Below are 135,217 nucleotides of genomic sequence, written 5' to 3' on the forward strand. Positions count from 1 at the left end.
ACGTTTTAATGTTTTTGGCCAGAATGTTATAATTTTTTAATGTCAGACTGTCTGACGAAGCTACTCTGACATAAGCGAAAGTCAGAGGCCACTCCTTTTCTTCTTTTGTATTCCTTTTTTCCACAGGGCTTGCAGTCTTCTAAAATAGTACATTCCGGATTTCTTTAGTCTATGCATCATGTTTCCATTCTGACACCATCTTTAGGATGTAAGTTCTATGACGGCCTGCTTTGTTATGTGATTCAGTTCCAATTATCTAGCAGTATCAGAGTGACATGACAGGCAGTCAATAAAATATATATTGAATTGGTGGACTTCCCAGGTAGTCCAGTGGATAAGACTCTGTACTCTCAATGTAGGGAGACCAGGTTTGATCCCTGGTCATGGAACTAGATCCCACATGCCACAGTTAAGACCTGGCACAGCCTAAATAAATTTAAAAAAATGTTGTTTAAAAAATGTATTGAATCAGAGAAATGAATGGAGGGGTCTCGGAGGGGGCTCTGGGGCTCTGAAAAGCAGTGAAATGTAACTTGTAGCCCTGACGTGTGATCCTTCGTCCTCTAGAAGGATGACTCCTACCTCCGAGACCGAGTGCCAGCCTGAGAGGATCCAGGGCCTCCACCAGCTGACCATCGCTGTGCTGTCTGTGTCCTTTGCGGTCGGTGTGGTGGCCAACGGGCTGGTGCTCTGGATGATGGTTTTCCGAATGCCTCGCGCTGTTACCACCATCTGGTTCTCCCACCTGGCCTTCGCAGACTTCATGGCCTTACTGCCCTTGCCGATCACCATATATAGCTTGGTCACTGGCCAGTGGCCCCTCACAGCTGCAGCCTGCAAGCTCTACATCACCTTCTTGGCCATCAGCTTCTTCACCAGCATCTGGTTCCTGGTCCTCATCTCCCTGGACCGTTGCATCTCCGTTGTTTACCCGTTCTGGTCCCGAAACCACCGCACCATGCAGCGAGCAGTCTGGCTGGCTGGGTGTGTGTGGCTCCTGGCTCTTGTCACTTGCTCTCCAAACTTGATTTTCCAAGACGTTGAAAAACAGAAGGGATGTGAATACTGCAGCTTCAAGTTTACCACAAGGGCTAGGAATGACTCCAAGGCTGAGGAGGAGAGAGTCGCGGTGACCCTCATCCACATCCTGCTGGGCTTCTTGGTGCCCTTGGCGATCATCGGTACCTGTGCCTACCTCATCCGCACCCGGCTTCGGCAGGAAGGCTGTGCCCATGCCCGCCGGCGAAAGAGGCTGCTGCTCATGCTGCTGAGCGCCTTTTTCGCCTTCTGGTTCCCGTTTAACACGGTGCTGGTGGCCCGACTGTGGCAAGCCAGAGATAAGTTGCAGCCCATCCTCTGGGCTACCTTCTCCCTGGGTTGTTTCAACAGCTGCCTCAACCCTTTCCTGTATGTCTTCATTGGCAGAGATTTCCAAGAGAAGTTTTTCCAGTCTTTACCTTCTGTCTTGGCCCGGGCATTTGGCGAGGAGGGGTTTTTCAATCAGCCTGTCCCCAAGGTGAAGCCCCCAGGGGATGATGGGAACCTTCAGATACAAGCTGGAAGCCCTCCTGCTTAGTTTGCAGCTCCTTCCCCAGGCTGACTTCTGAGACTCTGCCAAATCCTGCCTCTTCTTTCAGGAAGTCTTCCTGGCAATCTCTTATCTAAATCTCTCCATTAGAAACATCTAGTTCCCCTCCCCGCCCCCGCCCCTGCACCAAAATCTATTTCACCTTCCTTTATAGTGAGACTCCTACTTGTTTCAGGCTAATCACAAGGTTAGTCAAGGAAAAAAAGGCTTCATTCCCCAGTATCCCTTGCAACTAGAGATGGCCCTGTGACTACTTCCTGCCAATAGTATGTGAGTGAAAGTAATCAATGTAACTTCCTTGAAGTGCCCTTAATGGAAGGTGCCTGCCCTCCATTCCTCCATTTCACCCTTTCCATTGTCTAGAATGAAAGTGTATCATTAGCTTTGCAGTGTAAAAAACATCTCCAAATCTAGAGGCTTGAAATAATAACCTTTTGTGATTTCTTTGGGTCATCACCTTGGGCAGGGCTCAGCTGAGCAGTTTTCTGTTTTGGCTGGGCTTCCTCAGACATTTGTGGTCAGCTATGGATGTGAGAAGGCAATGGCACCCCACTCCAGTACTCTTGCCTGGAAAATCCCATGGATGGAGGAGCCTGGTGAAGCCCATGGGGTCACTAAGAGTCAGACACAACTGAGCGACTTCACTTTCACTTTTCACTTTAATGCATTGGAGAAGGAAATGGCAACCCACTCCAGTATTCTTGCCTGGAGAATCCCAGGGACGGGGGAGCCTGGTGGGCTGCTGTCTATGGGGTCTCACAGAGTCGGACATGACTGAAGTGACTTAGCAGCAGCAGCAGCAGCGTGGATGTGAGAGTTGGATCTTAAAAAAGGCTGAGTGTCACAGAATTAATGCTTTCAAACTGTGGTGCTAGAGAAGCCTCTTGAGAGTCCCTTGGACTGCAAGGCAATCAAACCAGTTAATCCTAAAGGAAATCAAACCTGAATATTCATTGGAAGGACTGATGCTGAAACTGAAGCTCCAATACCTTGGCCACCTGATGTGAAGAGTCGACTCATTAGAAGACCCTAATGCTGGGAAAGATTGAAGGCAAGAGGAGAAGGGGATGACAGAGGATGAGATGGTTGGATGGCATCACCGACTCAATGGAGATGAGTTTGAGCAAACTCTGGGAGATAGTGAAGGACAGGGAAATCTGGTGTGCTGCAGTCCATGGGGTTGCAAAGAGTTGGACCACGACTGAGTGAACAACAACAAATGGGTCAGCTAAGTGAGGGTTTCTGGGAGGAGTGGCTGGCCTTTAGCTAGGATGGTGGAGTTGTTCAAGCCATGGGTTAATATTTCTCATCGTCCTGCAGGCTGACTGGGTTTTTTTTTCACATGGTGGCTGGGAAGGGTTGCAAGAGTCAGAGGGGAAGCCTAAGATCTACACTTGACACTTTGCTCAACGTGACTGGCTTCAAGGGGTAGGAAAAAAGATTCCACCTCACAATGGGAAAATCTGCAAAGTGACATTGTAAAGGAGCATAGATACAGAAGAACATGCAGAACCAGGGCCATTTTTGCAATCTGCCATGGAATCCGTGCTGGTGAACTGTATGGAAAATGACATGTCCCCATACTGGCCCTGGAATACTTAACATCCATGCCGTGAAGAGAGAGATTTCCATTTCTAGCTCATTGAAGTGGTGGTTGTTTTGTGTGTCTGTTACAGCTGCTGAATCTATTCCTTAACTATTATGCTGCCAACCTCTGAACTTGTGTGAGCGACATAATAAATCTCCTTACTGTCAAAGCCCTTTGGAGTCAGGTTTTCTGTTACTGGAATCCAATAGCAGCCTATTGATACATATAATAAATACTCCTTTCTGGGAACAGAAATCCTAGTGGTCGGTCACAGGGGACCATTCCCTTGCTTCTAGGTAGAGGCAAACCTTTTTTTTTTTTTTTTCACCCAAATCAAAAGCGATAATCCTACTTGTTTGTAATCAGAAGCACGAGCTCTGGTCCTGCTTTGACTAGCCCTGTGAACTCCGCACCCGGAGCCTCAGTTCTCTCAACTCGGTGAAATGAGACCAAATGCTTTCCTATTTCACAGATGGGGAGAGGATGAAACCATACCATGTCTAGCATCAGGAAGGATAGAAGCACCTTAAAAATAAGTTGGGAAATCAGTTTATCAAAAAAATAAAACTTTAAGATAATGTGGGCACATAGTAAAAAAAAAAAAAAAAAAGAAAAGAAAATGAGTGGCTTCCGTGGTGGTCCAGTGGTTAAGGATTCGCCTGCCAACGTAGGTGACGCGGGTTCGATCCTTGGTCCTGGAAGATCCCACGTGCCGCAGAGCAACTAATCTCGTGCGCCACAACTACTGAGCCTGCGCTCTAGAGCCTGGGAGCTGCAAATACTGAGTCCACCTGCCGCAACTACTGAAATTCTCGCACCTAGAGCCCACGCTCTGCAACGAGAAGCCACCTCAATGAGAAGCCCGCTCACGGCCGCAAAGAGCAAGCCCCGCTCACTGCAACTAGAGAAAGCCCGAAGACAGCGATGGAGATCCAGCACAGTCAAAAATAAATACATGAACCTTTAAAAAAAAAGATGAAGAAAATGATTCTCCCCCTCCTTCCAGATCCTCCATTCCCTCTTCTTTTCGCTAGAGACTTGTCAGTTCTTGTGTATCCTTCCAGATATCCTAGGTAAGGCTGCATAAGCATTTTTAAACAGAGCATGTGTGTATGTTATCTTACATTGTGGGTGTGCATGCGTTTCATTAAAAGTGTATCTTGGAAATGCTTGGATGTAAATACAGCAGGTCTGACGTTATTTTTCAGTGCTGGTGGGCAAGTGTTTCCTGTATATACTGTGACCACAGGTATTTCACCAACCCACTACTGATGAGCATTTAGGTTGCTTTGAGTATGCTTCAGTGATATCTTGGAAACTTTAAATTATTCCATGTTATCCACATTTTGAACAACACAGAAACCGGAGTGGAAGAACTGATATATCGTGAACTGAACATCTGTGCATGAGTTTGGGCCGTCTCCAGGAGCTGGTGATGGATAGGGAGGCCTGGCGTGCTGCGATTCATGGGGCCGCAAAGAGTCGGACACGACTGAGTGACTGAATTGAACTGAACGCCCATGCAATGTTGCATTACGGAGTGGAGCACCATCAGCAACCCCAGCATCCCTCTCCCTCTCCCTCCCATCCACCCCTCCATCTGCTTCAGAGATAACCTCTATCCCAACTTTTAAAATAAATCTTAAAAAAAAATTTTTTTTTTTTTGGCCGCACTATGCAACATGTGGGATCTTAGTTCCCTGACTAGGGACTGGAACTATGCTCCCTGCCTTGGAAGCTTGGAGTCTTAACCACTGGACCACCAGTGCATGCATGCTAAATTGCTTCAGTCATGTCCAACTATGTGAGACCCCATGGACTGCAGTCTGCCAGGCTCCTCTGTCCATGGGATTCTCCAGGGAAGAATACTGGAGTAGGTTGCTATGCCCTCCTCCAGGGGACCTTCCCGACCCAGGGATCAAACCCACATCTCTTATGTCTCCTGCATTGGCAGGTGGATTCTTTACCACTAGTGCCACCTGGGAAGTCCCTAAATCTTTTCTCTCTTTCTCTCTCTCTTCTTTTTTTTTTTTTTGACTTGCTTTTTTCCTCTGAATTTTTTCATTTGAAACAGCTCAAATCTACCACTACAAGAATAATACAGTATAACTTGCAACTAAATTTGTCAAAGGTTAGTATTTGCCCATGTCCATATATTTTCTCTTCCATTCTCTTTCCCTCTCCCCACTACTTTCTCATCTGTGTATCTCTCTATTGCTTCTATTTCTGTCTTTCTCTGTCAGTGTCTCCTCTCTCTCTACTTCTCTGTGTATCTTTCTCTTTAAACATACACCCATCTGTCTATCTAATCTCTCCACACACACACTTACGCACTGAGACGTATCCGCCCTGATGAACAGACCTGCAGGGAGATTGTGAAGTCTGGGAGGCCAAGGGAAGAAGCCCACAGCACAGCTGCTCTCTCTTGATGGATTCAGTGGTCAGAGGCACCTCTAGCATATTCTGAAACTTTTGAAAGTAGGGACAGACATCATGCTATTTTATCTGCACATTCTGTAATCTGAGTCTCCTAAGGATATCCATAATATCATCACCACCCTCAAGAACTTTAACACTGATATTATCTAATTAACAATCCACATTCAGACTTCCCCGGCCGTATAGTGGATAGGAATCTGCCTGCCAATGCAGGAGACACAGGTTCGATTCCCAGTCTGGGAAAATTCCACATACGCTGAGGAGCACCTAAGCCCATGAGCTAGAACTACTGAGCCGATGTGCAGAAACTACTGAAGCCCATGCGTCTAGAGCCTGTGCTCCACAACTGAGGAAGGCACTGCAAGAAGCCTGCACGTTGCAAGGAAGAGTAGCTCCATTCGCTGCAACTACAGAAAGTCCACATGCTGCAAAAAAAAAAAAAAGAAAGAAATGAAACCAATTCACATTTGAAATTTCCTAGCTGTCTCAATAACGAACTTTATGTCCTTAAAACAAATCAGAGTCCTGCAAAGATATTCTCCACTTTCCTCAAGAATAGACTGAGTCAGAAACTTAGCACAGGTTGATTGTCAAAAGCAGAAACTATACGGGCCACATCCACATTTAGAAATTAATAACAAGGAATAACCACAAGCATTCAAATGTCTCGTACATTTCAAAACACCCTCTAAGTAACTCCTGGGCTAATAGGAAGAATAAAACTGGAGGGTCATTTATTTAGAAATGAGCATGTGTGTGTGCTGAATTGTATCTGACTCTTTGCGACCCTTTAGACTGTCACCTACTTTGCGGGTGGATTCTTTACCTGCTGAGCCATCCGGGAAGCCCTTAGAAGTGAGCACATAACACTGCAAAACTTGTGAAGCGGGGCCAAAGTTGAACTCTGAGGAAAAGCTATAGCTGCAAATGAGAATTAGGAAAAATGCTCACAGAAATGAAATGAACAAAACAACAGTCTAGAAAAAGAGCAATAAAGCAAATGCACTATAATTTTTTAAAAAACAAATTTTATTTTTCATAGGAGGAATCATTATTATTAATTTGCCATGTGGCCCGAGGGATCTTAGTTGCTTGACCAGGGATTGAACCTGTGCCCCCTGCATTGGGAGGGAGAAGTCTTAGCATCTGAACCACCATTCCTGAGTTTCCAGTCCCTGAATGCACTAACATTTGAAAGAAAGCATGGATAGATATTAATGCAGAAATTAACAAAAAAAGAAAAGAAGTGGTTAATATAAAGGTGGCACTAGTGGTAAAGAACCCGCCTGCCAATGGAAGAGATGTTAAGAGAAGCCAGTTCGATTCCTGGGTGGGGAAGATCCCCTGGAGGAGGGCATGGCAACCCGCTCCAGTATTCTTGCCTGGAGAATCCCTTGGACAGAGGAGCCTGGCGGGCTGCAGTCCATGGGGTTGCTAAAAGTCAGACACGACTGACGTGACTTACCACACATGCATAAAGAAATTTTGCATGCAAAGAGCTGACTCATTGGAAAAGACCCTGATGCTGGGAAAGATTGAAGGCAGGAGACGGGGATGACAGAGGATGAGATGGTTGGATGGCATCACCGACTCGATGGAAATGAGTTTGAGCAAGCTCTGGGAGTTGGTGATGGACAGGGAAGCCTGGCGTGCTGCAGTCCATGGGGTCGCAAAGAGTTGGACACAACTGAGCGACTGAAGTGAACTGAACTGATAAAGAAATTGGTTCTTTCTCTCTCTCCTACAATAGCATCCTGTTACATGCCTACCTGTGTAGGTTGGTGAACGCTCCATGAAGGCAGGGTGGCATGAGTGAAGTCATTCAGTTGTGTAGGACTCTTTGCGACCCCATGGACTGTAGCCCACCAGGCATGGAATTTTCTAGGCAAGAGTACTGGAGTGGGTTGCCATTTCCTTCTCCAAGGGATCTTCCCAACCCAGGGATCGAACCCGGGTCTCCAACGTCGCGGTCAGACGCTTTACCGTCTGAGCCACCAGGGACTGGCCGCGTGTAGCTGGGTGACACCGTCAAGACGCTTTCATTCCCTACACCTCAGTTTCCGTCTACGTGAAATGGGAACAGAACGCACCGCCCTCAAAGAGTCACTGCGTTGATTAGGCGCGTTACTGTGGGTAAGGCGCTCAGTTCCACCCCTGGCACCGCGGGGGTGGGGTGGGGGGGTGACGTATTTGGTATCATCAATCTTGTCATCTGTTGTTAGAATAGATCTTTCCTCAGGGACGGGCAGGGTCAGCGGGCGTGTTAGATGCTGCTAGCAAGACTCCACCGGGAGCTCGGAAAGGCGGTTTGCTGGAGCTTGCCAACGCAACCGCGAAGTCAGCCTCTTTGATCTCCGCCTTCTCAGAGGAGAATAGTGGGATCCGGGCGAGGTTTTTAATTTGCATTGATTTCCTAATGAAATCGGTTAAGCAGTTTTCCGAGGAGACTCTGTGGTTTTCACAGCAGCTGCAGGACTCTCCTGGGGAGATTGTTGTCTTTGATCAGGAGAGCCGGTCCTGGTGGGCGAGGTGGGTTTTGGGGGCGAGGCCTGGCTTGGGAATCGGCATTTCCTTGTTCAGCCTCCGTGAAGAGGGGCAGAGGGAAGTGGAGGATGCTCCAAGCCTCGGATTCTCACTCTGTCAAACAGGGACTGAAATCCTGCTAAAAAGATTTCTATGAGGATCCAAGAGGGCGATTCACCCCTTGATTCATCCCTTAAGTATGAGCTCACAGGTGTTGAGCGTGTCCTGGACACCAGGTCCTAGTGCAGAGCTTTACAAACAAGAGAATTCCAGCAACTTGATCCTATGAGGGCGATCGGATGATTATGCCCCCTTGATGAGGAAACGAAGCCCAGAGAAGTAAAGTAACCTATCAGAGGTCACACAGCAAGTAAATGATACTCAAGACTTGAGCGGTCTGACTCCACTAGTCCGCCCGCTTATGTTTATTGAATGCCTGTCAGATGAAGGGCGTGGTTCTAGGCACTAAAAATAAAAGGTGAAGAAGAGGGACTTCCCTGGTCATCCAGGGGCTAAGACTCTGTGCCTCCAGTGCAGGGGGCATGGGTTTGATCTCTGGTTGGGGAACTAGATCCCACATGCCACAACTAAGACCCTGTGCCTGTGAGTGTGCTAAGTTGCTTCAGTCGTGTCTGACTCTCTTCGACCCTATAGACTGTAGCCGGCCAGGTTCCTCTGTCCATGGGATTCTCCAGGCAAGAATACTGGAGTGGGTTGGCACACCTTCCTCCAGGGGATCTTCCTCACCCAGGGATCAAACCCGCAAATCTTACGTGTCCTGCATTGGCAGGCCGGTTCTTAACCACTAGCGCCACCTGGGAAGCCCAAGACCCTGTACAGCCAAATCAATAAATGTCTTTTTCTTCCTGAATTGTGAAGGCACAGACATCCCTGTGGGGGCAGGGGTGGCGGGGCTGACATTCAAGGGGGAGGGGCCAACATTCCAGGGGAGGGGCTATGGTTCCACCCTTGAGAACCCACAGCCTCCACCTCCACCCCATGCTGCCACGCTCTGTTCCCACAAAGTACCGACCGAGCACACAGTAGGTATAAATCTCTGCCATTCCCGGGGATTCGGGTATGCCTGCCAAGGCCGTAGCCTCTGCCCTCACACAGCTCCCAGCCTAGGAAAGACAAGCCTGAATAGTAGGATTGCACAGAAAGAGACTTACCCCCCAGTCAGGAGGGAGGCAGTTACGGCATGCTTTTAATCAGTACCTCTGTGTCTCTCAGCACCCAGAGATGGGAGGCGGTGCCCCCGATCTGGCCTGGTTTGAGACGTTCCCAGCCGTGGGAGACAGACAGACTGTCATCACATGTCGGAAAATAGGTGTCAGAAGACTGCTCACCCCCTTGACACCTGAAACCTTCTTCCCTCCGCGGCTGCCGAGTCATAGGTTCTGTTCCTGCTGACTGAGCACCCGAATCCTTTCCAGTCCTCGTGCAGCCTGACTGGGGTAGAGACTTCCTCGCCCGAGGTCTCAGCTGGGGTCAGGATGTCAAGGATCAGGTTCAAACTCAGCACCGTGGGCGACACGGTGAGCCGTGCTGTGGGTCTCCGGCTGCCCATTCTTGTTCGTGTGGAATAAAGTGAAGGCACGACAACGTGACAGTCTTACACCCTTGTCTGTTTCATTGTGTCTGTGTCCTCCATGGGCTTCCCAGGTGGCGCTAGTGGTAAAGAACCTGACTTCCAATGTGAGAGACATAAGAGATGCAAGTTCGGTCCCTGGGTCGGGAAGATCCCCTGGGGGAGGGCATGGCAACCCACTCCAGTATTCTTGCCTGGAGACTCCCCATGGACAGAGGAGCCTGGGGGGGGGGGGGGCTACAGTCCATGGGGTCGCATGGAGTCGGACACGACTGAGCTACTGAGCAGCAGCAGCATCAGGGTCTCCCAGGCCTGGACGTGGTTTGTGGGTGTGCTGTCCCTCCCCGTCACCTCAGACTCACGCTGACCCAGACCTGGGCTTTGTGTTGTTGTTGTTGTTGTTGTTGTTGTTGTGTTAGTCGCTCAGTCGTGTCGGACTCTTTGCAACCCCAGGGACTGTAGCCCACTAGGCTCCTCTGTCCATTGGATTCCTCCAGCAAGAATACTGGAGTGGGTTGCCATTTCCTTCTCCAGGGGATCTTCCCCACCCAGGGATTGAACCTGCATCTCCTGCCCTGGCAGGTGGATTCTTTACCACTGAGCCACCAGGGATGGGCTGCTTATAGCTGGGTTAATAGAATGTTAAAGGATTTACGCACTTGAAAATGGGGACCCACTCCTCTCATATGCTTCCCCTGTGGTGGGTGATGCTGGGGACCCTGGAGGAGTCAGGCCAGGGCCCTTGGTCTCAGAGAGACTGACTTGCCACAGAAATGGACACAGGCAGTGAGGACTGCAGTGGTCATGGCTGTGACAGAGCAGGTACCAGGGGTGCAGCGCCCAGAGCTTAGGGTGATGCCATGGACAGGGAAACCGAGGGATCTGATGGGCGACGGTGGGAGAAGAGCAGGCTGAAGGGCTGGGATTTTGTCCAGGGACACTGGGTAGCCACAGAGGGTGAGCAGGGGAGGGGTGAGGCCAGCCCTGGGTGTAGAAAGACCCATCTTGGGTCCTGTGAGCATGGACACTAGCTGGCAAAAGGTCTGGGGATAGAGGAGGAGGCCTGAGCAGGGACCAGCTGGTGGGGATGGGGGTGGGGTGGACAGGACAGACAGGGCTGGAGGGGGGAAGGGAGGGAGAAGCTGGCAGTGGGCTCTAATCCAAGACCCCCTCCTCCTCCCTCCTCTCACCCCTGCCTACCAGTCTTGGGCACTTTGAAGCCCACAGGAGCCACAAGATGAAGCCTGGCAGAGTAGGTACCCCACCTCCCTACCCACCCTCCCTGGCTCCTGCTTCTTCTTTCCCCACAGCCAGCCCCACCCCTCCCACCACAGCCTGGCCACCCTCTCCAGGCCTCCCCTTTGGCCATTTGGGGGTCCAGATGCCCCTCTCCCTGAGGCCTGTCCCCAACTTCCTACCCCCTCTTACTCAGCGATTGTGTGGCCCTCAGCAAGGCTCCAGTGGCTGGTCTACAAAAGGAGGGTATTATTTTCCTATGGTCAGTGTAACAGATTCCTACAAACTTAGTGGCTTAAAACAGCATCCATCTATCTCATGATTCCGGAGGCCAGGGGTCCGAGATGGGTGTCACCAGGCCCTGGAGGACAATCTACTTTCTCTCTTTCCCAGCTCCTGGAGCTGCCCTCATTTCATGGCTCATGGCTCTTTCCTCTGTCTTCAAAGCCTGCAGGTAGCATCTTCATTTATTATTAATTTTTTGAAAATTATTTTTGACTGTGCTGGGTCTTGGTTGCTGCACGGGCTTATCTCCAGTTGCCGTGCACAGGCTTCTCACTGCGGTGTGTTCCCTTGTTGTGGAGTACAGGCTCTAGAGCACCCGGGCTTCAGTAGTTGCGGTGCGTGGGCTCCGTAATTGCAGCTCCTGGGCTTTCGAGCACAGGCGCAGTAGTTGTGGTGCATGGGCTTAGTTTGCTCTGGGGCATGTGGGATCTTCCCAGACCAGAGATCAAACCCATGTCCCCTGCATTAGCAGGCAGATTCTTTAGCACTGAGCCACCAGGGAAGCCCATTATTAATTTTGTTGTTGTTGTTTTTAGCTGCACCATGCAGCTTATGGGATCTTAGTTCCCTGACTAGGGATCAAACCTGCGTCTCCTGCATCAGAAGGCAGATTCTTAACCACGGGACCTCCAGGCAAGTCCCTGTGATGTGCTTATTATTCACTACCCAGTTGTCTATGGACCTTTCTCCTTCAACGAGAAAACTGGAGCTCAGGGATGAGGTATATGGTCATATGAGGAGGCGGGTATCTCTGGACTCCTGGTATAGTGCTCACTCAGCCTGCTCTGGGCCCTGAAGCTTCAGCCACCTCCTTACTGGAGGACCAGCCTGAGGTGTTGTATGTCTTCCCCATCATTGGGTTATAGCCTCTTTTTCCTTCTGGTTGGTCTCCAGACCCTGAGCTGCACCTGCAAATACATCCTAAGGCCTCGTGTGAGGGTGGTCCTGAGCTGGGGGCGACTGGGGACATAGATATGAACTGGCCTTTTGGGAGCCTATTTTTCTAGGGCACAGACAGTTCCAGTCTGAAGGGATTAAGGGGATTAGAGGGAAGAAGAGGGACTGTAGGAGGACTGTGTCTGGAAAAGTCATGGAGAACATCCTGGAGGAGGAAGCATTTGCACTGGGAATTGATGTGTGAAGAGGAGTTTGCCAAGTAAAGAGGGGAATACATTCATTCACTCACTCATTCATTTTACAAACATGTCCTGGGGCATTGTGTGGGTTGGTTGTTCAAGGATGATTCATGCATTTATTCACTCAGTCTAACTTTGTTTAGGGAAAATAACACAATGGTTAAGATTTCAGATCCTGGAGTCAGTCAACCTGGATTCCTTTCTCAGTTGTTTCACTGACTGAATGGCTCAGTTATTTAAGTTTGCCTCAGCTTCCCCACCTTGATAAAATGACGACAACAATAGTACGGTCCTCACAGCGTTCTTGGAAGAGTAAATTAAATGGGACTTCCCTGGTGGTCCAGTGGTTAAGAATCTGCCTGGCAATGCAGGGGACATGGGTTCAATCCCTGGTCAGGGAACTAGGATCCCACGTACCCAGGGGGAACTAAGCCCAAGAGCCACGATTAGAGAGTCCAAAATGAAAGATCCTGAATGCCTCAACTAAGACTCAATGCAGCCAAATAAACTAATTTTAAAAAGCTTTTTTAAAAATAAAGCATACTCTAAAAAATAAAGTATACTATTTAAAAAAAGATAGACTAAATTAAAATGAGGCCTGTGAAGGCACACTGCCCCCTACGTAATTGACACTTTGTTCCTGACTTGGCTTAGCTTGAACCTCTCAGAGACTTCACAGTGAAGTCTGATACCTGGTGTAGTCTGGTGTGGTGTGCGGTAGTAGGGAAGGGTTTCTAAGGGAGGGTGGCACTCAGTTGGGTTCTGAAGCTTGAGCAGGAGTTTGTGCATGGGACCAATAGAGTAAAGTGGTCCAGAATGAGGAAATGGCAAGGAGAAAGCCTGGACGGGTGCATGAAATCATGCGGCTTGTTCTAGGAACTCCGAGCAGAAGGAAGGGACCTGGTGAGCCTGGCGACTGGTGATGGGGGTGGAGCCTCTGCAGGTTAGGGCTGCAAAGGCCAGGCTGAGGAGCTCAGATCTCATCCTGGGGACGATGGGAAGGCAGTGCCCAGGCACACAAGCTGATCTTCGGTTCACAGATGGGGAAACTGAGACGCGTGTTCAGACCTGCATGGTGGCCCCTCCGATTTCCAGCCCTCTGATTTCTATCCATTTGTGAGCTGTCCCATCCTGGCTCCTCTGGGAGAGACCAGGCCTGGGGCTGTTGCTCAGATACCCTGGGAGACCCCTGCCTCCCAACTGCCGGTGAGCTCAGGACAATGATGATACAGAGTGGGGAGACGGAGGCCTGCGAACAGAGCAGGACCCCCGAGAGTTAACATCCAGACTCGGAGGTTGCACAGATGTGAGTGCACATCCAGGCTCTGCTTTGTCTGCTTTGATTTTGAGCAAGTGAATTCCCCTTCCCCAAGCCTCAGTTTCCCCATCTGGAAAATGGGGCTGTTAAGAGTACAGCCACCCTGTGGGGCTTGGCACAGCCAAGATCCTGCAGTCCTGGAAGGATACGGGTCTCCTGAGAGGATGGACCAGGACAGCTAGTTCTGGGAGTGGTTGGATGCGACCATGCATTGAGGACAGGAAAAGGGCTGCAGAGGAGGGTGGGCCAGGGGACCACCCTGGGGTCTCCACTCTAGGATGAGGGGCGGGGACTTTGGCCAGGGGTCCGGGGGAGCCAGGGGAGGTCTCTCAGCAGGGGAGGAGGGACAGGCTCGCTCTGGACTGGATGGGATGGTTGGAGGCAGGGAGGCCCGGGAGGAGGCTGGGCTGAGCATCCAGCCAGGTGAGTTGGAAGCCTGCACTGGTCAGGGACGGTGGGGTCGGATCAGAGGGGACAGGGCAGAGTCAGGGTAAGACTGTGAGGGGAGAGGGGAAGGGAGGGAGAGAGGACCGTGCCTGGGGCGTGGGTGGATGGTGGGGCCCTCCCTGAGATGGGGAAGTCGGTGGCGGGGGCTGGGTGTGGAGCTTGCTGATGTGGAGGCCTGGCGGTTCCCACAGCATTATCCCGCCCCTGGGGGACCCTTTGGAGACTCGGCCGTCGTCATCCCCTGGAGCCCCTAGCCCACCGGAGGCCACCCTCTTCCTCCTCTACTCCCTGGCCGCCGCCCTCATCTCGTGCTTCCTGGAGGCGGCCAGCCCCAGCCCGGTGGTCCAAGCCGCAGGGCCCTCCTGCCTCCGCCCCCATCAGCTGCCTGGTTCGGCCGCCTTCACCGTCCTCCCGCCCTTGACCCTCACCCGGACGTGCTCTGGCTGGCCCCTGGGTGGCATCTTCCGCCACCTGGACCCCGGCCTGGCCTTCCTGACCCTCTACAGTGGTGGCCAGGGACTGCTACTCCTCGATGCCCCAGCAGGCCTGGGCGCAGAGCCATCGCGCAGCCCGAAGGGCGGTTTTCTGGGCCAGGGCGTTCTGCTTCCTTCTTCTGGTCCTGGGCAAGCCGGCTCTAGGAACTCTGCGGGGGCCCGGTGAACCGGGCTGACCCTTCTAACAGGACGCCTGCTGGGGAACCTTGTCAGCCAGGCTCATCCTCTGGCCTGACACTGAAGCAGTTTGTGTTTGGACTGGAAGGGAAATCCCTGGAGGGGTTGGGGACTTTTATGGGGACAGAGGAGGGGGGTCTCCCATCTTATCAAATTCTGGAGAATGTGAGATGCTGAGAGAGATAGAGGTTTAGAGAGGGGCATAGAGACCTAGAGAGAGGGGGACAGGGATGCAGAGAGAAATCAGGCCAAGGTGGGGAGAGATGCCGGGAGGGAGAAGGGGGCGCTGACACAGATGTGACAGCGTCACACGCACGGGCGACAGACGGGGCCACGGCAGGGAGACAATGTGAGAGACGGGTCAGGCTGTTGGGAGGGACCAAGCGGGAGACAGGACAGCAGAAGACCTGGGAGGAGGTAGAAATAGAACTCATCTAGAAGGGAAGGAGAGGCGAATGAGTGGAGAGAGACAGGTGGACAGGGGAAGACAGACAGACAGACAGACATGGCCCTGGATCTAAAGACAAAACCAACCATTCCCTGGTGGTTGAGATGGTAAATAATCTGCCTGCAATGCAGGAGACCCGGGTTCGATCCCTGGGTCGGGAAGATTCCCCTGAAGAAGGGAAATGGCAACCCACTCCAGTATTCTTGCCTGGAGAATCCCATGGACAGAGGACCCTGGCAGGCTGTGGTCCATGCTAGGGCTTCCCAGGTGGCTCCCGGTTATTGCCAGGACTCAGCAATGCAGTACTGGGCTATAGGACTTTCGGAGCTAAAACCGTGTAAGGCTCATGCCCACTGGGATGTCCTGGTCCCCATAGGTAGGACTGAGCAACACAGGACAGCTCTGCACCACCAGATTTTCTGGGCCCCTGGGACACACGTTATTATTCACCTTCTCTCACTGCTTTTTGAAACACGCGTGCACCTCCTAAGCATCTCTCCAGTGGCCCAGCCTCTGGGGAAGGATGTCGTTGGTCATCTTTGGTTTTCAAACTCCCTAATGTTTCCAAACTAAAGGTTAATTTTTGCTCCACATTCTAAAGAAACCTGCTAAGCTCCAATGGGGAAAACCTCTCTCTTCTGTCTTTGGAAAACACATTGCTGGGATGCCTCTCTTGACCCTGGTCTGCCCATTAGCATCTCTGGGGGGAGCTTTTAAAATTCGAATCAATGCCCGGCCCCACCGCCAGGTGTTGTGGTTTAAGTGGTCCAGAATAGAGCTGGGCTCTGGGAGTTTCAAAAGCTCCCCAGTGAGTCCCAGGGCTGAGTGCGGGCTGAACCCCATCCATCCCCAAGTGCCTGTGGTTGTGAAAATGCAACCTCGATAGCTCCCAGGGGACTGAGAAAGCCCAGCCCTCAATGGCTGAAAACCCTGGATGTGGGAGTGGAGGGGGGAGGACACAAAGATCAATTTCTTTGTCAATATTTGCTTCACAAACACTGATAGCCAAGACCCATGCTGGGGGTGGAAGAGGAGTCAGATCTTATTCTGCAGCCCCACCCTCAGGCTCCCAGTCACTGCAGAGAAGGGTGAGGAGCGGGGAAGGTGTGAGGGGTAGGGAGCCTGATTCTGATCGGGAGGGGTTTTAGGAAGGCTTTCAGGTGGAACTGACACAAAATAGAGGTGGATGCTCCAGGCTGGGAGCACAGCATGTGCAATGGCCCTGGGGTGTGTTTTTCTTTTTTTTTTTTTTTAAACCATCTCAGTTACTTATGGAATTTGCCTCCCAATAGAGGAGACACACTCGAGGAGACCTGGATTCGATCCTTGGTGCGGGAAGATCCCCTTGAGAAGGAAATGGCAACCCACTTCAGTAATCTTGCCTGAAAAATCCCATGTATGGAGAAGCCTGGAAGGCTGCAGTCCATGGAGTCACAAAAGAGTCAGACACAACTTAGCAGCTGGGCAAGGGTGTGCTACAGAGGGAACGTGGGAACTGGGTGAGACTTTAAAAAGAAAGCCTGGAGGGCTGTCAGGTTAGATACACCTTGCTGCGATGCCAGTCTCCTGGGCTGGGACAGCTATCCCCAGGGGAGGGACTGTGCGCAGGGAGGGACAGGTCAGCTCTGCTTGTAGAAGGACCGCTGGGAGGACTGGAGGAGCGAGATGGGGGGCAGGGCTAAAGTCCAGGGAGAGAGGAAGCCTCAAGGAAGGCTTCCCCTCCCAGGTCACAGAATTCCAGTTTTGCAGAAATCAACTAACTTCCCTACTAGAACCAGGGGACCAAGTTCTGGCTGGGAACATGGTCCAACACCGCCCTCGTGTGGTCATTTTGCAAACAAGGTCTCCTGTAAGTGCGGTGTGCTGAGTCGCTTCTGTTGTGTTGGACTCTTTGGGACCCTATAGACTGTAGCCTGCCAGGCTCCTCTGGCTATGGGATTCTCCAGGCAAGATTACTGAAGTGGGTTGCCATGCCCTCCTCCAGGGGATCTTCCCGACCCAGGGATCGAACCCATGTCCTCTTAAGTCTCCTGCACTGGCAGGCAGGTTCTTTACCACTAGTGCCACCTGGGAAGCCAGCCCCTCTGTAAGTAAGACTACCTTTTAAATCAGGACTCTTTCAAGAATTAAAGAAAGGGGTTTCCCTGATGGCTCAGTGGTAAAGAATCCGCCTGCCAGTGCAGGAGATGTGGGTTCAACTCCCAGTCCTGGAAGATCCCACATGCTGCGGAGCAACTAAACCTGTGCACCCAACTATTAGTTGCCCACTTGCTGCAACTACAGAAGCCCATGAGCCCTAGAGCCTGTGCCCTGCAACGAGAAGCGGCAGCAACGAGAAGCCTGCACACCACAACTAGAGAGGAGCCCCTGCTCGCTGCAACTAAAGAAAAGTCCTCAAAGCAATGAAGACCCAGCACAGCTAAAAATAAATAAATAAAAAAGAAGAAATAAAGAGGATACGATTCCCAATTATACTGGAATAACTGGCCCAAAGTGTTTGCATTCCGCAAGCCAAAATTATAGTAAGACTATAAATCAATTCCTAATTAGAATTTGCTAGGCCTTCCCTGGGAAACCCAGGATGTTCAGTCACTCTGCTCAGAAGTCTCCTTTTCAAATCTTGAATTGAAATGAAATGTTTATCTGATGAAAAAAATAAATAAAGGTCAACTAAAGGCTAGCGTGTCACCCAGGGCATTCCACCTACTGGGGATGGAGACAGGGAGTGGGGAGGAGGCAGTTAGTGACGGAAGGGGTAACTGACTATGTGTTTGGAGGTCTGGATACTTTTATAGTAAGGGGCATTTACAGTGGGCATTGAAGGCTGAATAGGAGTTTGCTAAGAGAAAGATGTGCTGATACAATGTGACAGTGAAGATGACCACTACAGACCCTCCGTAGCTTGCAAATTCCATTCATATCTTTCATGTCAGGTTGTCCTTGCTACTGCCTTTTGGAGTCCAAGGAGAAAACCAAGGCTCAGAGAGAAGAAATAAATCTGAAGTACACAGCAGTCTGTGTTGGTACCAGGTGGGGAATCAGCCCTGTTATTTCTCCTCTCTGTGCTCTTGCACACAAGTTGGAATGTCTTTTCCCCTTCTAAACTCTGACAGACTCCTACTCATCCTTCAAAACTCAGCTCCATGACTGGACCCTAGCCTCAAATCTGAGAGTCTATCTTGCTAGTCCCCAACTTCCCCAGACCCAGGAATCCAGGCTTCCTCTCTCTGACCCAGAAGCCTGGACCTCAGACAGAGCTGGCTGGAGGCGGTGTGCCTGCTGGCCTGATGAGGTGGAGCAGGGTGTGCTGACTCAGTCACATTTATTTGGTCTCAGAGGCAGAGTCATGGTCGGGACAGAGGCAGGACTCTTGGGTTAGGTAGTGCTCTATCTTCTCATTGCTGAGCCTACAAGAGGAAAAGAGACAGAGAGATCCACAGAAACAGAGGAAGGGAAGAGAGACCAAGATGATAACACAGAGGCCGAAGCGACCGAGATCTAGCCTGCCACCTTCACTCCCTTCCCACTCACCTTGTTGAAGAAGTAGATGGAAGCAAGGATGGTGAATACGGCCATGGCCAGGGTCACATTCTGGGTGGAGGGGTCAGAGGTCAGGACCCATCCCTTCCCTTCACCCCCACCCCTGCCCTGGGGCACCGCTCTCCCGCCCACTGGGCCCCTCCTCACTTCCTGAAAGTTCATGGCCATGATTTCCAGACTCTGGGTTGCTTGGCCTCCCTCTCCCTTTCCTGGGCCTCTGAGCCAGACAGAGAAGACCAGCAGGCGGAACCCTGAGGGGAGACCAGAATGGTGGCCACGGTGACCGGAGAAGGGCATTCTGGGTAGAAGGGACCTCGCCCCAGAAGCTTTGGGGTAGATGGGCACTTGGATACAGGGAGCATCTGAACTCTGAGACGGGAGTATCTGAGATGAGAGAAGCCAGACCTACGACCCCAGAGGGCGCTGGGGAGCCACGGGAGGGCCAGGAGCAGGGGAGGAACAGGATCAGCTCTAAGTGGCAGAAACATCCCGGAGCAGGAGCAGGAGCAGGAGCAGGAGGAGGCTGCAGGCCAGAGCAGGTGAGGTGGCCCAGGCAAAATTTCCTCCGATGGTGTCCACCAGACGAAAGCTTGAGAGACACAGCAGTGGGGGAGCTGAGCCTTCCAGAGCCCCATCACCAGTTTTGAGGGCGGGAGCAGCAGTTGTTCAGTCTCTCGGTTGTATCCGACTCTTTGTGACCCCATGGACTGCAACACACCAGGCCTCCCTGTCCTTCACCATCTCCTGGAGCTTGCTCAAACTCATGTTCATTGAGTCTGTGATGCCATCCAACCATCTCATCCTCTGTCGCCCCCTTCCTCTCCTGCCCTCAATCTTTCCCAGCCTCAGGGTCTTTTCCAATGAGTCAGTTCTTTGTATCAGGTAGCCAGCATACTGGAGCTTCAGCTTCAGCATCAGTCCTTCCAATTCAGGGTTGATTTCCTTTAGGATGGACTGGTTTGATCTTCTTGCTGTCCAAGGGACTCTCAAGAGTCTTCTCCAACACCACAGTTTAAAAGCATCACTTTTTCAGTGCTCAGCCTACTTTATGGTCCAACTCTCCCATCCATACATGACTACTGGAAAAACCACAGCTTTGACTATACAGAACATTGTTGTCTAGGTGATGTCTCTTCTTTTTAATATGCTGTATAGGCTGGTCATAGCTTTCCTTCCAAGGAGCAACCATCTTTTCATCTCATGGAGCACCAGTTACGAAGGTAGAAATCGGCGCAGGTAACAACTTCCCCATCTCTGGGCCAAGGGCTCTGTGATGCGCCTGGGACTCCCACGGCCCTCCGGTGGTCCCTGTTGTTCACTCCACCAGCCCTCCTTCTCAGCAGGTGATGTCTGTAGACATCTGAATCTCTTTGGGTCCACCCTTCAGGACTAATTTTGAGGTTAGGAGAGATACGGAGGACAGAGATACCAGTGCAGTCAGCCCTCGTTATCCACGGTTCCATCTCTACACAGAGTGGCTACAGTTTGAGACTGAGGACATGCACATTCCCAGCTGTGGCTGATAGAGGTGATAGTTCTCTGTTTTCCTGTTTCAGCTGTGAGCAGAGAGCAGCCCGGAGGCTGGAGACAGGAGGAAGGGGGAGGGCGGGGCTAGGGAGGAACTCCTGCTCTGGGGGCCAATGGGATGGGTTTGAATTCCAGCTCTGGCACTTGGGAGTGGGGTGGCCTTAGGCAAATTTTCTAGTTTGTAAAAAAAAAAAAAGTAAAACAAAAAAAAAAAAAAAAAAAAAAGGCATCTACCTGGCTGAATAGTTTTTTATATTTGCTTTTTTTTTTTTTCTAGTTTTTGGCCACAATGCTCTGCATACAGGATCTTTCTTTTCCCAACCAGGGATCGAACTCATGACCCCTGCAGTGAAAGTGTGGCTTCTTAACCAGTGGACTGCCAGGGAAGGCCCAGATGAGTACCTTTCTGGATTTAAAATTATAAGCTATGTGATATACACATACACTCCTAGAAGCAATGATTCAGTACTTGCTAATCTAGAGTTTCCAGTGGATTTATACAACCTAAAACCTGGAAATGACAAGAATCGGCTGTGAAATGATACCTTACCAAGAAGGTAAGACATTCAACGGGGAAACTGGCAGGGTCTCTCCAAGAAGTCTGTGTCCCCAAACAAAACAAAAGAAAAAACCCAAGGCACATGGGCTTCCTCTACTTGAGCAAATCCATAAGAGACACATGACCAGGTTCGATGGGTGATTTTGAACTGGGTTCTGGCTTGGATATATCAGCTGTACATGATATTTGGGAAGACATGTGGGTCCTCTGAGTGGCTATTAGATGAGGTGAAAGTACCGTTGACGTGGAAAGTAGGAGGTCGTTACAAAATTGCAGGATCTCATTTCAGTAAAAAGCACACAGATATTTTTAAAATGTGTGTTGGAATTTCCCTGGTGGTCCAGTGGTTAAGATCGTGCTCCCAAAGCAGGTGAGACTCTGCGCTCCCAATGCAGGAGACACAGGTTCGATCCCTGGTCGGGGAACTAAGATCTTGCATACAGCTCGGCACAGCAAATAAATAACATTTTAAAAAAATATATGTGTTGAAAAATCTGGAAGGATGTTCTCTCAGTATTGCAGCAGAAAGTGGCAGGTGCAGTTCAAAAAGGTTTAATGCAGGGCTCATGTTCACAGCTGGCGGGATGGTACAGTGCTGGGCTTAGAAAAATCAGGGAGCTGTTGCCACCTGGTAGGAATTGAACTGAATCCCCCCGCCCCAAAGGTCAGGTCAAGTCCTCTCCCCTGGTACCTGTGAAAGTGACTTCATTTCAAAATAGGGTCTTTGCAGATGTAAATCCAGTTAAGATCAGGTCATAGCCAGTGTCCTTATAAGAAGAGAAGAGACCCAGAGACAGACACACATGGAGAGGCCCAGGTTTTGACAGAGACTGGAGTGATGCTCCTGAAAGCCAGGGACCGTCAGTGACCCCGGAAGCTAGGGAGAGCCTGGGAACCTATCCTTCCTCCCAGGAGGGACCAACTTCCTGCTGACACCTTGATTTCGGACTCCTGGCCTCCAGAACTGTGAGACAATAAATTTCTGTGGTCCAGTGGTTAAGAATCTGCCTTCCAATGCAGGGGACTCTGCACTGATCCCTGGTCAGGGAACTAAGATCCCACAAGCTCGAGACAACTAAACCTGCACTCCACAACTACGGAGAAGCCCACACTGCAGCTAAGATGCAACACAGCCATATAAACGGACAAATATTTTTTAAAAATTAATTAATTTCTGGTGCCTAAACCAGCCCTTTTGCGGTCGTTTGTTACGGCAGCCCTAGTGAATCAATACACACGCCTAGGCATCAAGGGGGCTTCCCCGGTGGCTCAGCTGTAAAGGATCCACCTGCAGTGTAGGAGCCATAGGAGACATGGGTTCAATCCCTGGGTCAGGAAGATCCCCTGGAGGAGGGCATGGCAACCCACTCCAGTATTCTTGCCTGGAGAATCCCCATGGACAGAGGAGCCTGGTGGGCTACAGTTCATAGGGTTGCAAAGAGTTGGACACAACTGAAGCGACTTAGCACACGCACCATAGGCTTCAACGGGTGAGATCCATGTCACCAGACCCTCAAAGGACAGGGTCCTCCCCTAAGAAAGCTGTGTTACAGCCAGCACCACCCTCAGAGCTCCTGCTCCCCTCACTGGCTGACCCCAAAGGGGACCCAGAGAGTAGAGGGGCCAGGATGGTGCTGAAGACAGATGGCTTTCTTAAAGGCATGGAACAGGGAGGAGAAGGGCAGAAAGTGGGTCAGAGGGGTGGAGCGGGCCACCCCTTATTTACTTGTGTGGTGGGCTGAGTCATAACCCCAAACTGCCCACACCCCAACCCCCAGAACCCCCACATGGCTTAAGGGACTTTGCAGCAATGATTACCTTAAGGATCTTGAGTTGGGGCTTGTCTTAATCCATCTGAGCCACTCTAACAGAATACCATTCTGTTAGAGAAGGCAATGGTACCCCACTCCAGTACTCTTGCCTGGAAAATCCCATGGACGGCGGAGCCTGGTAGGCTGCAGTCCATGGGGTCGCTGAGGGTCGGACACGACTAAGTGACTTCACTTTCACATTTCACTTTCATGCATTGGAGAAGGAAATGGCAACCCACTCCAGTATTCTTGCCTGGAGAATCCCAGGGATGGGGGAGCCTGGTGGGCTGCCGTCTATGGGGTCGCACAGAGTCGGACACGACTGAAGCGACTTAGCAGTAGCAGCAACAGAATACCATAGATGAGGTGGCTTCTAAACAACACAAATCTCTTTCTCATAGTTCTGGAAGCTGGAGATCCAGAGATCAAGGTCCTGGCATATTCAGTGTCTGGTGAGAGCTGGCTTCTTGGTTCACAGATGGCCAGTTACTTAATGTCTCCTCTTGTGATGGGAGAGACCAGGGAGCTCTCTGTGGTCTCCTTCATTTATTTGGCTGCGCCAGGTCTTAGTTGCCGTACGCAGGATCTTTAGCTGTGGCGTGCGGGGATCTAGTTCCTTGGCGCACAGGCTTAGTTGCTCCAGGGCATGTGGAATCTTCCCAGACCAGGGATCGAAGCTGGAAGCTGTGTCCCTGCATTGGAGGGCAGATTCTTATCCACTGCACCACAAGGGAAGTCCTCATTATGTTTTACAGTGATCTGTTACACAGCAATAAATCACTGACACTATTGAGTAGTTACTCTGCAAACCCTTGGATTAAGTGCCCAATATATTGCATTGCATTGCGTGCATGCTTGACCCCCATGGACTGTAGCCTGCCAAGCTCCTCTGTCCATGGGATTTTTCAGGCAAGCATACTAGAGTGGGTTGCCATTTCTTCCTCGGGGGGATCTTCCCGACCTAGGGATCAAATCTGTGTCTCCTACATTTCCTGCATTGGTAGGCAGATTACCACTGAGCTAGTAGGACTCCCAATCTATTAGAACTTGTCAATTCTCAAAGAACCTCTCTGAGGTACAGACCATGTTTGTCCCCATTTTATGAATGAGAAAACAAAGGCAGAGACAGGGGCAGTAACTTGCCCCAAATCACACAGCTTTATATGTGGCAAAGCTGGGGTTTGAACCCAACCTGTCTCAGCTCCAGGGTATGGGTGTTCAGCCTCTGGGCCATGCTGGCTTTGGCCAGCTGTGAGTGGCACTGAAAGAAGATGAAATCACCAAGAAGTTCAAGAGAACCTCAAAGAACAGACGTGGCAGGCAGAGCAGGGAGCAAGGAGAAGGCAGGGTCTAGAATGTGGGGCAGGGGTGGGGGTCTCCCTCCCTCTGCACCCACTCTCAGGGCACTAGGTTCAGATCCCAGCTCTGCCACTCACTAGCTGTGTTCCCTCAGGCAGACTGCCTACCTTGATGGTGCCTCAGTTTCCCCATCCACACCATGGAGACAGAGGCAGTCAGATCAACATCTCCTGAGGTTGCGGGAAAGATTAAACGGACACATCCCCGGTGAATCCATGGCTGACAGAGGCCCTGGGGGATCGGGGGTTCTGGATCCAGGGGGAGGCGTGCTGGGACCTGCTCTTCTGGTGGGGGGGTGCTGGGGCGGGGGTAATGAGCAGGTGGGGCTGCGGTGCAGACAGTGCGCTGAGCTCAGCGTCTGGCTGTGTGGAGATGGCCGGGCCAGGGTTTCGGGGCCACCCCGCCGGACCTCTCCTGCTGCTGCTGCTGCTACTGCTGCCCCCAGCCCTGATGGAAGGACCCCTGGTCTTCGTGGCGGTGGTGAGGTGCCCCCTGCCCCGTCCCAGCCCCTCACGTCCCCCAGCCTGGCCCTGACCTGGTCCCCTCCCCAGGTGTTCCGCCATGGCGACCGGGCCCCACTGGCCTCCTACCCCACTGACCCGCACAAGGAGGTTGCATCCACCCTGTGGCCACGTGGCCTGGGCCAGCTGACCGAGGTGAGACACTCAGATGGAGTCTGGGGTGGGGTGGGGTGGGGAGGGGTCCGCTGAACCGGCTCTGTCCCCAGGAGGGGGTCCGCCAGCAGCTGGAGCTGGGCCGCTTCCTGAGGAGCCGCTACGAGGACTTTCTGAGCCCCGAGTACCGGCGGGAAGAGGTACAGCCATGCTGACCTTCAGCCTACCTCATGACCTCTCACCTCTGACCTCCACTGACTCCAGTGCCTCCCTGGGCCTCCATCTCTGGCCCTTGACCCCCATCCACCTGACCTGAACCTTAGGTCTGATCTCTGACCCCCGGAACCATCAACTAACCCATACTGACCCCTGACTCTATCTCAACCTGTCACATCTTGACCTCTGACCTCCATCAACTCTGACTTTTATTTTCAGATCTCCACCTCTGTGTTCTGACTCTCACTGACTCCAGCCAGGCCCTCTGACTTCGAAACTTGATTGATTCTGTCTTTGGCCTTCATTGATTCTACCTGCTCTCTGACTCCAACCTTTGACCTCTACCCTTCATCAAATCTGACTTTTCTATATCTTCCTCTGTCTCCTGACAGATGACCATAGGATCATTCCTGCTGACATGATCTCATGACCTCCAACCTGCCCTCCTCTCTTGACCTCTAACTTTCCACCTTCAGTGACTCTGATCTTCCTTTCTGACTTTCATTGGCTCAACTGATCCCCTTAATCCTCAGCGTCCATCCAACTTCCCACCTCAACTGCTCTTGACATTAACCTCTGACCCTTGATACCAACTTCTAATGTTGAAGGCCAGGTCCTTGAACCTGCCCTGAATTTTGACCCCTAACACCTGACCTTCGACCCTGAGCTGAATCTGAAGCTTTTGGTTTGCTACTGTAGTTGACCTCTGACCCCGACAGTGGTCTTCTGGCCTGTCCTCTCACCCCCTATCCAGGTGTACATTCGCAGCACAGACTTTGACCGGACACTGGAGAGTGCTCAGGCCAACCTGGCCGGGCTGTTCCCTGAGGCCGCCCCAGGGCGCTCCGAGGCCACCTGGAGACCCATCCCTGTGCACACGGTGCCGGTCACTGAGGACAAGGTCAGGGGGCTGGACTGGCCTGGGGGCGGGAGGGATGGAGAGAGACAGGGACTCAGATGGAGAGGGCCAGCGGCTCAGAGACCAGGCTCGGACCCGATGGGGGTGATGGGGGGCTCCCTGGAACCAGAGCAAGGAAGCCTTCCCTGGGGCTGAGTTGTCCTGATGGGGCTAGCGGCCCACCCCTCGCTGCTCAGCCATATCTGGGAGAAACCGTGGACCGGAGACAGGACGCCCCCCAAGTCCCACTTCCCTGTCTTCAGTCGGGCCCCGGTCACACTTTTGTCCCCTCTGAGCCTCAGTCTCCTCCAGCTGCTGAGGTTCCCTACGCGGAGCTGTCCCCGATACCGTGAGCTGCTGAGGGAGGCCACGGAGGCCGCCGAGTACAAGACCGCCTTGAAGGGCTGGACGGTGAGCCAAGCCGGCCCAATGCGGCAGGATGGGGAGGGACCCACAGCACAGGGCGGGGCCGGAGAGGGCGGGGCCGGCAGGCTGAAGCTGCGGGGCCGACCGGGATGGGGCGGGGCCAGTGGGATGTGGCAGGACCCACAGGACAGGGCGGGGCCGGCAGGCTGAGGGGGCGGGGCCGACCGGGTTGTGGCGGGGCCAGTGGGAGGTGGCAGGACCCACAGGACAGGGCGGGGCCGGCAGGCTGAAGGGGGCGGGGCGTGTGGGCAGGGCCAGCGGGGCCGGCCGGACACCGCTGGACCCTAGGGGTGCTGACGTCTGCCAGGCTCACCCATCCCGGTTCGGTGCTTGCAGGACTTCTTGACTCGCCTGGAGAACTTCACGGGGCTGCCGCTGGTCGGGGAGCCGCTGCGCAAGGCGTGGAAGGTCCTGGACACTCTGATTTGCCAGGTGGGCCCCTGCCCCATTCACCCAGCCGGCTAAGTCGTTAAGGGCTCTGGGTTCCAATCCCAGCGTTGCCGCTCACTACTTGTGTTCCCTCAGGCAAGTCACTTAACCTTTAGTGCCTCAATTTCTCCATCTATGCAACGACAATGGCGACATTCGTATCAACTTGGGTTGCTGATTGGATCGAAAGGGGTTAATTCACGCGATGCGCTTAAAATAGCGCCTGGCACACAGTGAGGCGTTTTCGGTCTACGTGTTTGCTGTTCCAATCCTCCAGTTCCCTAATCGGAAAAGCGCAGGAAGGCAAAGCTTGGGCCCCAGGCGCTGACCTGAAGAGGCATGAGGCTGGCAGTCCTTGCTTACCCACTTAATGGGAATGCTCCTAATTGCATGGTGGGAAGAGCAAAGTGTGTGTCTAAGGCGGCTGCCCCAGCCCCCACAGAATGTGTTACGAGGTATATATTAATACTACCCTCACCACCAGACCTTTCTGAAATTGCAAACGTCTGAATTATTTTTTTTAATTAAACAATTATTTGGCTGCACTAGGTCTTAGTTGTAGCATATGAAATCTAGTCCTCTGATCAGGGATGGAACTTGGACCCCCTGCAGTGCAAGTGCAGAGTCTTAGCCACTGGGCCACCAGGGAAGTCCCCCCAAACATCTGAATTCTGAAACAGCCCTAGCCCCAGGGGTTTCTGATAAGGGCTTCTGGAATAATGGTCATTACTATGGTTAATTAATAATCGCTATTACCCACACCAAGGACATCCCAGGTGGTGCTAGTGGTAAAGAACCGCCTGCCAATGCAAGTAGAGGTAAGAGATGCAGGTTTGATCCCTGGGTTGGGAAGATCCCCTGGAAGAGGGCATGGCAACCCCCTTCAGTATTCTTGCCTGGAGAATCCCATTGACAGAGGAGCCTGGTGGGCTACAGTCCATAGGGTCGCAAAGAGATGGACACAACTGAAGCAACTTAGCACATTACCCACACCGTAAGTTCCTGACCAGACCTCACCTATGAGGGCATCAGAGGAGGGTTCCCTTCCCTGCTGTCACTTCAGTCGTGTCCAACTCTGTGTGACCCCATAGACGGCAGCCCACCAGGCTCCCCCGTCCCTGGGATTCTCCAGGCAAGAATACTGGAGTGGGTTGCCATTTCCTTCTCCAATGCATGAAAGTGAAAAGTGAAAGGGAAGTCATTCAGTCGTGTCCGATTCTTCGCGACCCCATGGATTGCAGCCTACCAGGCTCCTCCGGTACTGGGATTTTCCAGGCAAGAGTACTGGAGTGGGGTGCCATCGCCTTCTCCAGAGGAGGAGGAAGAGTGAACTGCAGCTGATGGGGGCATCGTGGTGGGTCTAAGGGGAGCATGAAGAACTCAGGACATCGCGGCCACTCTGTCCCCTCTCTCTCTCCCCAGCAAGCCCATGGTCTTTCCCTACCATCCTGGGCCTCCCCAGATGTCCTGCAGACACTAGCTCAGATCTCGGCTTTGGATATCGGAGCTCACGTGGGCCCACCCCAGGCAGCGGAGAAGGCCCAGCTGAGTGGGGGTGAGATGTGGAGCCGGGCGGCTGGGAGGCCCAGGCGCCTTCCTTTGGAGGGTTCTTAACTCTCTGATCTGCCCTGTCAGGAATCCTGCTAGATGCCATCCTGGCCAACTTCTCCCGGGTGCAGCGCTTGGGGCTGCCACTCAAGATGGTTATGTATTCCGCTGTAAGTCTTTGGGAAGGGAGGCAGTGCCATGTGGGCACAGGGATGGGGAGGGGGTGGGATTTGGGTGAGCGGGGACTGGTGGAACCTCAGCCTCATGCCTTGAGTAACATATATCTCCAAACCATACTCCCAGATCACATCACCAGATATGGAATCTGGAAGGAGGGAGGTGACAATATGATGATGGGAAAGAAATCAGTTCTTCTGGAAGGACAGCCTTTTTGGCTGAGCTGTCCACTCATTTATTAAATGACCACCTGTAACTGGTGGGGCTGCCTCCAGGGTTGAGGAGGTTTGAGGGGGGCGGGATTTGTTCTAAGGGGTCCGAGGGCCATCTGGAGGAGCCCCGACTCAGCCCTGGATCCGCCCGCAGCACGACAGCACTCTCCTGGCCCTCCAGGGGGCCCTGGGTCTCTACGATGGGCACACACCGCCTTACGCCGCCTGCCTTGGCTTTGAGTTCCGGCGGCGCTTGGGCGACGCAGACCGCGACAACGCAGACGGCGACCACTCAGGGTAAGGAAGGGGCGGTACCCGGAAATGGGCGGGGCCAGAACGCTCTAGAGGAGGAGGGATGGAGACCCCGGTACAGGGCGTGACCCAGGCACAGGCGGGGGAGTTTAAAGGGACGGTATTGGCAGGGATAGAAGTCAGAAACGCCGTGCTCCATCCAATTGCTCTTCTCCAGATTCAAAGTCAGCGGCAGGGAAGGCGAGGACGGACCAAGGTACCTCCTCTCTTCCTCCAGGAATGTCACCGTCTCCCTCTTCTACCGCAACGACTCTGCTGGTCTGCCTTTGACTCTCCGCCTCCCCGGGTGCCCAGCCCCCTGCCCACTAAGCCGATTCCGCCAGCTGACGGCCCCCGCCCGGCCTCCGGCTCACGGGATCCCCTGCCACGGCTCCCACGAGCCCGCCACCCCCGCAGGTGACGGCCCTCGGCGCTGGGGTGGGAGTGGGGGGCGCCGGTCTCGAGACTCACACCCCCGTATTCTCCCCGCAGCCACCGTGGTGCCCCTGTTGGCTGGGGCTGTGGCCGTGCTGGCCGCCCTCAGCATGGGGCTGGGCCTACTGGCCTGGAGACCTGGCTGCTTGCGGGCCTGGGGGGGCCCCGTGTGAGCCAGGAAACCGGGCACCCCTTCCCCCACAACTGAACCTGGATCCCAACACTTCTGCTCACCCGCTCCTCTGGCTTCTGTGACTTACTGTGCGCGCCGGGGGAACGCGGGGGCGGACTCCCAGGCATGGAAGCCACACGTGGCCCTATGGATGACTGTGGGCTGAAGGGTGCATGGGTCTGTGTGCAGGTGCACGCGGACGGCTATCCACGCGTGCACTCCGGCACGAATGCGTGTAGTGCTTGTGTATATACATACTTTACACTCATGTGCATACTTACGTGGTCCTGTGCTTCTGTGGACAATACCTGTATGGGTGTTTCCGTGCACGTTTCTATACATGCTTGGGAGCACAGCGTGTACGTGTGGAAACCCGTTTCTAGGTGCCATCACCTGTGCTCTGGGTCAGTCCCCCACTGTGGGTTACACACTTCTGGGAGAGCTGAGATTCAAAGCCTGGTCCCACTGCCAGCCTGCTGGGACTTGTCCGGAGGCCGTGAATTTGGGTTAACTGGTCTCTGTGCCCCCACCTATGATGGTTGGGTGGCATCACCAACTCCATGGACATGAGTTTGAGCAGGATCCGGGAGTTGGTGATGGACAGGGAAGCCTGGCGAGCTGAAGGTCGCAAGCGACTGAACTGAGCCCCACCATCTTTGACGCAAAAACTCCCCCACCCCTGAAACTAACCTCCTGGGAACCAGCAGAGCAGGTGGGGACAGTAATATTAACGGAGGGCTGCCTAGCATAGCAGGGGCTACAATGATCTGAAGGGGGAGGGACCCCACCTGAACACTGCCGGGTATGGTAGCCAGTGGCTGCCTTGAGGTCCCATTTGTACCAGTGGAAGGTACATATCAGGAGCTTCATTTGTGGGCGGGCACTGAACCAAGGGAAGCTACCGCACACCTAATGAACAGCAGGCTCATGGGTGCTTGTCCTAGACCGGGTGATGCCAGGCCTGCTCTTGTGGGGCTTCGGTCACCCCTCAAACCAGGAGGCTCTGCCTTCCCCACACACCAAGTAGCAGTCTGGGGCACCAGCATCGTGTCGACACCCCATCTGACTGTACAAGTAGCCTGGTGTGCAGTGGGCACTCTGTAACGCCACTTGGTGCCTATTAGATGGGGCAGAGTTGGAGGACCAGGGGTGGGGGCTTGGTGTTCAGACAGACCCAGACACCCCAGGCATGGGAGAAGGGCTGAGGTTAACAGCTGGGTCCTCACAGCTAGATAAGACAGGAAAATTCTCCACCTGCCCCAAGTGGGGCCAGTACACCCTCCCTGGCACTACCCACCGCCCAGCATCGTGGGGCAGGGGAGCTGGGCCCTCCAGGTGGCCCGGGTCATGAGCACGCAGGCCACCATCACCCCTGCAGTTCCAGGACAGTCACAGGGCCTCAGGGAAGGGTTAGGAATGCTGTCTGCACTCCATGGTCTTGGGCGGTGAAGGGGGTACAGGAACATAGTCTCTTGCTTATGGATCCATATGTGAGAGTGCTCAGTCATGTCCAATCCCATGGACTGTAGTCGGCTAGGCTCCACTGTCCATGGGATTTCCTGGATCAGGTTGCCATTTCTTCCTCCAGGGGGATGTTCCTGACCCAGGGATGGAGCCCGTGTCTTCTTTATTGGCAGGGAGATTCTTTACCACTGAGCCACCAGGGAAGCCCCATAGAGCCATAGAAGACCCAAGGAAAGCTCTAGATGATTCACCTAACCCTGCTGCTGGAGCAGCTCCCATGGCCTACCAAGAGCCCAGTGCTCTCCTCTGCAGACAGCTGGGGGTGGGGTGGGGGAGGGGTGTCAAGGGAGACCACGTAACCAACCCCTGGCCTCACTAGGGGAAGGTTCTGGCTCCAGCTTCACCCCTGCACCCAAACACCACAGCTCACAGGGAATGACACGCGCGTTTTTTTTTTTTTTTTTTTAATGGATGCGTGGTACCACCTGCTAGGGCTGTCCATCCTCACAAAGCTGGGATTCTTGGCCGCAGTGCCCCTCGCCCGGAGGTGACAGACCCTCCAGCCACACACGCAGCTGGAGAAACAGGAAGGGACAGGCCGTCCCCTTCGCAGGCGAGCAAAGGACAAAACTCCATTTTAAGATAAAGTCATTGCAGAAGAAAAAAAAAAAAAAAGTCTTTTAAGAGACAATCCTTCACAAAGGGGGAAACGAGCACCGCTAAAAAACAAGTGTTGTCTGCTAAAGATCATCGAGTAAAAAAAATATTGCATTAAAAAAAACCAAAATAAACAACCACTTTAAGAAAAAGGGAACAAACTTCAAAGTGCTTTCATGGTGTGGGCGGCAGGGTCTCCCACTTGGCCTGTAGTGCCTGGGGGGTGGGGCTGGGGGCCATGAGGCAGAGTGGTGGGGGCAGAAGGCACACCCACCCCACCATGCCCTCTGGGCTAAAGTGTAACAGACTGGAAATGTAACAGATTCTCTCCCTGCATCCAGCAGCAGCTGCCAAGAGCCAGCCACCTGTTTTCCTCCAGCAGTGGCCGGTTATGCCCACGGGTGGCCGGGGGCACAGACACCACCCCTCTTTGGGGCTCCTTGGACACTCTGGCCAAGGCTCTGCATCTCCCCTACAAGGTCCCGGTCCCAGTCCCGAGGACAGGGGGCACCTAGTCGTGGCGCACCGGTGGCTCCTCCCCACATGCCTGGTCGGAGTACGGGGGAGGCGGGGGCTGCTCCTCCCCTAGCCCGTAGGGGGCGTGGCCGCGGCTGCGCTTCGCCTCCTTGATGTACAGCTCCAGGAGGACCTTGGTGGGCTGCTTGTCCACGCGTTCCTTGGGCACGCCGTGGCTCAGCAGCCAGCCCATGAGGTCCTTGCGCGTGGGGTTTGGCCCCAGCATGAGCTTGGCGCGGCCCGGCTGGCTCTGGCGCCAGAGCAGGCCCACGTCGGCGATGGTCTGGATCTCCATCACTGCCTCCAGCACCGTCATGCCCTTGACCAGCAGGCTGACCAGCGAGAGCCGCAGCTCGGAGGGCGCGGCTGTCAGCAGGCGCCGCTGCAGGCCCTGCGTGAAGGGCAGGTCCTCCGGCGCCAGCCGGGCGGGCTCGGGGAGCGGCGGCTCACGGTAGATCCAGTCGAGCATGCCCAGCTCGCGTACCAGCTGGATGCCCTCCTCCATGGTGGTCCAGGGACGGAAGGGCAGCTCGGTGGCCTCGAAGTGCAGGAAGGACTCCCAGCGCTGGCGCCAGGCCAGCAGCAGCCAGGCCAGCAGCGTCTTGCAGTCGCCCCGCAGGGCCTTGCAGCGGTAGTTGAAGACGGCGTCGCCGGTCAGGTCGCCCAGCAGGGCCAGCTCCCCGGAATTCAGGGACAGGGCCTGGCCACCCTGGTCATACACCCGCAGGATCCAGCTGATCATGAGCTCGTTGGGGTTCTGCCGGAAGCGCCGCGCGATGGCCAGGAGCTCGGTGTATGTGTAGTAGCGGTCGCCCCTCCCCGCCATGGCTGCTCCAGGCGCGGGGTCCAGCGAGAATGCCGAGGGGCGCGGCCGCTGGAGCTGCGGGAAGGGCACGGAGGGGCGTTGGGCAGGGAAACAGTCACCCTCCCCCAACCCCTCCCCAGAGGGGGAGCCCCTCAGATCCCCAGGTGTCAAAGGTCCTGGGGGGGCACCGTGTCCTCACGGGAGATCAGAGCCCAGCGCTGGAAATCACAGGGGCCCCAAGCACGGCCCCTTCAGGAGCCCGGATACCGGATATCTCCGCAGACCCCAAGCTGTTCCCCTTATACCTTACACCACCCACCGTGCCCCCATCATGGGGTTACTGTGAAGATTAAATGCCTTCAGTGCCTAGCACTGTGCCTGGTTCATAGTTTAGTGCTCAGCATCTGCCTGTACGGATACCACCACCACCACCACCACCATCTCTACATTTGATAAGTTCGATACGATTACGGCATTGGCCAACCCACTAAGAACTTGTTCTTACCGGGAGGGCTGAAGGAACTGATGGACTCCTGGAGCAACTGCCTGCAGACGGGAAGGCATGGGGGTGGGGAAGAGGAGGTTGGTGGGGTGCAGCAATCACAATCCCTATCCACCTCTGCCCAGAGCCCGGGACCCTCAGACCCCTGGGTGTCAAAGGTCCCAGGGGAGCACCACGTCTGCAGAGAAGATCAGAGCCCAGTGCTAGACATCATGGGAGGTCCCCCACACGGCCCCTTCGGCACCAAGTGAGCACATCACTCTGCAAACCAACCCCCGACCCCCCACCCCAGGCTGGCCTGTTCCTCACCCCAGCCCTTCTTGCATCCACTTCCTCTTACTACCACCCCTCCATCTTTGCAGCGGATGCCACAGGAATTCAGGGAGCATGCATTACTTTTCAGGGTGACTTGCAAAGGTTGACTGTTCAAGGACCCCCTAGCTCTGCCACCTCCTGGGCAATCCCTAGGACTGGCTGAGGCATTAGCTACGAGCCCAGGCAGGGTGGGGCCTGGGACCTCAGGGGAGGCCGGCCCACAGCACGCACAAGCACGTACACGCACGCACGCACACACACACACACACCCCGCCCCAGCCCTATCCTTGCAGACACATCATGAAGGTGCCCTAATGTCAAAAGTGGCAAAACCACGAATCAAAATCCACCTCCTTGGTCCTGTATGCTCAACTGTAGGGAAGAGGGGTGACAGAGAAAGCCCCCACCACCCGGTCCCCCTGAATGTGGATGGGGGCTGCAGAAATAAGCCCCCTCCTGGCCAGAAGGAGCCGAGGATGGGTAAATCGCAATCTTTATGTGCCTCCGCCTCAGCTGTGAAGTAGTGACAAAAGTGCACCTATTTCAAATCATGAGGTTATTGGCGGGATGACTCTGGGGCTTAGAAATGCGGCCTGGCTCAGACTAAATGCTCAGCATCCATCTTTATTAATATTACCATACTCTATACATTTTATTAACAAATTGATGCCGTTGTAAATTGGATTATGATTATTACAGTATTAATAACAAGGGGAGTCTCTTCTTTACTTACCGAAGGGTGGCCAGGCTGCTCAACTCCTGGAGGAACCACCTGCAGACAGTAAGGGGTTGGGGAGCTGGAGGTTGGTGGGGTGTGGAGCAACCACGCCCCCTCCTCCATCTCTCCCCAGAGGTGGGACCCCGCCTCAGACCCCCGGGTGTCAAAGGTCCCGGGGTGCACCGTGTCCTCAGTGGAGATCAGAGCCCAGTGCTGGCCATCACGGGGGTCCCAGTGCCCTCAAACCCCACACCCCAATCCCGCCGTCCTCAGACTGGCCGATGCAGAATAAAACGCTTCCATCTCACCAGTTCTGCTGCCTCATAAATCTACAGGTGTTACACATCCCTTAGGGCTTCCTCTTCTCAGCCCCTTCACATATCCCTGTCCAAGTGGCATCCTCCCAACTCCACACTTCCCCAGAAATTCCCTCTCGGCCCACACCACTTTGGATGAAGAGAAGAGCCCTTCCAAAAAGGTGCTCCAATGTTCCCCATTCTGAGCTAACCTTTCAGAGGACACAGCTTCTCACCCCCTCAAGTACTTGTCAGCAAGAATCTAAACCTCCCCAGAGACTACACTTCCAGTTCTCCATAGTATGTATTTAGAAAGTAATCTATTTCCATCAATTTCAAGTCAACCTTATTAGTGGGAATACAGATTTAGGCCCAGACTTCATTGAATAGAGGGGGGGGGGAACCCTCCTAGAACTGGGAACAGTTGTTTGTTTTCCAGTAACACACATACCCATGCCTATTTGATGATTTAGCTGTTGAAACAATTGTGAAACACTCTGCAAGACTTGAAACATTTTGAGACAGTCTCCAGATAAACCATGTTCTTTGACAGTGGCTATTGTGTAAACTGAGGGTAAACTTGATAACTGTATCAGTTTACATATGCATGATTCATGGGAAGCTGCCTAAACTCTGCTGAAAGGTACACTGTCTACAAATCCCACAACCACCACCCTACAATGTGACAATGATAGTGCTTCCAGCCTTTCTGCTTCTTTTCTGCTGAGTCTGAAAATCAGACTTTGGATTAGTCTTTCCCCCTGAAACCCAAAAACTTACACTGGGCCCTCCATATCTGTGGGGCTCTGGAACCAATCCCCATGGATACCATGGACAGACTATGTATTTCCCCTTCTGCAGTCCATATTCCTTGTTATATTCAAACCCTACCTTTGAAGGCAGGGGGCATCACTATCCCCACCCAACTGGGCAGAGGACTAGGGCCCATCTGCTCCTGATGGATTGTACCCACTCTACAGACACAGAAACTGAGGCTCAGGAGAGCAATCACTTGACTAACATCTCTAAGCCCAAGAACAGGACAGTTGGGCTTTGCATGATTGCTGGCAGATAAACTAGGTCACAGAGATGTTTGATGCAAAGTCACCCCAAATGAGGGTGAGACAGTTTAGATCTGGGTGGGTCAGGGACTGGGAGCAAGGGTTCTTACCAAGGTGGGGTGGGTGGCCCCTCAGCTTGAAGACACACCTGTAACACAGGAAGGATTTGGTGAGGGCGGGGGAAGAGAGTCTGGGGGGGAGGGCGGAGGGGGGGAGGTTGGGGGCGGATCCAGAGAACATCAAAACCAAGGCCCCTCAGATCCCCAGGTGTCAAAGGTCCTGGGGGCACTGCGTCCTCAGGGGGTAATCAGAGCCCAGTGCTGGACATCATGGGAGCCCGGGTCCCTCTGCAACCAGGTCCCAAGGCCACTCACCGTCACCCAGTGCCTAGAGACTGGAAAACACAAAGTCCTCCACAGGGTACAAAAGCCCACAGCCTTCCCTGTGGTGACACCAAGATGCCTTCACCTCCCCAGTGTCACAGGTCCACAAAGGACTGTCCTAAACCCACGTGGAGAGAACCTGCTGACTACTCCCCTTGCCCAGTTTTGCAGATTTCCAGCATTGACTCTACTGGCTACCGACCCTGCACAGTGACTACTAAGATGCAAATCCCTTGGAAGAAACTGTCCAGGGGGTGGAGGGCGGTGTATAAGGAGGCAAAGAGAAACCTTGAAGTACAAGCAGCAGAAGCAGTCACCAGAGATCCTTAAAACACAACCAGTTTTGAACAAAACAGTGAAAGACATTTTGGAAATGACAGGAACTATGACCACAAAGCAGACAGGAGATGGCCTCCTGAACGATTTAATCTCATTGAGGACGATGACACCATTGTCATTAAATAGAAAAAATGCTATTTGAGAGACACTGTGTTCACGATTTTGGATGAAATAAGAAATTTATTTCCAAAACATGAAGTACACAAAAAGCAAACATGGCGAAACGTACTGTTAAGCGTCTATTTCCCTGTATGTTTGGGGATTTTAACAACGAAAAGGCCTGAAAAGGGAATATATGGGACAGTGGCAAAGGAGTGATGAATGGATGAGAAACTGCCTTCCACTTGTGACAAGGCAACAGTTAGGACAAAATTAACTGTTTTCTAAAAGGAGAAACAAAGCTGGAGGAGATTCTTGCTGGCTTGTGGTAGGGAAACAGAAAATCGGCTAGCTATCCCTGGGCTGAATCTCCTTGGAGGAGGTGTGGTATTGCTCGGGAGTTGGGAAAACGCTATCCAGAAAGCCCCATTAGCCCAGAACTAACGCTTAACAAAACTCTGATGTTCTGAGCGAGCACAAAACTGGTATTTAAATGACTGTGTCAGAATGACTCCTGAAAGTGAACGAAGGCCCCCTTTGCTTTGTCCGACAATTACTCCCCTCTGGTTCTGACACAACCCAGTAATTCACTTAAGAGAACCCAGTAATTCACTTAAGAGATCCCACTCCTTCCTTGGCAACCCTCGAGGTCCTGTCTCTACCTCCCACGCAGCCTCTGTTGTACATCGCACAAAACGCCAGCCACATGAAATCAGAATACAGATTTCCTAAGGAAAGCACGTGTAAGCTAACACTGGAGTGGAAAACCTCCAGGCAGAAAGACTGTCATAAACCTACCTTCCCCACCTCCCCCACATCTCCCCACCCCGCAAAATAACTCCAGAAATGGACAAGATGGCGGAGCCCTGAAACGTGGGCAGCAGACACGGCGCAGCCAGACTGCGGCGCAAAGGAGGGCCAGCCCCGGGGGATCCGCGTTCGCTTCGGCAGCAGGACTCCTCCTCCACCCGCTGGGCGCCCCCAGGGAGCCACCACCCTCTCCGAGCGAGCCACTGCCCGCCCCGAAGGGAACACTCAGGGATCGCCTCGAGGTGCGGGTGCCGAGTGCTTACGAAAGCCCTGACACCGTCCCTGCCACGGCGTGCCCGCCCCGCTGCAGCCCCTGGCACACACGACACGCGTGACCCAGTCCCCAACGCGCGCCCTCCCGCAAACAGGAACCACAGGGGAAAGCTCACCCAAACCTCACTCTCTGCAACGCATGTGCGAGTCGCAGCGCGCTCTGCTTTATTGCGCGCGCCGCTCGCACGGCCCGCCCCGCGGCGCCAGGTGGGCCATGCCCCGAGGTGTCCAGCACAGACGCCGGTGTCAGAAACTGTACTTTGGTGCTTGAGGAAGGAAATAAGAATAATAATCTTCCTACAGGAGATGAGACATTGGCCCAGGAGGCGGAGAAAATGGGAGCAAGCAAATACTGGGGGCAGTTATCCTGCATTAGAGTCAGGCAATTCTGTGAACAGCACGAGAGGCGGGCCATGGGGGAGAGGCGCCTTCCGGCCCCCTCCCTGAATGTGGGCGGAGCCGGAAGGCGACGCCGCTGGGATTGCCAGCGCGGCAGGGGAGAGCGCCGTGGCTGCGGGGGCGGGGCCTACTCAGACAGTCCCAGCCGCAGGGTGGGAGGCGGGGCCAGCGCGGAGATTGACAAGGGGGCGTTCCGGGAAAGCGTCTGCGTGGCGCCGAGTTAGAGGCCGAGCCTGCGCAGTGAGAGGTGGGGAGGGGGCTAGGCCGAGGCTGGAAGGCTGGCCCCCGCCCTGGGTCGAGGTAGGAGCGGGCTGGAGGCCCGGGCTCGCCTGGAAACTTAGATTCTTGGTATGGTTGGAGATCTGAGGAGTGTCTTGCAACTGACATGATTGTAAAAGTTTTTTTTTTTTTTAAACGTATGAAATGAAATCTCTACTTCAATCCTCCTACTGCGTACAGTCGCCAATGTCAACAGGTTGGTGTGGACTTTTATTTTATGGACACGTGCGCGCGCGGGCGCGCACACACACACACACACACACACACACACACACACACACACGTTTTATGGGTAAAGATGCTTTTTAAAAAAAAAAAAAAAAAAAAACTCCAGTTTGTCCCATACGTAGTCTCTTCCCATCAGTACACAGTGACCTCATTCCTTAAGCAGTAGCTAAGTATTCCCTTGTGTGAATAGAACACGCTTTAGCTGGTTCCCCTGATCACTGGGGTTTTCTCCCGTCTAGTGAGGAGACTGTGATCTGAAGTAAAAGGAAGAGACCTAAACTCTGCACGTTAAAGAAGTGACAACGTTTCCTTCACTGGTTCTGCCTCACTCAGGAATGCAAAGTCCCCACTGTGGCCCACACGGCCCAGAGTGACCTGGGCTCTGTTCCCTTTCTGCCCTTATCTTTCCTTCCTCTCTCTTCCTTGCTCAGGCTCCACCAGCACATTGGCCTCCCTGGTCTTTCTCGATCCTGTCAAGGACATTTCTACCCCAGGAACTTTGGTTTTGTGGTCTCCTCTGCCTGGAACTCTTTCCCCCCAATCAGTCCCCATGGCTCTGTCTCTTCAGTCCTGTTTCTGCTCAGAGGTCAACTTAGCATGGAGCCCCTGCTTGTCCACTCTATATAACAGACCCTCTCCTTTCCAGACTGGTCTCCCTGACCCTCTGTTCTTTCCCTTCATAGCTCTTCTCTCCTAACATATCTACTTGTGGGCACTTTTTGGGTTTTGCAGGGTAGGGGAGGTTTTCCTCCCTGCAAAGTTGTCAATTCCTTAAAGACTAGGATCTGTGTCCAGTTGGCTATAGACCCTGTGTCTTGCACATAGTTGCAGCTCACTTTTTGTTAAAAATGAATACATCGGAAAGCCTTTTGTGGGCGACAAGAGGAACAATTATTGTAACAACACTTAATGAGCACATACTATAGACTAAACTCTAACTAGATTAAGGTACAGTTGGTTTTCTGTGTCCACAGATTTCACATTTAAACCAATCTCAGGTGGAAAAATTGGGGGAAAAAAATAGTTCCAGAAAGTTCCAAAAAACAAAACTTGAATTTGGTGTGTGCCTCAGCAACTGTTTACATAGCGTTTCTGTTACATTACATATTATAGGTAAACCTACAGATGATTTAAAGTGTACAAGAGGATGTGCATAGTTTATATGCAAATACCCTACAATTTTAAAATCAATTTATTGCTGTGCTGGGTCTTCATTGCTGCACATGGACTTTCTCTAGATGCAGTGAGCAGGGGCTACTCTCTAGCTGTGGTACGGGGGCTTCTCATTGTGGTGGCTTTTCTTGTTGTGGAGCATGGGCTCTGGAGTGTGGGCTCAGTAATTGTGGTACATGGGCTTGGTTGCCCTATGGCACGTGGAAACTTCCTGGACCTGGGACTGAACCCATGTTCCCTGCATTGGCAGGCAGATTCTTGACCATGGGCCCACCAGGGAAATCCACTCTGCAATTTTATATAAGGGACTTGAGAATCCCCAGAGTTTGGTATCCAAGGGAGTCTTGGAACCAATTCCCTGCCGATACCGAGGGACAACTGTACTGTCTTTATCCCCCAAACCATCTGCAAAAACTGGCTACATGTAACAGCCTTTAAAATAAATAAATAGGGAAGGAGTGGGATACTGTAAAAAATTTTTTTTAAGTTAAAGGAATAGACTTGTGTGGAGAGAAGTAAGGGGTGATGGCAGGAGCTGTAAGGGGTAAGGGCAAGAGGTGAAAGGTGGGTGCCAGGAAGAGCACATTGTTAGGGGGTCACAAGTGTGAAGAATGAAGCCCAGAGAGCTTGGGGAGAGTCAGCTGTTCAACAGACATTGCTTGAGCACCATCTGTATGCCAGGAACCTCTCCCGTCTCTTTCCCCCAAGTCCCTCCCCAACCCATCCCTCTCCCCAAGAGGGCCCCGAGGAGGCGTGGCATTTCCAGGGACCGCTTACAAGGTACTGAACTAAACAAACGTTCTGGGTGAGAAGTACAGATTATTTGAAAATACACATCATTAATCTGAGTTGGAGGGATTTCAGAGGGGACTGTAAAAAGGACAAGACTCTTGGTGGGGGGTCGGGGGCTAGAGAGAAGGGCTGGCAGGTTGCTCGACAGGGAGCCGCCGGAGCAGACTCGAGGGTGGGGACATTCCCACTTCTTAAGTCCAGATGGCCTGGTTCGCCAGGAGGGACCAGAAATTTATGTAGTTCAAATAGGAAAAGAAACCTAGGGGAAGGAAGAGAGCAGAGAGGGTGAGACGCAGAGTTCACCAGCCCAAGCCTGATGCCAGTCGCTTCTCCAAGCCCAGCTATGCTCCCTGTCACGTCCCCAGACTCACGTCTAAACCCAAACTTGGCCCCATACCCCTATGCGGTCCCCAACCCATTCCCAAATCCAAACCCCAACCCTGCCCCTACATCCAGCCCTATGCCCATCCCCAACCCCATCTCCCTCCTCAGTCCAGTCCTCCTTGTCCACAAGCCCCCCCCCATCCCAAATCTATCCCACCCCGGTCCCCATCTGCATCCTGGAATCCATGCCCAAGCCCCAAACCCCAACCCTGCCCTGGCCCCGACCAATCATCACAAAGAAGAAGACTCCGGTCCATGCCAGGTAGAAGCTGCACCCCAGTTTGTAGGTCATGCCTTCCTGCAGGTATTCCCGGGCCTGCATCAGGTAGAACAGGATACCCAGGATCATGCTGGTCCCTGCATGAGTACAGGTGTTAGGAGGCCAGGCGTCCCGTGTGTCAGGACCCCTCCCCAGAGCTGCGTGGCTGCCAGGGTCTTGCTCCTTATTTTCCCACTCGCTTTCACCTTCATGAACCTCTGCTCACAGGCAGGAAAGCAGGCTCCTGACAGTATCGTGGTGGAGGACGTGGGTAAGGGCAAGGCTTGGCTCTTTAGCCGGGCGATGGTGACGTCTAAAACCACAGGCTTTGGAGCTAGCAGACTGGAGCTCTTGCTTCTGTATCCCCCACCTCAGGGCAGCCACTCCCATCTCTCTGAGCCTCATTTCCCTCATCTGTAAAATGGGAGTAGTCGTAGGACCCATCTCCTTGGGTCGTCATGAGGAGTTATTGAGATTGGCACACAGTGGGTCCTCAAAAACTGAGGTTATCATTGCTCTATTGGGTGTTGAATTTTGGGCTTCTGAAGCAGTGGACAAGAAACTTAATCATTCTGAATATTTTAATTTTATTTTGAAATGACATGAATTTAAAGATAATTGGTGAACTTCCCCTGGTGGCCCAGTGGTTAAGAATCCGCCTGCCAATCCAGAGGAAATGGGTTCGATGCTGCTCCAGGAAGATCCCACATGCTGTGGGGCAGCTAAGCCCACGTGCCTCGACTACTGAAGACTGCTCGCCCTGGAGCCCGTGCTAAGAAGCCACCGCAAGGAGAAGCCTTGCAATCAGTGAAGAGTAGTGCCTACTCACTGCAGCCAGAGAAAGCCCATGTGCAGCAGCCAGGACCCACCAAGGTCAAAAATAAATAAATCTTAAAAAACAAAAAAAAGACAATTTGTGAAAAGGAAAAGACTCTTTTTCCTCCCCTCCTGTAGTGGAGCACAGGGTAATTTTTATGGTTTTGAAAAATAATATAGGAGATAAGTGCTTTCCATCAAATTAAAAGGGGGAGTGGGTAAAAAAAATGTTTTTTTCTGGCTGCGTTCAGTGGCACACGGGATCTCAGTTCTCCAATGAGGGATCAGAACCCATTCTTCCTGTGCTGAAAGCATGGAGTCTTAACCACCGGACAGCTGGGGAAGTCCCAGATGTGATTTTCTTACAGAGAAATGTCCTACTTTAGATGACACAAAGCAGAGATGTTTTCTACACTTTGTTCCTTAAACAATCAGGAAGAGTTACTGGACAAACTGGATAAAATACCTTTTACTAGCAAGAAAACAGGAAGCTGGGTGTTCTCTCTTGTTGCCCCTACTATCACTCTACAAAAATGTTCTTTTGATGCAACAGACTGTTGTGATCAATTATTACAGGAGACAGGAACACAATATCCTTCATTTCCAAATTAAAGTGCCCCTCCCCTCCCAGTCCCCTCTCCACCCCCGCCACTGCTTTTCGAAAAAAGCGGAACTTGGCACGCAAATGGAAAACTAAACTGTTCTAATCAGAATATCGATTTTGAGTTATTTGGAAAAGAGAGAGGACTATCATGGCAAGGCTGTGTGCAAAGCTAAATAGCTGCCATCATGTACTGACATTTTCTAATTCAGTCCTCCCTGTGTCTCCACGTGGTAGGGAATTTCACCCCCCTCCTACAGATGAGAAAACTGTGGCTCAGAAACATGACCTAGCTTGAACAAAATCACAGAGCTGGTGGTGGCGGTGGTGATGGTGAAATAGGATCTGGGATGGAGTTGAAACTGACCATGGGGTTGAGTATTGGACAGTGGATATTTGTGGGATGGACTCTGAGGTTTGGGGGGATGAGGTTGAGCTGGGGTTGGGAATGGAGATGGATTGGAGATAGGTGAGAAGATGGGGGCAGGAATGCATTGAGTCTGAGAGTGAGAGTCATAGGTGATCAGGGTCTGGTGGTAGTTGAGGTTGGGGATGAAGAAGACGGGATCAGAGATGGATGGGGCTTGAGTTGGAGGTTGAGACTCATAGGCGACAGGGATGGGTTGAATTTGGCATGAGTCTTGAGGATGGGTTAGGCATGGAGCTTTGGTGTCAAGGTTTGTAAAGGGGTCGGAGATGGTAACAGGGATTGTTTGGGGGCTGGAAAGAAGGTAATGTCGAAGTGGGCGTGGGGACGAGAACGGACATCATGCACGGGAATATGAATGAATTGGAAGTGTGTTGGTGGTGGAGGCGGAAGGTGACGTGGAGGCTGGTGTCGGGGCTGGAGAAGTTGGGTTGGAAACCGATCTGTCCTAAGATGGGGTGGAGATGTGGAGGGAGACAGGCTTGGGGTGGGGGGGGTGAAGGGCGAGGACGGGGGTGGGACTGGAGCTGGGGTATCAGGTGGTGGGGAGGGGCTGGGGTATCAGGACGGGCTTTGGGCGCTCCTGACTTGGCTCCTCAGGGGAGGGTCTCAGCGCCGTGCCTGTGAGGGCTGTGATGATGACATTGGAGAAGTCCAGCAAGGGCACGTTGGAGCTGGTGGAGAAGATGATGTTTATTAGAATGATGCAGAGGATGAAGTTGGTAATGCTTGCGACCAGGAGGAAGGCCCAGGCAAAGTCCAGCAAGTCTAGGGGAGGAAGAGAAGCAGGAACACTGGGATAGGCCCTCAGGCCCCGAGCCTGGCGGGGAGAAGGTCTCCCGGGAGCCTAGGGGCATTGTTAAGCCGTCTCCCTTGAGAATTCTTTGTGCCCCCCGCCCCCCGCCCCCCGCCGGCATTGTAAGAAAATTGAAACTGGGCTCCAGAGAAGGGAGACTGAGGCAGATAGATGCCTTCGGCATTAAGGTATGCACCTCCAGGTCAGTCAGGACAGGTTCTTGGGCAGTGATGAGCGGGGTGGGCATTGAGGAACCAACTTGATGCGATGTGGACAGATTCCTTAGGGGTAGGGTGTAAGATGTTAAGGTTGTGAGAACTGTGAGGATGAGTATCACGTAGGTGAGAATGAGCAAGCGACAGTGAGGATGATTCTGAGGCAGTGAGGACCCTCCTGGGAAAAGGGAGGACCCGCCATGGGGAGGAGGAGGACCAACCCAGGGCAGAGAGGACCAACCCTGGGGAGGCAGGAAGGCGGGGAGTGTCCCTGAAACAAAGAGGAAAGAGGAGCCCCAGGAGTAGTGAGTATAGGGCAGGCCTTACAAGCATTCTGGTCATACTCGTGCAGGCAGGCCATATCCGAGCAGCGGACGACGAAGACGGTGTCGATGGGGATGGTCCGGAAGCCAGGGTCCCCCAGGGGTGCCAGGGGCACCTGGAAGTGGATCCAGGGCTGGCCCAGAGAGATGAGACCGATGATGACTATGCTGGCCAGGCTCAGCAGTAGGTTCAGCTGGCGGCTGATCCTCTTGGCCTCGTGCAGCAGCCACCAGCCCATGGGCAGCTGACAGTGGCTGAGCCTACACTTGCCCAGATACCTGCAGTGGGCGGCGCACCACCAGGGTCAGCATCGGGTCCAGCCAGCCAGCCCAGCCGACCACCCCCACTTCTAGGTCTACGTGTCAGAATCCTGGGCAATCTGACATTCAGACTCTCTCTTCTCTGTGTCCATTCTCCATGCCCTGTATCCCCCAGGTCCCCCCTCTAGGACCTGCTCACCCTGGAACAGCCTTGAGGCTCCCTGGCCTCCAGATCCTAGTTTCCAGGAGCTGCCACCGCCCCTTCCAGTCGCTGGGTGGAATCACAGGTCCAGGCTCTATGCCGTGCCCCATCCAGGGCCAGCCTTCATCCCTGCCACCCCTAAGTCCGACCTCTACCTTGTATACTGACCGTGCCTCCCTGGTCCCTGACTTTTGCCTGATACCCCACCTCCTAGAACTCTGGACCCCAAAGCCGCCCTACTCCCTGCACCCCTGCCTCTCACCTGCCAGCATTGTTCTCGAAGGAGGCCGATGGTAAGTTCTGAGCGTTGTTTTCCAGGATGGACTGGCTGATTTGGGAGCTGCTCAAAGAGTCTCTGATGGTCTCCTGGGAGGTCCAGACAGTTGACTCGACGCTTTTGATACTGGCCTCGGGACTGTGAGTAATTGAGAGGGGGACGTCGACTCTGGCCCGGACTGGTGACGTGGAGCTTTGAAGACTTAACTTGGGACCCTGGACACTTAGTTGGCTGTGGTAGGTCACTGATTTTATGTTGGTCAGAGGGGTGCGAGTAGTTAGCAGGGGGTTTTGGCTGCTGAAGAGGCGACTTTGGAAAACTGGGGGAGCGTCTCGGGGGTGGAACTGGCGGCTGTAGGTGATGGATAGTGGGTCTTGGATGCTGGCCCGGTGAGAGCTGATGACAGGCGTCGTGTCCTCGATACTGAGTCGGTGACTGTTGATAGACAGAGGGTCTTGGATACTGACCCGACGGTTGTGGATGATGGGCAGCGGCTCTTGGATACTGACCCGGCGAGTCGGGGTGCTGGGCTGAGGGTCTTGGATACTCACCCAGCGAGTCAGGGTGCTGGGCTGAGGGTCTTGGATACTGACCCGGCGAGTTGGGGTACTGGGCTGAGGGTCTTGGATACTGACCCGGCGAGTCGGGGTGCTGGGCTGAGGGTCTTGGATACTGACCCGGCGGTTGTGGATGATGGGCAGCGGCTCTTGGATACTGACCCGACGAGTCAGGGTGCTGGGCTGAGGGTCTTGGATACTGACCCGGCGACTGTGGATGATAGGCAGGGGCTCTTGGATACTGACCCGGCGAGTCTCGGGGGAGGACTGAGAGTCTTGGTTACTGACCCAGGACCTGAAGGTGCTGGATGAAAGGTTTTGGGTCTCACCTTGGGAGTTGCTGGGAGCGGCCGGGAGGGAATCCGGCTGAGTGCTCTGTTGACCAGAATGGGACCTCTGGGCCATGTGGAGATATGGGACAAGGCTGGTGCCTGGATGCACTCAACACCCTGCCAACCGCCTCATCCTCCTTTGCCAACCATCACTGTGTCCTCCTGGAAGCCCATTGGTCTCTCCTGGGCCTCCTGCTCCGTCCCTCAGGGTCTGAATCTCTGTCCCCTCTCCTGTCGGTCGTGGTCTCTGTCACTGTCCACAGGCAGGCCTCGGAGCTTTAGTCTGGCCTGGCACTGAGGCTGGGGGGAGGTTCCATGACAGTTGGAGGGGTTCCAGGAGGTTGGGACGTTGGCCATGGACTCATGTTCTACTCTAGCTGCTTGTGAGAGACATGGGGGCTTGGACTGGGTCAGGGTGGGCTCAGGATTGGGTCAGGAATGGGGTCACAGCTGGGTCAGAGAGCTGTCAGGACAGGGCAGGGTTAGGGGAAGAGGATCAGGAATGGTCAGGGTGAAGGCAGAGCAGGATCGGAGAGGGGCCCAGGGTGGGGTCAGGGCTAGACACAGCGGTGGCAGTGCTGGGTCACAGGCCACATCTGAGGTCAATTCTTGCAGTTTCTGGAGGGCCTGAGATCTGAATCTCTAATTCCTTCCCCCTGCCTGTTCCCACCCTTCCCCCTACCCCAGGGCCTTCTACAAATCAATTTCATCCCTTTATTCTCAATTTCTACGTGTCTTCTTGCTCTCTTTACTTCTCCTCTGCCTCTCTGTCTCCTAACCTTTCCCTGAATCTTGCCAAAGACTGGGTCTCTTCCCATAGCCCTTGGTGACTGTTGGGTGCACCACCCGGGTCCACTCTTTTATTTTTGCCTCTGCCGGGTCTTCATTGCTGCACGAGGACTTTCTCTAGTTACAGAAAGTGGGAGCTACTCTCTAGTTGCAGCGTGCAGGCTTCTCATTGCAGTGGCATCTCTTGTGGAGCTCGGGCTTCAGTAATTGCAGCACATGGACTCCACAGTTGCGGCTCCTGGCTCTAGAGCACAGGCGCAGTGGTTGTGGCGCACGGGCTTAGCTGCTCTGAGGCATGTGGGATCTTCCTGGATCATGGATCGAATGGGTGTCCCCTGCATTGCAAGGCAGATTCTTCACCACTGGACCAGCAGGGAAGCCCTGGTGGGGACTCTTTTGACATCATGGGTCTTGGCCTCGTGAGCACCCTTGGGAGCCCGTGTCACAGTTGTCCGTGTCCTGGGTTGGGATCTGAGACAGGGATGAAGATAAGGGGATGATGTTGGGAGCAGAGATTGAGCTGAGATTTGGGGAATGAGGGAATAGAAGATGAGGCTGGAGACAAAACAAGTAGATTTGGGTTTAGGATGGGTTGTAGGTGGGAGGTGACCTGCGCCGTCAGGGTCAGAGATGGGAATGGAGTTGTGTTCGGGGTTTAGGACAGGGAGCATCCTGGAGATGGCATGGGGTTGTGGATGGTGCTGGGGTGGGACAGGAAACAGAGATGGGGATGCAGCTGGGATTGGGGTTTGGGTGGGGTTGGGAAGATGGCTGTGGGTGGAAGGGAACTGCGTACAGGGTAACAGGCAAGGTGAGGGTGGGCGGGCGGGGGGATGTGGTTGTGTTCGAAGGTGGAAACCAGGATTTAACAGTGGTGCAGGCTGAGCCAGGCCCCAGGAACTCTGTTCTTCCCCAGTGGAACCGATCTCTTCATGGGAGGAGGACCGCAAGTTTGTCCTGCGAGCCTGGTGTCTTGTCTTCATCATCCTGGCAACTGCGATGCTGCTCAGCGTGCTGGACGGGCGTATGGCCTACCTGCACGGCGCCTACACCGGCTACGTGGGCTTCTGGACCAACTGCAAGAAGCACACATGTGCCGACCTGCGCCAAGTCACGGGTCAGTGGGGGATGGGGCGGGCTTTGGGGCTCTCTATGGGGTGGTGGTCTTTAGAGATGATCAACAGAGAAAACCTCTGGAGGAACCTCTTTGGGTGTTCTTGATTGCCAGGGAAATCTTTAGGATTCTTGAGGGGCTCTCTGGAAATTCTCTGAAGGCCTTGGGAGGGAGTTTCCTGGAGTTGTATGCGGCTTATGAGGCAACGGGAGTGGCACTGTGCTTGGGAAGAAGAGTACTACACTTGGCCAAACCCCAATCTGCTTCATGATTAGATGGCTAAAGACACCATCATTCTCTCTCCCACTCTTTTTATTTTTATTTTTTAAAAAGAAAACAAGATGGCTTTTAGCTCCTTCAGGAATTTTTTTTTAATAACAATTTGTTTTTGGCTGTGCTGGGTCTTCATTGCTGTGTGGGCTTTTCTCTAGTTGCAGTACACGGGCTTCTCACTGCGGTGGCCTCTCATTGTGGAGCACAGGCTCTAGGGCATGTGGGTTGCAGCTCCTGGGCTCTAGAGCACAGGCTCAGTAGTTGTGGTGCATGGGCTTAGTTGCCCCGAGGCATGTGGAAGTCTTCCCAGACCAGGGATCGAACCTGTGTCTCTTGCATTTGGCAGGCAGATTGTTTACTGCTGAGCCACCAGGGAAGCCCAGAAATATTTTGCTTCCTTATAGGTCTCTGCTTTTCCAGTGCTTTTGAGCATTACCATAGAGTCAGCCCAGACCCTGGAGCCAGAACACCTGAGTTTGAACCCTGGCTCAGCTACTTGGTGTAGCTGAGTGACCTTGGGCATATTTCTTTACCCTTGTGTGGTTTGGCTTCTTCATGTCTATAATGCCAGTGATATTGGTACCTATTTGTGGGCTGTTTGAGGAATACATGAGTTAAAACACACAAAAGAATTAGAATAGCACCTGGCACGTATTACAGTAAGTGTTTCATCCTGGTTTCTTATTATCATAAGGATTTCCACCCCTGCCCCAAGTCAATGCACCTACCTTCATTTCAGATCGCAAATAAGTTCTCATAAAACTTTCAGAACATTATGTAGTATTAATCTTACTTACTTGGGATGTTTCTTTCTCTTATACCTCTCAAACTCAAGCTCGTTTCAAGTTACAGAAAAGTCCATAGGCATAAATTGTTCGGGTTCAGGTACTGCTGGATCCAGGTGCTCAAAAGGTGTCTGTCTCTTGCCATCTCTCCTTGAAGGCTTCCTGTGTGTTGGGCCCTCAGGCAAGCTGTGCTGTACAGCGGCAGTGGGGCTGTCAGCAGTTTCTGGGGTCCCATTTTGTTTTTCCTGTACACAACCATGGAGAAAAGAGAGTAACTTGTCTTCTGAGGGTCTCAGGATTGGCTCCCATAGGACCAGATTTATTACCCTGAGATTTCTCATTTCTCCCTGAACCATTTTATTGTGGTTAGGACGATGTCATTCTGTGGTTGGCTGGATTCCATGAGGCTGGATGTAAGTCTGAGGCAGTTCCCAGCTGATAATCTTCTTGATTAGAGAGGAAAGAGCTGGTACCTGACAGTTTCAGTTAGAAAAAGTCCCAGGGAAGAGTTTGGTTGGCCTTGGTCCATGTACCCATGTTTGAGCCAATCACCACTGCCTAAGTCACTGGGGCACTGTGATTGACTCAGCCTGAGTTACATGACTACTTCTGTGATCCCAGAAGGCAGAGTATGTTGTGAAAAACACTCAAGGATTATGTTATTGATCCCGAGAGCACGATTTCTATTTTGTATATACATGCGGTTTTCCAGTAACAAAGCAGATGGAGTTTTAGCTCATTTGGATGAAACAGTCTTGCACTGTTCAAAAGTAGGTAAAGTAGGAAAGGGCTAAAAGGAAGATACGTAATTCTCAGAAGGGGCTAAAATTCTTGTCATGCTGAAATGAAAACTGGATGTCAGTTTCAAACTGAGTGTGATTATGTCTTTTAGGTACTTTGATTTTAGAGTATTTGGAGGTTTTCTTGTGTGTATATCTGTGTGTGCGCTCTGGGGGACATTTCGGGGGTTATTTGGAGAATGTCTGTGAGGGGCTCTAGGGGTGACCTTGGTATATCTGGGGAGGCCTAGGGGTGTGTATGGGGTCATTAGGGAACCCTGGGGTATGAGTGGGAGAGAAGTAGGGTGACTTTACAGATTAACGTGACTGAGTTGTCCTGGGTAACTTCGAGGGTGTTATTGGGAGTGGAGGGTTGGTATTGAGGGTATAAACGTGATCTGCTGTGGGAAATCTTTTGGGAGTAAGAGCAGAGTAACTTTGGGGGTGTCTGTGGGGATAATTCTAGAAATGCTAGAGATGATTCTGTGGGCTGAACTTGAGGATGTGGGTGGGGGTGACTCAGGGATCATCTGTGGGGTGATCTTAGAGGTATGTGTGGAGTTGATTATGAGAATGATTGGGGTTGACTTTGGGGGAAGGGGGTGATTTGGGACAACTTTGAGGGTGCAAGTGGGAATGACTTGTTTTAAAACTGAGGTATAGTTTACTTACAACATTATATAAGTTTCAGGTGTACAACATAGCGATTCACACTTTTTAAAGAAAGTGGGGATGATTTGGGGTTGACTTTATGGGTACATGGGGTTGACTTTGTGAGGGTGGGAATCATGGAGTTTCTAGGAGGTGACTTTGGCAATGGCATTGGGGGCGATACTGAGGATGTCTGTGGCTAAACTTCAGGGGTGTCTGTTGGGGATGACTTTGGAGGGTGACCTTGGAGAGTAGGGGTGAGTCTGGGGCATTACCTCCTTTCCCCCCAGTTCTCATCCACATGAGCATGGGCTTCATGATCCTGGCCGTGATCCTGGCTCTAGTTCTCCTCCTGGCCATGGGCTTCTCCTTCCGGCCAGCACTCCGCCGTCTTAACAAGACTGACCTCGTCTTCAGTACCCTCAGCTCCTTCACTGGTAAGTGTCGCCCTGGGGAAAGGCTTCGGGGAGGCGTGTCCCAGAATTGCTGTCCTGCTGGGTCTCTTTGAATGTCTCTTGAGCTCTTCGTCCCCCCGCCCCCGCCCCTTGCTTTAGGCTTCTCAGTTCTAACTACTATATCCCTCACTCTCTTCCTGTTTCCCCACTCCTGGTATCTTTCTGTCGTGAATGTGTGTGTCCCCGCGCGCGGGCACACTAGTCATGCAGGGTGGGAGAGGATGTCTCTGGCTCGCTTCTCTTTCTGGAGGTCTCTGGGTCCCTGTCCAGCCTCGTGTCCATCTCTGGCCCCATCTCAGTGCAGGGCTCCTGATTCTCCTCAGCCTGACGCTCTTTATAGCCAACTGCGAGATGCTCAAACCGAGGCCACAGGTATCCTACCTGGTGACCACCTACCTGAGCTGGGGTGCCAGCGCCTTGATGCTGTGGGCCGGTGAGGGCGGGGTCTCGGCAGGGCAGGGGGTGGGGCCCCGGGCGAGCGTACCAGGCAGGGCCTCGGACCGGATTGGGGTGGACCCCACGGGAGGTCAGCCTACAGGGAAGGGCCGGGGCCTAGGGGGCCATCTAGCAGCTCCACTCCCGCCCCCAGGAATCCTGAGCTACTTAAACTACATGGGCATGTGGGGCAAAGGGACGTCCTCCACGGAACGGCGGATGAGCTACCGCCGGTGGGCCTCGCTGCAGAACACCCGGAAGTCCATATCCGAACAGCTGTCGTCGGACGCAGGCTCCAAGCACGCCGAGGACCTGTCCGTTTAAGAGCCTGCCCCCCGCCCCCACCCCCCACCTCCAGCCTCGTCCAAGCCTCTTGAAGCCGGCTGCACCCGAGATTCTCAGGGCACTGATAGTAACCGCCGCCAGGTGCCGGGCCACCCCTTTCACCTTGGCCTTCCCGCCCAGCAAGTCTCTCCCTGCCCCCACCCCGGAAGTCCGACGCTGCCCACTCGCGTTCGGCGCGCCGCCCGAGCGGTGTGGCCCCGCCCCCGAGCCTGGCGAGGCCCCGCCCCCGGGTGTCCGGCTCTCACTGGCGGTGGCCCGAAGCCTCACTCCATTATAGGCATTTCTACCCCTCCGAGGGCTAGCACCGCCCCAGAACGTCCAGTCTGGCCCCCCGGACCGACATGACACTGCCCAGCCTTGGATGTCGCCCCGCTCATCGGCGAAACAGGCCCTACCCCGGGGGGGGCGTGGCTTGCAATTACATTTCCACCGTCCTTCACGTTCCTGGCTTTCCCAGCCATTAATAAAACGTGGGTTCCTTCTCTCAGAGTCCGAGCCTCCGTTTCCTGCTCTCCCTCCAAGGAAGAGTGGGGCTCAGAGTCCTTGCCTTGCCCTTTGGGGCCTGAGCCTTTTTGTCTACACCTGCCTCTCTGACCCTTCCTTTCCCCGCTGCTCATAACTGCAAATCTCCCGCCAAGAGTCCGGGAGGGCTGGGGAGGGAGGCTCTAGTCCGGGCCGGGTGGGTCCCGAGTTCCCAGGTGTCCAGCGTCTGGAAGCCCAAACGACACCAAGACTTGATGCAAATTTGATGCATATTCGATTTTACTAGGGGTAAGGGACAGGGCGGGGGCATTCAGGGGTTGTCAGTCATGGTCTTATTGATCCAATCCAGATACAAAATCACTTTGGTGTAGACGGAGGGCTTATTGGGAGTGCCACACGGGATGTGGCCCCATGACGTGATTCCTTGCAACATACCCTCGCAGATCAGCGGGCCCCCTGAGTCACCCTACAGCACAAAGGGGAGAGTGTGAGAGAGGTTAGCAAAGACTTGAGTGTTTTGCCTGGTGAGCTCTAGCACTTAGACGCGAGTGCACAGATCCAGACAGTAACTCCCCATGTCTGGAGAAAGAGATAGTTGTCTCCAGAGCCCACTCCCTTAAGAACATCAGCGCGGATTCCAACAGAGGGGACAGTGGCTGGAGTCCAGTGCCTGCCCGGGATGGGCAGGATTCAGGAGCAAGATGGTCCCGGCAGGCAGGTCAGTGCGGAGGAGGAGAAGGACCCTACAGGACCCTCCCACCCTCAAGCTCATCTCTCCCCGAGGCTTTCTCTGACTGGACCGGAAATATGTATCAGAGGGAGGAACGCGTGAACTCTGATGTGTGTGGAGGTTGGGGATACAGGAAGGAAAGGGGGCAGCGAGCTACAGCTGCGAAGCGATGCAGGATGCAGACAGATGCCTGCTTAGCTCTGAACCCCAGCGCAGAATCTGAGCCCCCTCCCCCAGCACTTGAAGGCCCCGGAGTGGGGGGGGGGGGGCGGTGCAGGTTGGCTCACCACGCAGGTATCCTTGCCGCCCTCCAGGTGTCCAGCACACAGCATCCACTCTGTCACCTCCTGGGGGTGGGCTGTGGCACACTTCTCATTGGGCAGGAGGGTGAGGTCCACACACTGGAGATCGTCTGGATAAGAGACTGCGGGCCAGGGAGAGAGGCGGCTTCGGCCAGACCCCACACCTCCCTCAGACTCTGGAGTTCAGGTCCCCAGCGCCCTCCTCCCGCCCACCCCGGTGTCCGGTGCCCGGGCTCCGCGGTGCCAGCATACACTCATCTGGCTTGACGCTGCCCCAGCCGGAGGCGTAGCAGGTGGTCCCCAGTTGGGGTTCCTTGGTGGGCAGACCCAGGACCTGCACGTTCTGTGTTAGCTGGACGGGCTCCTGCAGACGGAGCAGCATGAGGTCGTGGCTGTAGTCCTCTCCTGGATGGCGGGTGTGGTTTTCCAGGAGGCTCAGGTTGAATCCTGGGTTTGGGAAGTCCTCACTGACACCGGCGAACTGGGCCGTGTCTTCGTCCTCAAACAGGTTGTGGCGACCCAGCCAGACCTGGTAATTGCTGGGGGAAGGAGAGGATAGAGACCTTGAGAGTGGGGGTGGGGGGGGGGGGGCGGGGCGGAGGAAGGGCTTCCCTGGTGGCTCAGACGGTAAAAGAACCTGCCTGCAATGCGGGAGACCCGGGTTCAATCCCTAGATCGGGAAGATCCCCTGGAGAAGGGAATGGCCACCCATTCTAGTATTCTTGCCTGGATAATTCAACGGACGGAGCAGCCTGGCGGCTACAGTCCATGGGGTCCCAAAGAGTCAGACAGGACTGACAAGCAAGCAGTGGGGGAGGAAAGGGAGACGGAGCAGGAGACCATGAGGAGGGGTCCAAAGAGAAACAGGAAAGGAGGGGCGAAGGAGAGAGAGACAGGAAAGATAGAGTCACAGAGAACAGTGAGCGCAAAAATAAGAGAATGTGACAATGTCACAGTCAGAGACAAAGAAACGGAGTGAAAAAGAGCTTGGAACAGTAGAGGGGATGGGAAAGAGGTGGGAGAGACAGAGAGACAGAGCACATCGGAGATAAGGAAGAGACGGAGACGGTGAGAAACAGCCCAAAAAAAAAGAGGAAGGGAGGGCAAAGACGGAAGGAGCAAGGAGAGCGAAAACGGGGCCACAGGAGGAGGGAGGAAGAGAGAATGAGGAACAGAGGCAGAGGAGGCGAGCGGGTCAGTTTGACAGAGAAAAGGGGGGAGGGGGCGAGGCGGGGCGGGGCGGAAGGGGCGGGGACTGGGACCAGCTCAGCTGCCGCGGAGGGGCTGGTTCCCTAGCGGGCAGGTGGCCTGGCCCCCGGCCCAAGGTCGGCGTCCCCTTCCTGCCCCAGCTCCCTCCCTCCCTCTTCTTCCTCCTTCCCTCCACTGCCCCCGCCTCCCCAGCTCCAGCTGACACCAGCCCTTCTCTGTGTCCCCTTAGAGCCAACCCTCTGTACACGGATGGGGATAGTCTCTTCCGTTTTTCTGGGGAGGAGGCGTGCTCAGTAGTGGTGGAAGAGGGACCGAGAGAGGCAGACAGACAGACAGACAGACACAGAGACAGACAGAGACAGACAGAGAGAGAGAGAGACAGAGACAGGGAGAGACAGAGAGATGGGGGGCAAGGCAGAGAGATGGAGGGTGACACATGGGTGATAAAGATGGTAGCAAAGACCTTGAGATGGACAGAGACAGGGAGAGAGACAGAGATCTGGAGACAGAAGAGAGAGAGAGAGAGACATAAATCGTCGTTACAGACACACAGAACCAGTTAGTGAGACTGACAGGACAGAGGGAGACGTAGAAAGACAGAGGGACACTTAGGAGGACTGACTCAAGAGACCCAGACGACCGTGGAGCAGGCTTCCCTGGGGTCATCCAGTCCCAGCCCTGCCTCTCTCGCCTTGTGACCCTGGACCACAACCCCCTCCAACCCCCATCTCTGCCTGAGGCCCCCAGCCTCCCCTGAGGTTATCCGAGGGGACAGTGCCTGCGTGTGTGTGTGTGTGTGTGTGTGTGTTCCCCTGAGGTTATCCGAGGGGACAGTGCCTGCGTGTGTGTGTGTGTGTGTGTGTGTGTGTGTGTGTGTGTGTTAGTTGCTCAGTCGTGTCCGACCCTCCCTTCTCCAGGGGATCTTCCCGACCCAGGGATGGAACCCAGGCCTCCGGCATTGTGGGCAGACTCTTTCCCATCTGAGCCACCAGGGAAGCCCACCCGAGGGTCAGTGCTGGCTGCTTAATCCTGTGTGCACGGGGGCCCCCTTCAGACCCCCTGCCCCTACTCACTCGCTCTTGCAGTGAGCGGCTGTGAGCACCCACTGGGGGGCCACCAGGACGCCCCCGCACTGGAAGGTGCTGAAGTGGTATATAGCCACCTGCCAGGGCTGGGAATGCTTCTCACACTCCTGGCCTCCAACGATCCGGGACTGAATGGGGAACACAGCGCCTGCGGAGGGGGTGCGCCGGGTCAGGTGGGGAGGGTGGGCAACGCAGTGGGGCGAAGGGCCCCAGTTGTGGGATTGTAGGGCCGTGGGAGTGCCTGACCAGAGCTGGGGGTGGGCCTAAGGACATGGGCCAGGGGCCGTGCAAAGGGCCTGGAATTCTGGGGGCCATCCCTGGGGTGGTGGGGTGGTGTTGGAGGCCGATCCTGGGTGTGGAGACTCTGCAGAGCACAGAGCTGACCCCGGGGATTAGGGAGGGAATGACAAGACAGCGTGTACAGCAGGCATCTGGTGTGGGGGTTGGATGGCCTGGTTTCTTGGTTTGGAGGAAGGGAGGCTCTGGGTTCTGGGAGGGGAAACCGAGGATTAAAGTCCCCAGGAGGCTGAGTCTGAGGCTGTGGGAGGAAGGGTTCGGAGGATGAAAGGGCTCGAAGGCTGATGAAATGGTTAGGGCAGGGGCTGACTGGGGCTCTGGAAAGAAGGCAGATTTGCAGATTCAGGTTAGAGGGGCCAAGAAGAGCATCGGAGGGATCTGGGGACTCCTGGATTGGGGCTGGGAGATTTGGGAGAATCTGGGGTTCTGGATCAAAGAGTGAATGAAAGGATTAGACTGGGAAAGAAGTCCTGTGAGGGTCAGAGTCCTGCAAACCAGGAATGACAATCTAAGAAGAGTTAGAGCTCTGGAACCGGGTTGGGGTCAGATTGGGAAGGAGCTCGGGAGGAGGGAAGGTGGAATGGTGGTCATTCTGGATTCAGGTGATTCTCATGGGGATGGGGCTCTTGGGATGGGGCTCACGGTCTGGGGACCTGGGGTTCTCCTGGTGGCAGGGCCAGAATAGAAACGAAGGGGAAGACATGCCAGGGGCCAAGCAGCTGTGGGGACACAGAATTCATTTGATGGGGGAGGTTTTAGAATCGGATGTTGAGGTATCTTGGGACAGGACAGCTGGGCTGAGAAGGTGTGTGTTGGGATCTTGAAGAGGTGGCAGGGGGTCCCAGAAAACCAGAGCTGGGTGGGAGGAGTTCAGCTGGAGAAGAGCTGGTTTGTGGGGGAGGACGGAAATCCCACATGGAAAGGGGCATGTGGTTGTGCGTTCCGGATATTTTTCCTGGTGGGGAGAAGGCTGGGGGTGTGGGATGGAGATTCTGGAACAAAGAGGGGAGGAAGAGACACTTCCAAAACCTCCCACACCAGATGGGAGGCCCACCTGGTCACAGACCAGAAAGTCTGTTTTCGAAGAAGCATCGGTATCTAGTTGGAATTCGGGGATCTTGAGGAGCTTAGGGGGCATCAGATGGCAAGACTGGAGGAGCCAGTTGAGAGCTGACAGCTCGATGGGGAGAATCGCCAGGGTGTGGTAGGACTTGGGGATTCAAAAGCCAGACCATCTGGCCATAGAGAACTAGGGAGAGCAGCGGGGGCCTGGGGTCCCAGCGTCCAATGGGGTTGGGGGTGCTCCTTGGAAGACAGACAGACATGGACGGGGATCCACCCTATAAAGTGGATGGGGGCGGGGATCTGAGTGGGGAAGAGGAGGAAACCCTGCTTGTTTCCCAGGAGGGAGGAAGGACCTGGTGGGAGCAAGGTGACAGTGAGGAGTGACAGGCTGGATTTTAGGGTGTGGCTGGGAGAGATAAGAAAGAGCCTGGTATCCTGGTCTGGGCTGGACAGGGTTGGAGGGGTGAAGGCTGAGGTGCCAGGTGGGAGGGGAAGGAGTTACGGAGCAGGGATGGGGGGATAGCTGGAGAATCAGGGCCCAACCCCACCCTCCCCCATCTTCCCCACTGTCTCACCGGTCCCTGCCAGGGACAGGGCAAGGCACAGAACCGGGAACCACATGGTGTCCAGGGACAGGCAGGCGGTGAGCTTGGAGCTGGGGAGCCTCCCCGAAGGAGGCTTTTAAAGCCCTCCTCCCCTTCCCCAGGGCTCCACCCCTGCCCTGCTGGCAACCAGATGCTGGCTCAAGCCCTGCCCCTGCTTCCTGGGGGCTGGACAACCTTCTCCCACCCCGAGAGCTGTGGAACAGATGGGACACTGAGCACCTGTTCTTCTGCAGGCCCTCAATCGCGCTGGAAGCATTCCTGCGGCCAGAAGCCAGCCGGGGCAGGGCCTGGAGCTTGCTCGTGGGGCCAGAGCCGGTGAGCAGAGGGGGAGAGGGGTGAGTGGGGGCAGGAACAGGATGGTGGAGGAACCACTGAGTTCCACTACCAAGCCCCAGATACCTTAACCCCACATAAGGCTATGTACCCCCAAGACCCAATGCACCCTCAAATACCAGCAGTGGGGTTCTGATTCCTTTCTCCCTGAACCTCTTGGAGCCAAAGATGCCAATATCTCAGGTTCCAGCAACCTTCTAGAATATAAGTCTGGGCTTTCAGAAGGCCCTGACTCTTGAATTCCCAGGTTTGGAATCCAGGTCCCTAAATCTACTGTTCCTTTCATAATAAAGTCTTAGGTACCCCTCACCAAATCCTGGCATCTCCAGATGCAGAACTATGACATTTCAATGGTTTCCAGAGTGAATTTCCCAGCATCTCAAAATCTAATGTCCCCCCGACCCCCAGACAATGGGAGTGTTCCATTATCCACCTCCTCCTGGTTTCCCAAGTCTGGATGCTCAAAGTCATGTCCTCTAAAATCCCAGAGATCCTGGAATACCTGCCTTCCAGGGTGAAGAGATTTTCTCCACAAATTCCAACCCACCCTCCCCTCCATAAAATATTTAGGTATCAGAAGGCAGGTTCATGTGCTCCAACATTCGGTGACCTTGGGAAAAAAATCACATTTTGGGGGTCAGGAACTAGATTCAAAGCAGCTCACGGGGGCCCAACCTCTGCTGCATGTCAGGAACCTGCCTACAGAAAGGAGAGTCTTTGCCTTTTTGCCATGGCTACCAGGAAGCCCAGAACTCAATCTTGAAGACAAGGAAGTCATTCTCGACTATCCCATGTATACTGCGTCCTTGCACTGGGGTCCGGAAATACAGTCTTTTCTCAGTGCCAGGGACTATTCAAATAAGTCCCTATGAATCACATCACTTAATCCTAAGGACAGCAACATGAGATGGGGAAAGCCAGGCTGACTGAGGTGGGATCTTTGGCTCAAGATCAAAAGGTGCTGAATGAACAGAGAGGGCCCTGCTTCATGTCGTTTCTTCTCACCTAAAGATCAGGGCAGCAGGTGAAAAGGACCAGGATCTGTTGGCTCTGGTTTCCCCTCCCAGTCTCTGACCCCTTTTTCCCTTCACCCCCAGAAGTAAGTTGCAGAAACTTCCACAGAGAAGCTTGCATCAGTGTTTTCTGTTATTTTGGTATCAAACAGGTGACCATGAGCACCAGCTCTGGTCTCAGACAGGCAAGTCCATGGCTAACCTCTGGGCTTTGGATCGGGTCTTGGGGGGATGGCCCAGTTCCGTTCCAGGCCAGGATGGGGCTGCTGGGACATAGGTGGTAGGCCCAAACGGTCAGCTTCTCTTCATGGTTTCCTTAATCCACTCCAAGTAGCTGCAGACTTTGGTATAGACACCGGGCTTGGTGGTCGTGTCGCAGGGGACATCACCCCAGGACACAATGCCCTGCAGGACACCCCCACAGACCAAAGGTCCCCCAGAGTCACCCTGTGGGAAGAAGGGGAAGCTTGCATGGGAACCCATTCCCATCTTCACCACCATTCAGAATCTCAAACAAAACCCAATCCACCTCCACCCCCATGCAAACCCATCCCAGCTCAACATACGAGGACTCAATTTAATCCAAACCATTCGAACCCAACCTCAACCCAACACAGCTCGATACAACCCATGTCCAACTGCAACCCCACCCAGCAACCCAACCTGACCCCCCACCTTTGCCATTCAAAATCTAATCTAACCCACGTCCATCCTCACTTTCAACACAACCCAGCCCCAATCTTTCCGTCTTTTGGATCCCAAACAAAATTCATCTCCATCCTCCACTTAACCTCGATATATTTACCATCTGAAAACAAGCCAAACTCATACCCATCCTCAACGGCCAGCCCAAACCACATCATCCACCCCAAACACAACCCAAACCCATCACCTCTCTAAGCCCATCTCCCACCTCACCTCCATCCTAAGGGCCCTTCATTCTCCCTTCCTCAAACCTATCCTCAGCATTTTCCCTGGCCCACAGCAAGCAAAACCCGCCCCCCTGTTCTAACTCCCAAACCCCTTTCCCCGCCCTTTCCCTTCCTTCCATGGCTCCCTGTCAGCTCTGACCTCACAGGAGTTGGTGCCTCCGCCCTCCACGCCCGCACACACCATGGTGTCCATCAGTCGCCCTGCATAGTCCTTGTTACAAGACGCGGTGGAGATAATGCTGATGTTGGCACAGTGCAACGTATCCGGGAGTCTCACTGCAGAGGACGGTAGAGTGGGAGCGAATCTGTAAAATTTCAGGCCCTTGTCCCCTCCGCCTGAGAGCCCTGGAGAATAAGGTCCTCGAGGGAGGCCAGACAACCAGTTCCATCCTTTTACGCACCTTGTGACTCGGGGCTCCCTGTGGCCCCAGGCTCCTTGTTAGCCACCAGGCCCCAGCCGGACACCACGCAGGCCTCTCCGGCCTGGGGGCAGCGCGCGGGCAGCGGGATCGGGCGCACTTCGGCGGTGACACGCACGGGTCGGGTTAGACGCAGTAACATCAAGTCGTGGCGGTGGTTCAGCGCTTTGTATCGCGGATGTGGGATGATGCGAGAAACAGTCCGCAGTTGCTCCGGGCCATCGCGCTTGCGCAGATTGTGCTCGCCCAAGCGCACTCTCAGGAAGCTGTGCGGGCGGGCGAGTGGTTACCAGCAAGCCCAGTGAGGAGAGGACAGAAATATCAAGGGGCGGTTAACTCGGAGTTCCCAGACCCTCTGGGAATCTGGAGATCCTGTTACGCTTTCCCTAAGGCCCTGGAGCCAATAGTTCCAGCCCCTGCCTCTCAGAGACCAAGGTGCCAAAGTCATGCACACACCCGGAACTCAATCTCCCGGTTTCAGCTCTTTTTTTTTTCTCCCTCAGAATCCACGATTCTCAGATTCCTAGACTCTCCCACCACGCCGCCTCAGGACCCTAAGCATTCATACCGAGTTTGGCAGTGGGCTGCAGACAGCACCCATTGCGGCGAGATGAGGGAAGCCCCGCAGTTGAAGCGTCCATGCTCGAAGAGGGCCACCTGCCATGGCTGGGAGTGGGGCACACACTCCTCATCCCTCCGTACCTTGTCACTGTCGTCCTGGGCCACTGAGAAAGGAGAGAGAGGCGATCCCTGAGGGAAGAGTCCTTTCCCTTGCACCCTGCACTTCCTTGCACCCTGCCCTCACCACACATTCCCCCAACTTCTTCAGATGTCCCTGTTGTTGTCTGTGTTGTTGTTTCGACCAGTGGCATGCAGAACCTCCCCAGCCAGGGACCGATCCGTGGCCCCTGTAGCGGAAGCCCCGGTCTTAACCATTGGACTGCTAAGGAAGTTCACCTCTGTTGATTTTTTTTTTTTTTGCCCCTGCTATTGATTTTTTAGCACAACTTTCTCTCTAGCTTTTACAACAGCTACTTTAAACAAAAAAAGGGCTTTTTTTTTTGGCCGTGTCACGTGGCATGTGGGATCTTAGTTTCCCCACCAGGGCTTGAACCAGGGTCCCCCGCGGTGGAAGCACAGAGTCTTAACCACTGGACAGCCAGGGAAGTCTCCAGCTGCTGCTTGTTCCCTCCAGAACCGTGTCCCTGCCCTTAGCCCCCACCCATTTGATACAGGACTCTGGGAGCGAGGACAGGGAAAGGACAAGAGGGCAGGAAGCCGTCTGTGAGAGGAAGTGGAGACAAGGATGATAGATTCAGGTCCAGACAGATGGTCACTTGGAACCAGCCATTCAAGGTCACCCATTGAGCTGTCACAGCCATCAAAAAGATGTGGCCTCTCAATATGTATGACACAAGTCTTGGCTCCAGAGTCTGGACATCTCAGCCAAACGCAGTGTCTTACAAGGACACAGATGTGGCCACACAAGGTCATGGACAAACATAGGGGCAGTCTTCTAAACGTAGGAACTGATATTGCCAACACTTTAAGCTGAAATTCATTTGCACGTACGTGGGTTGCAGCTTTAAGAATCACAGCACAGAACTCCATGTGTGTATGTGAATAGGGATAGTTAGTGTATGTACGTGTGTGCATACACACACATTTACAGACACAGATTTGGACATAGAAGCTCAGATCAAGTCTCCTGTGTGGGTCTGCATATACAGGGTCACAGGTTTGCATACTTGCACATGGGGTCTGAACAACAAAGTGAAATCTTTAATAAGGGTACACAGGAAGAGACACCAATACACACTCAGGTCCCCAAAGACTGGTCACCAACATGAATCTATAGTGTAGTGGTTCAATCTGAAGTGATAGAGTAAAAACTCCTGTATTCAAATGTATTATCTGCAAGACTTTGAGCAAATTGACCTCTCTGTGCCTCTATTTCCTCATCTGTATAATGGGATCGTTCTAAGAATTAAGTGGGAGAGAGAGCAAGAGAGAGAAAGAGAGAGGGTGTGTATAATGCCTGGCACATTGTAACTGCTTAATAAATATTAGTTATCTTAAATAAAGGACATACAGATTTACTTATGTAGGCACACATGTGGATCTTCAAGTCATCGACACAAATTTAGCCAAAGGAAGCCAGATGTACGTGCAGATTCACATAAATATAGTCAAGGTCAAAACTGTGATTCCTTCCCAAGCCACTTTGTGGAGATTCAGAGTTATAGAACCGACCCAGAGGGCCAGAATTCAGATGTGAACCCACTAGATCAGACCCAGGGAGACATGGAACACAGAGGTGGCATTCAAGGTCAATGACACATTGCTGGAGACACAGGCAGCCAGGACAGGACACATTTATCCATCTCTAGATCAGCCTTCAAGTCACTGCCTTGGTGTTCAAGGTCACTAACTGCATTTCACAGCTGGGGACCGGGTTCACATGTGTGGTCAGGATGTAGACACATAAGGTAACCTTTGCACACACACACACTCCCCCCACCCACACTGCACTGTGCACAAGTACATGAACAGGGAAGGGTCAAGATCATGACCCCCTGCACCGGGCAATGTGGATATGTCTCCTCAAGGTGACAGCTCCCTAGGCACACAGAGACGCACACCGGGGCGGGCTTCACACAGCCATACCAAATGGCCACACGCTACCCGGCTCCGGGGTCAGGAACTGGGCCAAGGGCCCTGGCCAGGCCGGGGGAGGGGGGAGAACGCGGATGTGGTGGACAAGGGGCTTAACACGGGAAGGGTGGGGTTGTCCTACGGAGAAGGTCGGAGAGTGCGGGCTGAACAGCTGGGCACTGAGGCTGCACCTGGCCAGTTGAAGCTGGAGGAGGGTGGAGGCCCCAGTCGGGTGCAGCAGGCAGGTGGGGGGACGGGGTGGGGGCAGAGAGGAGGAATCATGGAGAGCGCCAGAGGGGAGGCTGGCAGCGGGGTTGGGGGGAGGTCTGAGGGGCCCCCAGGAGTGAGGATCATGTGGGGAGAGGTTAATTACAGTCCACCTTCTGCTTGTCCAGAGTAGAGGCATCAGGTTACACTTAATTTCTCCATGGGGGGTGGCTGAACCTGGTCTGGAGTTCTCCTGTCACCTGGGGTCACCTTGACCTAGAGGCTACCCCTCTCCGAGTCACAGCCCCCTCCCCTGTCAAATGAGGGCAGTAGAACCCACCCATGGGGCTTCCCCAGGGGCTCAGCAGTAAAGAATCCATCTGCAATGCAGGAGATGCAGGAAGACGCGGGTTCAATCCCTGGGTCGGGAAGATCCCCTAGAGGAGGGCATGGCAACCCCCTCCAGTATTCTTGCCTGGAGAATCCCATGGACAGAGGAGCCTGGTGGGCTGTGGTCCATGGAGTTGCAGAGTTGGACCCAACTCAGCATGCATGCATGCCTAAGCTTTACCTATATCGTACTATGGAAACGTTGCCATTATTGTTACAGGGAAGTCATCTTCTAGAGAAGGTGCGCGAGGACCGGAAAGGGAAGCAATTTCCTCAAGGTCACACAGCGAGAAAGGGACAGCCTCAGAACCCGAACTCAGGTCTGGGTCCTCCAAGGGCTGCGTTCATCATCACGGGGACTCCGGAGCAGCCCTGGGCCCCCGACAGAGCTTGGGGTAGGGTGGGGACCCCAGGGGGGGACGTTGGTGGGTGGCTGAGGTGGGGGTGGGGACAGGGAGCCTCAGATGGTCCCCTTGGACCCGACCTGGGCCCACCTCACCTGCAGACGCCAGCAGGAAGGAGAAGGTGAGGAGAAGACACATCGTGACGGAGGGACCAGGGCTCTGCTGAAGTCTGGGGAGGGGAGAGGGTAAGCTGGTGTGAGGCTGGCCCCTCACACCTCCACCTGGACCCCTCCAGGCACAAACTCATCCCACTTTTTCTTAAGACAAGACACCTCTTCTCAGCATCCTTGTACTCCACCCCAACTTGCTCTTCCTCCCGGGTTCCCCCTCTTGCAGGAGTCTGCTGTTCCTCCAGGCACCGAGTCAGACTCCACGCGGTCCCCATGGCCTGGCAGACGCCAACACCATCCACTTGCCCGAGGGCTCTGGTTCAAGATTCATTCTTTCTGCAAACCCTATACCAGTCCCATACCCCCCACCAGCCTGTCCTCCCACATGGCCCCCACAGAATGCCCCTATGCTTGGAGTTGACCAGTTCCTTTTCCACTCACAGCCCTTGCAGACCCCCAGTTCCCCCGGGATAAAGTCCCAGTCCCCCCAGCCTCACTTGTGAGGACCTGAGTGTTTTCTCCCCTTCCAGCCTCACTGGCTGGGTCTCTCATGACCTGGCCCTAGAGGCAGTTGATTCTTCCATTTTTTCCCTTCTTGCAATGTCATGCCTCTACACTTCTGTTCAGGCTGTTCCTCCTCCTAGGTATGCCATTCCCTCCAAGGTCCACTTCTGACCTCTGCCAAGTCAGTGGTGTCTGCCTCCCCTTCCAGACCCAGAACTCCCTAAGGGCAGTTCCAGCCTGACTGGACTCTGGAATCCCAGCACTGCATGGTGCTGGGCAAGCTTGGGGCTTAAAGTCCGTCTTCCCTTCAGCTTCTGAATTCATATTTGCCCGCTGAGGCTCAGCCCTCAGCTGAGCTGGGAGACCATGATATTGAGCAGGTATCTCTTATGAGTCCTAGAGTGCCTGCTCTGATTTCATCCCCAGGAACGCTCAGGTCAGCACCTCTCTGCGTCCCCAGCACTGCCCAGCCAGGCGCCTGGCACACGGGAGGCCTCAGGGAGATTGTGCTGAGCTGACCTGCTCCGGTGATAACTCGTGACCTTGGTTCCTGGCTCTGGTACAAATGCTTTCGAAGATGTCCTTCTGATTTGGTCCCTCCCCTCCCCCACCTCCCCACTGCAGCTCCCTCTTACATCTACAGGACATTTTCTTGGTTCAGGTCCAGCTTGGTGTCTCGGTAAAGAACACATGGACCTCCCCAGGTGCCCTTGACACGAAAATCCCTCCAGGCAGTCCATATCTGCTCTCGGGAACCCGGGCATCTCCTGTTTCCCCTAGACCAGCGCAGACCTGTGTCCCTCCTCACTCCAAGCCCTCTCCCCCATCTCAAGGATCTCACCCCCTCCAGATCCTCCAGCAGCATCTGGGGCAGCTTGGATGCCAGAAGAAAGGGAGCTGGCACCCCAACGCCTGAATTTATAAGCTCCCAGCTCCACCCGGGTCCTGGGGGAGCGGGGAGGGTGGGGTGGGAAATGGCTGGGAGTCAGTTTACAGGCGGGGACGCCTAGGTGGCTGGTGGGGTGCGGGACAAGGCCTAATGAGCATTTATGAGGCTGAAGTTTTTGTCTGAGTCTATGAGGAGGAATTTCCCTCCCCGGGGCGGTTTGTCTGGGGGGTGGGGGTAGAGGAGGCAGTAGGGCAAGAGCAGAAAATTGGAGGAGACCAAAATACAGAGCCAGGAGTCCGGAGCATGTAAACCGGGAATTTGGGGTCTGGAGTGTAGAAACTGGATTCTAGAGCCCAGCTTCCTGTGCCTGGATAAGGGTTCTGGATCTTGGACTCTGGAGCTGGACAGGGATCCCCCAAGTTCTGGACCCCTGATTCTGGATTCTGAACTCTCTGCTCTGGATCGTGGATCTCTGATTCTGGATTTTGAACAGTGGATTCTGGATCTGGATATTCAGTTCTGGATCTTGGATTCTGGACCTAGACACCCAGTTCTGGATCTTGCAGTCTGAACATCCCAATTCTGGATTCTGGATCTTTGATTCTGGATCTCCAATTCTGAATTCTGAGTTTGGGGCCTAGAACCAAGCACTCATGACCTGGAGTCAGGGGTGGATTTGGGAGTCTGACTTCTGGAATCTGTATCCTGGACTCTGGCCTTTGAGTGCCAGGTCTCAGGCTTAGATTCTAGATCTGGTGTCTCTGAATACTAGAGTCCAGATTAAGAGATTGAAGTCTGATGTTTGGAATATAGGACTCGAGGCCCTGGGGCCTGGAATATAAATGATAAATTTTGGATTTTCAGTTTTGGGGGTCTGGATTTCTAGAGTGTGGGTCTAGACTCTGAGGTTACATGGATAGACTCTGAAATGTGAAGTCTCGTGTTTCAAATCTGTATTGTGTATTTAAAAGACTGGACTGGGAGACAGGGGCCTGGCTTCCCATGAATCTGAGATTCCTAGAATCCTGACTCTAGAGCATGACTTCAGAGACTGGGACGCTGGAGTCTATTCTGGATCCTATCGTCTTTATTGTGCTTGAAATCTGGATTCTGGTTTTCTGGAGAATGGAGATCATCACTAAGATAACCCAAAGCTTTGGAAATTTAGATTTGTTTTCTAGTCTCAGGACCATAGAGGATCCTGGGAAATTGTCTCAAGACTATCATGGCTAGTTTAATGAGGAGACACAAGGAGAAGGAGGTACTGATCTCAGATCACCCAGCAAAAGATGGGAACTGTTATAGGCATAGTTCTTCCATGTTTCTGGAAATCCATCACGTGTACAGGAAGGGGCTGCCTGATTGGGGCTGACTGTTAAGGATGTTAGTGCCAATGCCTAGCCCTTGACTTCTGCACAGATAATATGGGAGAATGATGGTATCTAAGCCCTCCAGATGTCTTTCAGACATTCCAGAACCACACGCTCTTAGTTATTCCAGAATCCTAAGGTCTCAGTCATTCTAGATCCATAGACCTTCAAAATCTCTAGAATGTCAGACCTTCTGATTCTAGACTAGAAAGGCTTGTTGTCATTGTTTAGTTGCTAAGTCGTGTCTGACTCTTTGTGACCCTATGGACTGCAGCATGCCAGGCTTCCCTGTCCTTCACCATCTCTTGGAGTTTGCTCAAACTCATGTCCATTGAGTCAGTGATGCCATCCAACCATCATCCTCTGTTGACCCTTTCTCCTCCTGCCCTCAAACCCAAGATAGTAAAATAATCCAGAACTGTACATCTCTAGGCATTCTAGAACCCTGTCATATTCAGATGTCCTGGGACCCCGTCTATAGTTTGACTTCCCAGGCTGGAATCTACTCTAGAACTATTTTGTCTCCTTTTCTTGCCACAAATTTGTGCTCAAAGCCATTGGACTCACAGTGGGTCACTGCTTTGGCAGTTGAGCGACTGCTGTTTATGGAGTGTTGGCCTCGCATGATCTCATTTATCGTTCTGACAGCCCCCTGAGGTGGATATTATTACGGCTTCCTCCTTAATATTGGGGCTTCTCTGGTGGCTCAGACAGTAAAGAATTTGCCTGCAATGCAGGAGACCCAGGTTCGATCCCTGGGTTGGAAAGCTCCCCTGGAGGAGGAAATGGCCGCTGCAGTATTTTTGCCTGGAGAATTCCATGGACAGAGTAGCCTGGCGGGCTACAGTCCATGGGGTCGCAAAGAGTTGGACACGACCGAGTGACTCACACACATATACCATACGGTGGAGACTGAGACCCAGAGAGGGGCATCACAGCAAAGGTCACCACGGAGGGTGAGATGAACCCTGCCTTCTGCCACCTAGTTTGTCTGTTCAACTCCACCCCTGGAGCCACCTCCCTCTGCTTTAGCCGGGTGGTGGCGAGGGGTAATCATAGCAAGGGCATCCCAGGTGCCAGGCTAAGCGCTTTCCATCACCACCACACGTGTACCTGTCCCTCCCACTAGCTCTCACAGGCACGTATTCTGAGCGTCTCCCTGACACAGATGGAACTCTGAGCTCACACCAGCGTGCGGCCCAGGTTCCTACCTGAACTGAGCTCAAGCTCCTGGGGAGGGCGCCCCTTCTCACCCCGCCCCCGACGCGGTGATGTCCACGCCCCAACCCTAGCCCCGCCCACTCGGCAGAGTCAGACGTGGGGAATCAATGTCCCCCTGGGCATCTCCCCAGACATTCTTCACCTCCACTGAGGCCCTCGTCCCGCCCTAGTCTTTTAACTGCGAACACTCCCTGGAGTCTTTCTTTCATCAGCTCCATGGTTCACTCCAAGGAGTTCTCCATCTGACCCTAATACTCCAGCTTCGGGCAGCCACACTCCTGGGAGGCACCCCCAACCCACCCGGGGGAAGCCCCAGGTCTGTCTCACTCAGCGTGTCATAACTCATTTATCTCTTTTCCCAAACTCTCCTCCTCCCTCCTCCCACGTTTCCCGTCTCAGGGAGAGCCCCCAGTGTCCACCCAGTCATGTGGCCAGACGACTCCATCCCTCCCCTCACTCCCTACGGCCCAGTGGCATCCACCCCTGTCCTTCCCCTCCGTCCTCTTGGTCTGGCTCAGGTGCCCCGCTTTACTCCTGGACCTCGCCCCCACTTCCACCCTGGCCTGCCATCCTCTACTCTGTCCCCTCCTGTCCCTCAGCAGTTGGCCTCAGAGGGTCTCTCTAGACACTCAGAGCCGACCCCGCCCCCTCCTTGCTCATGGCACTTCCAGGGGCGACTCCCCAGCACCCCTGAACAAACGTCTCAGCCTGGTGTTTGAGCCCCTTTGGGATTTCCCCTCCCCACCCCGACCCTGAGGGAACAGGGGGCTTCCCAGGTGGCACTAGTGGTAAAGAATCTGCTGCCCATGCAGGAGATGCAAGAGATGTGGGATCGATTCCTGGGTCAGGAAGATCCCCTGGAGTAAGAAATGGCAACTCACTCCAATATTCTTGCCTGGAAAATTCCATAGACAGAGGAATTTAGACTGGCGGGGTACAATCAAGGGGGTCGCAAAGAGTCAGACACGACTGAGCACACATGCTGAGGCAACAAGCTTCATCTTGAACCCCCTCTACCAGGGAGACAGGCACTGCATCCTGTCCCCCTCCCCAAGGGGCACTGGACTCTTGACGCTCCAGGGAACTCCCCATGTGGTGTTGGGTCTCCTCTAATTTCATCTCTCCACAACCCCCTCCCCTTCATTATGGAACCAGTCAAAAGTAGTGTTTCAGGGTCCTGGCCCTGGAGTCAGACAGCCTGGGCTCAGGCCCCTGCCCCACGGCTTACTATTTTGGAAATTCTGGTAAGTGCTTTCAGTCTCTCATCTTTAAAAAACCAGGTAATTTTACTTAATAATAATCAGATAAAATCACAGAGTTTTACAAGGAGTATCTAAGACAGATAAGTATAAGGAGCTAAGAGTAAACAATCCCACACAGGAGCAGATATATGGGGGGGAGGGTAGCACCCCAGAAGTTCAAGGTCACCCAGGCTGCAGAAGTTGGAGAGTGGGACAAGAGAATGGTCCAGAAGTCCTTGGCTCTTTGAGTGTGAAGCATCACCTCTCTCTAGTTATCATTACTCATCTGTGATGGGGCCTTAGGGTAGGGGAGGGAGTGGAGAATGGATGAGATTGGACGAGTTGATATGCATAGAGCAGGTGTGTAAATCAGAATTAGGCTGGTGTGTGAAAGACAGGTTAACAGAGGACGTGATTCAGACGTTGACTCTGACTCCAGGCAGCCTAGAGTCAAATCCTACCTCCAACACATAATGCTGTGTGTCTTTAGGCAAGTCACTTGGCTTCTCTGTGCTTCAGTCGTCCATCTAATAGATGAGACTAATAATTGCTTCTGCATGTTCGGAGTGTTTTGAGGTGTTAGTGTGTGAAATCTGTGCCTGGCACTTAATGAGTAATCCAGGCCATCATCAGTCCTGTTTTCCGAGAATCTTGGGGAGGGGTGGTTTTGGGGTCTTTCTCAGAGCAGATTAAGACCTGAAGAAGCAAGGGCTCTCCCGTCTCTCAATTTTGGCTTCTTTTTCTGAACCCCCCCTTTTCCCAGTTTACAAATGGGGAAACTGAGGCCAGGGAGTTAAAACATGTGTGCGGCCCCAGCTTGCAAGTGTGACTCTGAGGAGGGGGAACGCCCCATGTACGGCTAGGTTTTTCCCTGAGACTTTTTATGTTTCTTGTGCTGCGCGGGGTGGAACTGGAAGGAATCTCTTTTTCTCCTGTCCTGGGAGGGTTCCACAGCTAGGTGGCGCCCAACACACGGCTCTGAGGGACGGGGCGGGGTGGGGGCGGGGACTCCTGGGTCAGACGGAGCGGGGTGTGGGGGACCAACTCCGAATTCTGGAGATCGGGTTATGGAATTTTGTCAATTCCTAGCTTAATGACATTGTGGCCAGACAATAACCTCGGTATTTTAACATTTTGAAATGTGGTGAGACTTGCTTCATAGCTCAGTATCAGTACAATTTTTGTAAATGCTGTGCAAATGTGTGCATATATATATATTTCCCCCCCATTCATGGATAGGCTTTTAAACCCACTTTTATTCATTAATTGTAAGTAATATAAATATTCCAAAAATAGAAACAGACACTTAATGGCGTCCTACATTTCAAGTTTTCCAATACAACAAATTAATCAAGTCATGAACCTGTAAGCAGCAAGGTAGTCAGAACCCCACAGGCCAGTCACAGTGGAAGGCAGGTCTCCCCTGCCCTCCAGAGGCATCTTGAAGGGGGTTGAGCGGCACGACATGGACAGGTCGAATCTGAGACAACTACAAGCAAAGAAGCTCCCGGAACCCAAAGAGGAGGGTCTGCTCCAGGGGTAGGCCCCACAGCATCAAAGGAGCAGAGCAGGGGGCCAGACCTCTGCCTCCCCTTCCCGGTTTGAATGTAAGTATTTACCGGTGTTAAAAAAAAAAGACAAAACTGAAACCCCATTCTACAAAAAGCTGACTGAGAGACAACAGTGACAAATAACCAACTGAAGCGCTGAAGGGGAAAACAAGGCTTACGTTCTGTAGACACTTGACCTGGGTGGGACGTGGGGTGCAAGACGATCTTGGAGGGGGCGAGGGGGTTGCCTTACTGGATGAGGCCTTGAGGTATATTTTTAAAATCATGGTGTACACAGTGCAAGGTATAGATTTCATGTTCAATGAGTTTTGATAAATGCATCCACCCAGGTAACTCTCAATCCCATCAACTTATAAAACATTGCAGTCTACTGTATAGCACAGGAAACTCTACTCAGTACTCTGTAATGATGTATATGGGAAAAGAATCTAAAAATAGTGGATATGTGTATCCATACAGAGGGTGACGGGATGAGATGGCAGGATGGCATCAGCGATTCAATGGACATGAACTTGGGCAAACTCCAGGAGATAGTGAAGGACAGGGAAGCCTCGGGTGCTGTCGTCCATGGGGTCACAGAGAGTCAGACATGACTTAGCAACTCAACAACAACAACAAGCCTTTCTATTCTAGAATCTGAAGGTCTGATAATCCAGAGATTTTGAAGGTCTATGGTTCTAGACTGACTGAGACCCTAGGATTCTGGACTAACTAAGAGTCTGTGGTTCTGGAATTTCTTAACCACTGGACCACCACGCAAGTCCCTACTCAGCATCCTGATTTTGAGGTGCACTTATAGTGTTGTATGTATCAAGACTTCAGCTTTTTATTACTGAGTAGCATTTTGCATTGAGTGAATAGTTCACAGTTTGTTTGCTCATTCACTCCTTCATGGACATTTGGGTTGCTTCCAGGTTGGCTGCTATGAATAAAGCTCCTATGAACATTCGTGGGAGGTGTTTTTTTTTTTTTCCATTGCTCTTACATGAATACCTAAGAGTAGACTTGCTGGTTATGGGGTAGACAACGTATGTTTATGTTCTAAGAAACTGCCAAACTGTCTTCCGAGGCAGTTGTACCATTTTATACTCCCCCGCCCCCAGAAATACGTGAGAATTACCGCTGCTCTACATACAACCAATACACCATGCTGTCCTTCTTTTTAGTCTTAGCCATTCTGGTAGATATGTGCAATTTGAAAAGGTTGTATATTCTTCAGATACTGGGTGCAATGTTCTATATATGATGACTAAATAAAGTTTGTTAATCACGTTGTCCAAATCATATATGTCCTTATCCACTTTTATCTTGTTTGTTCTATTATTTTTTAAGAGGCTCCTTAAAGTCCTCTTTATGTTTTTTAAAATCTTTTTTTTTTTTTTTACTTTTGGTCGCACTGAGTGGCTGGTGGGATCTTAGTTCCTCGACCAAGGATTGAATTTGTACCTGAGCCATCAGCAGTGAAAACAGAGTCCTAGCCACTGGACTACCAGGGATTTCCCCAAGTCCTCTATCATGAGTAGGGATTTGTCTCTCTTAGTTATCTCATCACTTACTTTATATATTTGAGGATACTGAAGAGATACAGAGAAAGTTTAATATCTCCTTAAGAATAGGTTCACAATATGTTTATGAAGATATTCCTGGATATAAATTCTTATCAGTATATTCTATTTAGTTGTTGGTTAGTCAATAAGTCGTGTCCGACTTTTTGCCACCCTGTGGTCTGTAACTGGACTGCCACCGGACTCCTCTGTCCATGGGATTCTCCAGGCAAGAATACTAAGTGAGTTGCCATTTCCTTCCCCAGGAGATCTTCCTGACCCAGGAACTGAACCTGCATCTCCTACATTGTCAGACAGATTCTTTACCATTGAGCCACCAGGGAAGCCCCATTGTATTTAGTATAATAACAGTTCTTTATGTTCTTGGGGCTTCAGTCTTCTCTCTCTCTCTGTCCTAACTCACCCCTCTCTCCATCCTCAGACTCCCCGACCCCTGCCCCCCAGATTCTTGCCACCAGTCTCCAGCTACAGCAGGTGGGTCCTGAGGCAACCACAAGAGAAAAATTCTTAAAATGCACCGAAGAAGTCAAAACCAAAATAAGTCAAGCAGTTTGGGAATCCACTGTTTTACTTTCTCAAGGGAAAATGGAATTTGGCCGTGGAACTTTTAGCTACTGACAGATCTGGTGGATCATGACGTTTATAGGCCAGTTTAGAAGTCATAAAACGGGTTGTTACCTTTGTTCTCCAATCGACCAAACAAGCAAAAATCACAGCAAATCTTCTCAAAGTTTCCTTTTTAGTTACTCTGAAACATAAACGGCTGTGTTCCGAAAGAGATTAAAAGCTCTGGCAGTATCATCGTATTTCACAGCAATGAAAAACATCACCATGCTCTTTGTCATTTCTCATTAATAATGTCAGAATGTCATGAAGATATTTTGGCATTTCAACTTTGCTTTTTTTCTATTTTTTTTCAAGTAATTATGCAGAACCAGAGTTAGCATTTTTACAAAAGTCTATTACTGATTTCAGGAGAAAGCAATGGCACCCCACTCCGGTACTCTTGCCTGGAAAATCCCATGGATGGAGGAGCCTGGAAGGCTGCAGTCCACGGGGTCGCTAAGAGTCGGACGCGACTGAGCGACTTCACTTTCACTTTTTCACTTTCGTGCTTTGGAGAAGGAAATGGCAACCCACTCCAGTGTTCTTGCCTGGAGAATCCCAGGGACAGCGGAGCCTGGTGGGCTGCTGTCTATGGGATCACACAGAGTCGGACACGACTGAAGTGACTTAGCAGCAGCAGCGGCAAAGTTGATTAAACAAAATAAGGAAATCCCATTAATTTGCCATTTGCTGATTCGACTTTTCAGAAACTAGACAACATCCACAGAATCAGTTTCTCTTAACCTTCTCTCAGGTATGTCTTCTTCCAAGGGGATCCTGTGACTCTCCTGGTCACGGTCCCAATTCCCAGATGAAAAAACTGAGGCACAAAGAAGGCAAACTATCTGCTGGAATCCCTTGGATGGGAAAGGAAGCAAGGAGGACAGTATGAACAGAGCTGGTGCTCTCTTAGACTTTATTTCAGGGCTTAGGCGAAGGGACAAAAGCGGTGAAAAATCAGCTCTCTACCAATGGTAAGGTGGTGTCAACATCATGCCGCTAGGGGGCATCATGTATAGGAAAAGATTCTTGATGGGACAGGACTCCTGGGGTTGAGGGAGGGAGCTGGGGGTGAGGGTCTAGACTCCTGGGTCTGAGGGTGGAAGGCACTGGGAACCTAGATTCCTGAATTCCTTCAGCAGCTTATATTTTGGGGTTCAATTTCATGAATCCCAGTCGCAGGAGTTAACTGGCCTGGATGGTTTTCTGTATCCAGTCCGTGAACTTGCAGAGATTGGTGTAGACACTTGGCACGTAGGGTTGGCCACACTGGGCTTGTCCAAAGGATACCAGGCCCTGCAGGGACCCGTTGCAGACCAGGGGGCCCCCAGAGTCACCCTGTTGTGGAGAGACAGAGAATAAAGAATCCAAAACCCAGAGAGGTGGGGACGCGGCTGGCAGCCCAGTGGTTCAGAATCCCCTTCCCAAGGCAGGCAACACAAATTCGACCCCTAGTCGGGGAACTAAGCTCCCACATGCGGTGGGGCAACTAACTAGAGTGGGGCAACGGGCTACTGTGCCACAGCTAGAGAGACGCCTGAGCGCCACAAGTAGAGAAGCCAGCGTGTTGCAACGAAGATCCTGCGTGATGCAACTAAGACCCGGGTCAGGCCAATAGACAGACAAATGAATATTAAAAACAAACAAAACACAGAGAAGTGGACATAGATGTGAGATCAGAAAGGAGCCAAATGAAGAGAGGCAAAGACAGGAGAGAGAGAGGACAAAAGATAGCAACATATTCCTTAAAGGTTCCACTACAGAGCCCCGATCACACCCAATTTGGCTCCCTACGTCCTAACAGCTGGCCGATTCTCTTGCGTTTGCTGCTGTTCCATCTCTGTGTCTCTCCTTCTTTTTCTCCCAGTATAGCTTACTTCTCTATCTCAATGACTCTCTGAGTCTCTATGCAACTCTTCACCTCCTTGTATGTTGATTTTTTATCCTATTTCACTTTACATTTCATTTCTGTGTGTCAATGTATCTGTTTCTCTCTGGGTGTGCATGTGTGTATGTCTGTTTCTGCCTTACTGCATCTGTCTTTATTTCTATTTCTCACTTTCCTTGCTTCTCTTTATTTCTGTGTCTATTTCTCTTTCAGTCTCTCTCCCATATCTCTGTTTCTTCTCACTATGGGGTCCCTGTCCCCTCCCTTTTCCATCTCTCCCTGGATCTTCTCCCCTCTTCCCTTCCCCCATCTCTCACATGGCAGGAGTCCTTCTGGTCCTGGCCTCCGCCAGCGCAGAACATGCTGGGGTGGTACACGTGGGCATAGAGTTCACTGCAGATCTTCTCCGACACAACTGAGATATTCACACATTGGAGCACTTTGGGCAGTTTGCCTGGGACGCAGAGCATCAGATCAGCCTCTACTGGCTGGGCGGAGAACCCCTCAGAGAGACCAGACACATCCATCTCCCGAGCTCACCATTCACCAGCCGACCCCAGCCAGAAACCAGGCAGGAATCCCCCCCGGCGGCCGGGCACTGGGAGGCGATGCTGATGTCCTGGATGGTATCAGATGCGGGTACCGATTCTTCCAACTTGATGAGCATGAGGTCGTTGGCGAGTGATGGTTTGTTGTACTCTGGGTGCTGGATGGAGAGGTGGGCTTCTATCATCTGACTGCCTGGTTCTTGGTCGGCCTCAAGACTGTGCAGGCCCAGCCCAATGGTATAAGACCTGAGGGCCACGGGGTCGAGGGTGCGGGGGTAGCGCGGGGACAGGTTAGTTCTGTGGCAGCCACGCCATTATCTCCATTCCTGTTTTCAACCACAACCCCATCTCCGGTCCCTTGCCCCACCCCCATCTTCCTTGCTAAGTTCTGCACTACCCAGTCATGATTTCAAATCCTAATGCACAAGCAATAATCCAGAGGCAAGAACTTGCCTTAATTTACTGGATACTCAGCAGTGGAACTGAGATTTCAACCCAGGATTCTGAGTCTTTCCAAAGCAAGAGCTCCCGCTTCCCTCACACAGCCTTCCTTGAGAGCGGCTTTCACTTTTAGTACCCGGAGACTGAACCTATGAAGCCCCTCTCCTCAGCTAACAGTGCATCCAGACCCTCCCTAGAACCTAAGCCCCGCCCCTGTCCCTCCTCCCCGCGCCGCCCCCCTCCCCCCCGCGCCCTGCACTCACTTCTGGAAGCAATGCGCAGCTGACAGCACCCACTGCGGATGCACCAGGACTCCCCCGCAGAAAAATTCATTTTCCAAGAACAGGGCCGCCTGCCAGGGCTGCGAGTGCGGGCGGCAGTCCTCGCCGTTGATGATGCGGCTGCTGCCGCCCCAGGCGAGGGATCCTGAGGGCGGAGGCAGGGCTGGGGGACCCTGCTCTGAGCCGAAGCGGGACTTCTGGGGGCGGGGCTCGGTGTGGGGGCGTGGTCAGGACTGAGCCAGAGGCCCAGAAAGTAGGACACTAACTCCTGTGGCCTTGGCTCTAGGGGGCGTGACCACTGATGATGGGCGTGGTCGGGGCTTCTGCCGCGGTGAGGGGGCGTAGCTCAGGGTGGAAGCCGGACCAGCGGGAGAGGGGTTGGGGGCGGGGCTCTCGGTGCACGGGGGCGTGGTCAAAGCTGGGAGACAAACAGGAGGCGGGACTAGGCCTCTTGGGGCGGGGTCACAGTGCACTTCGGTGCATGGCGGTCAGATGGGACTAGACCTCTCGGTGGGCGGGTGTGGTCAGAACCACAGGGATGGAGTCAGGGATCCTGCGGGCAGTAAGAGTCCTAGGGGCGGGGTCAAGGATTAGTGAGGAGACTGGGGAGGGGTCACAGTGCGGGGCTTTAATTCCACGCATCAGGATCCTTGGGGCGGGGGGCGGGGCGGGGGGCGGGGCGGGGGTTCGGGTTCACAGAGGTAGGGTCACTTGTCAGGGAAGAGTTTCAGCTTCGAGTTCGTCACAGCCATCTCCCAGACCCACACTCCATCGCTCTCTCTCTCACACACATACAAGCACCACGGCAGGCCTGTGCACTGCTGGGGCCTCAATCTCCCAACACGAGCAGACGCCTCCACACAAAGAAGCAGAGGCAAGGGCGACAGAGGAAGACGCTCAGGGAGGCAGTGCCAGTATCTGTAGCCCTGGTGTCTTGCCCAACTCGGCTCAGTCCTGTCCCCCCCAGGGCAGCAGACAGCCAGCAGACACAGAAACCCCATCACACTGTCCTAATGTGGATCCCTGGGGCCTCTCAGGATTGGAGACCCAAGAAGCAGGCGCAGATTGCCAGCAGTGGGTGACTCTCCTAGAAGCGTAATCTCCCTTTCAGGGGTACCCCAGGCAAGGTCTGGTGGCTCAGACGGTAAAGAATCTGCCTGCAGTGCAGGAGATCCAGGGTTCCATCCCTGGTTCGGGAAGATCCCCTGGAGAAGCGCATGGCTACCCACTCCAGTATTCTTGCCTGGAGAATCCCATGGACAGAGAAGCCTGGGGGGCTACAGTCCATGGGGTTGCAAAGAACGAGACACGACTGAAGCGACTGACACTTTCACACTTTCCGGCTCCACGGGTCCTTGCAGCCTCATCACTCAGGTCCTCTCAGCATTGTCACTGCACAGGGTATCCAGAGGCATAGACTGTCAGAGCCGTTCCCCCAATCATGCACCGACTCTCATGGGTATGACTACACGGAGGCGTGCAAAGCCACACACATGCCAGTACACAGGTGGCACCCATGCAAACACCCTGTGATACAGGGAATCACATGTGTGCATCCAGAGAGCAACCATCACACCGTACTGTCACCCACGCAGCTTCAGTCGGGTGCTGGAGGACCCTGAGTCGTGCCCACCCAGTAACAAGCCTCAGACACAATCTCACACACACACACCTCACTCAGATACCTGTGACACTGAGGAGGAGATGCCCCAGGAACCAGCCCCAGGAATTTCCTGCTGTGGTCATCCTTCAGCACCTGTATAAGGGTCAGTCTCTAGGGAACCAAGTCTTTCCATCAGTCTCTCTCTCCACTCCTGCCCCCCCCCACCCCCAGGATATTATTGGATATACCACCCCCTCTCCAACACACACACACATCGCAGTGTCTGAGCTCATGGCCCAGAGACCCACAGCCTGGAGAGACTGAGAGGCTGAGAGAGAAGTGGAAAGAGAGAGAGAGTGGTGGGTGGAGAGGAAGAGATGGAGAATGTGTCTCTCCATCTGTAGACTGGGAGATGTAGGAGGATGGAGACAGGGCCTTCAAGGATGCAGAGAAGAGGGAACATCAGAGGCTGGCTGAGAGTCAGAGTCCGGGAGAGAGAGATTCAGGGAAATAGACCAGGGGAGACACAGGGAGGACTGGAGAGACCCTCCTAACTAGAGACCTATTTGGAGGAAGCAGACCTGAAGACCCAAGGTCCGGAGGCTGAGAACCACAGGGACACGGAGCTGTAGGGAGAGTAGATCATGAAGACTGCTCTTAGGGGAGTAGTGGGTGGAACGCTCACCTGGTTGCCTCTGGGCTCTGGGATCCTACACTGGGCTGGGCTCCTGCCTGCTGCCTCCAGCAGGGGCCCCCTGGGGAGCTTATAAGCATCCCCAGCTGGGCTGGCCTGCCCCCTAGGGACACACTCCTGGGGCGAGGTGCTGCCAGCTTCCAGCTCAGAGCTCTCAGGCTGCCTGGTGCCAGGCTGAGCTCAGTGAGCCAGAGGGGCCGGGAGACCCCGGTCTCACTGCCCCCTTCTTGCTTGGTGGCCTGTCCGCTTTCTCCTCTCTCTCTCTGGTTCTCCCTCCCTCTCTCTCTCACACACGTACACACACTCTCTGTTTTTTTTTCTTTTATTCTCCCTCTCATTAAATCTCTCTCATCCTCCCTTCCTTCCTCTCCCAGCTGTGTTTCCCCAGCAGAACCTCCCCGATTCAAATTCCCAGTAGCACATTCTGCCTTTGGAACCTTGCACACGTGACTGCACCCCTGTGAGCCTCCGTTTTCCCATCCGTAAAGTCAGGGTGATCATTGTTCCTCTGTCTCAAAATTCTTCCAAAAGACTCTGCGGGGGGGAAAATGCCTGGACACCAAGCCAGGCGTGCTATGGGAACCCAGAGAGTGGGGGGTAGGTTGAAGCCTTTGCTAGTCAAAGAGCAATTGCGCCCCTCCGAGGCTCCAAGCTGCGGGAAGGGACAAGCACATTCTGATGCTTCAGGGGCACATGTCCCAGCGGGGGAGACCGACCAACAGAAAAAAATGCAGGGACAAGCGAATATCTGGTAGTCATGTGTGTGCAGAGAACACGGCTGATATTAGAGACGGACTGGGACCAGGTGGGCTAACTGCAAATGAGGAGGTGTTGGGGCGTCTCAGAGGAGGGGACTTTTAGGCTGAGAGGCTGTGAACTTGGCAGGAAAAAGAGAGAGAAGTTGGGGGAATTCCCTTGTTGTCCAGTGGTTAGGACTTGGCATTCAGGCTGCAATGGCCTGGGTTCAATCCCTGAGAGATTTGCATGCAAGGGGAAAGAGTTTGGGTTTATTTTCAATGCAATGGATTTAAAATTATTATTATTATTTTTTTGCTGTGGACCATTTTAAAAGTCTTAACTGAATGTATTACAATACTGCTTCAGTTTTATGTTTCAGTTTTTATTTTTATTTATTTTTTTGGCTGCAAAGCATGTGGAGTCTTAGCTCCCCGACCAGGGATCGAACTTGCACCCTCGGTATTAAAAAGGTGACATCTTAACCCCTGGACCACCAGGGAAGTCCCTCAATGTAATGGATTTTTAAGCATGAGATAGGAGTGGTGTGATCTGATTTCTTTTTAAAAAGCATTCCGGGTGGAGAACGATGGGAGTAGGGGTGAGATGGAAGTGGAGAAACCAGCGAGGAGGTGGGAGGTGGCAACAGCCCCCCAGAAGAGAGAGGCTGTGGCTCCTGGGCGAAGAGAAAGGGGAGGGGCGAGGAGTCAAGTACCCGATGGGTGGACGGTGTGGGGGGAGGAGAAAGGAGGCGTGGAGGGTGTCTCCGCCTTGGTCTGCTGGCGGTCACACCTGTGGCGCCATCTGTGTGGAGGTGCAAGGGGGTGTGGGGGAGAAGGGCTGAGCTGAGGGCGCCCATCGGGAGCCAAGCGGTTGGACGTGTGAGCCCAGGAGGCAGACAGAGGTCGGGGTGGGTGAGGAACCGTGAGGAGTCACCTGAGGAGACGTGTGTTTAGAGCCATGGGGTTGAATGAAATCACCCAAGAAGCAGGTGTGGACCGCCCTGATGAGGGGTTGCAGGGACAGTTGAGGTGATGCTGAGGGATGACTGGGCCTCCCTCCGTCTCTCTCGGGCCCCGGTTCCCTCTGCTTTTTCTGTCTCTGGCCCCTCCCTAGCGTCTGGTTCTCCGACCCTGTCTCCATCTACCTGCCTGCGGTGTTTGGTCACCTGGGGGCACAGAAACCCCGGACCCCTCTGATCCGGGGACCTGCAGCTTTGACCATGAACATGGAGGAGGTCAGCAGGAGGGGTGTGTGTGTGGGGCGGGTGGGTGGTGCAGGGTGGGCTCAGACCTCACAGCTGCCCAGACGTGACTTAGGTCTGGGCGGTGGGAGGAGTGGGGTTGGAGCCAGAGGGAGGGACAGGGCTGGGGCGGCTGGAATGAGGGAGAAGGGGGTGGATGCGGCATCCCTCTGCCCTGCTCTGCAGCCTCACTTCTGTCCTGTCCTGCTTGAGGTTAGGCAGAGGTGACCCAGTTTTTTGGGGATGAATCCAAGAGTGAGTGTGTCTGTGTTTGAGGGGGTTAGGTCATGTCATGGAGATGCCTCCAGCCTGGCAAGTGGGAAGGGTTTGGAACGGGGGCTCCATGGGTGAAAACCCAGGCTGGGATGGGGGGTGGAGAGAGGCAGAGACCACGAGATGCAGAGATAGGCAAGGAGACTGGGACCAGAGGCAGAGAAATAAAGGTATAGGGAGAGACAGAGAGCGAGATGGGCTTCGCTGGTGGCTCAGCAGGTAAAGAATCCTCCTGTAATGCAGGAGACCTGGGTTCGATCCCTGGGTGGGGAAGATGCCCTGGGGAAGGGAACAGCCACCCAGTCTGGTATTCTTGCCTGGAGAATCCCATGGACAGAGGAGCCTGGTGGGCTACAGTCCATAAGGTCACAAACAGTCGGATATGACTGAAGTGACTTAGCTGCAGCAGCAAGGTCACAGAGTCTGGGAAAGGTGGAGATGGACAAATGGGCTGAGATGGACAGACACAGAGCAGAAGAGAGTTGGAAACACAGCGAAAGGTAGATGCTGGAAGACACACATCTCAGGATAATGATGATTAAAAACAAAAAGATCTAACAGTTATATATCACTTTTTACTATGTGCCTTCATAACAGTTTTACGCATACCAACTAGTTTTAATCATCATGATAATCCCACGAGGTACCCATTATTATGCTTAATTTTATGAAGGTGGAAAGGGAGGCACAGAGAGGTCAATCGGCTAACCCAAAGTCACACAGCAAAGTGGCAGTGAATCCAGGCATCTGAATCCAGAGCCCGCATCTTGAGCTCTCTGCCATGCAGCCTTCTTCATGCACATTAAGAAACAGAAAAGAAGCTGAGGAATGCGTGTGCTGTCTCGGGACACAGGTTATGGGGGTTTAGAATACACCTGGGTCCACAGCCCCTCACCTGAGCCATCTGCCCTCATCCCCACCTGCAGGTGAGGGGCAGCCTCGGCCAGAGAAGACGTAGAGCATCACTGGGGAGGGGATGAGATGCGGCCATGCCAGCCCCAAGTACCCTTCTTACTGCATAATTGGAAGAGCGAGCCCTTTCCCCTCCCATAGATGGAGCTAAGAAGAGAATCTTAAATCTCCTGGACACAGTGGAGGCTGGCCACCTGCTTACAGATGTCATCTGCTCTAAGGCCCAAAGCAGCCCTCACCACGTTTTCAGGGGCGTCTGTCCCAGCCCTTAGGGTAATACTCCCCCATTCTTTTGGGGACCAGGGGCCAGTTTAACAGACGACAGTTTTTCCACAGACCGGGCATGGGGTGCAGGGAGGGTGGTTTCAGGATGACTCAAGTGCGTTACATTTATTGTGCATTTTATTTCTATTATCACATCAGCTCCACCTGAGATCATCAAGCTTTAGATCCTGGAGGTTGGGGACCCTTGCCTTAGGGAACTCACCCCCAAGTTCTACCCGGTAAACTCAGGAAATGCCTTCAGGCTGGCTCTGAACCAACTTGAGGGTGGCGGGCAGAGGGGTTGCCCCTGTTTCAGTCAATAACTAAAACCAGGTTGGCATAGATTGTATTCCCTGAAGAAAAGTGGTTTTCTCCGCTTATCACAGGCAATGGGGGATTCTGTCGGAAAACTGCCTGCTGAAAGCATCTCCCCTTCCTGCTTCTCTCCCGGGGGAGAGAGAGGCCAACACCTCGGGTGGGGGTCCACCCCGAAGCAGGGACAACGGAGACAGGGATTTGGGGAGGGGTGAGAGAGTTGGAGCCTGGAGAACTACAGAGGCCACAGCCTGCCCACTTGTGAGCTGGGGAGATGGCTGGGGATTGTGGGGACCGCTACTGGGGTGTCTCCTGAACACTTCACAGAGACAGGGGCTGGGGCTGGGGGGCTCTCAGTGAATGTCAAAGGAGCAGAAGTTAAGACAGTAGCCCTCATGGGGCTTCCCTAGTGGTCCAGCAGCTAGGACTCCATGCTCCCAATGCTGGGGACCTGGGTCCAGCCTCTGGGCAGGGAACTAGATACCCCATGCTGGAACTAAGACCTCAAATGCCACAACCATAGATCCTGAGTGTGGCGACTAGGACCCAGCACAGCCGAAAAAAAGGCAGTAAGTAGCCCTCATGGACCAGCAGCTTGGACATTTCTCTTTTTCCCGCTATTTTCAAGCCAAGTCATGTCATCCCCCTGTAGAAGAAAATGGGACCCGGCAAGTGACAGACATTTCTGGCCAGACTGGTGGGATATGGGGTTGGGGGAGGACCAGTGGGCTTGAAGCAGATTAAAATCCGTTTCGATCTTCACTGCCCAAACAGTAGCAACCATCGGCGTCTATTGGGCACTTAAAACGTGGCCAGTGTGTGGTTAAAGAACTGGCTTTCACTGTTTAGATAATTTCAGCGAGTTTCAGCGTAAATGCCAACACTTGGTTCAATTATTGGGAAAGTTTTAAGTTCCTTTGGAACCAGCCGGGTACCTGAATCCACCTTTTCAACTCTTTTTAAGTTTTACAGGCTCTAAAATAAAGACCTAGAATTTCAAATGAAAATTTAGCATTCTAGTGGAGATGCTGCTGTAGGTGTGAAATAGTCACCGGATTTTTAGTTTCCTAAAATGTACTTTATTTATTTTTGTCTGTGCTGGGTCTTCGTTGCTGCTTGAGAGATTGTTCTAGCAGCAGCGAGCGAGGACTACCCTCTAGTAGCTGTGCCCGGCCTCTCACTGGGGGTGGCTTCTTTTGTTGCATAGCAACAGTAGCTACTAGAAAATTTTAAAGGACTTAGGGAGTTGCTGCTATATTTTGATTGGACAGCGCCAGTGTGGAGGGAATAGGAATCAAAAATTAGCAACACAAAAAAGCTTAAGTGTTATGTAAACTGGTGTGATTGGAGACAAGAGATGGATGTGAGAGATGGATCATAAAGAAGGTTGAGTGCTTTCAATTTGTGGTGCTGGAGAAGACTCTTGAGGGTCCCTTGGACTGCGAGGAGATCAAACCAGTCAATCTGAAAGGAAATCAACCCTTGAATGTTCACTGGAAGGACTGATGCTGAAGCTGAAGCTTCAATACTTTGGCCATCTGATTCAAAGAGCCGACACACTGGAAAAGACCCTGATGCTGGGAAAGATTGAAGGCAGGAGGAGAAGCAGGTGACAGAGGGTAAGATGGTTGGATGGCATCACCGACTCAATAGACATGAGTTTGAGCAAACTCTTGGAGATAGTGAAGGACAGGGAATCCTGGCAAGCTACAGTCCATGGGTTTGCGGAGGCGGACATGACTGAGTGACTGAACGACAACATGACGGGGGACCAGTGAGTTTCTTTTTTCTGGGCTGTTCTTGGCACCTATGAGTTTCACTGATCTATAAAAAAAAAAGCTCTGGAAATGGCAGATCTTTTGTCTGGGCTGATCCACAAATAGCCTTCAACTGTAGGAGAGACCTCTCTAAGGCATACACCTGATCCAAAGACTTCTCCTCACGCTCAGAATAGAAATTAGAAAACTTACCAGGACCCAAAGGCCCAACCACACTCTATGCACCTTTGTTCTAGGTTTTCCACAAACGTTAATTCAATGTCCTCACTGTCCTATGAAATAGTGCTACCACCCCCACTTTACAGATGAAAAAAAATTATGCACAGAGAAGCAAAGAGTCATATGCAGTTGATCAAGCTGAGAAGATGCCCAACGACTGTGCAACACTGCCCCCTCGTGGATCCAGAGACACACACACGGAGAGAGTTCCGAGGTTGGGAGGGGGTCAGGGACAAAGGCGGGACCCCAGGGTCTCTTGCGTCGATCGCCCTGGGCCCCGGCACCCAGCTCTGGACCCAGACGTCGGAGCAGAGGAGGCAGGTTCAACCCCGACTGGTGACGGGAGCAGGGACCGCCACCTGAGCTTTACCCCTGGTGAGCTCTGAGCCTTGGGCTCTGTGAGCTTGGGTCTTGATCCTGACCTTGGGTGTGTCAGGAACTAAAAAGAAGGGCTCAGAAATCTGACCTCTGGAGTCAGATTTGCTCCAGCAAGAGCTTGGGTGAGCAGCTGAGTGTTTCTGGTCTTAGAGGCCAGCCACCGTTTTCTCCAATTATTGCTACTAATACAATGAGTCAAAGAGGACTTTGTTTATTTATTTACTTTATCTCTGTTCATTTATTTTTTTTTGGCCACACCGTGTAGCTTGTGGGAGCTTAGTCCCCGGACCAGGGATCGAACCCAGGCCCTTAGCAGTCAAAGTGCTGAGTCCTAACCACTGGACCTCCAGGGAATTCCCATCTCTGTTTATTCTTGAATCATGGTGACCCTGGGTGTCTTCCAGAACCATGTCCTCTGTGCACCCAGATACCCAGAAAGGATCATGCTAAAATAATGAGGATAATGAAATTAATGAGGATAATAAATCCCTCACATGCATTGAGTGGGCTTCCCTCATAGCTCAGTCAGTAAAGAATCTGGTTGCAATGCAGGAGACCTGGGTTTGATTCTTGGGTTGGGAAGATCCCCTGGAGAAGGAAATGGCAACCCACTCCCGTATTCTTGCCTGCAAAATCCCATGGACAGAGGAGCCTGGCGGGCTATAGTCCATGGGGTCACAAGAGTCGGACTTGACTTAGCGATTAAACCAGCATGCATTGAGTGGTTCTAGTCATGGTTTCACTTGTGTTATTGTTCTTAATCTCAGGGGATAAAATTATGAGCGTGTCTTTTTACAAAAGGAGAAATAGGTTCAGAAATGTGACTTCCCCCATTACAAAAGGAAATCAGTTTTTCTCAGAAAACTCCTCGCTGGCTATATTTGTTAGGGTGGCGGGGGAGGTGGAAACAAAGTCCTTCTTTGTTTTTACATACTTGGGGGAACATGTTAACACTAATGGTTACCATATGCTGAGTGCATGCTCTGTGAAATTGTTTCAGCAGCTTCACTCAGATTAACTTGCTAATGTGCCCATTAACCTTAAGAAGTCGCTACTATTGTCTGTCTCCACTGTAAGCGGGGAAAAACCCAGGCAAAGAGAGACTAGAGTCACCTTCCGAGGCTATCACAGAAACAAATAGCTGGATTGGAACCCAGGGAGAGTTGCATGAGAATCTGTGTGCGTGTGTGTGTGTGTGTGTGTGTGTGTGTGTGTGTGTGTAATGTCATTCCCACTTCACTTTTCAAAAGTAGAAACAAGTAGATTTATTTAAATAAAAATAGATATATTTATCTATGTGGCTGGGTCAAGTCTTAGCTGCTGCATGTGGGATCTTCACTGTGTCCTGCGGGATCTTTCCTTGGGGAGCAGGGACTCTCTAGCTGCAGCTCCAGGGCTTTACAGCACCCAGGCTCCCAGGCTTAGCTGCCCCGCAGCACGTGGGATCTTAGTTCCCTGACCACGGATCAAACCAGAGTCCCCTGCATTGCAAGGCGGATTCTTCTTTTTTTTAATGTTGGGTTTTTTCATTTTTAAAATCGTTTAATTTATTTATTTATATTTATTTTTGGCTGCTCTGGGTCTTCATTGCTTTCTACAGGCTTTCTCTAGTTGCGGCCAGCGGAGGTGACTCTGGAGTTGAGAAGCGCGGGTTTCTCTTTGCGGTGTCTTCTCTTGTTGCGGAGCACGGGGGTTCGGGTGTGCGGGCTTCAGCAGTCGTGGTGCCCGGGCTTAGCTGCTCCGTGGCACGTGGGATCTTCGCGGGCCAGGGATCGAGCCCGTGTCCCCTGCGCTGGTAGGTGGATTCCTATCCACTTGTCACCAGGGAAATCTTCCAGGCAGGTTCTTAACCAGTGGATCACCAGGGACGTCTCTCCGACTTCATTTTTGAATAGATATTGCTTCCACATGGCACAGAAACAAAGTATGTTTATTAAAAACGTACAGAGCGATGAACCTCCATCGTGACCTTGCCCGCCTTTGATCCTGTCCTCGCCCCTTCTTCCAAGCATAACGACTAGAATGTCTTTCCTGGGTCATCTTCAAGGGTTTCACTGCACATGAACCATTAAACGCAGAGATGTCTTCTCATTTTTGCCTTGGTTTTAGCCACCAGGCTGGGCTTCTCGAAAAGTAAGTTGTCTCCTGGTTTTCAAAACACGTGGTGAAATGAACCATTTAGACGCTGAGAAAACAAATTGAATTTGAGAAAGTCTAACTCTTGGGCCTACATAAACGAACTGGGTCTTTGCTACATCTCCAGGGGAGATGATGAGTGTAAATAAAGAATAGCTCCTTATCTCATGTGACTGCTGTCAAAATGCATTATAAACAGAAAAGTTTTTGGAAATGGCAGTACACAGTTTATGAGAATTACAATAGATCTGCATTTGTTTCTACTGTATCTGTCAGTTCAGTTGCTCAGTCATGTCTGACTCTTTGCGACCCCATGAATCGCAGCACGCCAGGCCTCCCTGTCCATCACCAACTCCCGGACTTCACTCAAACTCCCGTCCATCGAGTCGGTGATGCCATCCAGCCATCTCATCCTCTGTTGTCCCCTTCTCCTTCTGCCCCCAATCCCTCCCAGCATCAGAGTCTTTTCCAATGAATCAACTCTTCACATCAGGTGGCCAAAGTATTGGAGTTTCAGCTTTAGCATCATTCCTTCCAAAGAACACCCAGAGCTGACCTCCTTTAGAATGGACTGGTTGGATCTCCTTGCAGTCCAAGGGACTCTCAAGAGTCTTCTCCAACACCACAGTTCAAAAGCATCAATTCTTCGGCTCTCAGCTTTCTTCACAGTCCAACTCTCACATCCATACACGACCACTGGAAAAACCATAGTCTTGACTACAAGGACCTTTGTTGGCAAAGTAATGTCTCTGCTTTTCAATATGCTATCTAGGTTGGTCATAACTTTTCTTCCAAGGAGTAAGCGTCTTTTAATTTCATGGCTGCAATCACCATCTGCAGTGATTTTGGAGCCCCCAAAAATAAAGTCTGACACTGTTTCCCCATCTATTTCCCATGAAGTGATGGGACCAGATGCCATGATCTTAGTTTTCTGAATGTTCAACTTTAAGCCAACTTTTTCACTCTCCTCTTTCACTTTCATCAAGAGGCTCTTTAGTTCCTCTTCACTTTCTGCCATAAGGGTGGTGTCATCTGCATATCTGAGGTTATTGATATTTCTTCCAGCAATCTTGATTCCAGCTTGTGCTTCTTCCAGCCCAGTGTTTCTCATAATGTACTCTGTATATAAGTTAAATAAGCAGGGTGACAATATACAGCCTTGATGTACTCCTTTTCCTATTTGGAACCAGTCTGTTGTTCCATGTCCAGTTCTAACTGTTGCTTCCTGACCTGCATATAGGTTTCTCAAGAGGCAGGTCAGATGATTTTGTATTCCCATCTCTTTCAGAATTTTCCACAGTTTATTGTGATCCACACAGTCAAAGGCTTTGGCATAGTCAATAAAGCAGAAATAGATGTTTTTCTGGAACTCTCTTGCTTCTTCCATGATCCAGCGGATGTTGGCAATTTGGTCTCTGGTTCCTCTGCCTTTTCTAAAACCAGCTTGAACATCTGGAAGTTCACGGTTCACGTATTGCTGAAGCCTGGCTTGGAGAATTTTGAGTGTTACTTTACTAGCGTGTGAGATGAGGAGCCAAGAGTAGCTACCCCTGAGGTCAGGGGCAGTGGCTGAGAGTGCCAGGCTGCGACGGTGCAGGAACGGCCGAGAGGAGCTACCCTGCATCCAAGGTCAGGGGCAGCAGCCTAGAGTGCCAGGCTGTGATGGCACAGGAACCGCCAAGAGGAGCTACACCGCGTCCTAGGTCAGGGGCGGCCGGGAGGAGCTACCCCAAGTTGGAGGTCAGGGGCGGCTGAGAGGAGCTACCCAGCATCTGAGGTCAGGGGCGGCGGCCGGGAGGAGCTATCCCACGTCCAAGGAGCCGTGGCTGCACGGGCGCAGGAGGGCCTAGAGGAGCTACTCCACATTGAGGGTCAGGAGGGGGTGAGGAGATACCCCTCGTCCAAGGTAAGGAGCAGCAGCTGCGCTTTGCTGGAGCAGCCGTGAAGAGATACCCCACGTCCAAGGTAAGAGAAATCCAAGTGAGACGGTAGGTGTTGCAAGAGGACATCAGAGGGCAGACACACTGAAACCATACTCACAGAAAACTAGTCAATCTAATTACACGGACCACAGCCTTGTCTAACTCAATGAAACTAAGCCATGCCCGTGGGGCAACCCAAGATGGGCAGGTCATGGTGGAGAGATCTGACAGAATGTGGCCCACTGGAGAAGGGAATGGCAAACCACTTCAGTATTCTTGCCTTGAGAACCCCATGAACAGTATGAAAAGGCAAAATGATAGGATACTGAAAGAGGAACTCCCCAGGTCAGTAGGTGCCCAATATGCTACTGGAGGTCAGTGGAGAAATAACTCCAGGAAAAATGAAGGGATGGAGCCAAAGCAAAAACAATACCCAGTTGTGGATGTGACTGGTGATAGAAGCAAGGTCCGATGCTGTAAAGAGCAATATTGCATAGGAACCTGGAATGTTAGGTCCATGAATCAAGGCAAATTGGAAGTGGTCAAACAAGAGATGGCAAGAGTGAACGTCGACATTCTAGGAATCAGCGAACTAAAATGGACTGGAATGGGTGAATTTAACTCAGATGACCATTATATCTACTACTGTGGGCAGGAATCCCTCAGAAGAAAAGGAGTAGCCATCATGGTCAACAAAAGAGTCCGAAATGCAGTACTTGGATGCAATCTCAAAAACGACAGAATGATCTCTGTTCGTTTCCAAGTCAAACCATTCAATATCACAGTAATCCAAGTCTATGCCCTGACCAGTAATGCTGAAGAAGCTGAAGTTGAATGGGTCTATGAAGACCTACAAGACCTTTTAGAACTAACACCCAAAAAAGATATCCTTTTCATTATAGGGGACTGGAATGCAAAAGTAGGAAGTCAAGAAACACCTGGAGTAACAGGCAAATTTGACCCTGGAGTACGGAATGAAGCAGGGCAAAGGCTAATAGAGTTTTGCCAAGAGAATGCACTGGTCATAGCAAACACCCTCTTCCAACAACACAAGAGAAGACTCTACACATGGACATCACCAGATGGTCAACACCGACATCAGATTGATTATATTCTTTGCAGCCAAAGATGGAGAAGCTCTATACAGTCAGCAAAAACAAGACCAGGAGCTGACTGTGGCTCAGATCATGAACTCCTTATTGCCAAATTCAGACTTAAATTGAAGAAAGTAGGGAAAACCACTAGACCATTCAGGTATAACCTAAATCAAATCCCTTATGATTATACAGTGGAAGTGAGAAATAGATTTAAGAGACTAGATCTGATCGATAAGAGTGCCTGATGAACTGTATCTTTAAGGCTGGTCTAAGGAGATCAGCCCTGGGATTTCTTTGGAAGGAATGGTGCTAAAGCTGAAACTCCAGTACTTTGGCCACCTCATGCGAAGAGTTGACTCATTGGAAAAGACTCTGATGCTGGGAGGGATTGGGGGCAGGAGGAGAAGGGGACGACAGAGGATGAGATGGCTGGATGGCATCACTGACTTGATGGACGTGAGTCTGAGTGAACTCCGGGAGTTGGTGATGGACAGGGAGGCCTGGCGTGCTGTGATTCATGGGGTCGCAAAGAGTCGGACATGACTGAGCGACTGAACTGAACTGAAATGTCTTATTAGATGAAAGGAAAAGTGAAAACCATATCTGATTTGTAGGAGCTTTGACATTATGTTTATATTTTGATTATTTAGTACTCATGATTTGGGGAGGACAGTCTGAACACTGTCAGTTCTTTCCTCAGCAATGCAGGCAACAAATCACCTTCACTTAATACATGTAAAAAGAGCTCTACCCCAGGACTGGGCGGCCACTCTTCCAGGTGTTTTTTGCTCTCTGCAGCTTTTGCTCTACCTCATCCAACACAATACTTCTCTTAGGAGTGAGCCATGTCATTGCAGACTAGTCCAAGCCAGTTTTTTTATTTCTCCCCCTCAATGTACTTTCTGCTCATTCCAGGACTGTTTCACATGTATATGGTGTGTTATTATAGGTGTGGTTTATGCTGACAGACAACATATACTGGTAAAGATCATCAAAGGATCCATGTCCCCAGCCTTGCATTTGCTCAGAAGATTGGTTGATGAACGTCAATGCATATGTTTTAAGTTAAAATGCTTAATTTTTCAAAACTTGACCTCTTGCTTCAAATGACTTTTTTTTTTATTGATTTCTTTGGCCATTCTGTACAACATGTCGAATCTTAGTTCCCCACCTAGGGATTGAATCTGAATCCAGTCTTAACCACTGGACCACTAGGGAAGTCCCCAGATGATTTTTTTGTTAACGACAGAGGATGAGATGGCTGGATGGCATCACCGACTCGATGGACGTGAGTTTGAGTCAACTCCGGGAGTTGGTGATGGACAGGGAGGCCTGGCGTGCTGCGATTCATGGGGTCGCAAAGAGTCGGACACGACTGAGAGACTGAACTGAACTGAAGAGTCACAGGCAGCTAACAATGAGGGTACATGAGAAAAAAAATAAACATTTGGTGAATTCTTTTTTGTGATATAAACATCAAAAAAACTTATAATGCTGAGTTAGTTTCAAGGTTTGTGCAACACTGTTTAGATAATTACGTAAGTTATAAAACAATGGCTGGTGTGAACATTACAGATGATTCATAATTATATCTATGAACATAAAGCTCTCTACTGGGAAGGCTTCCAGTCTGGGAGAACTCAGTGGGAGGCATTCCTCCACCCATGCCCAAGGGAGCTTGCTACTCATTCTGTGGTGACTGTTGTTGTTCAGTCGCTCAGTCCTGTCCGACTGTTTGTGACCCCATGAACTGCAGCATTCCAGGCTCCTCTGTCCTCCACTGTCTCCCAGAGCTTGCTCAATTTCATGTCCATCGAGTTGGTGAGGCTATCTAACCATCTCATCCTCTGTCGTCCCCTTCTCCTCCTGCCTTCAATCTTTCCCAGCATCAGGGTCTTTTCCAATCAGTTGGCTCTTCGGATCAGGTGGCCAAAATATCAAAGCTTCAGCATCAGCATCAGTCCTTCCAATGAATATTCAGGACTGATTTCCTTTAGGATGGAGTGGTTGGATCTCCTGGCAGTCCAAGGGACTCTCAAGAGTCTTCTCTAGTACCACAGTTCAAAAGCATCAATTCTTCAGTGCTCAGCCTTCTTTATGGTCCAACTCTCCCATCGGTACATGACTAGTGGAAGAAACCATAGCTTTGACTATACAGACTTTTGCTGGCAAAATGATGTCTCTGCTTTTTAATATGCTTTCTAGTTTCATCATAGCTCTCCTTCCAAGGAGCAAGCATCTTTTCATTTCATGGCTGCAGTCACCGTCCTGTGGGTGGAAAGAGAACACTGAAAATAGAGCAAAGAAGACAGTGAAAGGTGCACATAGAGAGATCTAGAACAGTGATCACAATACACGTTCAATGCAGAAATATCTACATTGTTGGTTGCAGTATGTAGGAGCGTTAGTTGGGTCTAAAGCTCTAAAGTCATGTGAACTCATGAGTTGCAGCAAGTGGGATCTGGTTTCCTGATCAGGGATCAAACTTGCACCCCCTGCATTGGGAGCATGGAGTCTTAGCCACTGGAGCACCTGGGAAGTCCCCAAGTTTCAGTTTTGCAAGATGAAAACGTTCTGGAGATCGGTCATACGACAATGCGAATGTACTTAGCACTACCGAACTGCACGCTTACAAGTGCCCAAGATGGTACGTAATTTCATATTATGTGTTTTTACCACAAAATATTAAAAAAGACCTCCTGATGCTGGAGTTGATTACAAAGTTTGTGACACATCATTTAGTTAGTTAACATGAGGTATAAAACAATGACTAAGAGTGAAAATTAGAGATGACTCTCTTGTTATCACTGCAGGTAAATGATACAGCCCCAAAGCTTCCCTGGCATATTTCTTAAGGTACATTGTTTTTAAAATCTATAAAGCTCTGGACAAACTCCTCACTGTGAAGAATGAACAGTTTCACTCTTCTTTGTCTAATGCCCTGCAGGGGTGTTTTGGTAGAGTCAGTTCTTGACAGTTTTTCTTGAGTGTGTATGTGTGTGTTAGTCACTCAGTCGTGTCTGACTTTTCACGACCCCATGGACTGTAGCCGTCCAGGCTCCTCTGTCCATGGGATTCTCCAGGCAAGAATACTGGAGTGGGTGGCCATTCTCTCCTCCAGGGGATCTTCCTGAAGATGGAAGATGGAACTCCAGGGATGGAACCTGCGTCTCTCAAGTCTCCTGCATTGGCAGGAGCGCCAATTACTATTGGCATTACCACTACTACCACTCAATGCCTCGACAGCACATATAGGAAAATGTCCACATCGGCTTTCTCTGGATGGTTGAATCACTATGTGGTTTTATTTTCTTCATTCACATACCTCCGTGTACTGTGTTCCTCCGTGTTCCACGTGTTCCTTACACGTGTTCCTCTGTGTAACTAAATAGTTGATGAGATAATTTGTAAATAGAAGAGTTCCAGATCATAAATATAGGAAAGTGATAAAGTTATAAAATCACCATTTTGCAACGCATAACGAAACAGTGCCTCTGGGCTATGGTCACGGTTGACTGCTAAAGCCAGTAGGTGGAAAGCAGATGGGAACTTATAATATATAGGTCAGGCTGACGACACTGGAATCTTAACATCACAAACAGAGAAAACTTGACAGCAAGTATCTCTTGATTTATTGTGACAGTAAAGACACGGCCGCAGCTTTGAAATATTTTGCTCCCAGCTTGGACCTGAAGGAAATTGTGCTTTTTGCTCCAACTACCAGAGGATGGAGAAACATGTTAAATAGGCCTACAGGGAGCCAATCAAGAGAATCTGTGATGTGCAAACTTCCAGGATGAACAACCTGTTTTCATCAACAATAAAATTGTTCAAGATTGGGAAAGGAGTATGTCAAGGCTGTATATTGTCACCCTGTTTATTTAACTTCTATGCAGAGTACATCATGTGAAATGCCTGACTGGATGAATCACACGCTAGAATCAAGATTGCCGGGAGAAATATCAACAACTTCAGATATGCAGGTGATACTACTCTAATGGCAGAAAGTGAAGAACTAAAAAGCCTCTTGATGGAGACGAAAGAGGACAGTGAAAAAGCTGGCTTAAAACTCAACATTCCAAAAACTAAGAGAAAAGTGGAAACAGTGACAGATTTTATTTTCTTGAGCTCCAGAATCACTGCAGATGGAGAATACGGCCATGAAACTAAAAGAAGCTTACTCCTTGGAAGAAAAACTATGAAAAACCTAGACAGCATATTAAAAAGCAGACACATCACTTTGCTGACAAAGGTGCATATAGTCAAAGCTATGTTTTTTCCAGTAGTCATGTATGCATGTGAGAGCTGGACCCTAAAGAAGACTGAGAGACAAAGAATTGATGTTTTTAAATTGTGGTGCTGGAGAAGACTCTTGAGAGTCCCTTCAACTGCAAGGAAATCAAACCAGTTAATCTGAAAGAAAATCAACCTTGAATATTCATTGGAAGGACTGATGCTGAAGCTTCAATACTTTGGCCACCTGATGTGAAAAGCCGATTCATTGAGAAAGACCCTGATGCTGGGAAAGATTGAAGGCAGGAGGAGAAGGGGATGACAGAGGTTGAGATGGTTGGATGGCATCACTGACTTGATGGACATGAGTCTGAGCAAACTCCGGGAGACAGTGAAGGACGGGAAAGCCTGGCGTGCTGTAGTCCATGGGGTTGCAAAGAGTGGGACACTACTTAGTGACTGAACAACGACAATAAAACCTTTATCAGTACGTAGAACATTTATTGTCACTTCATGCCAGTGCCCCATCAATACCCACTCCCACCCAACAGGCAAGCAGTATTCTGATTTCTTTCCACTATAGGTTAGTTTTGCTTGCTGTTCATATAAATGGAGATATAAACACATCCCTTTAGTGTAAGGCGCTTTCATCTTGAGATTCACTCAGTGGTAATTTGTTCCTTTCAATGGCATATCCCATTGCTGGACTCCACCGCAGTTTCATTTATACGTTCTCCCAACTGTGGATGCCTGATCTGCTTCCAGTCCTCTCCAAATAAAGCCGCTATGAACAACTCTCTGATGGTTTTCAGTTGCATTTCTCTCATGATTAAAGATGTTGCAATCTTTTTACTTGCTTTTTGCCCATTTGCCTATCTTCTGTTGTAAGTTCAATTCAGTCGCTCAGTTGTGAGCCCGTGGACTGCAGCACACCAGGCTTTCCTGCTGCTGCTGCTGCTGCTAAGTCACTTCAGTCGTGTCTGACTCTGTGTGACGCCATGGACGGCAGCCCACCAGGCTCCCCTGTCCCTGGGATTCTCCAGGCAAGAACACTGGAGTGGGTTGCCATTTCCTTCTACAATACCCTGTCCAGCACCAACTCCCCCAGCTTGCTCAAACTTTCTGTTGTAAAGTAGACCTATCTTTGATTTTTTTCTCTCAAAGAGAGGAATCTTGGACCTCCCTCATGGTCCAATGGTTAAGAATCCGCCTGCCAACACAGGGGGCACTGTTTAGATCGCTGGTCCTGGAAGAGCCCACCTGCTGCAGGGCACCTAAGCCTGCGTGACTGAGCCCGAGTGATGCAAATACTGAAGCCTGTGTGCCTAGAGCCCGTGCCCTGCAAACAAGAGAAGTCACAGCAGCGAGAAGCCCACGCGCCTGGCAAGAGAAAGCCTTGCGCAGCCTAAATAAATAAATAAAATTTTAAAAGAAAGGGGTCTTGATACATTTTCTAATGCCCTTATTTAACTTCCCTGGTGGCTCAGACGGTAAAGAATCCGCCTGCAATGCAGGAGACCTGGGTTCGATCCTGGGGCCAGGAACATCCCCTGGAGAAGAAAATGGCAACCCGCTCCAGTATTCTTGCCTGGAGAATCCCAGGGACAGAGGAGCCTGGTGGGCTACAGCCCATGGGGTCATAAGGAATCAGACACGACTGAGCGACTAACACTTAATCTAACTTACACAGATGATCAACCTTCCCGTGAATATTCTTTTTCCAGGACTGCTGTAATAAGGTGTCACAAGCTGGGTGTCTGAAAACAACAGAAATTTATTCTCTTACAGTTCTGAAGGCCAGAAGTCAAGGTGTCTGCAGGGCTGAGCTCCCTCGAAAACTCGGTGTGGAATCTTTCCTTGCCTCTTCCAGCTTCTGCTGGTGGCCGGCAGTGTTTGGCTTGCAGGTGCACCCCTCCATCTCTGCCTCTGTCTTCACATGGCGTTCTCCCCCGTGAGTCTGTCTTCACATCGTCTTCCCTCTTCTCATAAAGACACCGGTTTTATTGGGTTCAGGTCCACCCTACTTCGGTATGAACTCAAGTAATTACATCTGCACTGACCCTATTTCCAAATACGGTCACATTCTGAAGTACTGGGGATTAGGACCTTGACATATCTTTCGGGGGAGCACCACTTAACCCATAATATTATCGATACGGTGATCTGCACACCCGCCCACCCCCAATTATGTGTAGGCACTAGCTGTCTTCAAAATTGGGCTGCATTCTCAAAGTGGTGGCATATTTTTCTCTGCACCAACTCTGGGGCAGACGCTGGGCAGGAGGTGGCATTGTCATCGCGGTGTTACCCGTAAGGAGTTTGATTCCATCCACAGCTCAGACGGGTCGAGGAACTTGCTCAAAGTTAGCGGAGGAATTGGTGCTCAGAATCCTGACTCCAAAAAATGTCCGGCCACGTTCACGGCTTCCCCTAGGCGTTTCCTCAAGGGGCCTCGAGGTGGCGCCGTAGAGCAAACGGTGGATTCTAACACCGCGGCTTTTAAAACGCCTTCTTCCTGGGCGCACCTCAGACCTGAACATGAATCACCGGGGAATCTTGCAACTCTTGATTCAGTTGGTCCGAGGAGGGGGCCAGGAACTGATTCTTTTAACATGCACCCAGAGGATGCCGATAGGCGAGGGCTGAAGGATCGATGCCTATCTGAGCAATTGTACAGGGCAGCTTAGGGAACTCAATAATGTTAATAATCGTTACGGAAACAACTCTTCTCACACGATCTTTCAGTGCCCAGCTCTCTGCGCTTACTTTTAAGGGTAGGTTCTCTCCTTCAGTGCTCATGGTAGCTCTGTGAAATCGTCCCACGGGAACGAAACAGGAAGCGGATGCCAGTCTGCACATCAGTCCCCTCTTTACTACCAGACAGACCCGACCCACGGGGAGACTCAGCGCAGGAGCCGAGGGAAACGAGATGGGCGCTCTGGAGGCTGGTGGCAAGGCCACAGCGTTTGGGGGTGGCGGTGGGCGGAGAGACTTAGGCATCTAGAAGTGTAGGGAGAACCAGATCAAGGTCAGCCAAGGAAATCTGGGGTCAACGACTGCCCCTCTCCCAACTAAAGCTCACTGCAGGAATCCTTCCTACTTTACTGTCTCTTCCTGTGCCTCTCTTTCTTCTATCTAACCATCCTCTGCCTATCGATCTAGTATCTATCTTACCGAGTCTCTCTCTCCATCCCCTTCAGTCCTTCTCTGTAGTTCTGTTTTAGTCTTTCTCTGAGGTTTCCCAAAGGGCTGGATCCTTCTTCCCCACTCTTGAAATCTGTGTCTGATTTTAGATCACTTCTAACCTCTTTTATCCCCCCCACCTTTTTAAAAAGATTTCTCTTTCTCTCTTTTTTGATATGGACCATTTTGTTATTCAGTCATTCAGTTGCGTCCGACTCTTTGCGAGCCCATGGACGGCAGCAGGCCAGGCTTCCCTGTCCTTCACCATCTCCTAGGGCTTCCTCAGACTCATGTCCATGGAATTGGTGATGCCATCCAACCATCTCATCCTCAAAAGTCTTTATTGAATTTGTTACACTATTGCTTCTGTTTTATGTTTTAGATTTTTTGGCCCTCAGGCATGTGGGATCTTAAGCTCCCTGACCAGGGATGGAACCCACACCCCTGCATTGGAAGGCGAAGTCTTAGCCACTGGACCACCAGGGAAGTCCCAGCCTCTCTTTCTTTAAAGATCTCAGTCTCTCCCGCCTCCTCTCTTTCTCCCCTCATCCCTCTGCACCCCTCCCATCATCACTCATTCTCATCCCTTGTTTGGCTCTATGTCCCTCTGTTTGCTTTTGTTGGCCCAAGTGAGTTGTGGTTTCGGGCACAAGCTCAGGACTCCCACTCCTTGGGTCACATCCTAGCTCTGCCACGTACCAGCTGCAGAAATGGAGCCAGATTTACCCAATCTCATTGCCCCTCAGCCTCCTGATTTGTTGAGAGCCTCCCTCCAGAGAGGCTGCCGTCAGAACCGGAGAGACGAGGCTCACAACGCATGTGGCGAGGTGTCTGGCACTCAGTAAATGGAAGCTGTCATCATCAGCGTCATTATTATTATTACTAATACAAGGTAACCCACTGCCAGCCTCTCTGGGGCCAACAATTAGGTGCTTATCTGGTGTGTGGAATGCATGAGGAAGATCCTCCCACCACCAAAATTGGTGCCACGCCCTGACCTGGGTTTCTAGCCTGGATCTGGCACCCCCAAGAGCGAGGGCACCGGGCGGAGGACACACCAGCTTTCTGTGGACACACCCGATGACACTTTTCGCCCTTCGTCTCGGCTTCTCTGATGTCCCAAGCCAACCCCATGCCCTTGGTGTGTGTGCTGGGAGGGATGAAGCAGGGAGCCGCCATGTCAGGTTAGATTCAGAGACTCATGTAACGAGCGAGGGATATAGAGCGGTATCAGAAGGTGGCCACAGAGTAGAAACAGCACACACAGCTCCCACAGTCTTGCAGGAGAGGCTCAGCGCCTCCCTGGGCAAGATGCCGCTCGATCATTTGACGAGTTCATTTCTTTCTTTCTTTTACTGCCTTTAGACCTTAGGTCAGAGGTTGAATATCATACACACATGATTATTAACATTATCATCGCTGGTTTACACGGAATCCCTCTTTTATCTGTCTCCTCTCCCTCCCTCCTTCCATCCTTCTTTCTCTGTCTTCTCTCCTTCCCTCTTCCTTCCTTCCTCCTTCAGCCTCACAAACCATGTCATGTAGCTCTTATATGTATTTTTAACTGATGTCACTGGCGTTGGATTACACCTCTCCCTCGCTTCCTAGTCGCTTTTCAAACAAGCACTGTGTTTCTAAGACCCGATCACGCTTTTTGTGTTCCTGCGTCTGCCTCATCGCAGGAACTCCACGGAGGGTGTCCCCACGTTCACCCAAGAGTCTCCCTGGAAGCGGACACGCCATGGCTGCCAACTCCGAGACACCACAAAGAACACTGCGGGGCACATCCTCATACGTGTCCCCTTGTGGGTGTGTAAGAATTTCTTTGGGATGGATACCCATGATAGAAATGGCTGAATCATGGGGTGTGGGTATGCTTAATTTGATGAAATAGTGCCAGAATCCTTCCTCAGAGAATTGAAACCACCACACGTACCCAAGCGGCGCCTGAATATTCTAATGTCTATACATCCCTAGCAATACTTCGCACTATGCATCCTCCTAATTTTCTCCACCCTCATGGGCGTAAAGTAGTATCTTGTTTCAGTTTACATTTCTATGATACCTAATGAGTTTGAACATCCCCTTATTTGCATAGCTTTTTTGCAAATTGCCTATTCAAGTCCTTTACCTATTTTCCCTTAAGGGTGTCCATCTTATTGCTTATCAATTCACAGGTTGTTCTCCTTGTTGTTCAGTCGACAAGTCAAGTCGTGTCCAACTCTGCAACCTCATGGACTGCAGCATGCCAGGCTTCTCTGTCCCTCACTGTCCATTGATTCAATGACGCCATCCAACCATCTCGTCCTCTGTCACCCCCTTCTCCTCCCGTCTTCAATTTTTCCCAGCATCAGGGTCTTTTCCAATGAGTCGGCTCTTCGCATCAGGTGGCCAAAGTATTGGAGCTTCAGCTTCAGCGTCAGTCCTTCCAATGAATATTCAGGACTGATTTCCTTTAGGATGGACTGGTTGGATTTCCTGGCAATCCAAGGGATGCTCAAGAGTCTTCCCCAGCACCACAATTTGAAAGCATCGTTTCTTCAGTGCTCAGCCTATTATAGGCATTGGTCTCTTTTCCATCTTTTCCCCTGGTTCATGTTTGATTTTACAAATAAGTTCTCCCATTCTGACAAATGCCCATCAAAGGTCTGTTTTACCCTCCTTTAAACCCAAATTCTTAATTTTGTCATAATCAACCTAACCAATGTTTTGTTCTAATATCTTTGCTTTGAAAGTCTTAAGAAGTTATTCCTTGTCCCAGAGAGTCAAAGATATTCTCCTTGATTTTTTTCTACTGACTTTATAATGATATCTTTTCCATATTGGTCTCTAATACTTCTAGACATCACTTTCTTGTGTGGTGTCAGATAGAAATCTGGGTTTATTTTCCTCCTCATAGTGAGCCAGTTTTCTTAATACCATTAATTAAGTGTACCGTATTTCCCCTATTAATAAACAGGGTTAAATAAAACTATTAAATTCCCTATTAAAATTTCCCCTATTAATTTGAGTTGCTACTTTACCGTATTTTATATATAGTATATAATATTACATTGAGTTCCCATGAGTTCTTTCTGAGCTCCTTCTCTGTGTCATTGACCCATTTATCTGTTCTTTTACTAATGCCTCACTTAAAAAATACATTCCTTTTGTTTTGCAGTATGTCTAGTAGGGCAAGAAGCTTATTTCTTGCACCACCATAACTCTATTCTCACCGCTTACATCACCGTGCAGGAAACACACTGATCCTCTCCACCCTTCATGGGAACTGTTTACTGACGCCTGCCCCATCCTGGCCTCCCCGTCGGAAAAGACACATCCTTACTCAGGAAGAGAAAGTCGAACCTGCCAAGAAAAATCTGCGCAACGTCTTTACTGGCTTTTAGTTCCTGGAAACTTTTCTCCCCACCATCTCCTCCGTATCAGCATACTAAAAACCAGCTCCAGTAGCTCAGACACTTGAGGTTTATTAAAAGATACATTTATTTACTTGTTTCATTTTTGGCTGTGCTCGGTCTTCGTTGCTGCTCCTGGGGTTTCTCTAGGTGCGGCAAGTGCTGGCTACTGTGCAGCTGTGGCGCACAGGCTTCTCCCCACGGTGCCTTCTCGTTGCAGAGCACGGGTGTCTAGGCGGGCAGGCTCAGCAGTTGCAGTGCTCTGGCTCAGTTGCCCCGCGGCACGTGGGATCTTCCCAGACCAGTGATCGCACCGGTGGCCCTTGCATTCCAAGGCGAATTGTTAACCACTGGACCCTCAGGGAAGCCCCGACACTTAAGGTTTTATTCTCTCTGTTTCAAGCCCAGATGTTGGAAGTCCATGCCTGAAGCAGATACTTAAGCGAGTCACCAAGAATGCAGGATTCCTCTTGCTTCTTGCGACCCAATCTTTATCCTGTGATTTTTATCCTCATAGTGGAGGGTCTGCCTCCGGGCACCTACATGCCAAGTGGGAAGAGGGGGAAAGTCCAAACATGATGCTCTCCCTTTTATCAGCAAAACAAAAACTTCCCGGGAAAATCCAGCTGCTAGTTTTCAGCTGCTGTCTTACTCCTTAAAACTGGATCATGTGGCCACCCAGAGGTAGGGTGAACGTCTTTACTTAAGTCACGTGCCACGCCATGGAAACAGAGGGTCTCAGGTGGTGATGCGGTGCAGAGAATGACAGCCACCTCTTTGACTTCTGTCTTCTGGCCCACACACTTCCCCTCTGATCTCCTGCTGACCCTGGAGTCTAAATCCATCCATGACGTCTCTGGGTTCCACCATCAGCAGAAAGAAGAATGCTGATGGGGTGGGTGGAGAATCAAAGCACATGGCTTCTCCTAAACTCTTTTCACCATAGTTTTTTTTTTTTTTTTCAATTTTAGGGGCGTAATATTTATTTATTTGGGTGTACCGGGTCTTAGTTGCTGCATGTGGATTTATTTCCCTGACCAGGGATGTGGGGAGGACTGAGTCTTAGCCACTGGACCAACAGGCAAGTCCAATAGATGTTACATCAGGAAAAAGGTAAGCTGTTTAAAACTGTTGAAGAACCTAGAAACTACTCCAATACTTATCCAAAGTAAAAATGAGTAAGTAAGTTGAAGCACGTTTACATAATAACATACAGGGCAACGGTGAGAAGGAAACGTTCACATCTATAGACAAAAATCTGGGTGAACTGAGAGCAAATACAATATTGAAGTCTGGATTCTGAAGACCAAAACTCCTGTCCCCAGATGGGTCTGTTTCCTCCACCGCCACACCCTGCAGCCTTCTCAAGGGCACTGCCCCGTGGTGGGGTGATGGACTGCTTGGCCCGTATTAGGTGGCCCCACCTCCTTAACCATAGCTGATTGGATCCAGAGTCAGCACCTGACCCACGAGCAGCCAATCAGATTTTTTCCTCTCTGTTGACTGTGAACTAAGACAACCCAATCACTGGAGCCAGTTGTCCCAGAAGTGATGAGAAAACAGAGGCCCCTTGCAGAAAATGAGAAGAGACCATGAAAGCAAGATTGCTTGGGGAAAGAGTGAGCCGTCCTAGAGGCAACTATCTGTCCCATCGTTTTCCAACTGCAAGTCATGGACAGTCTGTTGATAACGCACCTCCCTTTTAACTTTGGCCCATAAGCAGCTCCGTTTTGTTTTCCACCAATATCTGGAATGATCTGCTTAGCATTGTCACCAGCCGGCTTTAAAACCTCTAGTGGCTTCCCGACCTTTTAGGGAAACAAACAAACCATCTTCCAGGTATACTGGCCTTCATTGCGTTCTCAGAAATACCCATTCTATCACCATCTTGCAGCCCAAGCACTTATCCCTTTATCTGGAATTCCAGGTCCCAGACATTCTCGGGGCTGGTCACTTTTCATCTCACACGCTGTTGTTAAGTCGCTAAGTTGTGTCTGACTCTTTGGGACCCCATGGACTGTAGCCCACCAGCCTCCTTGGTCCATGGGATTTTCCAGGTAAGAATACTGGAGTGGGCTGCCATTTCCTTCTCCAGGGGATCTTCCCAACACAGGGATAGAACCTGCGTCTCCTGCGTTAGCAGACAGATTCTTTACCATTGAGCCACCAGAGAAACCCTTCATCTTGCAGGTCTCAGCTCAAATACCTCCTCCTCTGAGAGGCTCTTTACATTAGTTTCCTATTGCTGATGTAACGAATGATCACAAACTTAGTAGTACACAACAGAAATTACTGTCTTACAGTTCTGGAAGTCAGATGTTCAGTGTTGTCTCACTGGGCTAAAATCAAGGCACTGGCAGACAGGACTGAATTCCTTTTGGGAGCTCTCAGGGAGAATCCGTTTCGGAGCCTTTTTCATTATCTGCATTCCTAGGCTCATGACCCCTTCCTTCATCTTCAAAGCCATCAGCAGCCATGAAATTAAAAAACGCTTACTCCTTGGAAGGAAAAAGTTATGACCAACCTAGATAGCATATTAAAAAGCAGAGAGATTACTTTGCCAACAAAGGTCCGTCTAGTCAAGGCTATGGTTTTTCCAGTGGCCATGTATGGATTTGAGAGTTGGACTATAAAGAAAGCTGAGCACAGAAGAATTGATGCTGTTGAACTGTGGTGTTGGAGAAGACTCTTGAGAGTCCCTTGGACTGCAAGGAGATCCAACCAGTCCATCCTAAAAGAGATCAGTCCTGGGTGTTCATTGGAAGGACTGATGTTGAAGCTGAAGCTCCAATACTTTGGCCACCTGATGCAAAGAGCTGACTCATTTGAAAAGACCCTGATGCTGGGAAAGATTGAGGGCAGGAGGAGAAGGGGACGACAGAGGATGAGATGGTTGGATGGCATCACCGACGCGATGGACATAGGTTTGGGTGAACTCCGGGAGTTGGTGATGGACATGGAGGCCTGGCGTGCTGAGGTTCATGGGGTTGCAAACAGTCGGACACGACTGAGTGACTGAACTGAACTGATTCCTAGGCTCATGGCCCCTTCCTTCATCTTCAAAGCCATCAGCATAGCATCGTCCAGTCTCTCTCTCATTTTGACTCCCTACCCTGCTTCCTTCTTATAAGGGCCCTTTGGATTGTATTGGCCTCTCCCTCTCAAAATCCTTAATTTAGTCACAGCTGCAACATCCTTTGCCATGTAAAGTCATGGGACTCCCCTGGTGGCTCAGACAGTAAAGAACCTGCCCCCAATGCGGGAGACCTGGGTTCGATTTCTGGGTCAGGAAGAACCCCTGAAGAAGGAAATGGCAACACACTCCAGTATCCTTGCCTGGAGAATCTCATGGACAGAGGAGCCTGGTATGCTGCAGTCCATGGGGTTGCAAAGAGTTGAACACGACTGAGCAACTAACACACGCACGAAGTCACATATTCACAGATTCCCAGGATTAGGATGTGGACACCTTGGGACGAGGGTGGGGGTGGCTACTGCTCCCCCACACCCTTCGGACCATCGGGTATAAACATGCCCCTCCCCCAACATTCCTTTTCTTCCCCCATGCTCTGTTCTCCTTTTATTCATATCACTTACACACTTATTAGAGTATAAAATGTGTCTATCTTTTCTGTTCTGCCTGCTGTAGTATCCCCAGCATGTGGACCCATTCCTGGCAGGAAATCATCAGTTGATCAGCATTTGTGAATAAACTGAAAAGCTGATCAAAGGAATCTCTGTTTCCTGCAGTCGCGAAGATGACCCAACAGAGCAAACAGCAGTGCAGAGGGGCCTGTGACCTGTTCCTGGCCATCCGGCCTTTCAAGGAAGACTGTACACACGGAGCCCGCTTCTCAGGTGCTTTATTTCTGGGATCAAATCTGGGTCACAGCTGCAGAGAAGGTGGACTCTGGACCTGAGGAAGGAAGCACTGGGGAGACTGAGGTGCAGCCTTCGCCCTGGGTGTTATGGGGACTGTCTTCAGGATCCGACCAGAAGGACTGGTCTCTCCACTGCCCGGGGAGGGGGATCTTGACTCCAGGTGGAGGGCGGCGCTGGAGAGATGAGCAACCTCAACATTTTAGGGAAGGAACTGGGGTCTGGAAGGAGTGTCAGGGTCCCTGCACAGGCGGGGACTTGTGGGGGAATCAGGGGGACGAGGGGGGTCCAGAATGCTGGATCCAGGAGTGAATCACGAATTGCACTTGATAGTGTCCTGGATCCACTTGGTGAAGCGACAGAGGTTGGTGTAGACGCCAGGTCTGTTGGGCTGGGCGCAGGGGAAGTCTCCCCAGGACACGAGGCCCTGCAGGGAGCCATTGCAGACCACGGGGCCCCCAGAATCACCCTGTGGAGGAGAGAGGGAGGCGGGGAGGTAGAGGGTGGGGGCCACACAGATGAGGAAGACACCAGAGGGCGAGACACAGATAAAGAGACATACGGAGAGCGTATTACTCTTTCACGCCAAGTCCACCCTTCAGAAACCCCCTTTGTCCCTCTCTGGGCTTCCCAGGTGGCTCAGATGGTATAGAATCTGACTGCAATGCAGGAGACCTGGGTTTGATTACCTGGATCAGGAAGACCCCCTGGAGAAGGGAATGGCTACCCACTCCAGTATTCTTGCCTGGAGAACCCCATGGACAGAGGAGGCTGGTGGGCTACAGTCCATGGGGTTGCAAGGAGTCGGACACGACTGAGTGACTAACACGCGCTGACCATTTGTCCCTCTCTACCCAAAGCCTCTCTTTTCTGTCTGTCTCCCTCGTGGCCTGTCTTTCCTTCTATTTCTTTCTCCCTCTTCCCTCCAACTGAGTTTCTCCTCCTGGACATGCCTTCCTTTCCCGTCCTCACTCTTTACCCATCCTTGACATCAATCCGTCTTGTACCTATACCTCACTTTTGCAGAGGAGCAGTCGTCAACCCCTGGGTGAAGCTTTTTCAGCCTGGCACTGCTAACATTCTGCAGGCTCGCTCAGTCATGTAGTCGTGTCTGACTCTTTGCAATCCCATGGACTGTGGCCCGCCAGACTCCTCTGTCCATGAGATTCTCCCGGCAAGAATACTGGAGTGGGTTGTTATCTCCTCCTCCAAGGGAGCTTCCTGACTCAGGGATGGAACCTGTGCCCCCGGTGGCTTTTGCACTGGCAAGTGGATTCTTTACCACTGAGCCACCTGGGAAACTTACTGGGACCACAGTTCTTCACTGTGGGCGGCTGTCCTGTGCATTGTTAGGCCTTTAGCAGCAGCCCTCCAGCCACTACACACCAGGCGCTCCCTCCCTCCCCAGACACATTGAGACGACCAAAAACATCTTCAGTCATTGTCACATGTCCCCCGAGGGTTCAGAATTGAGGATCGCTCTCGAGGACTAATTTGGGTTGCCTGTGCTTAATTCCCTTAGCTCCCTGTAATTACCCTTCCTATAATAATACTCTGCATTTTTCCTGTCACTTCTTGTTTATGTTTATGCAAAATCCCTCCAACCTGGCTTCTTCTCATATTATAATGCAGATGCTGTTTTCCAGGCAAAAAAAGCTCTGCTGGCCCAATTGCTAAATTTCCACTTTATTGTGGTTTAATTTCTCTCCTTTTTTGTTCGCTGTTGTTTAATATCCCTGCAGAGTTCCTTTCGCTCGGCAGTGAGTTAACTGCTCTGAGCCTTGGCTCCTTGTCTGTAGAACAGAGTTAATAATAATGGTTAAATGGGTTAATTGAGCTGATGCTTCTGAACCACTTAAAAAGAGTGTCTGGCAATTAATTAGCTCCTATTATTATTATAGTATTAGTATGATTGTTATTACTTCTTGCTTTTAGTGTCCACGCCCAGACCGCATTCGGGTATGAAAAAGCCACTTGAGGTTTAGGAAAAAAAAAAAAAACCAAGGTACTACCCTTGGCTACAGAAAGGCTACGCATTTTACGATGTTGACATCTGGATGCTGAGTGAAGTAAGACAGACAGAGAAGGAGAAACATCTCTTTTATGTGGAATCTAAAAAGAAATGATACACCTGATCTTATTTACAAAGCAGAAAGAGACTCACAGGCTTAGAGAACAATTTACGCGTGCCAAGGGGAACGGATAGTTAGGGAGTTCGGGATGGACATGTACATGCTGCTGTAGTTCAAATGGATAACCAATAAGGACCTATTGTAGAGAATGCGGAACTCAATGTCATGTGGTAGCCTGGATGGGAGGGGAGTTTGGGGGGAGAATGGATACATGTATGTGTGTGACTGGGTCCCTTTGCTGTTCGCCTGAAACTGTCACAACATTGTTAATTGGCTCCACCCCAATACAAAATTTAAAGCTTTTTTTTTTAAGATTTTGGTATCTGAATCAGATGTGCTTTCTTCTCATAAAAACCCCTCCATCCAGATGTGTGTGCTTCCAGTGTTAACTGGGAATAGAGATTAAGCTGGTGGACCTGGAAAGGTTTTGCATTTGTTACATTTGTAAGATTTTTGGGGTAGGGGAGCTTTCCCCAGACATCAGAATGGGTCTGGAGTGCTGTCTGAGCCCACAGCTTACTAAACACCAGTATTACTAAACATACATCCTGCCAGCAGAGAGCTTGTTAATTTACATTCTTTTAGAGGGAGAAAGGTTCCTTTGGAAGGAGGGGATGTTTCCCAGGTAGCGCTAGTGGTAAAAAACCCACCTGCCAAATGCAGGAGACAAAAGAGATCCAGGTTTGATCCCTGGGTTGAGAAGATACCCTGGAGAAGGAAATGGCAAGCCACTCCATTATTCTCGGCCTGGAGAGTCCCATGGACAGAGAAGCCTGGCGGGCTACAATCCATGTGATCACAAAGAGTCAGACTAGACTGAAGCAACTTAGCACGCATCCAGACCTGACTACAGGGAAGGGCCCTGAGCTGTAACATTAATTTCTGTCATCGTCAACAAATAAAGCGGCCATGAGAACATAAAGAAGCTGTGTCCTGAGAATCAAGAAGTATTTGCTGAACACTGGGTTCCACTCATCCTTCCACTCTCAACCTCTGTCCCCTAAACATGCTGGCTCTTTTTTTTTATTCTTTCAATCAGCGGAACTCCTTCCTGCCTCAGGGCCTTTGCACATGCTTTTCTTGCTCTTAACTTCTGCAAGGCTGGCTCCTGTGTGTCAGTCTCTGCTCAGATGTCACCTCTTCAAGGTCCTTCCAACCACCCTTCCGTATGTTGCTCCCCCATCACTTGCTACCATAAAACTACATTTTATTTTCTTCATGGTCCTTACCACTTTCTGAAATTACACTGTTTATGCAGTTTCTTGACCATAGGATTTTTTTAAAATTTATTTACTACACCAATAACTTTGTGATCAATCTTGTCTATTAAATACTGCCTTTAAAAAAATACCCCTAGTTCCTGTTTTCCTTTTTTGAGATGTTTTACGAGCATTTGTCAGAAAACATTCCTACTACAGATTTTGTGGGGATAAGATTCTTAAGACTACACTTGCCTGAAAAGTGCCAAAATAAATAAGACAAACCTGTGATGTTTATCAGGGCTTCCCTGGTGGCTCAGATGGTAAAGAATCTGCCTGCCATGCAGGTGACCTGGGTTCGATCCCTGAGTGGGGAAGATCCCCTGGAGGAAGGCGTGGCAACCCACTCTGGGATTCTTGTCTGGGAAATCCCATGGACAGAGAAGCCTGGTGGGCTACAGTCCATGGGGTCTCGAAGAGTCAGACACGACTGAGCAACTGAACACATGTGATGTACGTGGTATGAAGGGTGGCCCCTTAGATGTGGGATCTTTTTTCAGGGCACACCCTCCCTGTCCATATAACACAGGCTTGATCTCTCCCTTGAGATGAGTGCTGTCTGACGCAGTGGCCACTAGCTACACAGTGTTCTTGAGCACTTGAGACACGGCTAGCCCCATCTGAGATATACTGTCAGTGGAAAAGGACACACTGGTGCAAACAACAAAACAAGAAAAAAAAAAACAGGAAAAAGAAAAACCATTGAAAAACATCCACACTAGCTTTCAAAGACTTACTATGAGACTCAAAGGATGTAAAACACTTAATTCGTACATATTAATTACATTTTGAAATGGTGGTACTAATGGTGGGATTAAATAGGGTATATTATTACTGCTCGTAGCCCACCAGGCTCCTCTGTCCATGGGATTCTCCAGGCAGGAGTATTGGAGTGGGTTGCCATTTCCTTCTCCAGGGGATTTTCCCCACCCAGGGATCAAACTTTTGTCTCCTCACTGACAGGCGCATTCTTTACCACTGAGCCACCATTATTATTATTATCATCATTATCACTGTTATTATTTGCTGGGTCTTCATCGCAGCAAGTGGGCTTAGTGGTCCCATGGCATGTGAGAGTTTCTTTCCTGAATCAGGGATCAAACCCATGTCCCCTGGAATGAATGGAGAAATCTCCAGCCTTACCTGGCAAGAGTCTCTGCCCGCCTGGTCCCCAGCGCAGAACATGGTGTTATCTATTTGATTTGGATAGGCCTTCTTGCACTGGTCGTCACTCAGCACCGTGATGTTCAGGCACTGGAGGGCTTTGGGGAAGGTAACTGTCGAACAGAGAGGGGGGCAGGGGGTGAGTGATGGAGGAAGATGGGCGGGCGGGTGGCAGGGGGGGCGGGGAGCGGGGGTAGCGGGGGCGGGGCGGGGAGACGAGGGAAAGGCAGAGTGTTCAGAGACGGAGAAGGAGAGAAGGCAGACATAGGTGGGCATCGAGAGAGAGACCCGAACACTCACCCTGGGGACTGCTGGTTGTTCCCCAGCCAGACACCAGGCAGCTGGTCCCAGCAGAGGGACAACGGGAGGCGATGTTGATGGGCCTGACATACGGAGTCTCGCGGATCCTTTTGTTCAGTTTGATGAGCATGAGGTCGTTGGAGTGGCCAGGGTGGGAGTAGCCAGGGTGGGGGATGGATTTGATGCCCTTGAACAGCTGCTGCCCGGACTCATACATGGGTGACAGCGAGTGGTGGCCAAGACGGACTCTGAAAAATCTGAGGAAGGTGGGTGCTGATCATCGCACTGACTCTGATCCCGACCCCCATATGCAATGCCAACTCCCATGCCAAAACTACCCCTAACCCCAATTTCACCCCCATCCTCAAACCCATCCCCGACACCATCTTTGCCTCCAACCTTTGCCTAACCCCGCCCCGGTCACAATGGCAAACGCGTCTCCAGCCTGTCCCCAGCGCCAACTCTAATCCTTTCCCCACAGAAAGTGAAGTGAAAGTTGCTCAGTCATGTCCGACTCTTTGCGACCCCATGGACTGTAGCCCAACATGCTCCCCTGTCCGTGAGATTCTCCAGGTCAGAATACTGGAATGGGTGGCCTTTCCCTTCTTCAGGGGGTCTTCCCAACACAGGGATCAAACCCAGGTCTCCCGCATTGCAGGTGGATTCTTTACCAGTTGAGCCACAATGGAAGCCCCCCACAAAAACCATGAACAAATTCATTCTCAACCCCAAATACGGCCATCCTCAATCTCACATCTAACCATGCATGCTAAGTCGCTTCAGTTGTGTCCAACTATTTGCAACTTCATGGACTGTAGCCCACCATGCTCCTCTGTCCATGGGATTCTTCAGACAAGAATACTGGAGTGGGTTGCCATGTCTTCCTCCAGGGGATCTTCCCCACCCAGGGATCAAACCCATGTCTCTTACGTCTCCTTCATTGGCAGGCAGGTTCTTTACCACTAGTACCACCTGGGAAGCCCAATCTAACCATGTCCAACCTCAAATCTGAACATCTCCAACCCCACCCATAGCTCTAATCCCAACTCCATTTTCAGTCCTACATCTAGTCCCAAGCCCCACCATATCCAAATTCCATTTTTATCTCCACTGCATCCCAATCTTCACCAGAGCCAAATTCCAGAGCTCTAATTCACCAGAGCTCTAATTCCAGAGCCAAACCTAATACTATCTCCATTCCAAAGCATCAGCTCAAACCCAAATCCAACCCATTCTCGACCCCAAACCAGCCCTCACCCAGGCCTAATCCTTTAAAGAAGGCGTGTTCAGTCGTATCCCGCTCTTTGCGGCCCTTTGGACATGACCGTAGCCCTCCAGGCTCCTCTGTCCATGGGATTCTCCAGGCAAGAATACTGACAGTGGGTTGCCATTTCCTCCTCCAGGGGATTTTCCCTACCCAGGGATCGAAACCACGTCTCCTGTGTCTCCTGCCTTGCATTCGTAAGCATCCAGCGTTTGCATTTCTAGCCTCAAATCCAGCTCATCCCTAACTACTATCCCCTACCACAACCCACTCCCAGTCTAACGTCATCCCCGCCCCACTCTCCTCCCCAGCTCCATTCTAAATCCCACCCCCAACTCTGCCACCTCCCGCTCCCTCAACTCCATCCCATCCTCACCAGACCCCCCATGCCCTTCCCCCCGCCCTCCTCTTGGAGCCCCCACTCACTGCTTGTGGCAGTGGGCAGCCGTGAGCAGCCACTGCGGGTCCACCAGCACGGCCCCACAGTAGAGCTTGTTGAATCTCACCAACAGCGCAGCCTGCCACGGCTGGCTGTTCCTCTCGCAGTCGGTCCCATTCACAATGCGGCTGCTGCTCTCATCCGCCCGGGTGTTCTCCGTCGCCCCAGGCCTGAGGTCCGGGGTGCTCCCAGAGGGCCCGAAGGCAGACGGGTCGTCGCAGGAAGCCACATCGTTTGCAAGAACCGGGTCTGGGGGCAGAAAGTGGGCGGGATGGAGCTCGGGGGCGGGGCTTGAACGCCGGGGGCGGGGGCCAGTCGGTGGGTGAGGGGCGGGGCTAGGGCCCTAAGGGGTGGGGCCTAGTTTCCAAAAGTGAGGAAGTCAAGCCTTCTAAAGAGCCGGGTCTGGGCTTGTGTGGGCAGGGCCTGAGATATGGGTGGGGCTTGAAATCGATCTGGGCGAGGCCAAGGCCAGGGTCAAGGGGAGGAGTGATTCTATAAAGAGCCCTGAGTTGGAGGAAGAGGCGGGAGCTGGGTTCTAGGAACTGTGGCCAGGAGGTAGAACCTGGCCCAAGGAGGTAAACCCAAAGAAGCTGGGGCCTTTCTTGGTGGAGGGGCACAGCCCAAGGACCCCGGAGTGTAGATAAAGTCTGGACCAGGGGTATGGTCGAGGAAAAGAGACAGAGCTAGGAAAAGTGCTCAGACTGGGGAGGGGGGAAGGGGTTCATCAGAGTGGGGCGGTGGAGAGCAGAGTTGTTTTGTGAATTCAAAAACACAAGCGTGCACCCTTCTTCCTCACACAAACCTGCACGAAGGGACCCAGATACCTTATTCCATCACCGGTTCTCCCATCGCCTGTTCAACGCCTGTCTGTGACGGCTGTCACAGACACGCACACACACAGCGACACGAATCATCCCCACACGCAGCTCTGCCTCGTGGTGCAGACGCTCCCCAAGTACATTCACTCGGGGGAGGCTGACACTTCTCCAGTGGGCATGTATGGGTGTGAGAGTCGGACTATAAAGAAAGCTGAGCGCCGAAGAATCGATGCTTTTGAACTGAGGTGTTGGAGAAGACTCTTGAGAGGCCCTTGGACTGCAAGGAGATCCAACCAGTCCATCCTAAAGGAGATCAGTCCTGAATATAGACTGGAGCTGAATATTCATGCTGAAGCTGAAGCTCCAATACATGGGCCACCTGTTGCGAAGAACTGACTTATTGGAATAGATCCTGATGCTGGGAAAGATTGAAGGTGGGAGGAGAAGGGGACGACAGAGGATGAGATGGTTGGATGGTGTCACCGACTTGATGGACATGCAGTCCACAGGATTGCAAAGAGTCGGACACAACTGAGTGACTGAACTGACATGATCTCACTCACCCACACACAGCATCTTAGTGACCTGTATATATATACCTGTGCACAGACATGTAGAGACTGTCCCTCACTTCTGCACACAGCACGATAGCATAGTGACAAGGTTAGATAGACTCTGTGGACCACGCATGACACAGGGCAAGTCGCCTAGCCTCATTCACTGTCACACAGCCACTGTCTCATGATGACGGCCTCTTCCACACACTCGGTCTGTTGCAGGAGGGACGGGAACTCCACACACACCACTGCGTGGTCACTCATACAACCCCTACAAACACGCAGTCATGGGACTTCCCTGGTGGTCCAGTAGTGGCTAAGACTCCAAGCTCCCGATGCAGGGGGCCCAGGTTCGATCCATGGTCAGGGAGCTAGATCCTACAAACACACGGCCACATACAGTCACCCATACATAGAGCCTTAATCAGTCACACAAACTTGTTGTTGTTCAGTCACTCAATCATGTCTGACTCTCTGCGACCCTATGGGCTGCAGCATGCCAGGCCTCCCTGTCTCTCACCCTCTCCTGAAGTTTGCCCAAGTTCATGTCCATTGCATCAGTGATGCCATCCAGCCATCTCGTCCTCTGTCATCCCCTTCTCCTCCTGCCCTCAATCTTTCCCAGCATCAGTGTCTTTTCCAATGAGTTGGCTCTTCGCATCAGGTGACCAAAATACTGGAGCTTCAGCTTCAGCATCAGTCCTTCCAATGAGTGTTTCAGGGTTGATTTCCCTTAAGATCGATTGGTTTGAGCTCCTTGCTGTCAAACCAGTGAGCAATACATGTAGCTGTCACAAAGAGAGCCACCCATAACCACCCATAACCTCGCACCCAGCCACAATCACACAATCACAGATTGCTATGTGAAGGCACCTAGCCACACATTTTCACGGCGCCGAGCACTTTTGTCAGACACAATCCTGTGATGCAGGGACAGAAACCAGCTGGCATCCATACACACAGCCAAACAGCCACACACAGCCAGGCACACAGTAGCACTCACAGCACACACACAGCCACCCACACAATCATTGAGACACACACATCATCTTGGATGCACACACACTCAGTTACACAATCACATGTACAGTCTCAAAGGGTAGTCCCACCTGTCACAGATAGTCACTTGATATGGGAAAAGGCACCACACACACACACTTACACTCACACACACACACGCGCTCACATACATAGCTGTCCCACCGCCACACAAAATCACAAATGCAGGTTCACAGTCACCCGACCCTGGTGGCCATAACTGGTCACACGGGGTCCCCCTGGATCACAGAGTCCCTGACAGCTCCCCGGCCCTCCTCCCCCCTCCGCAGCACGGTTGGCTTGTGTGCACACACTGAGGTCCTGGTTACCTTTCGCCCCCAGAATCAGGGCTGCGATTAGGGCATGGACCATCCAGGACCAGGGGGCTCCTGCTGCGGCCATGGTCTTTGCACCTGATGGAGGTGGGTGGGGGAGAAGAGGGTGGGCGGGTGATTCTGGGACCACTTATCCCACCCCCATCTCCTTCCACACCCTGTGGCTCAGAGCAGAGAGGGGCCATGAGCACGTGGTCCACCCAGAGTGCTGAGTTGAGGCTAGGGGGAAATTCTAGACTTCGGAGCATCCTCCAGTCTCCGGTCTCCGAGCGAGGATGGACATGGGATGGAGAGAGGACCCGGACGCATCCTTCCCAGACCAGACCCCACGCGGAGCCGTCTCTCCGTCCCTTCGCCCCTCCCCAGTGCTCACCTGCCGCGACCCCCAGGTGGCGGGTGGGGACCCGGCTCCCGGCTCAGCCGCAGACTCTCAGGCCGCCGCCGCCGCCGCCGCCGCCGCGGTCCTGCAGCAGCCACCTCGTCCTCCTCCTCCTCCTCCTGGGCTCCCGGCACCGGCCTGGGTTATAACCAACCAATGATCCCCGGGGCGCATTCCCGGGTAGTGAGGCGCCCTACAGGGCTTTAGCAACCACTCCTCCGGCCTTCCCCCCACCTCCGCCCCCAAAGCATCCCCCCACCCAGTCCCGAAAGCCACTCCCTGCCTCCTTGGCCCCGGGATGGGGAGGGGTCTCCAGAGTTCTGGCCCCGGGGCCTCCCTGAACCTCAATCCCAGCGCCTCGCCCGCTCGGAGGCGCGCTGGGCTCGGTTTTCCGACTTCCCTGTGCCTTATCTCGTTCGGCTTCCCCGGCCCGCCTCCCTCTGCTCTAGGCTTCTCTCTGTGTTCCGCTGGCCTTGGAATCTTTCTGAGTCTCTTTCAGTATTAAGGCGCCCAACCGGTGTCTCTTTCTGCTTTATTTCGTACAGCTTTATTGAGGTATGACTGAGCTACAATAAAATGCTCATGTTCAATATGTACAACGTGATGCGTTCTGACTCACATTCATCCAACCACCACCCCAACCAGGATAACAAATGTATCCATCACCTCCAAAATTTGTTCATGCCCTTTTGTGTGTTTCTGTGCTTCTCAATTAACCTCTCTTTCTCCACACCCTGGGTCTCTTTCTGTATCTTTTCTGTTACCTCTCTCTTTTCTGACCCTACCCTTCCCTGTCTCCTATCTCTATTTCTGTCTCTGCATCTTCTTCATCTTCTTCTTCCCCTTCTTCCTCCTTCCCCCTCTCTCTCTCTGTCATTGAGTGCATGCATCTCCACATGTCTCTGACCCTCTGTCTCCCTTGCTGTCCATTTGGGACAGGAAGACTCTGGCTACGTTGCCGAGGGACCCCCTCAACACCTCCTCCTGACCCACATCCAGGACCTGGTGCTTTGGGGGCAGAAAGGGGCAGGGATCTGGTCTAGGGGCCCCCGCAGGTGACTTCCACAGACTGCCGGTGCACAGCCAGGTGTGGGCGAGAGTTGGGCAGGGCTACCTGCCAATGGGGAAGGAAGCCAAGAGGCTGGGAGAAGGGGTGGGTGGCTCCAGGCCCCTCAGGAAATGGGGCACTGGGTGGGGACCCAAAGGGTGCCTACTCCCTCCCTGGTTCTGGGCCATCCGGGGCTGCCTCTCCTGACCTCTTACCATCCAGGCTCTTCTTTCGGTCTGCCCCCCAGCTCTCTGCATCTGCCTTTAACTGTGTCTCCAAGTCTCTGTCTCTGCTAGGATGTAAGAGCCAAGGACTCATCCGACACCTACTTTCTGAGCACCTACTGTGTGCCAACTCAGGTCTCTCTGTGAACAAAAACAGACAAGGACATCTGGAGATGCTGCTTTTGCAGAGCTCACATTCCTTGAGGGCAAAACCTGAGCTGTCTTGTTCACCTCTATAATCCAGAACCCGTTGACTGGGAGGATTTAGAGCCCCGAGGTTGGTTTTAGTGTGTAGGGAAAAAAAAAAAAAAAGTCAGAACATAAGAGTCTGAGGCTTATTTTGCCTATTGCAATGAATATTTCATGCATTAATGTGACAAACCCTGCATGCTACTTCTTTCTTAGTCTCTTAAGCTTAGCTCACTCACCTTTTTTAATTCCAAATTCCAGAAAGGTTTTTTTTTGTTTGCTTTGGTTTGCGGGGACTTCTTTTTTGCATTTTAATTTATTATTGAAGTAGAGTTGATTTACCATGTTGTGCTAATTTCAAATTTTGCCTTGATAAAATTTCACCTTCCTTTGGTTCTTGAGACATCTAAGTGTGTTTTTTTCTCAGCTCTAAAGATCTTTAGGATCTAGAGACAGTCTGGAATGGACACTCTGTGATGATTTCTGACATCATTCTACTCTGCAGGGCAAAACTAAGGTTGCCATTCATGTTGGTGAAGCAAATGGACCGTGGTCTCTGACCCTCCCTCTGATTCTTACTTCTGCTCCAAACTTCAGCTCCCCATGTTGGACCCTCGTCTCCCTTTCTCTGGGGACCCGCTTACTGCTCCGTTCAGCTTCCCGGGAGGATTGCTGGCTTAGATGGCCTTTTGTCTCTCAGAGCTCGTGCAGTGGGACTAAGTGAGGAAGGTCTTTCTGAGGACAGGGCCTGAACATCAACGTGGGGTCGTGCGCAGTGCATGTGGGTGGAAGAAGCCCAGCAGGCACATGCAAGCCTGGGTCTTTACCCGGTTCTGTCTGTCTGCTCCCCTCATTTGGGGGCTGCGTCTCTGGTCTCTCCACTTCCCTGCCCATCCCCCTCCTCTCCCCTCAACTGGACTGCAGCGCGATCTTTCACATATCTGCCTCCGATCCTGTCTGTCCTTTTCTCAAGGCCCTCAGGATCAAGGTCAAGTTCTTCGGCCTGGCACTCAGGACCCAGCGCCATCTTCCACTGACCTACATTCCCAGCCCCATCACCCACTTCTCCAGCCTCAAACCCTAGCCCCCACCATCCTGGATAATTTACCATGTCGAGGATACATCGGAAGTTCTCACCGCCCCCCTCCGCCCGCAGATTTTTCTACAGGTCATTAGCATCCTGAGAATGCTCCTGACCCAAGCACCTCCATATGGTGTACTCAAATTCAGCCTCTCTTCTCCAGCCCTCCCAGCCCCAGCCCCTGCTCACCCCGCATCATCTCTCCCTTCTGGCCCATCCTGCACCTGGTCCCAGAGCTGCTCGTACTCACACTCTTTCCATGGCTCCCCGCTACCTCAGGAGAAGCCCCAGACTCCCAACCTGGGGTCTGGGGTCCTTTGGGATCTGGTCCCTGCGCTCTCCTCCCCTCTACTCTCCCATTAGTCTTACCCACTCACAGTGGCCTCCCAGCCCTCTCATCTCCCTGCTGATGCTGCTACAAGGGGAGTTTAGTGGAGAAATCCACCTTCGGGCAGGGCTGGTACAAGGTGGAGGAATCAAGGGCATCTTCCCTGAGGGGGAGGAAGATCAAGTTGGGTTGTGAAAGAGGACTAAGGATATCCGAGCCTCAGAGAGGCAGATGAGGGATAAAAGCAAAAAGCACCACAAATAATAAAATTCACTCTTTTATTGTTCACGTGGGTGTGCCAGGCACTGTTGCTTGTTTCACACTTTTACAACCTTCAATCTCCCCCACCACAGCCACTGCCTTATGAGGCATGTATGATTCTTATCTTCATTTTTACAGAGGAGAAAACCTACACAGTGAAGGAGGGCAGTTCCTGTGGGTACATGGCTAGCAAGTAGGGGTGCTGGGACCCCCCAACTCGACTCTGGCCAGACAAGAGACCACTTCTCTGTAGGAAGAAATTGAGCCCATGGGGTCATCAAGGGAGGAAGAGATCACTGGAAGGGAATTGTGTGTATTCTGTTAGCGGCAGGGGTAAGACCTTAGCCCGTGTCCACCATCACACCTAGCGATGAGAGGGTGGGGCTGGGGTAGAATCAGGAAGGGTCTGCACTGTGGTGTCACGGCTTTTTATTAAGCATTAGGGTCGGGTGTGGGCAGGAGGAGGGGAAGAGGTCAAGAGGTGGAGGTCACAGGTCAGGATCAGTTGGCCTGAATGACTCTTTGGATCCAGTGACTGTATCTGCAGACGTCAGTGTAGACGCCCGGCTTCTCCCTGGAGCCGCAGGGGACGTTACCCCAGGACACGAGGCCTCGGAGGCGGTCGCCACATACCAGTGGACCCCCGGAGTCGCCCTGTGGGTGAAGAGGGGGAGAGAGTCAGACACAGACCCACAGGCGAAAGAAAAAGAGACGGCGACTTCCCTGGGGTGCAGTGGACCGGGAATCCGCCTGTGCAGGGGAGGTGGGTGCGATCCCTGTTCTGGCAGGAGTCCATGTGCCACGGAGCCGCTAAGGCTCTGCTGCCACTAGTGAGCCTGCGTGCCGCCACTCCTGAAGCCCGCGTGCCCAGAGTCCGTGCTCCACCATGAGAGAAGCCACCGCAATAAAAAGCCCATCCACAACGAGAGAGCAGCCCCCGCTCACCGCAACTAGAGAAAGCCCCAACGAAGACCCAGGGCAACCATAAACAAATAAATAACTTTAAAAACCTACTCTAAAAAAAAAAAGAAAAACAGACAGAAGGAGACACAGAGAGACATGTAGAGAGGGGGTGAAGATACTCAGATGGAGAGAATGACTCATATACAAAGAAAGAGAGACAGACACAAAGTCACAGTCAGGGGAATAGAGACTGAGGGAGACTCAGAAACACAGACATCTCTAAAGGGAGGACAGACAGTCTCAGAAATGCGGCTTCTCTTCCTGCCCTTTCCTTGCATCCAACTCACTGGGCATCACCTTTCTCTAGCTTTGTCTCCTTCTCCCTCTTGGCTGGTCTCTGCAGATCCTCCAATGCAGAGGGGTCAGTTTGGGCACCGGAAGGAGAGATCCAATGGACGACGTGGCAGGAACCCAAGTTAAAGGTATTTGGGAGAGAGGACGGGGTCCCTTTGCTCCCTGGCTAGGGTCTCCCTTCTGCACAGCTTGGCTATTTCCAAGCAGGACGGTGGGGGCTCTGTTAGAGGACGGACAGTCTCCTGGCACCATCTGCCTCCTGACTGTATCTCTCTGGTTCTTGATCTCTTCATCTCCATCCTTGTCTCTGCACTTCCTGTCTCTGCTAATTGGCTCTTTGTCTCTGCCTGTCCCTGTCTGTGTTTCTGTGTATGGAATTGAATCTCTCTCTCTTTTCATGCCTCTGATTCTCACCGAACCTGACTCTATGTGTGTCTGTCCCTTCCATTTGGGCTATGTGTCTGTCTCTTCCTGCCTGTCTACCTCCTTGGCCATGTAGCCGATGGGTCCCGGCGTCCTCACCTGGCAGGAGTCCTTCCCATGCTTCTCATCCCCGGCACACACCATATTTTGGGTGATCTGGCCAGGGTAGGCATGATCACACTTCTCACGGGACACCAGGTGGACGTACGCACACTGGATGGTGTCGGGGTATTCACCTGCAAAGAGAGATGGGCCATGATCACTTCACAGTCCACCCTTCTCACTGATCCTCCAACATCTATAAATCCTCCCCCCCCTAATGATTCCTATTTTCCACTGGTTCCATTATTCCTGTTTGTCACTCATTCTCAACACCCACTTCCACTAACTGACTCCTGATTGGTCCTTCTTCCCATCACTCTTCCCTCCCATTGGCCTGTCTTCCTCATTAATTACCCCTTCTCTTAGTCAGGTTAGTCGCTCAGTCATGTCTGACTATTTGCAACCCCATAGACTGCAGCACGCCAGGCTTCCCTGTCCATCACCAACTCCCGGAGCATGCTCAAACTCATGTGCATTGAGCTAGTGATGCCATCCAACCATCTCATCCTCTGTCGTCCCCTTCTTCTCCTGCCTTCAGTCTTTCCCAGCATCAGGGTCTTTTTCAGTGAGTCAGTTCTTCGCATCAGGTGGCGAAAGTATGGGAGCTTCAGCTTCAGCATCAGTCCTTCCAATGAATGTTCAGGATTGATTGCCTTTAGAATTGACTGGTTTGATCTCCTTGCAGCCCAAGGTATTCTTAAGAGTCTTCTCCAGCTCTACAGTTCAGTCTTCATTTCCTATTGGTTTTTCCTTTCTCTTAGGTCCCGCCTCCACTTGTCACTTTTCCACTGGTCCCACCTTCTTCAGTATTCTCTTCCTCTATTAGTCGCTCCTCTGTTATATCCCGCCCTCCTTCACTGGACCTGTTTTCCCATTGGCCCATCCTGATTGGTCACCACTTGACTGTGTGCCTTTCCTAACTGGTCCCTTCTTTCCTCATTGGTTCTCCCTCCCTATTGGTCCTTCATCCAAAGCTGTGCTCCCTCATTGGTTGTTTCCTAAATGGCCTCGTGTTCCCCTATTGATTCCCCCTTCTTTTCTGGCTCTTCACTCACAGGCCCACCCTCCATGGTTCCTGCTGATCTATTGGGTTTCTTTTTGCCTCTAATCCTTTATCTACTGACCCCTCTTGACCTTTGACTCTTCTCAATTGGTTCCTCCACCATCAGCTTTCTCTACACTGTTCGCTTTCTTGATCCACATCCTTCAGCTGGCTTCCCTGCTTTATTGATCTCTCTTCTTCCATTAGTCCCTCCTCCGTTTATCCTTTCTTGATCATCCTGATCAGTCCTTTTTGACAATTGGCCCCCTTCCTGATTGATATCTCCGAAGTGACCTTCCCTGTTCATTGACCCTTCATGTCATGTCCCACAACTCCGTTTCAACCAGCTGTTGGTCTGCGCTCTTCTCTGGCCGTTCACTTTTAGCCCAGCTCTCGTATTTGCCCTCCCTCCCCATTGAACTTTCACCCACTAATTCACTCTCCCACTGACTCTCACCGTGAACCACCTCCCCCCACCATGACCCATCACCCAGTGATGACGGGTCACCGCATCATTCTCGCCTTACTGACCGTCTGCCATCTTGCCCCAGCCTAGGATGTGGCAGCTGGTGTGGTTGGCTGAGCAGTCTCTTTCCAGGGCCAGAGGCTGGATGTGGTCGGAGAGCCTGGCCGGCCGTGACAGACGCAGCAGCATGATGTCCTGGTCGTGGGTGGCGGCATTGTAGCCCGGGTGGGCCACGGTCCGGATGACAGAGCTCTCCTCCTGGAAAAACTCCCTTTGCTGAAGGTTGTGCTTCCCCAGGAAGACCTGCAGATTCCTGGGAAAGGAAAGGGCGGGGTCTTGCCTGAAGCCCTTTGGACTGCAGCGGAGACTCCGGGGCGGGGGGTGGGGGGGGGGCGCCTACGGTGGGAGATGGGGTAACCTGGTGCACCATGAAACATCTGGCCTGCCGCTTGCCTCGTGGGCTTCCCAGCTCAGCAAATGACAACTCCATCCTTTCAGAATAACCCCGGAGGCTATTCGCGACCCTTTATGTGTTGCTTCATATCCAAGCTGTCCAGAAATCCTTTTGTCTCTCCGAAGCATATCCAGAATCTGACCACTTCTCTCCTCCCCCATTGCTACCATCTTGGTCTGAGCCACAGTAATCTCTTACCTGGACTGCAGCCTCACTGGACTCCTGGTTTCTACCTTTAGTCCTCTCTGTCTTCTACAAAGCAGCCAGGGCTATTTTAACAATACAAGCCAGCTGTGTACTTCCTGTGCTCAGCACCCTCCCATGACTCCCATCTTGCTCAGAGTAAAAGCCAAAATTCCCACTGTGGTCCATAAAGCTCTGCACAATCTGTCCCCATTATCCGTCAGCCGTGTCCCACTCTCCTTCTCTTTCTGCTCCAGCCACACAGGCTTCCCGGCCTTTCCTTGAACACAATAGTCATCCTTTCACCCCAGGACCTTTGCACTGGTTGTTCCACCTGCCAGCAGCTCTTTCTCCCAGATACCTGCATGCCTCACTCCCTCACCTCCTTCACATGTCACCTTCTCAGTGCGGCCTTCCCTGGAAACTCAATCACAGTGCAAATATTCAGACTTCCCTGGTGGTCCAGTGGTTAACAATTCATCTGCCAGTGCAGGGGACACGGGTTCAATCCCTGGTCTGGGAAGATCCTACATGCTGTGGGGCAACCAAGCCCATGCACCACAACTACTGAACCCATAGCCACAACTAACATCTGAAGCATCTGAAGCCCTCACACGCTACAGCCTGTGCTCTGCAACAACAGAAATGGTATCAGTGAGAAGCCTTCCCACAGCAGCTAGAAAGTAGCTCTCACTTGCGCAGCAGTGAGGACTCAGTATGGCCAAAAATAAAAAATATATATTACTTTAAAAAAAGATGAGATTTTTGTTTTAGTCAGATATATCCTCCTTAGCACCTAGACCAGTGTCTGGCCTATGACAGACATTGAATAAATATTTGTGAAATGGATCAAAGTGTTTCTCCCTTGCTCAGAAACTTTCTGTAGTTCCCTATTACCCTCGGAATAAAGCTCACGTGCCTAATCCCACTATTCTCTGACCCTCAGTGAACCATTTTCCTTAGAACTCTTCAGACTGTTGCCACCTCGGGTCTTTGGGCCTTCTATTTCCTCTGCCCTGGATGCTCAGCCTGCTTCTTCATTTGGTTCCCCTTTCTCATTCATTTTCTGGGCCTCAGCTTAAATTTCATCTTATCAGAAAATCCTTCCTGATACCGTCTTCGGTCTAAAGCAGGTACTTCTGCTCTTTTCTCTTATGGAGCCACCCCTGTTTTTCCCTTTCATTGGACTTAGAGTAATTTGTGATTATATATTTCTCCCCCCCACCCCCCACCCCCACCCCCGCCTGCCCCCTCCAAGGATTCAACAGCTGTCTTCCGGTGCCTGTCTACTCCTGCGTTCCAAAGGGCAGAGACTCTGGGCAGCTCGCTGGGTCTTTGCTGAGTCCCCACGGCCCAGCTCAAATCTACCATTCATGGGCGCCCTTGGTCAATGTGCACTGAATGAATGAATGAGGATGGTGAGAGTGATGCCAGGTTTCCCTGTGTTTGGGGGAGACCACCCTGGAGGTCCTTGAGTCCTTGACCCTGCAAGGGGAGACCTCTACTGAGGTCTTCCCCTGACGCCACTGGGGCATGACACCTCTTGGTTTATCACTTGTTACTTCTCTGAGCTTCAGCTTCGACATCTGCAAAATGGGTCTAAAAAGTCTGTTACTGGGCTTCCCTGATGGCTTAGATGGTAAAGCGTCTGGCGGCAATGTGGGAGACCCAGGTGTGATCCCTGGGTCGGGAAGATCCCCTGGAGAAGGAAATGGCAACCCACTCCAGTACTCTTGCCTGGAAAATTCCGTGGACAGAGGAGCCTGGTAGGCTACAGTCCATGGGGTCGCAAAGAGTCGGACACGACTGAACGACTTCACTTTCTTTCACTGTGAGGGATTCCAGGTGCCTAACTAGACACATGGCCCATACTTAGCACTGAAAAAAAATGGAGGCTGTTGTTACTCCAGCTACTGGTTATTAGCGCCCTGAGGATTGGTCCTGGACCTGTGGTTGTTTAGTTGCTAAGTCGTGTCTGACTCTTGCGAGTCCACGGACTGTAGCCCTCCAGGCTCCTCCGTCCATGGGATTCTCCAGGAATGAATGCTGGAATGGGTTTACATTTCCTTCTCCAGGGGATGTTTCCGAGCCAGGGATCGAACCCGTCTCTTACATCTCCTGCACTGGCAGGGGGGTTCTTTACCACTAGCGCCACCTGGGAAGCCCTTTCCAGAGTGCTCTTAAAAACGTAAACCGGAACTTGCTGCTTCGCTGATGAAAACCCTACGCGGCTTCCCCCTGCACTTGGAGTTAAATCCACTCTTCCCTACAGGGCCCGGTAAGATCCTCCTTCCCCATGTAGAAGGTCGGTTTATTAAAGCAGCAGTTTTGCTTGTTTTCCTCACTGCTCTGCACCCCCCAGGGCCCCAAACACTGCCCGGCACGGATACGGTACTCAATTAAATACTGGTCAGTTGAGCCTGGTTATCAGACGGCGTTACGACGTGGGAGCCATGCAGTTCTGCACGAAACCCGCAGGGCCTAGCGGCAGCGGGGACACTCACGGTTTTTTGCAGTGGGCAGCGGTGAGGACCCACAGCGGGTGAATGAGGACGCCTCCGCAGAGCAGGTGGCCCGCCGTGTAGAGGGCAGCTTGGTAGGGGTGAGACGTCTGCTCACAGGGGCCACCGTGGAGTACCTTGTCCTTCTCCTCCGCTTGGGCTGAGGGAGGGTCTGAGTGAGAGGGGAGGTCTGGAGGTGTCGGCTACACCCCCCCAAGCTGAACCCCATTGCTGCCTTGATCATCAACTTCATCCCCATCCCTAACGCCAGAGCCAAACCCATCCTTAAACTCTCCTGTCTTTAAACCTATGCGTGCCTGCTAAGCCACTTCAGTCCTGTCTGACTCTTTGCAACCCCATGGACTATAGCACACCAGGCTCCTCTGTCCTTGGGATTCTCCAGGCGAGAATACTGGAGTGGGTTGCCCCGCCCTCTTCCAGGGGGTCTTCCTGACCCAGGGACCAAAGCTGTGCCTCTTATGTCTCCTGCATTGGCAGGCAGGTTCTCTACCACTAGCGGCCACCTGGGAAGCCCATCTTTAAACCCACCTCCTACCAGTTTCCCCATGTCCCAAACCAACCTCAACCTCTTCCCCATCTTGAAGCCCACCTCCCACCCCTTCCCCACCTGCATCCCTCATCCCTAACTTAAACTCCCCAATGGCTTTCTCATTCTAAACCCCCTCCCCAGCATACCCGTATGTGTCCCAATCTCTTCCCCATCAACCACCCCCCACCCCCCGCCCAAGCTGACTCCCTCACACCACCACCCTTTTGCCCACCTGCAGCGACCAGAACCAGTGCTATGACCAGCATCTTCACGGCCATTCCTGAGAAGGGAAGCCAAATCCTGCATTAGTCCCAGCCTCAGGGTTCGCCCAGGCTCCTCCCTCCCCATCCTCCCCGGCTGGCATGCTCTCCTGATCCTTGGCTTCCGTCCTTCCCATTTAGCCTCCTGGTTCCTTATCTTCCCAACCCATGCCTTCCATCTGAGGGTCCCACGAAGGCGGGGATGCCAGCGAGGCCCCAGGACCTGCTGCTCACCCTGCACTTCTCCTTATGTTTCTACACTCGTTCTGTTTCTCCTCTTGGCTCTGGTTCGCCTGCTCAGTAACAGGACGGAGGGCCCCTGAAGCTCTTCCCTTGCCCTGGGGTTTCTCCCCCTCCCCTTGGCTCTGAGCTTACCTGTCACTCGCCTCCACACCTGGGGCTTCTGCTGGGGCCGGCTGCGGGGGTGCGGGGGGTGGGATGGGCCGGTTCTTGGGTTGGGGCAGGGACAGGAGGTGTCCCGAGCGGATGGATGGACAGGGAGACGAGAGAGTCAGAAGAGCAGGGAGCTGGGCAGAGAGAAGGCACGCTGAAAGCAGAGGCAGGCAGAGATAGAGGGCCGAAAGCAGAGAATGTGGGCGCCCAGGGCCTGGCGGACAGACACCCCAGCACCCTGGCCTGCCTGGAAGAGGCCCGTCCTGTCCTCAGATGCTCCCATGCTTCCTTTTAACCCCTGCCGCCCCGGGCCCCTGGAGCAGGAGGCGGCCCCGCCCTTTCCTCCTCCGGGCCTCCCACACGCATTCCTCCCACCCCCACCGCACTGCTCCTGCTGACCCCTGATCCCTGGTTCAAGGGAGGGGGTGCAGGTGCCTGAGTGCACCAGGGGGCGACTCCCCAACTCCCAGGTCAAGGAAGGAGGGGCTGGGGGTCTGGACCCCCGGGTCTGAGGGAGGAGGGGCTGGGGGCTGAGAATTCTGGACCTCCAGGGAGAAAGGGGCTGGAAGTCTTTACACCTGGATCTAAAGGCAGGAAGGGCGGGAGCTTGTCCTCAGTTCCTAGACTTCTAGGTCCTCGAGCACGACAGGTTGGGAGGACCCCAGAAGGCCTGTGTCCCTGGCAAGCACGCAGTACCCCTGGCCTTCGGGCCTCCCACCACTCCTGTGAGCGCTCTGGGGCCTGCAGGCCATCAGTGCCCCGGGGCACGGGCCACCAGGCGGCAAGGGTTCAGTGGGGTTGGGGTGATTCACCCACCTGCCCTTAAGTTGCCTCTGTGGGTGTTCAAGAGCCTCCGTGTCCCCGCAAGACAGAGCAAGCCAACCAGCAAGAGAGCATGTGTCACCAAGCCGGTCCCCACCCCGGCCCCAGGCTGAGGTGCAGAGCCAGGCGGTATGGGGAAAAGGCCTTCGAACAATCGGGCTTTGTCCGCCCCCAGCACCCTGTGCCATGCTCCTGGCACCTCCATTTCTCAAGCTCTCTTCCGGGCAGGCGGACGGGCAGCTTCATCAATAACTTCCCTTTGTCCCTCTCTGACTGTGCTTTGATTGTCCATCCACCTCTGGCCGGATACCAGGGCTCTTGACCCTCCTGGTCCCCCTCTTCCATGTCTCTGTCTGTCCATCTCTCTCCTTGGCGGTGGTGGTGGTGCCTCCATCTCTTGTCTGTCTGCTTCTGTCTCAGCATCCTTTGCCTGTTTATCTTTTTCTCTGTATCTCTGTCTTTCCCCCTCAATTTTCTGTGTTTCCACTGACACGCTAAATCTCTCTTCTTACCTCTCCTAGCATCCCCTGCGTTGCCAGGAGAAGCGTGTGTATGCACAGAGGGGTGTTAACTCCTGGAGAAGGGGCGACATGGAGGTGGGAGCCCCAGGGGAGCTAGCGGGACCAGGGGGACTTCAAGACTTGAAGATTCACATGTATATGGAAATAAACATGGGCCGTGGAAATAGGCAGGGATGCAGGAAGATTGGGGAGCCACGTGAGAACGTGATAAGTAATGGGGATTCAGGAAGCCATGGAGGTGTCCAGGGAAGATTTGAAGAGGTGTCTTTGAACTTGAGCTTGCGATCAGGAGGAGAATGGGGGGTAGTTCAAGGATCTGGCCCAGGTGGGGAAGCAACTGACTGGTAATGAGCTGGAGCCCTGAGGGTGTGTGTGGCCGCGTGTTGGGAAATGGGTGTGGTGATCAGATGGGAGAGGTGGGATGGAAATGGAAGCTTTTGGGAAAGTCATTGGGTAATAAGTCCAACTGATATGAATAATGTCTACCTCAGCAACTAGCGTGGGCCTGGCAGTACAGGTTAACATTTAATTCTTGCATTAAATCGAATTGTCACCACCTTTGCTCGGGCCCCGTCACCCCTGGGATGAAAACCGATTTGGCATTTGAAATGCTCTCTCTTGCCTGGAGAATCCCCATGGATAGAGGAGCCTGGAGAGCTACAGTCCATAGGGTCTCAAAGAGTCGGTCAGGGTGGAAAGCAACGGAGCACTCAAGCATGCTCTCCGGGAAGCTCCTCCCACCCCCACCTCTAGCCTCCCCCAGCCCTTCTCATTCACCTCCCCACTGAACTCAGCATCTTCTTCTCAGGACCCCCCACCCTCCCAGATATCAGGCTGGACTGCTCACAGCCACTGACCCCCAAGCACTGTCCCCCCACCTCCTCTCTCTGTGTGATCCCCTCTCTCTGTCCCCATGTCCCTCGTCCCAGGTCAAACCTGCTTCTCTCCCATCTGGACCATTATCACAAATTCTTCCCTTTCTCTGTATCCTTCACGTGACCTCAGAGGCATCTCCCTGTGTCCAGAGCTGATCCTGCCTCTGTCCTGCTCACACCCCTGGCCTGGGTCCCTCAGCATCACCAGGACAAAGTCCCAGCCCTTCAGCATTCAGGGCAGCTCCGGCCAATAGAAATATAATGCCAGGGACACGTGCACTTTTAAATTTTCTAGCAGCCACCACAATTTTTTTTAAGTAAAATATTCATTTTAATATCTCATTTAGCTCAATGCATCCAAAACAATATGATTTCAATGTGACATCAAAATACAATTTTAAGGAGGCGGTTCGCTTTCTTACTTTTCGCGTAATAAGTGTTTGAATCCCACGTGTCTTTTACACATACGCACGTGCTAAGTTGCTTCAGTCATGTCCGACTCTTTGCAACCCCATGGACTGTAGCCCACTAGGCTTCTCTGTCCGTGGGATTCTCCAGGCAAGAACCCTGGAGTGGGTTACTATGCCCTCCTCCAGGGGATCTTCCTGACTCAGGGATCAAACCTGGGTGTCCTGTATTGGCAGGTGGATTCTTTACCCTTTGAGCCACCAGGGACACCCCTTTTATGCTATGGCACCCCTCAATTGGAACTTGCCACATTTCATAAATGCGGAGCCACCAAGGTGAGTGGCTGCCTTATTGCCCCGAGCAGCTCTGCTCCACTTGTCTTCTAGGACTCCAGCCATGGAAACTAGTTTTCATGAACCATTCATTACATGTCTTCTAACCTCTAAGCCTTCGCTTATGCTATTCCCCTCTCCCACAATGCTCTTCCCACCTCCTGCTGGCAACAACTTGTCATTGCTTCATCATTACCTCTTTCAGGAAGGCGTCCCTGAACACCACCCAACTTCCAGCCCCTTGCAGGTGGGTTAGTCACTCTCATCAAAGTTCCTACAGCAGGTGGCTCCTTCATGTCACCATCTGGGTCCATTTCCCACACTTGGACCATGAGTTCCTTGAGGGCAGACCCTAGGGCTGATTCATCCCTGTGTCCCAAGTAGCAGCACAGGACTTGGCCCAGAGGAAGCCTTAGGAAATGTTGACCAAGTGATTAAATGATTTCATTACACCCACTCCTGTTTTACAGAAAAGAAAACTGAGGCTCAGAGAAGGGAATTTAGTTGCTCAACCTCGAACACCCAGAAAATGATGGAGCCTGAACTGGAACTCAACTTCCAACATGGCGGTGGACATGACCCATCTCTTGGGCGCCACCTCTGGATCCACCTTACTACCTTATGGGATGGGTGGATTTTTGAGGAACTGCAGAGAGCCCCTTAGGAAAGGAGGGAGGTGGTCGGCAGTGGGGAGTACAAGAAGCTCTAACAGAGAGAGTGAAGTGCCCAGGACACTAGGCATTTGCCAGTGGCCTTCATCGTTTTGCCATCCCCACACGTCATGCATGCTTATCCTCTGCAAAAGTCTTCAATGAAGAAAATGTTTGGGACTTCCCTGGTGGCCCAGCAGTTAAGATGTCACCTTCCAGTGCTTGGGGTTCGGGCTCAGTTCCTGGTCAGGAAGCTGAGATCCCTCATGCCTTGGGGCCAAAAAACCCAAAACATAAAGCAGAAGCAATATTGTGACAAATTCAAGAAAAGACTTTAAAAATAGTCCGCGTTACAAAAAAACTTAAAAAAAAAAAGTTTTATTAGAAAACTTTACGAAAGTAGAGGCACGAAGAAGAGCCAGAAGTCACAAACCATAAAAACCAACCCTCACTGCAGGCTTACTCTATGTCAGACACTGTTCATGCACTTTCTGAATATTAAATTTATTGTTTGTAACTGCCATGGGAAACAGATGCTCTTTGCCTCATTTCCGGGGTGAACGGGGGACTTCCTGGTGGTCCAGTGGTTAAGACTTTGCCCCACCAATGCGGGTTCAACTCCTGGTCAGAGAGCTAAGGTCCCACACACTGGGGGGTGTGGCCAAAAATTTAAAGAAAAATTAAAAAAAAAAAAGGATGAAGGAATTTGAGAAGGAGGGGACATATGTATACTTATGGCTGATTCATGTTTATGCATGGCAGAAACCAACACAATACTGTAAAGCAATCATCATTCAATTAAAAAGTTAATTTAAAAAAAAACAGAAAAAAACAAAAACAGAAACAGCAACTACTTCTGTAAACCCTCCATGGAAACACCAAATAAATTCTTCTGAACGTCCCTTTACTGAGATACCATGATTCCCATTGTGTGCAGTTTCCTCCGTTCCAACAAGCAATAAACTTGGTTTATTCTACTTCAAAAAAAAAAAAGGACGAAAGAATAAAGGTGGGGAAGTGAAGCACTCAAAGGCAAATAGCTCACAGCTGCCAGAATGGGATTGACATTGAAAAGCCGTTTCTAGAGTCAGTGTCTTTAACGAATACAGTGTACTGTCTGCCCAGAGAAAAAAAAGAAGTTGTTAAAAAAAAAAAAAATTCAACAAGAGAGAACTCTCAAATCATTGCAAAAAACCCACCTTCAGATTTGCATAAAGATCCGCCTAGAGGCATAGTCATGGAGAAGGCAATGGCACCCCACTCCAGTACTCTTGCCTGGAAAATCCCATGGATGGAGGAGCCTGGTGGGCTGCTGTCTATGGGGTTGCACAGAGTCGGACACGACTGAAGCGACTTAGCAGAGGCATAGTCAACTATCCCGAGGCTGACCTAGTGAAACTGCGATGTTTTGTTCTTTTAAAAATGATGGATTTAGAGAGAGGGGATGTTGATGGAGCGTCACAAAGGTAGTGGCCAAATACTCTGTTTGATTTTGGCCACATTGTATGGCATAGGAGATCTTAGTTCCCTGATCAGGGATTGAACCTTTGCCTCCTGCAGTCGAAGTGCAGATTCTTAACCACTGGACTGCCAAGGAAAGTCCCCCAAAGCCTTTTGACATTCCTTAAACTTGACAAATACGCCAGTAAATTTGGAATGTGAGCAAATTTGGAAAACTCAGCAGTAGCCACAGGACTGGAAAAGGTCAGTTTTCATTTCAGTCCCAAAGAAAGGCAATGCCAATGAATGCTCAAACTACTGCACAATTGCACTCATCTCACACGCTAGTAAAGTAATGCTCAAAATTGTCCAAGCCAGGCTTCAGCAATACGTGAACTGTGAAATTCCAGATGTTCAAGCTGGTTTTAGAAAAGGCAGAGGAACCAGAGCTCAAATTGCAAACATCTGCTGGATCATCGAAAAAGCAAGAGAGTTCCAGAAGAGCATCTATTTCTGCTTTCTTGACTATGCCAAAGCCTGACTGTGTGGATCACAATAAACTGTGGAAAATTCTGAAAGAGATGGGAATGCCAGACCACCTGACCTGCCTCTTGAGAAATCTGTATGCAGGTCAAGAAGCAACAGTTAGAACTGGACATGGAACAATAGACTGGTTCCAAATAGGAAAAGGAGTACCTCAAGGCTGTATATTGTCACCCTGCTTGTTTAATTTATATGCAGAGTACATCATGAGAAACGCTGGGCTGGATGAAGCATAAGCTGGAATCAAGATTGCCGGAAGAAATATCAATAACCTCAGATAATGCAGATGATACCACCCTTATGGCAGAAATTGAAGAACTAAAGAGCCTCTTGATGAAACAGGAGAGTGAAAAAGTTGGCTTAAAGCTCAACATTCGGAAAACTAAGATCATGGCATCTGGTCTCATCACTTCATGGCAAATAGATGGGAAACAATGGAAACAGCGGCTAACTTTATTTTGGGGGCTCCAAAATCACCACAGATGGTGACTGCAGCCATGAAATTAAAAGACGCTTACTCCTTGGAAGGAAAGCTATGACCAACCTAGACAGAGATATTACATTGCCAGCAAAGGTCTGTCTAGTTAAAGCTATGGCTTTTCCAATAGTCATGTATGGATGTGAGAGTTGGGCCATAAATAAAGCTGAGTGCTGCAGAATTGATGCTTTTGAACTGTGGTTCAACTGTTGAAGAGTCTTGAGAGTCCCTTAGACTACAAGGAGATCCAACCAGTCCATCCTAAAAGAAATCAGTGCTAAATATTCATTGGAAGGACTGATACTGAAGCTGAAGCTCCAATATGTTGGCCACCCGATTTGAAGAGCTGACTCATTTGAAAAGACTCTGATGCTGGGAAATTTGAAGGCAGGAGGAGAAGGAGATGACACAGGATGAGATGGTTGGATGGCATCACCGACTCAATGGACATGAGTTTGAGTAAACTCTGGGAGTTGGTGATGGACAGGGATGCCTGGTGTGCTGTAGTCCACGGGATTGCACAGAGTCGGACATGACTGAGCGACTGAACCAAACTGAACTGAAACCTGACACAGATTCAGAGGCCGGAAGAGATTGGGTGTCTGGACTCTGGTCTGAGGGAGGAGGGGGCTTTGCGCTGAAACGCGAGAGGAAGTTAAGACATTCTGCAGGGACAGTGGAATTCCTGCAATACGCGGAGGGGTGGGAGAGTGGGAGGCGAGGAGAGAAGGAAAGTTGGTGGAGCTTCCACAAGAGGAGAATGTTGACTGGGAGGGAGTTCTGGAGGAGCAACTGGAAAGACCGGCAGGAGAGGATCCCTTTGTCAGCAGCTTCTGATGTGTGACTCCCCGGGGAGCCTCTGATGGCAGCAGCAGGGGTGTGGCCAGGCTGAGTCACTGGGGCTTCTCCCTCCTTCCTTTGTGAGGCCCCTTCTTGAGGATAGGAGCCCACCTACCCGGGTTCCCAGCCCCCCATCTCCCCTGACACCCTGGAGGCTGGGTGTTCACTTTCAGTCACACAGCCCCTTGGGTGACCCAGGGGCCCTGTCTTCCTGCCAACCTTCTGCTTCCACCTCGTTCTCCTAATACATCACCTGTGGAATGCCTAGAAACACTTTCACATCCCTCTACACCCTGATGAAGTGGCATATTCTCTAACACCACCCATTTACTCTCTCTGCCTTATTGTTCTTTCTCTCTTCCATTTTACAGATGAGGAAAACTGAGACCTGGAAAATGGAGAAAAATATGCCACTGGGCAGGGAGGCAGGACAAGGGACCAAACATCAGATACATTTTTCTTTCCCATCTCCCTCTCTTCAGGGTGTCTTCTCCTCCACTTTGGAGCTCCAGAGCTTCTCCACCTTTGTTTTTCAGGCTATTAAAGTGCACACCCATAGAAAAGTAAATGGAAGGAAGCAGGCGCCCCGTGACTACCACCGTGTGCAGGTTGGTACACGTCCTTCAGGTTTAATTTTGTGAATATTTTCATTTTACATAGTGAGAACCACATACACATATATTTCTGTATATTCCTTCCTTTATTTAACATCACATAGCATAAACATCCTCACATGATACTAAGAATTCTGCATAATTATTCTTAACAGCTTCAGAATATCCTTGCCTCAAACCAGCCTACCGTTTTAACAATCCACTGTTTCTAGACACCTTCTGTGTTTCCACTATTTTGTTATGAAAAAATAACATTGTGATAAATTCCAACTTTGCTCCACATTTTGGACTTTTTTTTTTTTTTTAGTAGACAACTAGAATCACTAGGTCAAAGGTGGAGGATAAAACAAATGTCCCCACTCACACTGCCAAATCACCTTCCATAAAAACTGTATGAATTTACAGTTTCAGTGGCAGAGAGGGCTGGTCTCACTACATCCTTACCAACATCAAGGTTTTTGTATTTGTTTGGTTTTTAGGTCCTTACTGATTTGATTGGCTTACACACATATTGTTGAGGTTTTGACATGCCTCCGAGGAAAGATAAAGTCAAGTAAGACTGTAGGTCACTGAGGTCCTTATTTCTGTAAATTTCCTGCTCCAGGGCGTAGGGATGGAGAGATGGGAGTGGAGAGATTAGCGATATCTTCTCATGGTCTCTTTTATCCAGTTGACATACTTGCAGACTTGGGTATAGACACCTGGGTCGTTGGGTTGGCCGCAAGGGAAACTTCCCCAGGACACCACGCCTTGCACGGTACCTTTGCACATCAGTGGTCCCCCTGAGTCACCCTGGAAGGGATAAAGCAAATTAGCTTCAGCTTTACAGGGAAGCTCCTGCCTCCGCCTCAGTTGTCAGTCTTTGTCAGGCGGACCCTGGATTTCCACCACGGCCAATGGGGAGAGAGTCATTGTTTCTGGGGACCAATGGAAGAGCAGAAATTAAGGCCATCGCGGAGAAGATAAACCACATTCTCTAAAGACATTGGCTTGAGCCCCAGCCCATGGGACCAATCACAGGGAAGGGGCGGGGCTTCTGGCGGTCAAAGCCCCGTTTCTTCCAGGTCTTTCGGGATTGTGGCACCAAGCCAAGGGAGGGAGGTGTAATGTCTCCAGGGGATGGATAGATGTGCGAAAGGAGGACGGGGTGGCCCTGGAACCCAGGGGCCAAACTGATAACATAATTCAGAAGGCCCAGTGCAAAACGGAAATACAAAGAATTCCCTGGCGGTCCATTGGTTAGGACTTGGCACTTTCACTGCCGTGGCCTGGGTTTGAGCTCTAGTGAGAGAACTAAGATCTCCCAAGTGACTTGGCATTGCCAAAAAAAAAAAAAAAGAAAGAAAGAAAGAAAGAAAGAAAGAAAATGTGGGCTCCATAGCTCAAAAAGTATTAAGAATTTCAAAACAGCAACAGGAATGTATTAAACCAAGCGTGGGACTCTCCCGAGTGTGGGACCCTGTGTCACGGTACGACTCGCACATTCAAGAAGCTGGCTGTCACTAGGGGAGGAAGAGGATGCCTTACTCTTTGGGACACACATTCCTGTCCCATGACCCCATCCCTCACACATATGGTCCCCCCATTCCTGACAGCTGAGGGTGCAGATGAGAGGCAAAGGAGTGGGGGTGGGGAGGTATGGGGAGAGACAAGGAAAGGCAAAGAGTCACAGAGAAAAGGAACGGAGGGGACTTCTGTGGTGGTCGAGTGGCTAAGAATCCACCTTCCAATGTAGGGGGACATGGGAGCTCAGGGAACTAAGATCCCACATGCTGTGGGACAATGAAGAGAAAAAAAAGGAAGAGAGGTATAGCAAAGGATGAAGAAGAGGCTGCCAGGGGGGTGGTGGGGGCAACACAGATGGAAAGAATGAAATGAAATTCAGTGAAAAGAGAGATGTGGAAAGATGGTGTTCAGAGACAGAGTGAAAGTGAAAGTCGCTCAGTCGTGTCCGACTCTTTGCGACCCCATGGATATAGTCCATGGAATTCTCCAGGTCAGAATACTGGAGCGGGAAGCCTTTCCTTCTCCAGGGGATCTTCCCAACCCAGGGATCGAACCTAGGTCTCCCGCTCTGCAGGCGGATTCTTTACCAGCTGGGACACCAGGGAAGCCCAAGAACACTGGAGTGGGTAGCCTATAGCTTCTCCAGCGGATCTTCCCAACCCAGGGATCAAACTGGGGTCTCCTGCATTGTAGGTGGATTCTTTACCAATTGAGCTATCACAGAGAGGGGGTTACAAAGAAGAGGGCAGAGAGAATTCTTGGCTTAAGACTGGGTCCCAAGGGAGGGGAGTAAGACCTTAACTTCAAGCACACAATCTCAGTAATGCAATAAATACCATTTAATGCAATACCTTAAAAATTGAATTTAATATGAAAAAGTTCATGATGAACACTGTATCCCAATTTTAGATAAAGGGTCAGGTCAGGTACCAGGCTGTGCTGAGACTCATTGAAGCCTGAAGTAGATGAGAAATTCAGTAAGACTGAAGCCTCTGTATTGAAAATTATGATATTTTGTTCATCGTGGACTTTCGCATGAATTGACAAAAAAATATTACATTAGAATGTGATTTATCTTGATTATTGAGTTTTTTTGGGCACCTCTTCCCCTGTAAAGTTTGTGTTTTCGGGCTTCACTGGTGACTCAGTTGGTAAAGAATCCACATGCAATGCAGGACACCTAGGTTTGATCCCTGGGTCAGGAAGATCCCTATGACAAGAAAATGGCAACCCACTCCAGTGTTCTTGCCTGGAGAATCCCATGGACAGAGGAGCCTGGTGGGTTATAGTCCATGGAGCTGCAAAGAGTCAGACACGACTGAATGACTAAACCACCAGCACTGTGTTCATGGGTTGCAATACTCAACAAAGATGTCAATTAAAAACTAAATACAGTTTGTGTTTGAAGCCAAGCCCACACATGCCTACCCTTTGGCCCCCAGGTTCCCC

General features: G+C 51.7%; 11 protein-coding genes, 1 long non-coding RNA gene and 4 other non-coding genes across 39 annotated transcripts in view; 3 read left to right on the top strand and 13 right to left on the bottom strand.

Annotated features, from left to right (window-relative positions):
* Nucleotides 1-496: 496 nt before the first annotated feature.
* GPR32 (G protein-coupled receptor 32) lies at nt 497-1,536 on the top strand. Its single transcript, XM_061385819.1, is given in 2 exon segments — nt 497-1,498; nt 1,501-1,536. Coding segments are annotated over 2 exon segments (963 nt in total). The 5' UTR covers nt 497-571.
* Nucleotides 1,537-18,575: 17,039 nt separating this feature from the next.
* LOC133229634 (uncharacterized) lies at nt 18,576-19,062 on the bottom strand. The gene is made up of 3 exons (XR_009730580.1): nt 18,958-19,062; nt 18,802-18,861; nt 18,576-18,677 (listed from the first exon to the last, which is right to left on the bottom strand). It is a non-coding gene; the product is annotated as an uncharacterized LOC133229634 (long non-coding RNA).
* Nucleotides 19,063-19,149: 87 nt separating this feature from the next.
* On the top strand, nt 19,150-29,760 carry ACP4 (acid phosphatase 4). Of its 3 annotated transcripts, XM_061386129.1 has the most exons (13): nt 19,150-19,349; nt 19,966-20,046; nt 20,198-20,338; nt 20,615-24,722; nt 24,794-24,880; nt 25,651-25,797; nt 26,107-26,205; nt 26,557-26,652; nt 28,072-28,204; nt 28,285-28,367; nt 28,741-28,883; nt 29,056-29,294; nt 29,370-29,760. In XM_061386129.1, exons 4-13 carry the CDS (start codon nt 24,282-24,284, stop codon nt 29,483-29,485), a joined length of 1,584 nt encoding a protein of 527 aa, XP_061242113.1. In that variant the 5' UTR covers nt 19,150-19,349; nt 19,966-20,046; nt 20,198-20,338; nt 20,615-24,281; the 3' UTR covers nt 29,486-29,760. The 3 variants fall into 3 exon arrangements, with proteins under 3 accessions (XP_061242113.1, XP_061242112.1, XP_061242114.1); XM_061386128.1 differs by having other exon boundaries at nt 29,056-29,760; XM_061386130.1 differs by lacking the exons at nt 19,150-19,349; nt 19,966-20,046; nt 20,198-20,338 and having other exon boundaries at nt 24,439-24,546; nt 24,618-24,722.
* A 1,823-nt stretch (nt 29,761-31,583) lies between these two features.
* Nucleotides 31,584-37,910, bottom strand: LOC133229614 (Friend virus susceptibility protein 1-like). The gene is made up of 5 exons (XM_061386177.1): nt 37,839-37,910; nt 35,929-35,966; nt 34,477-34,515; nt 33,432-33,472; nt 31,584-33,001 (listed from the first exon to the last, which is right to left on the bottom strand). Exon 5 carries the CDS (start codon nt 32,945-32,947, stop codon nt 32,117-32,119), a length of 831 nt encoding a protein of 276 aa, XP_061242161.1. The 5' UTR covers nt 32,948-33,001; nt 33,432-33,472; nt 34,477-34,515; nt 35,929-35,966; nt 37,839-37,910; the 3' UTR covers nt 31,584-32,116.
* LOC133231200 (small nucleolar RNA SNORD88) lies at nt 33,072-33,163 on the bottom strand. Its single transcript, XR_009731079.1, has one exon. It is a non-coding gene; the product is annotated as a small nucleolar RNA SNORD88 (small nucleolar RNA).
* Nucleotides 33,559-33,652, bottom strand: LOC133231203 (small nucleolar RNA SNORD88). The gene has a single exon (XR_009731082.1). It is a non-coding gene; the product is annotated as a small nucleolar RNA SNORD88 (small nucleolar RNA).
* On the bottom strand, nt 34,600-34,693 carry LOC133231201 (small nucleolar RNA SNORD88). Its single transcript, XR_009731080.1, has one exon. It is a non-coding gene; the product is annotated as a small nucleolar RNA SNORD88 (small nucleolar RNA).
* Nucleotides 36,067-36,157, bottom strand: LOC133231202 (small nucleolar RNA SNORD88). The gene has a single exon (XR_009731081.1). It is a non-coding gene; the product is annotated as a small nucleolar RNA SNORD88 (small nucleolar RNA).
* Nucleotides 37,911-38,292: 382 nt separating the features above from the next.
* LOC133229620 (transmembrane protein 202-like) lies at nt 38,293-52,151 on the top strand. 13 transcript variants are annotated; one of them, XM_061386203.1, is made up of 5 exons: nt 38,293-38,596; nt 47,749-47,949; nt 50,725-50,871; nt 51,140-51,261; nt 51,479-52,151. In XM_061386203.1, the coding sequence occupies exons 1-5, from the start codon at nt 38,545-38,547 to the stop codon at nt 51,485-51,487; spliced, it is 531 nt and encodes a 176-aa protein (XP_061242187.1). In that variant the 5' UTR covers nt 38,293-38,544; the 3' UTR covers nt 51,488-52,151. The 13 variants fall into 13 exon arrangements, with proteins under 13 accessions (XP_061242187.1, XP_061242176.1, XP_061242174.1 ...); XM_061386192.1 differs by having other exon boundaries at nt 38,300-38,596; nt 51,140-51,322; XM_061386190.1 differs by having other exon boundaries at nt 38,300-38,596; nt 51,160-51,322.
* On the bottom strand, nt 40,632-46,116 carry LOC133229598 (mucin-2-like). 4 transcript variants are annotated; one of them, XM_061386136.1, is made up of 5 exons: nt 45,140-46,116; nt 44,436-44,548; nt 43,702-43,848; nt 41,203-41,334; nt 40,632-40,852 (listed from the first exon to the last, which is right to left on the bottom strand). In XM_061386136.1, the coding sequence occupies exons 1-5, from the start codon at nt 46,114-46,116 to the stop codon at nt 40,785-40,787; spliced, it is 1,437 nt and encodes a 478-aa protein (XP_061242120.1). In that variant the 3' UTR covers nt 40,632-40,784. The 4 variants fall into 4 exon arrangements, with proteins under 4 accessions (XP_061242120.1, XP_061242119.1, XP_061242118.1 ...); XM_061386134.1 differs by having other exon boundaries at nt 40,637-40,852; nt 44,419-44,693; XM_061386135.1 differs by lacking the exon at nt 43,702-43,848 and having other exon boundaries at nt 40,636-40,852; nt 44,419-44,693.
* Nucleotides 52,152-52,409: 258 nt separating the features above from the next.
* Nucleotides 52,410-57,524, bottom strand: LOC133229616 (kallikrein-1-like). 3 transcript variants are annotated; one of them, XM_061386183.1, is made up of 5 exons: nt 57,416-57,524; nt 55,467-55,626; nt 53,437-53,723; nt 53,170-53,306; nt 52,410-52,618 (listed from the first exon to the last, which is right to left on the bottom strand). In XM_061386183.1, the coding sequence occupies exons 1-5, from the start codon at nt 57,459-57,461 to the stop codon at nt 52,463-52,465; spliced, it is 786 nt and encodes a 261-aa protein (XP_061242167.1). In that variant the 5' UTR covers nt 57,462-57,524; the 3' UTR covers nt 52,410-52,462. The 3 variants fall into 3 exon arrangements, with proteins under 3 accessions (XP_061242167.1, XP_061242166.1, XP_061242168.1); XM_061386182.1 differs by having other exon boundaries at nt 53,437-53,747; XM_061386184.1 differs by lacking the exons at nt 55,467-55,626; nt 57,416-57,524 and adding an exon at nt 53,911-54,337.
* A 1,382-nt stretch (nt 57,525-58,906) lies between these two features.
* Nucleotides 58,907-68,385, bottom strand: KLK15 (kallikrein related peptidase 15). Its single transcript, XM_061386205.1, has 6 exons — nt 65,254-68,385; nt 63,894-63,967; nt 60,711-60,867; nt 60,125-60,408; nt 59,863-59,999; nt 58,907-59,238 (listed from the first exon to the last, which is right to left on the bottom strand). The coding sequence occupies exons 2-6, from the start codon at nt 63,934-63,936 to the stop codon at nt 59,086-59,088; spliced, it is 774 nt and encodes a 257-aa protein (XP_061242189.1). The 5' UTR covers nt 63,937-63,967; nt 65,254-68,385; the 3' UTR covers nt 58,907-59,085.
* Nucleotides 68,386-73,759: 5,374 nt separating this feature from the next.
* On the bottom strand, nt 73,760-77,794 carry KLK4 (kallikrein related peptidase 4). Its single transcript, XM_061386219.1, has 5 exons — nt 77,719-77,794; nt 76,016-76,178; nt 75,304-75,557; nt 75,081-75,217; nt 73,760-74,213 (listed from the first exon to the last, which is right to left on the bottom strand). The coding sequence occupies exons 1-5, from the start codon at nt 77,777-77,779 to the stop codon at nt 74,061-74,063; spliced, it is 768 nt and encodes a 255-aa protein (XP_061242203.1). The 5' UTR covers nt 77,780-77,794; the 3' UTR covers nt 73,760-74,060.
* A 26,465-nt stretch (nt 77,795-104,259) lies between these two features.
* On the bottom strand, nt 104,260-114,836 carry KLK5 (kallikrein related peptidase 5). Its single transcript, XM_061389110.1, has 6 exons — nt 113,972-114,836; nt 113,593-113,676; nt 110,838-111,099; nt 109,148-109,404; nt 108,827-108,960; nt 104,260-104,761 (listed from the first exon to the last, which is right to left on the bottom strand). The coding sequence occupies exons 2-6, from the start codon at nt 113,663-113,665 to the stop codon at nt 104,606-104,608; spliced, it is 882 nt and encodes a 293-aa protein (XP_061245094.1). The 5' UTR covers nt 113,666-113,676; nt 113,972-114,836; the 3' UTR covers nt 104,260-104,605.
* Nucleotides 114,837-117,111: 2,275 nt separating this feature from the next.
* KLK6 (kallikrein related peptidase 6) lies at nt 117,112-125,689 on the bottom strand. Of its 4 annotated transcripts, none has more exons than XM_061386213.1 (7): nt 125,556-125,689; nt 124,722-124,873; nt 124,319-124,366; nt 123,540-123,696; nt 120,464-120,711; nt 118,888-119,024; nt 117,112-117,762 (listed from the first exon to the last, which is right to left on the bottom strand). In XM_061386213.1, exons 3-7 carry the CDS (start codon nt 124,362-124,364, stop codon nt 117,610-117,612), a joined length of 741 nt encoding a protein of 246 aa, XP_061242197.1. In that variant the 5' UTR covers nt 124,365-124,366; nt 124,722-124,873; nt 125,556-125,689; the 3' UTR covers nt 117,112-117,609. The 4 variants fall into 4 exon arrangements, with proteins under 4 accessions (XP_061242197.1, XP_061242196.1, XP_061242195.1 ...); XM_061386212.1 differs by having other exon boundaries at nt 124,722-124,893; XM_061386211.1 differs by having other exon boundaries at nt 123,540-123,708; nt 125,556-125,688.
* Nucleotides 125,690-132,251: 6,562 nt separating this feature from the next.
* Nucleotides 132,252-135,217, bottom strand: part of KLK7 (kallikrein related peptidase 7) — a 5,397-nt gene continuing 2,431 nt past the window's right edge. For both annotated transcript variants that reach the window (XM_061386207.1, XM_061386208.1), the window contains one exon: nt 132,252-133,054. In XM_061386207.1, the coding sequence (XP_061242191.1) occupies nt 132,899-133,054 (156 nt within the window). In that variant the 3' untranslated portion in view covers nt 132,252-132,898. The remainder of the gene's footprint in view (nt 133,055-135,217) is intronic.

Source organism: Bos javanicus, chromosome 18 (assembly GCF_032452875.1).
Source record: "Bos javanicus breed banteng chromosome 18, ARS-OSU_banteng_1.0, whole genome shotgun sequence".
NCBI lineage: Eukaryota > Metazoa > Chordata > Mammalia > Artiodactyla > Bovidae > Bos > Bos javanicus.

What these genes read in the sequence shown, in the direction of transcription:
- LOC133229598 (XM_061386134.1), bottom strand. Translation starts at nt 46,116, where the DNA reads ATGGCCCAGAGGTCCCATTCTGGTCAACAGAGCACTCAGCCGGATTCC. An exon ending in TTCGAGAACAATGCTGGCAG is followed by an intron (nt 44,694 to 45,139) that starts GTGAGAGGCAGG and finishes CGCCCACTGCAG; the next exon opens with GTATCTGGGCAAGTGTAGGC. An exon ending in CGAGTATGACCAGAATGCTT is followed by an intron (nt 43,849 to 44,418) that starts GTAAGGCCTGCC and finishes TTCCTCCCCTAG; the next exon opens with ACTTGCTGGACTTTGCCTGG.
- KLK15 (XM_061386205.1), bottom strand. Translation starts at nt 63,936, where the DNA reads ATGTGTCTTCTCCTCACCTTCTCCTTCCTGCTGGCGTCTGCAG. An exon ending in CTTCCTGCTGGCGTCTGCAG is followed by an intron (nt 60,868 to 63,893) that starts GTGAGGTGGGCC and finishes CTCCTTTCTCAG; the next exon opens with TGGCCCAGGACGACAGTGAC. An exon ending in GCAGCCCACTGCCAAACTCG is followed by an intron (nt 60,409 to 60,710) that starts GTATGAATGCTT and finishes CCGCCCGCACAG; the next exon opens with CTTCCTGAGAGTGCGCTTGG.
- ACP4 (XM_061386128.1), top strand. Translation starts at nt 24,282, where the DNA reads ATGGCTGACAGAGGCCCTGGGGGATCGGGGGTTCTGGATCCAGGGGGA. An exon ending in TGGACACTCTGATTTGCCAG is followed by an intron (nt 26,653 to 28,071) that starts GTGGGCCCCTGC and finishes CTCTCTCCCCAG; the next exon opens with CAAGCCCATGGTCTTTCCCT. An exon ending in GCAGACGGCGACCACTCAGG is followed by an intron (nt 28,884 to 29,055) that starts GTAAGGAAGGGG and finishes GCTCTTCTCCAG; the next exon opens with ATTCAAAGTCAGCGGCAGGG.
- LOC133229614 (XM_061386177.1), bottom strand. Translation starts at nt 32,947, where the DNA reads ATGGCGGGGAGGGGCGACCGCTACTACACATACACCGAGCTCCTGGCC.
- LOC133229616 (XM_061386182.1), bottom strand. Translation starts at nt 57,461, where the DNA reads ATGTGGTTCCCGGTTCTGTGCCTTGCCCTGTCCCTGGCAGGGACCG. An exon ending in CCTGTCCCTGGCAGGGACCG is followed by an intron (nt 55,627 to 57,415) that starts GTGAGACAGTGG and finishes CCCCCTCCGCAG; the next exon opens with GCGCTGTGTTCCCCATTCAG. An exon ending in GCGGCAAGGATACCTGCGTG is followed by an intron (nt 52,619 to 53,169) that starts GTGAGCCAACCT and finishes TTTGTGCTGTAG; the next exon opens with GGTGACTCAGGGGGCCCGCT.
- KLK5 (XM_061389110.1), bottom strand. Translation starts at nt 113,665, where the DNA reads ATGGCCGCAGCAGGAGCCCCCTGGTCCTGGATGGTCCATGCCCTAATC. An exon ending in CCTGATTCTGGGGGCGAAAG is followed by an intron (nt 111,100 to 113,592) that starts GTAACCAGGACC and finishes TTCTGCCCCCAG; the next exon opens with ACCCGGTTCTTGCAAACGAT. An exon ending in CGGGCAGAGACTCTTGCCAG is followed by an intron (nt 104,762 to 108,826) that starts GTAAGGCTGGAG and finishes TCTCCTCCACAG; the next exon opens with GGTGATTCTGGGGGCCCCGT.
- KLK6 (XM_061386211.1), bottom strand. Translation starts at nt 124,364, where the DNA reads ATGGCCGTGAAGATGCTGGTCATAGCACTGGTTCTGGTCGCTGCAG. An exon ending in ACTGGTTCTGGTCGCTGCAG is followed by an intron (nt 123,709 to 124,318) that starts GTGGGCAAAAGG and finishes CCTCTCACTCAG; the next exon opens with ACCCTCCCTCAGCCCAAGCG. An exon ending in ATGGGAAGGACTCCTGCCAG is followed by an intron (nt 117,763 to 118,887) that starts GTGAGGACGCCG and finishes CTTCACCCACAG; the next exon opens with GGCGACTCCGGGGGTCCACT.
- LOC133229620 (XM_061386190.1), top strand. Translation starts at nt 38,545, where the DNA reads ATGAAATCTCTACTTCAATCCTCCTACTGCGTACAGTCGCCAATGTCA. An exon ending in CGACCTGCGCCAAGTCACGG is followed by an intron (nt 47,950 to 50,724) that starts GTCAGTGGGGGA and finishes CTTTCCCCCCAG; the next exon opens with TTCTCATCCACATGAGCATG. An exon ending in TACCCTCAGCTCCTTCACTG is followed by an intron (nt 50,872 to 51,159) that starts GTAAGTGTCGCC and finishes GTCCCTGTCCAG; the next exon opens with CCTCGTGTCCATCTCTGGCC.
- KLK4 (XM_061386219.1), bottom strand. Translation starts at nt 77,779, where the DNA reads ATGACCACAGCAGGAAATTCCTGGGGCTGGTTCCTGGGGCATCTCCTC. An exon ending in TCTCCTCCTCAGTGTCACAG is followed by an intron (nt 76,179 to 77,718) that starts GTATCTGAGTGA and finishes CTCCGCCCTCAG; the next exon opens with GATCCCTCGCCTGGGGCGGC. An exon ending in CTGGGGTCGGCTGGTGAATG is followed by an intron (nt 75,218 to 75,303) that starts GTGAGCTCGGGA and finishes TCTGCGTCCCAG; the next exon opens with GCAAACTGCCCAAAGTGCTC.